Source organism: Periophthalmus magnuspinnatus, chromosome 3 (genome assembly GCF_009829125.3).
Source record: "Periophthalmus magnuspinnatus isolate fPerMag1 chromosome 3, fPerMag1.2.pri, whole genome shotgun sequence".
Classification (NCBI taxonomy): Eukaryota; Metazoa; Chordata; class Actinopteri; order Gobiiformes; family Gobiidae; genus Periophthalmus; species Periophthalmus magnuspinnatus.
This window is the reverse complement of record NC_047128.1, coordinates 11,651,303-11,795,481: the sequence shown is the minus strand read 5'-3', so window position 1 is coordinate 11,795,481 and position 144,179 is coordinate 11,651,303. Positions and strand designations below refer to the sequence as shown.

Here is a 144,179-nt window from a genome sequence, read left to right as displayed (position 1 = left end):
AATTTTACTCGCGGATCTTTGCCCGAGGGCGGGCCGTCGGGATGTTAAGGGGTTAAACAGCACTTAGAATTATCAGCGAGTCTTCACTCCACATCGGTCACATTGAAAAAATAGCGCAGAATGAATTGTTGTGTGTTTATTTTATTTTCAACTCCGGTTCGACTTTTTTGTGCGCAGCACAGATTTTCTGTGCGCGGAGACCGTGTCAGCAGTGCGCAATTGCGCACGCGCGCAGCTTGGAGGGAGCAGTGCTGACCAGTCATATTTGTTTAACTGCACTAAAGCATTTCTCTTGTTAATATGATGTACTTATTGGTCAGTATTCAAATGCACAAATCTACAAGAGATTGTTGGCTTCTAATTAGGAAAATTACTGACTAATTCCACTAACTCTATTCACAAAAGGTAACCTGTATATTTATATATTTATAAGTTTCAGTTCTGTGCTGTGCTGTGAATGTGTCTTTTTTAGTATAAAAATACCTGCTCAAATTAGTATCTAGTTTTGATACTAGAATTTGATTTTTGATATCTTTGACAACCGTATGTGCATATAATTGTACCCAATTATATCAAACAGACAAGCATCGTGGATAACAGTGAGAGCAACTCAAAGTCTCAATTAAAGTTGGTTATTAATATCTTGTTATTATGTGGTGTATAGCTGTAATAACTATAGTGATTTGTTAATGTTTTAGGCAAGGCAAGGCAAGTTTATTTGTATAGCACAATTCGTACACAAGGTAATTCAAAGTGCTTTACAGAATAAGAAAGACATTAAAATCACACAAATCAAAACATAAATAATCACAAATAATCATAAAATTACCATTAAAAGAGAAGAGTGTTGAATAAAAACCTTTCAGTCATATGCACAGCTGAACAGAACTGTTTTGAGCCTGGATTTAAACATTGTCAAAGTAGTGGCCTGTCTCACATCTTCAGGAAGACTATTCCAGGTTTAAGCTGCATAAAACTTAAATGCTGATTCCCCATGTTTAGTCCTGACTCTGGGCACCAGCAAGAGGCCGGTCCCTGAAGTCGAGTGTGAGATGGTTCATATGGCACTAACAAGTCGGAGATATACTTTGGACCTAGGCCATGGAGAGACTTATACACAAGCAGAGCTGCTTTAAAGTCTATTCTTTGAGCTACAGGAAGCCAGTGCAGAGACCTGAGCACAGGACTTATGTGCTCGTACTTCCTAGTTCTAGTCAGGACCCGAGCAGCAGCGTTCTGGATGTACTGCAGCTGTGTTAAGGCTCGTTTGGAGAGGCCAGTGAGCAGGCCGTTACAGTACTCTAACCTACTGGACACAAATGCATGGATAAGTCTCTCTAAGTCTGGCTTTGACACTATACCTTTGATTTTTGAAATGTTTTTAGGTGGTAAACAGCTGCAGATGTTATTGATTTGATGTGGCTGTCAAAGTTCAAGTCTGAGTCCATTATTACCCCTAGATTTCAAGCCTGATTTGAAGGTTTTAGAGAGAGAGAGACTGGAGGTGACTGCTAACACTTTCTCTATGTTTCTGTGGGCCAAAGATGATGACTTCAGTCTTGTCTGAGTTTAGCAGAAGAAAGCTGTTTTGCATTCACACACTGATCTGTTGGACGCAGTGGCAGAGTGCATCCACCACATAGATCTGAGTGTCATCTGCGTAGTTGTGGTAAGACACATTGTTGCTGCATATTAACTGGCCTAACGGCAGCATGTAGAGATTGAACAGCAGGAGTCCCAGGATTGAACCCTGGGGCACCCCACAGGTCAGGGACATTTTATCTGAGATACATTTTCCAATTTCAACAAAGTACTCCCTGTTTTCTAAATAGAGAAAGACATCACAGGAGCTGTTAATTTTGAGGAAGTTAATAAGCTCTTGGTAAATAACTTTTTCGAGGACTTTGCCTAAAATCTGCAGATTTGAGATTGGTCGATAATTGTTCAATATTGTGGCATCAAGACTGCTCTTCTTTAGGAGAGGCTTGATAACCGCAGTTTTCAGAGCACTTGGGAATGTTCCAGATTGAAGTGACATATTAATGTAATGGGTGGAATTGTAGCAGGAGTAGGCATGACCGTTCATAGGGAGGGCTCATAGTGTTGTGCGTAATGACGCGCCCCTTTTTTACTACTCGCTTTGGTCGAAAACACGACGCGTCTCCTGCAGCGAACAGATGTTAAAAAGAGCATAGGCATGCTCTCAGACTACCTCCAGCCATCCACCACATGGAGATAAGTAGCACCAAGCATCTGATGTGAGTTTGTGTGCACTTCTGCTGCTAATGATTACTACTACTGTGTTTATGTAAAATATTAATTTGTTGCTTTGAATTTAGTCATGGGTGATAAGTTAAAGGAAGATGAGTACAAATATTTGAACTCAAAATTGGCAAAGGTATTATTGATCTATTTGATCGCATCTAGCTGGTATGAACTTGTCCTAATGAAGTGTGTGTGTGTGTGTGTGTTTTATAGGAATATGATCAGTTCTTAGACTTGTCACTGTTTTATCCCACTATTGTTTTATTTTACTAAGTGTATATGGGCCTATAGTTTATAATTCTTGCACCTCGGCACTTTATATAGTTTAATAAAATTCAGGCAATGGTGCAATACGGCGTAGTACAGTGAAGTGCCAAACTATTCTAATGTTTTAATTGGATTTGCTGTGTTTTTGTCATGACGCCCGTTTGTCCCTGTCCTCCCGTGCTCTCTACCCCTCCCCGACCTGTCTGCCCGGAGCTGGGCGGAGTTCGAGACTTCTCCGCACGCACCTGGAGCGCATCAGCGTAATCACCGCCACCTGCTGCTGAGTACTTGAGGGCACTCAGCGCCAGATCGTCCGCGTGTAAACGTGAATGTTCCAGCTCTGTTCTTGCATTCCTGTTACCCGTTTGCTAGCTCTCATTTTGGATTTTGTCTCCCTTCCAGACTCCTGCCTTCGCCCGCTTCTGCACCTGCCTCCACGCTCCGACTCCTGCCTCCGCCCGCTCCTGCACCTGCCTCTACGCTCCGGTACTGTCATCTCCCTCCGCTCTGCCTGTCCTGGTCTCTGGCGTTCCGCCTGCCTCTGACTCTGGGTCCCGCTTCCTGGACTACGCTGGCCCTGTTTGTCCTGGTCTCGTCTCCGCCTCCCTCTTCACTCTGGTCCCGGCTTCCCGTTCCCGACCCGCTCTCCGTCCGCCTCGTCTGTCTCCCGCTTCCTGGATTCTCGTGTTTGTTATCAGACTGTTTAAGACTGTGGTTTTCACTACAGACTTGTAAAATAAACACTGTAACCTTGCCCCGAGTCTGCACCTCTTGGTCCTTCCCGCACCAGTTACGACAGTTTTATATTGGATGATATTGATTAGTGTGTACTCTGATGTGGAATAGTACTGGACACTTTACCTGCCTTTACTGAATGGCCGATTGCTTGCCTTAAGTGTTTTAGGGGTGCCACCTTGTTAAATAAATTTGTTGAATTTATGTCCAGCCTCTCTCCAGTTTATTCTGGTACCTGCTACTCCTGAATACTACAGAATTGGTGTTGCTGGCAGGATCAGGGCTGTTCTTTTTGGCCCTTGAGTGTTAGTGGGATAAATACAGTGACAGGTTGACGGCGCAGAGGCACTACAGTACTACCGTGTCACGTCCTGGCTCTGGTTCACGGTAGAACATGGAGGACCTGCAGGCCCTTATGGAGCAGCTACAACAACTTAAAGACGCTAATGAACAGTTAAAAGCGCAAGTACAAGCTCAACAAGCTCAACTACAAGCTCAACAAACCCAAAGTAGTGAGTCTGACCCAAGGCCTGGACCCTCTAGCGCAAACGTGACTTTTGCTGGTAACCTGCTCAATGAAACTGCAAATATATGTTATGTGTATGTGCCTAAAGAGCGCAAGTGTCCAAAGTTTACTGGAAAAATGTGTGTTGATTTGTTAACTGTTGAACAATGGGTTGATGAGGTACGTAGATGCCTGGAGGTTAGACACATGCCTATCTCTGAACAAGTACTATTCATCACTGACCATCTAGATGGGGGTGCTAAAGCAGAGGTGAAATTTTATCCAGATGTTAACCGGGATACACCAGATAAGATATTTCCTATTTTGATGGACAACTATAGCTGTACGCAGTCGTACGTGGCGGCCCAGCTCCAATTGCTCCAGCGTACACAGAGCCCTAAAACCTTTAATGGACGTAGCTTTACGCAAAACTCCTGGTGGTATCCCTAACCATGATAGAATCCTGCGTGACCAGTTTAGATGATACTTTGCGCAGAGAGTTAAAGCAACGCGTGCTTGGAAATCCAACAATGTCTTTTATTGATCTCCGCGCAATTGCCATTAGGTGGGCAGAAGCCGGTAGAGCAAGCAGTAAGAATCGTCCTCGTGCATTCTCTTGTGACTCTCAGCAGGCTGAAGTGGTTGAGGCTATGGCAAATTTGGTGACAACAAAGCCTATTGATGAGATTGCAGAAATAAAAGAATCTCTTCGCAAACAACAGTTTCAATTAGATACAATAATGCAACATTTAACTGCGAAAGTTCCTCAAGCCAATAGTAACGATGTACCTCAGAGTTCCGTGAAATGCCCACGCATTTAGGCTGATAATAAAATTATCTGTCATCGCTGCAACAGACCAGGTCATATTGCACGGTTTTGTAGAGTAAATCTAAACATCGGCAATCGTCGTGCACTGTCTAGCTCCGAAGTTGCTTCACGCAGTCAAGTAGTGGGGGAGGGCCCAGACCTTCAGCGGTCGGAAAACTAGGCCCCTCTGGTGCGGAGAGCCAGGCGTCAGAAACGGGGTTTGTGTGCTCAAATGAAGATTATAGTCGACTCGTTGGAGGATGTCCAGTGGTACGAGTGAGCATGGGGGGAATAACAGTCCCCTGCCTCTTAGATACTGGATCTATGGTCACCACAATACGGGAGAGCTTCTTTGATAGGATTTTCAAACCACAAGGGGTTGGACTATTGAAAAAATGTCATTGGTTACGGCTTAAGGCTGCTAATGGCCTTGATATCCCCTATCAAGGGTACATGGAGTTAGAACTTAATGTGCTTGGAAGAACCCTCCCAAAAATGGGTGTCCTTGTTGTTAAAGACCCTCTCAACGAGTCTACAGAGCAAAAATCTGCAGTACCTGGCCTTTTGGGAATGAATATCATTCAATGCTGCTATAACTTGCTGTTTGATGAGTTTGGTCCCAGTCTTTTTCAGTCCCCGGTTATTGAAGCCGCTGGAAGGGAATGGAGAGAAGTACTGGTAAAATGCCAACACACTGAATTGGTGACTATGCAGGGGTATTTGGGTAAGGCCAAGGTCCAAGGCCGAGCAGTGCGCATTCCAGCGGGCTCCATAACCTGGGTCCACACAGTCTGTCCTTCTGCAATCAACCTCACCCTGCCATCTGTAATGCTGGAACCACTGTCTGGGACTAGCCAATTGCCAGCAGTTCTTCTTGTTTCCACTACCCTCCTCGCTGTCCATCAAGGGGGCATAGAGATTCCAATTGTTAATGTAGGCTCAGAGGACGTGTGGCTTCAGCCACTCACACAGCTCGGGGAGTTGCATGTGGTGGACATCAAGCAACCCAGGAATACTGTTGTTTTGGAGGAGAGGTAAGATCAAGAGAAAATTGTCATTATCCACCATGTCTCAGTAGATTGTGCGCCATCGCTCGACCTGTCTAATATTTCCTGGTCAAGTCTGTCGCCTAAACAAAGCAAGCAAGCAGCCGAACTTTTAAAGACTCACAGTGCAGTGACTGCGATATCAGATGTACATCATTGGTAGAACATGAAATTCATCTACTTGATGAGGCACCTGTACGGCAATGATATCGCCGGCTCCCACCATCACAGTATGAGCAAGTGAAGACCCATATACAAGAGCTGTTGGATAAGGGGGTGGTGCGACCAAGCTCAAGTCCATTTTCATCACCCATTGTTATTGTGTTCAAGAAAAATGGTGAAAGGAGACTATGTGTGGACTACAGGTTGCTTAACGCGAAGACAAGAAAGGATGCTTACCCACTGCCCAGGATTGAAGAGACTTTGGACGCCCTTACAGGTGCACGGTGGTTCTCAACTTTAGACCTTGCAAGTGGTTACAACCAGGTACCTGTGGCAGAGAAAGATAAAGCAAAAACTGCCTTTTGCACGCCCTTTGGTCTTTTTGAATTTAACCACATGCCATTTGTATTGTGCAATGCGCCAAGCACTTTTCAAAGGTTAATGGAGCATATATTTGGAGACCAAACCTTTCAATCCTTGTTACTATATCTAGACGATATAATAATTTTTTCTTCAACATTTGAACAACACCTTCAACGCCTTGATCTGGTGCTGACTCATCTTCAGCAACACAAGCTAAAGCTGAAATTGCAAAAATGCCACTTTTTTCAATCTGAAGTGCAGTATCTGGGCCACGTCATATCAGCCACCAGAATAGCAACAGATCCATCAAAAATAAGTGCAGTCGCCGAATGGGCCAGGCCTACCACCTGTACTGAGCTGCAGTCCTTCTTAGGCTTTGCATCATATTATCGGCATTTTGTGCAAGGATTTGTAAAATATGCAGCACCACTTCATAGGCTGGTGGCAGTGCTAGGTGGCAATGGAAAGAGGAGAGTTGGAGGAAAAACGGCAATTGCCAGTTTGTGGACAGAGGATTGTGAAGATGCATTTAAGACGCTGAAACAAATGTTAATCAGTGCTCCAGTGCTTGGGTATGCAGATTTTAAAAAGCCATTTATTCTTGAAATTGACGCAAGTCATGCAGGGCTTGGGGCAGTGCTGTCACAAGACCAGGAAGGGGGACAAAGACCAGTTGCTTTTGTGAGTCGGGGGCTTAGACCCACAGAGAAAAACATGTCTAATTACTGTGGCTGTGATTCCCCTGTAATTGGAACACACCCTCCGGTCCCCCTTCTTATACAGAGGGACCACCACCCCGGTCTGCCATTCCACAGGTACTGTCCCCAACTGCCACGCGATGTTGCAGAGACGTGTCAGCCAAGACAGCCACATGACATCCAGAGACTTGAGGTACTCAGGACGGATCTCATCCACCCCCGGAGCCTTGCCACCGAGGAGCTTGCCATCCACCTCAGTGACTTCAGCCAGGGTGATGGACGAGTCCGCCTCTGGGTCCCCAGTTTCTGCTTCCTCCTCGGAAGATGTGGCAGTGGGATTGAGGAGATCCTCAAAGTATTCCTTCCACTGCCCGACAACATCCCCAGTCGAGGTCAGCAGCTCTCCACCCGCACTGTAAACAGTGTTGGTGAAGCACTGCTTCCCCCTCCTGAGGCGTCGGATGGTTTGCCAGAATCTCTTTGAGGCCGTCCGATAGTCCTCCTCCATGGCCTCCCCGAACTCCTCCCAACCCCAAGTTTTTGCCTCTGTGACTGCCTGAGCCGCAGCACGCTTGGCCCGCCGGTACTCATCAGCTGCCTCAGGAGTCCCACGAGCCAACAAGGCTCGATAGGACTCCTTCTTCAGTTTGACGGCATCCCTTACTTTCGGTGTCCACCACCGGGTTCGGGGATTGCCGCCGCGACAAGCACCACAGACCTTACGACCACAGCTACGAGCAGCCGCATCGACAATAGAGGTGGAGAACATGGCCCACTCGGAGTCCATGTCTCCAACCTCCCCCGGGATCAGGGAGAAGCTCTCCCGGAGGTGGGAGGTGAAGACCCCCCTGACAGAGGGCTCCGCCAGACGTTCCCAGCAGACCCTCACAATGCGCTTGGGCCTGACAGGTCTGTCCGGCTTCCTCCTCCGCCAGCGGATCCAACTCACCACCAGGTGATGATCAGTTGACAGCTCAGCCCCTCTCTTCACCCGAGTGTCCAAGACACGCGGTCGGAGGTCAGATAACACGACAACAAAGTCGATCATTGACCTCCGATCTAGAGTGTCCTGGTGCCACGTGCACCGATGGACACCCTTGTGCTCGAACATGGTGTTTGTTATGGACAAACTGTGACTAGCACAGAAGTCCAATAACAAAACACCGCTCGGGTTCAGATCGAGGAGGCCGTTCCTCCCAATCACGCCCCTCCCAAGTTTCACTGTCGTTACCCACATGGGCGTTGAAGTCCCCCAGGAGAACAACGGAGTCCCCGGTTGGTGCACTGTCTAGTACCCCTCCCAGGGACTCCAAGAAGGCCGGGTACTTTGCACTGCTCTTTGGCCCGTAGGCCGACACAACAGTGAGAGACCTGTCCCCGACCCGAAGGCGCAGGGACGCGACCCTCTCGTTCACCGGAGTGAACCCCAACACGCAGCAGCTGAGCTGTGGGGCAATGAGCAAGCCCACACCAGCTCGCCGCCGCTCCCCGCAGGCAACGCCAGAGAAATGGAGAGTCCAACCCCTCTCAAGAAGTTGGGTTCCAGAGCCCAAGCTGTGCGTGGAGGTGAGGCCGACTATATCTAGCCGGTAACGCTCAACCTCCCGCACAAGCTCAGGCTCCTTCCCCCCCAGCAAGGTGACATTCCACGTCCCCAGAGCTAGTCTCCATGTCCGGCACAGATCTCTCTGCACCCGCCCCGCATGGCTCCTCCCGCAGGTGGTGGGTCCACGGGAGGACGGCCCCACGTCGTTCCTTCGGGCTGGGCCCGACCGGGCCCCGTGGGGAAAGGCCCGGCCACCAGGCGCTCGCTGCCGAGCACCCACCCCAGGCCTGGCTCCAGGGTGGGGCCCCGGTAACGCCAGTCTGGGCGACGTACCTGGCCTTGTTCTTTTTCTCTTCATGGGGGGTTTCTGAACCGCTCTTAGTCAGACCCGTCTCCCAGGACCTGTTTGCCATGGGTGACCCTACCAGGGGCATGAAGCCCCCGACAACATAGCTCCCAGGATCATTCGGGTGCTCAAACCCCTCCACCACGTTAAGGTGGCGGTTCGGGGAGGGACAATCATCCAACCATAGTTCTAAAAAAAACAAAAAGAGAAAATGACGTGAGGTGTGTAAAAAAAATGTGCTTGTGTGTAATTAAGTACACTTAATCACATGTTAAATATTACACTTAATGCCTGGCACTTACAAAGTACAACATGTGTTTATTTGGCTCTTTTAAGGATCAGTCACACATGGACAGTGATGGGAAAATCTATTTAGTAACAGAATACTGAATACCCAAAATGTAAAAAATATATTTTATTAGGTATTCCCTTACATGGAGTACTTTCACATTGAGTTGCATTATATTATAGTGTAAACAACATGAGACATACTTACAAACTGCTTTATTTTTGTTGCACTGTTTGTTCTGCATTTGTTTATGTCCAATCAGAGATGAAAAATCACACATGGACACACTTATTCTCACTAATACTGTGCAGTTCAAAACAAAAACAAAAGTAAAGCATTCTGAATACCACAAAATGAAAAAGTAACTGAAATACAGTTACTCAAAATTAGCATTCTGAATATGTATTTTCGGTCCATGTATTTAGTTACTTCCCAGCACTGTAGATGGATTAAGAAATCACACGTGCAGGGTATTTTAAAAACTTTGCTGAGGTTTACAGTAAAAGTGACCTTATTTCCTTCATTCCATAATACTAGTTTAGCAGCTCTGTATTGTTTTGATATGTTACATTCCAGAAGAGTGATAGGTATAAATGATGCTGAGGTAGAGACAGTGACAAAGGAGCAACAGTGAGCTGTGAGAATCATGCTCTCCACTACACTGGTTGTCCTGCAGTTGCTGTGGCTCTCACTGGCCTCAGCAAGTCACTTCTATGGAGGGGTGGTGACCTTCTCTGCCACAATAAGCAGCAATGGGAGCATTGAGGTAAGGCTTATTGTTTTAATTTACACTTCAGTACAGTCAAATCCTTTGTTGGATGATTCTAAACTATACTTGTCAGCCCATTATAACAATAATATTACATGCACAAGTCTTGAAAAGTTCACTTTTCAATACGCAAAGTTGCATAGATTTTGGTGCAATTCATTTAACTGTAAATCATAGAAGGGCTGGATTTACAAGTTTGGAAAATATTCAGTGAACATAAAGTGGAGGGAAAAATTGGACAAAAGTTTATTTGCTATATAGTTATTTAACTGACAATCCTTCTGTCAAGACTGACCGCACTGCCTGCTGGGGAACCCTAGTCTCTGAATATTGAGGTAACTGAATATTTCCATTCTCTTTGGCAGGTAGAACTTCGCAACAAGGCGACATTCAGTTCATGCCAGTACCAGTACGGGAGCTGTTACGGCAACTGGTACAGCTGTGGCTACAACAACCAAATTGACTCGGGTGTAATTGACAGAGGCATCAATGGTGTGATAACTGCATTCTCATGGTGTCAAACAGAAACTGTTGTCAGCAAGACGCTAACAAGTGACAGACCTTTCCGAACATTGTAGGTTATTATTCATGACATTTTTGTGCAAATATTTGTTTATCTATGTCTATGATAATGGACAATAGCCTTTTTAAAGATGCTTTATTAGTGAATCTGTGAATTTGCAGGGAAAGCAGCTGTTGTTGGATCCGACTCCACACACCTTCTGTATCCCCATCGTGGAGTGTTTTGACTTTGGTGGATTTAGGCAGAAGATCTGACACTAACAAGCCAAACAACTCTCCTGATATCGCCATCCTCCCTTTTCTACGGTAAGTGTAAAACATATCACACATGCATTTTGCTAACAAGCCTCCACAGTTTAAAGGTGTACTATGGAACTTTTCTGGTGAATGGTCCACCACCTACTTTTCTCTAAGATGTTATTTCTTTGGTTGAAATGCTCCGCAGTAAGGCATTAAAGTTATTTATCTTGAATTGTTACATGGTTACAACTCAAAGATACGTTGAAAGGCGTCATGCCAGGTGGCAACACCTCGTCTTCATGGAGACAGATATGTTCAATGCCATACTATGGAACATTCTAGGCAAAGCAATAGGATCTCTATGAAGTCAAGCAGGTTGCCCACTACCACCAGAATTACATATCTATCCATCCATTTTCTTCCGGCCAGCTGAGAGACCTGGGTTTTCCCCGTGGCCTCCTCGCAATGGGACATGCCCAGAACACCTCCCTAGGGAGGCGTCCAGGAGGCATCAAGAGCAGATGCCTGAGCCACCTCAGCTGGCTCCTCTCAATTTGTAGGAGCAGCGGATTTACTCTGCGCTCCTCCCGTGTGACTGAGCTCCTCACCCTATCTCTAAGGGGGCGCCCAGCCACCCTGCAGAGGAAGCCCAGTTTGGTCGCTTGTATCCACGATGTCCTTTCGGTCATTACCCAGACCTTATGACCATAGGTGAGGGTAGGAACACAGATTGCTGCACCAATTCGCCTGTCAATCTCACTCTCCGTCTGTCCCTCACTCATGAACAAAACCCCAAAAATACTTGAACTCCTCCACTTGAGGCAGAGACTCCCCACCCGTCCGGAGAGGGCAAGCCACTTTTTTCCGGTTGAGAGCCATGACCTCGGATTTGAAGGAGCTGACTCTCATCCCAGCTGCTTCACACTCGGCTGCAAACTGCCCCAGTGCCTGCTGTAGGTCCCGGCTTAAAGAAGTCATCAGGACAACATCATCCACAAACAGCAGCGATAAGAGCCTGTGGTTCCCAAACCAGATCCCCTCTGGCCCCTGACTGTGCCTAGAAATTCTGCCCATAAATGCAATGAACAGAACTGTTGACAAAGGGCAGCCCTGGCGGAGAGCCAGCAATGTGAACACAGCTCCTGCTCCGTTCATACAGGGACCGGACAGTCCTTAGCAAAGGGCCCCGGATCCCATACTCTTGGAACACCTCCCCAAGGACACCACGAGGGACATGGTCAAATGCCTTCTCCAGATCCACAAAGCACATGTGGACTGGTTGGGCAAACTCTCATGAACCCTTGAGCACCTGATGGAGAGTATAGAGCTGGTCCAGTGTTCTGTGACCGGGACGAAAACTGCACTGCTCCTCCTGAATCCGAGGTTCGACTATCGGACGGATTCTCCTCTCCAGTACTCTAGAATAGACCTCACCAGGAAGGCTGAGGAGTGTGATTCCCCTGTAATTGGAACAAACTCTCTGGTCCCCCTTCTTATACAGAGGGACCACCACCCAGGTCTACCAGTCGAGAGGTACTGTCCCTGACCGCCAGGCAATGTTGCAGAGACGTGTCAGCCAAGACAGCCCCACAACATCCAGAGACTTAATGTACTCGAGATGGATCTCGTTCACCCCCGGGGCCTTGCCACCGAGGAGCTTGCCAACCACCTCGGTGACTTCAGTCAGGGAGATGGACAAGTCCGTCTCTGGGTCCCCAGTCTCTGCTTTGTCCTCAGAATACGTGTCGGTGGGATTGAGGAGATCCCCAAAGTTTTCCTTCCACGATTCGACAGCATCCCCAGTCGAGGTCAGCAGCTCTCCACCCGCACTGTAAACAGTTCTTACAATGTGAAGCACTGCTTCCCCCTCCTGAGGCATTGGACAGTTTGCCAGAATTTCTTTGAGGCCGTCTGATATTCCTCCTCCATGGCCTCCCTGACCTCCTCCCAACACCGAGTTTTTGCCACCGCGACAGCACGAGCTGCGGCACGCTTGGCCTGCCGGTACTCATCAGCTGCCTCAGGAGTCCCTCAAACCAAAAAGGCTCAATAAGACTCCTTCTTCGGCCTGCCAGCATTCCTTTACTTCTGGTGTCCACCACCGAGTTTGGGGGTTGCTGCCGCGACAAGCACTTCAGACCTTACAACCACAGCTACGAGCGGCCGCGCCAGCAATAGAGGCAGCAAACGTGGCCCACTCGGAATCCATGTCCCCAGCCTCCCCCGGGATCAGGAAGAAGCTGTCCTGGAGGTGCGAATTGAAGACTTCCCTGACAGAGGGCTCTGCCAGATGTTCCCAGCAGACCCTCACAATACGCTTGGGCCTGCCAGGTCTGTACGGCTTCCTCTTCTGCCAGCAGATCCAACTCACCACCAGCTGGTGATCAGTTGACAGCTCTGCCCCTCTCTTCACCCGAGTGTCCAAGACACAGGGCCGGAAGTCAGATGACACAACAACAAAGTCGATCATCGACCTCCGACCTAGGGTGTCCTGGTGCCATGTGCACTGATGGACACCCTTGAGCTCGAACATGGTGTTTGTTATGGACAAACTGTGGCTAGCACAGAAGTCCAATAACAGAACACCACTCAGGTTCAGATCAGGGAGGCCGTTCTTCCCTATCATGCCCCTCCAGGTGTCACTGTTATTACCCACATGGGAACTGATGTCCCCCAGGAGAACAACGGAGTCCCCAGTTGCTGCACTGTCTAGTACCCCTCCCAGGAACTCCAAGAAGACCAGGTACTCTGCACTGCTGTTTGGCCCATAAGCCTCCACAACAGTGAGAGACCTGTCCCTGCCCCGAAGGCACAGGGATGCGACCCTCTCGTTCACCAGAGTAAACTCCAACAAAAGGTGGCTGAGCTGTAGTGCAATGAACAAGCCCACACCAGCTCCTCGCCTCTCTCCACGGGCAAGGCCAGAGAAATAGACAGTCCAGCCCCTTTCAAGGAGTTGAGTTCCAGAGCCCAAGCTGTGCGTGGAGGTGAGGCCGACTATGTCTAGCCGGTAACGCTCATCCTCCCGCATAAGCTCAGGCTCCTTTCCCCCCAGCACTCCATGTCTCCAGAGCCAGTCTCCATGTCCAGATACCTGGCTGGGTCCCGTGGGGAATGGTCCGGCCATCAGGCGCTCACTGGCGAACACCCACCCCAAGGCTGGCTCCAGGATGGGGCCACGGTAAGCCCAGTACGGGTCACGTAACTAGTCTTGGTTGTGTACTCATCATGGAAGGCTTCTGAACCACTCTTAGTCTGACCCGTCCCCCTGGACCTGTTTGCCATGGGTGACCCTACCAGGGGCATGAAGCCCCCAACAACATAGCTCCCAGGATCATTCAAGTGCTCAAACCTCTCAGCCACATTAAGGTGGTGATTCAGGGACCTTAATGTGATTAAAGGTCCCTGAATCGATTTAAGAAAAAGTGATTTTTCTTAAAAGTCTTTGTAATTAGATTTGATTAATCTTTGCTCCTTTGTCTACTTAGAAATTCAAATTGGGCAACCAGTAGGCATGAAGACACCTACATAGACCATATATAGTAATTAAAGATTCCTTCTGTCTCTTAAAGAGTCCCTCAGAACTGCAAACGGTCCTACAAACCTATGGCCTTTGACCCTGATGGAGATGTTGTTCGATGCCGATATGGAAACCAGTATGCTTCTGAGTGTGTTGACTGTAGAAGACAAGTGGGATTCAGTGTAGATGAGGTTAGTGAAATACATTTGTTTTTAGATTTTTAAATTTATTAAGTTTTGTATTTCTGTATTGAGCTGTAGCCACGTTTTCTTATCCTAAGGGGAGGTACATAAAAGGGTTCATTCACAGATAAATACAACACAAAATACATACATATTACACATTACCTTGAATTGTTCTTAGGCATTTCATTTAAATAACCACCAACAAAATGAACGAAAAGTTGGTGCATTTGATTTCCCTAAAAGAAGTGACACCTAAATCAGAACAAGCTTTACTACCATTATCAGTGAACATAATTTCCCAAAGTGTTTTAGCAATTTAGCATAAGAAAAGAAACTTGTATTGAGACTGAACCTTGCATGTTCTTTTCTTAGGCTACATGCACACTTCTGTATCTGGCTTCTGGAAACCAAGGAGTCCATGGATTTGAGTTGGTGGTGGAGGACCATCCATGGCACAATCTTGACCTCTACTACTCTGATGGATCCACTTCTTACAGATATGGAAGGAATTCACGGAGAAAGAGAATGGTGACGGCTGCTACTACTACAACTGCAGCCCAAACTACTACTTCTGCTTTCCCCACTACTACAACTGCAGCCAAAACTATCACTACTGCTTTTCCTACTATGACAACTTATCCCCCCACGACCACTCAATGGCCTGCCACTACTACTAGACATCATACTACAACTCCTCCCACTATCCCATGGTGGTATTGGTGGTATACGACCACAACACAGCCTACAACTACTACACCACCCTATACTACAACTTCTCCCCCCACTACCCCATGGTGGTATTGGTGGTATACCACCACACCACAGCCTACAACTACTACACCACCCCATACCACAACTTCTCCCCCCACTACCACATGGTGGTATTGGTGGTATATCAGCACACCACGGACTACAACTAGTACTGCCATCACTAATACAGTTCCTTCTACCACCACCACTACTATTCCACCCACTTATTCACTAGGGAGTGCTCCGTTCAGTGTGCTGCCCATGCAATTTGTTTTCCAAGGTCAGTATCATTTTAGATTTATTGTTGCCCTTGTCAAGATCTATACATTAAAGGCACTATATCTGATTTTCGCTGTCATAAAAATGTTAAAAACAGAACTAGTTCATTTTAAATGGTTTGCAGTGGTACAGAGTTCATTCCTCATTTACCTTAAACAATCTGACCATCCTAATTATTAATCACCATGAGTTTATAAATGCTTTTCATAACAGAAAACAAAAGACAAATTTAGCTCAAATACATGATGAAAAAATCTGTTACTGGGCCTTTAATACAGAAATCCAACACACTAATGTTATGGTTTTATTACAGTGGACCCACGTGTTCCCACTTGTGCTGAAGGATATTATCTACCAAAGTATGTTTCCCCAACACCCAGAAATGGAGAGGTCATTCTGGCACAAGCCGGAAAAGAAGTAGAAATAAGAGTGAAGGCAATGGCTCTTTATTCACAGTAAGTAAACCAGAAATTAAAAAATTAGAAAAACAAAACCTGATATATTAACATTGTTTCGTTTTTAACCAAAACAGAGCTGACAGGATCATAATGACTGGACCACTGAATGTCACCAAGCACAAAACCACTGCAGATGAGTTCACCATCAGATGGACTCCAATTCCTGAAAACCACGGACACTATTTTCCTATCTGCTTTGCTGTTGAATTTAAAAATGGGTAAGAGAGTTTCTGTCTACAAAGACTTAAACACAGGTAGGGAATAAGTATGCATATTTTACTAATTTCAGTTAAATTTGTTTTGTTTTATGTAATCAGATCTTCTGTTTACCAAACTGAGATGAGATGTGTGCTGGTGAACGTTACAAAAGAACGAGGTATGTGATTCCAAATCTTCCGAAACATTGTAGAATCCTTATAGTTTAAAATTGAACTGGATGAGGGGGCAGAAATCTATGGTGGAATTTGCTGTGTGACTTTAGAGTGCAGATGTGTTGACATATCTCTGTATTTACTGGCTACATGAAACAAAAACTGGCACAAAGTTTAATTTCTTCTCTGTCAGTATAAATAGTTTCACAGTATCCTCAGAAAATGATTCCACCCCAAAGACATGATTGTTGTCAGTTGAAAGGACTTTAAGGCTACCCTGTGTAATTAGACTGGCCAACCAAGCCATGCTGCATTCTCACATCACACCACTAGATGCCATCTACATTACTGCAGTCTGATAGTGTGCCAGTTTTGGTCTGACAGAAGAAGGTCTGAGAGCACAGGTGAGCTCTGGATAAAGGCAGTGGAACGGACGGACAGGTTTCACATCTGCCATATACTGGTAACAAAAATATCAAATAGACATAGATGGTAGCTTTGAACCATAAGATTAATATGGCAAGTTTGTAGAGGCAGTCCTTGATATAAAGTGATAAGGTTAAATATTATAAGGTTATATAGGCCTTTGGCCTCCCTCTGAAATTATAACATACTAAATTCTAAAACACAACCTATGGAGCAGCAATTCCCATTTAAACACATGGCTATTTTGTTGTTTATTCTGTAAATTTAGTGAATACAGTGGTCACCTGTCTGGAGTCTTCAATGATAGTCGAGGTGGAGAAGGCCACATTACCTGAACTTCATTATGAAAATCTGCGTCTGTCTGATCCCAGTAACATAGTCTGCAGCCTCCAAACCCACTCCAACAGCACTCACTTGGTCGCTAAAGTGCCCCTCAACGCCTGTGGCACCCAGATCGAGGTAAGACTAAAGCAAAGAAAGCAAAAACCATTCACTCTTGGCTTTTAAATTCAGAATAGATAAAACCAGTCTCTTAATTATCTTTGCTTCTACATGCATATGACCCAACTTTTACTTCATATAATTTTATTTTGTTTAATATGTAATATGGTTTTATTGATTGAATGAACAAACTATCAATGAAATTATAATCATCTGTTATTCAGATTCATTGCTTACAGCAGACAATTCAACTGTTCAATTTAGCAAAAAATACATGTGTCAGCTATCTATTATCTACAAAAAACAACCAGTTTACTATGTGACTATTTCAATAGTTGGGTTCTCAAACTTTCTGAGGTCAGGGTCCACTTATCTGTATTAAAATATTCCAAGGGCTCCTGCAGGATGGCATCATAATAAAAGTCAGGATTTCAGATCATGTTTCAAACCTTGTTTGTCTTAGTTCTTGTTTTGTTTATAGTATTCAAGTAATTTTCAGTGTTCATGTGTTAATTTTTGGGGGACTCCCAACATTTGTGTCTGGACCCCACTTTGAGAACCACTGCAATAGTTAATTACATTACTTCCTTTGCAGGAGGATGCTGATAATCTGTTTTTCAAGAATGAAATTACCACAGTGGACAATACCTCTACCCTCATCACCAGAAAACACCAGTTGGAAATGAAGTTCTTCTGCCAGTACCCCAAAAGAGGAAACGTGACATTCACCTTCAGCGCTCACAGAGACAAGGTGACCGTGTGGGACAAGGGCCTTGGAAAGTTCACCTACGGGTTTGAGTTCTTCCCAGATCAGAGGTTTGTCTCCAGGATAGACCCCCGGCTCTACCCACTCGAGTATGACGTGGGTGATCGCATCTTCATGGAGATCGAAGCCACAACTACAGTCAACAACACAGAGCTGTTTGTGGAGTCCTGCAGAGCTGCACCCTACGACAACACCAACTACCCCCACCCCTACACCCTCATTGAGAATGGGTGAGTAGATTCTTTTAATGAAATTATAGATATTATGAACTGTAATGGTCAAAGATATGGAATCAGATACTAATTGATACTAAAACTAGTATCAACATTAGATATTCATTTGAGCAAATATCGATATTGAAAAATAAATCTCAAAAATTGAAATTCATCTTGAGTTTTATCAGAACTAGTGTAAGATAAAAACAAAATACTATTATTTTGCGTAGAAATTTACAATTGCCTATTGTCTAAAAAATAACTTAAAAATCAAGAGATCACTTGGGTATCAAAACCGGTTTGGAGTATCGAGTCTATTCTTAAATATCGAAATAGAGTTTGAAATTTTAGTAACATAACAACACTATTATGAGCAAAATGAATAAAGGGCTGCCAATATGTTGTATAGTTTGTGCAGTTGCTTGACATTTTTGTGTAACTAATTCAGCTTTTGTCGGTGCTTTTAAACAGCTGCAACTTAGACCCAACACTGATGGTTTATCCGAGAAGTCACAACAGACAATTCAAATACAGCTTTGAGGCCTTCAAGTTCATTGGCCTTCACGACCAGGTATTCAGCTGAATGAATTGACTTCACAGTGACATCACCTTTGAGGAAGGCAGCATGTCTATAACAGAATGTTACCATGGTGACACAATGCATACATTAGACATTTAGCATAAGCAGTCTCAAATTTTTAGATTGTCTGAAAACTCAAGAAAAAATACCAAGTAGATTTAAACAACAGGAGCCTGTGATCACTACGAGTGTTTGATTTTCAACAAGAAGGTGAGAGTGAAGAACTGATAAAAACTCTTGGCGAATGCTAGATATCTTTAATGTTATTTAAGAGAGAATGAACAGTGCAAAATCAGCTCACCTACAGTAGTTCCAGCTAATTCAGTTCATGTGTTGAAATAAAGATCAGATTAAAGTCTAATCTCAGTAACAGAGCTTCAGACAGAGCAGTGCCTTTAGTTAGCTTCACCCCCAAAAATGACATTAGCTGCAAAGTAGCGATACACTGCTGTACATAAGCTAGTAGAAAAAAATACAAACAAACCTTTAAAGTTTAAGTCAATCTCTTAACTGTTTCCAGGTCTACATCAGCTGCTCAGTGTTGATGTGTGAAGCTGGAAACCCTCACACTCGCTGCTCTCGGGGATGTCAGCCCAATGGAGCAACAAGAGTCAGGAGAGAGGCAGTCATTGAGTCAGGAACCCATTATGTGTCCCAGGGCCCCCTGCGTCTGAGGAGATCTGTGGAGGCAGGAAACACAGGTAAAATGGTTGACAAAAGTATTAAAGATGATAAGACCAGTTGGATATATTTTTATTATGTTTAGAGAGCATAGGATTTCATGTTTTTTAAATTATTCAAAGTTATGATCTTTGTTAATATTATATTGCAAAGTTTAAAATGAAAGTACGTAACCAGTGTTATGGAATGGCAGGTGTTATAGAGTGTTCATGAGTCCAACAGCAGAGAGGAAATCACATCTGCTGCTCATGTCAAAACTGGAAGTTAAATTAGAAACTACACCAAAATAAAATAAAATAAAAAATAAATAAATAAATAAAATAAAATCTTAAATATAATGACGTTACTTATGTTTCGGTGAAATGAGTAGTCTGAGTTGTCATGTACACTTTAAACTCACCTTGTATATTCCTACAGGTCTGAACTTCAACCTCAACCTGGTCTTCATCGCTGGCTGCGCTTTAGCCGCTGTAGGAATGATCTGTGGAGTCATCATTTACAAATCCAAGAAATCCAGTGTCAGATACCAAGCTCTGCCTTCAGATGAAACATAGAAACACCACCTGCAGATGCAACGAAAAACATTGCAGTTTATCAATGGCGTGACTAATGAAGAATTATGGTTGAAGGTGATATGGATTTATATGAAGTTATGTTTGATTTTTTTCTTGCTGCACACATTCGATTTTTAGTTTAAATGTGTGAGATGTACTGTTGTTAAGTTTGTATTACACACATCATGATATAAGATACAATAAAAATATAGAGAGACTTTTGTAAAATGTGACTGAACATGAACTAAGATTGAGAGGTAGAAGAACACAGAATAAGTCACATCACAGATTAAAACACACATTTTCGCAGAAATAATTATCAGCGCGGTCTTGTCTGTCTCTAAATATAGCAATGCAATTTAATACTTAGTAATGAAGTTTAGACCTCTACAAAAATAAAAATATTCAGTACAACTGAATTCATAAACATACCTTGAGGAAACACCAGATTAAAGGGCTCATATTGGACCATTTTCTGATCTGTTATAATGTTGTTTCCTCCCCAAAAACTTACCTCAACTTTAGTTTGTGTCATTCACACATGTTTAACACACAAATTGTGCATAATTCTTTTCTCCAAGGCAAAACACACCACCTTGTGTTGCCATGTGGTAATGCAGGAAATGCTCCATTGTGTTTATAAACTCCATAAACCTTCACTGGAATCATTTGGATGATTTCCGCCCTGGAATTTCCAATCTCTATTTCACAAAAGGTAAAACATAAAAGCTGTTAATTTGAAAACGACTGCTTCATGACATCACAAGGTGGAACAGAGTATTTTGAGCTTTGGAGATGTAGACAGACTAATAAGGTTACTCAGTATGTACGTCGAGCTAATAGGACTTGATGTTTCAATCCCTGATTTGAGTCACTGATTTTAATCATGGCCTGGTGTTCATAAGTCAAGTTGTGTCATTGGGGCCATACTGCTTTTTCTACAAATAATCTCACAGCTTTTTATTGAAACAGTTTTGAAAGCCCTTCTGGGACTGGTGTTGTGAATAAGTCAAGGCTATAAAAACTGTGATACCCACATCAGGTTACTGAATTGTTAATCTCCGTTTATTGTATCTGTCCCTATTCAAATAAACAATTTAAAATGTTTTTAAAAAGTGTTTTGTTGATGAACCCACGATATCTCCAGAGGGCTAAGCAGTGATACCTGGTGTCCCAGGTCTCTCAGCATCTTGCCCTCCTGCTTTATTTAACAGTCCAGGTGTCCTTTCTTATCACCCAGAGCCAATTGCTGCTCCTTTTTGCTGCAGTTGACAAGGATGATTTGTTGGAGGGAGGACCCTCCACTTTCTTTAACATAGATGTCATAGATCAGTGGTTCTTAACCTTGTTGGAGGTACTGAACCCCACCAGTTTCATATGCACATTCACCGAATCCTTCTTTATTGAAAAATAAAATATAATTTTTTTCAAATTCAAGCCATATGTATGTTTTACTGGTGCACAAAATAAACCGTGCATTAACATCACTGTGTTCAAAGAATAAAACCAATACAATGCATTAACTCACAACAAATTACATACATACCTTTTCACAAAGACATGACCTTTTTAATACTATCACACTGAAATCATTTTAATTTTGTATTGTATTATGTATTCCAATAATGAACTTATTGTATTTATGCTATTTATTATTTTTAACATTTTTACACACACCCATCACCTAATTTCCATCAGACTAGAATAATAATGAATATTTACTGCAAAGCAGTGTTACTTCTGCTGTTGCCTTTGAGAGACCAGTTCAGAAACGCGTGGCTTCACCTTGGCAAGTGCCACTCTCATGTCATTTTCACAGCAAAGTCTGTTCCTTTTCTTCGTTTTTATGTCATTTTATGTTTTTATGCCGTTCGAAGTGACAGTATTCAATGACCAATACACACTGAGAGGAATCTGTATCTGCACACCCAGCTGCTCTATTACTGTACATTTACATAACATATCAAAACACAATATATATAATGTGTATTTGTAAATAAAATATATTCAAAACAAGTGGTATGGGTCAAAATAAATACATATTTACAAACCACACACTGCAAACAGTGAACAAACACACACTGGAAACTAATAATACACTGTGGATGTGACTGTGTGACAGTCATTCTGTGACAGGTTGGAGGATCGAGTCCCGCTCGGACCAACTTCTGTCATTGTGTCCTTAGGCAAGACACTTCACACACACACTTTGGTGTGTGCGTGAATGATTGGTGGTCGGAGGGGGGGCGCAGATTGGCATTAGCTAATGCTAATGCTAATGATTACACATAATAAACATTTGACCCACATTTAAGTCAATGACAGAATACCGATCAGGAACAGCATCCAGTCCATCAAATCATAAGGTCCTCTGCTCCTCAGTCCACCATGAGATCTTCACTCGGTTCCACGAACCGCTCCGGGTCCGAGATGCCTCTAGTCCCTTGTGCTCCCCAAGGGGGGTCACTGGGACCCCGAGTCGCAGCATACTACGACCCCGCGGTGGAGCGCCGGGGGTCGGGGAGACCCCACGAGTCCGTTTATGGAAGAAGAAAAAAAAATAGATAAATAAATAAATAAACGGAGAAGGACTTCGATGGGGTCCAGGAGACCCCCAGCAGCGAGCGGCGGTGTGGTGTGATGGGGGGTCCAGGAGACCTCCCCGAGCAGCGGTGTGTGGGGGTCCAGGAGACCCCAGCGAGCGGCGGTGTGGCGGGGGGTCCAGGAGACCCCGGCGAGCGGCGGTGTGATGGGGGGTCCAGGAGACCCCCCCCACCGAGCAGCGGTGTGATGGTGGGGGGTCCAGGAGACCCCCAGCGAGAGGTGCGGGGGGTCCAGGAGACCCCACCCACCGAGCGGTGAGCGGCGGTGGGGGGTCCAGGAGACCCCTGGCGAGCGGCGGTGTGATGGGGGGGGTCCAGGAGACCCCCCAGCGAGAGGCGGTGTGATGGGGGGGGTCCAGGAGACCCCCCGGCGAGCGGCGGTGTGATGGTGGGGGGTCCAGGAGACCCCAGCGAGAGGCGGTGTGATGGGGGGTCCAGGAGACCCCCAGCGAGCGCCGGTGGGGGGCCCAGGAGACCCCCCGGCGAGAGGCGGTGTGTGTGGGGGGGGTCCAGGAGACCCCCGCGAGAGGCGGTGTGATGGTGGGGGGTCCGGGAGACCCCCACCGAGCGGCGGTGTGATGGTGGGGGGACCAGGAGACCCCCCGGCGAGAGGCGGTGTGTGTGGGGGGGGTCCAGGAGACCCCCGCGAGAGGCGGTGTGATGGTGGGGGGTCCGGGAGACCCCCCGGCGAACGGCGGTGTGATGGTGGGGGGACCAGGAGACCCCCCGCGAGAGGCGGTGTGATGGTGGGGGGTCCGGGAGACCCCCCGGTGAGCGGCGGTGGGGGGTCCAGGAGACCCCCCGCGAGAGGCGGTGTGATGGTGGGGGGTCCGGGAGACCCCCCGGCGAGCGGCGGTGTGATGGGGGGTCCGGGAGACCCCCCCCCGAGCGGCGGTCGGTGTGGGACAGGGGTGTCCGGGAGACCCCCGCGAGCCTGTTCGCGAAAATAAATAAATAAACGGAGAAGAGCCGTGACGGGGGTCCTGGAGACCCCTAGTCCGTTCATGAAACAAAAACAAAATGGAGGAGGACTTCATGAAACAAAATGGAGGAGGACTCTGGGGTGGGGTTGGGACGACGGGGGTCCTAGAGACCCCAGTCCTATTGATGACAATAAAATAAAAATAAAAAAGAGAGGTGTGCGTGCGTGCGTGCGTGCGCGTGTATACCTTGTTAAAAATGTAACAGAGACAGAAGTAATGAAAAAAAAATTGTTTAGTTCATTTATTTATTCATTTATTTATGTTTACATTCACAGTCTATAAACCAGAGAACACTCAGATCAGTTGCACATAAAGTGGGATATTGACAGTTTTTTTTGTTTTTTTTTTTGGCAATTCGGTATTTGGGCCAGGTTAAATCTGATCTTTTGCTAAACCACTTTAATACCACTAGAGGGCGTAGATACAAAACAAAACGAATAAAACAAAGGGATGAATGATGAGAACCCTCTCCCCTCTGCCCGCACTCCTCCTGATTACGCTAGGGCCCACGAGCGCCCTGCCCAGCTGCTCCAAGAACAGCCTGCGTCTGTTGCGTTTGCCGGGCATCCACGTCGGGTTCAGCTCTCTCCAGAGAACGAACGCGTTGTACGCGGACACGTCGATCATGTTGTGAAACAGGACCATGGGCCAGCGGCAGGTTTTCCTCCTGCAGCCGTACGTACCCGTGACTTTATCCAGGTTGTCCACTCCTCCCTTGGTACGATTGTAATGGAGCACAGCGGCAGGTTTTTGTTGTTGTTGTTGTTGTTGTTGTTGTTGTTGTTGGTCTTCGTTGCCGTCACCGATACGGCGGTCTCTTTCTCGGCTTCGTCCACCTCCTCCTCCCGCTCCCTCTCTCGCTTCTTCTCCCGGCTCTCCGAGCAGCAGGTGCTGCGGCGCCGTGGTGAGGATCAGCACGTTCCTATTTTTTTTGGCCATAAAAGAGATAAGGGCGACCGAGGGGCGACCGAGGGGCGACCGAGGGGCGACCGAGGGGCGACCGAGGGGCGACCGAGGGGCGACCGAGGGGCGACCGAGGGGCGACCGAGGGGCGACCGAGGGGCGACCGAGGGGCGACCGAGGGGCCTCCCCCCTCGCCGGCGGCGAACGCGAAGGACCCGACCCGTCTGCCGTTCCCCCGGGTAGTAGGCGGGTAGGCCAGTTCGCGCGGGACCTCCGTCCTGTTGGCGCGCAGCGTCCCCAATAGGGTGAGTCCCCTCTCGAAGAACAGCCTCCGGGCGAGCTGGAACGAGGTGAAAAAGTTGTCGCACGTCACGGTGCGGCCCGGTCCCAGTCCCTCGGTGAGGTCCAGCGCGACCCGCGCGGCCAGGTTCTTCTCCGCGGGGCCATCCTTCCGAGCTTTACCGGTGTACACCTGCATTTTTCACGCGTAACTGGACCGCGCGTCGCACGCGACCCACAGCTTGATGCCGTATTTTGCGGGTTTGGAGGGCATCTACTGGTGGAAGGCGCAACGGCCTGGAATATTTTGTGTGTGTGGGGGTGTGTGTGTGTATGTGTGTGTGTGTGCTCATAGGGGAGTGGTGGTCTGCTCTGCCCACCTCCATCAGGTTCAGACGTGTGTGTGTGTGTGTGTGTGTGTGGAGGGACGCTGCTCCTCATGTCTCCTCTCTGGGTATTTCCAGAAGTGTGCTGCAGATCCAATGTGCGTATCTGACACACACATTTGTAAGTGAATACTGGTGTTTTTATTCAATATTTTCATTTTACAGAGGAACAAGGCTCTCGGCAAAGACAGGCTCCCAGACAGTGCTTTTTGCCTACAAGTACCTTTTGATTTTGTGGTGGACATGGTGGTGTGGAAACAAGAGCCAACATTCAGGGTAAGTAATATCTATAAGTAAAAATGATAATGTGTTAGTGTTCTATAGCACTTTTCTAAATGCTCAAAGTTGCTTTACAATTTCATGTATTATTAACTCAACACTCAGTGGTGGTAAGTTACTATTGTAGCCACAGCTGCCCTGGGGTAGATTGATGGAAGCGAGGCTGCCAATCTATGCCACTGACACCCCACTCTGGCACCTGGAATTCTCAGCCATCTCCAATCCAAGTACTAACGAGGCCCTGTCTTTCTTAGCTTTTGAGATCAGACGAGATCAGGCTTTGACAAGGAGGTTAGGCCACAAGTATATTTTAAATAAGACATTGTATTTTTGTCTGCTCTATAACACCTGTGGACTTTTATATTAAATTCAATATCCAGGAGGACTTATAAAACAGACAAGTCCACTCAGCTGAATTCGGCCTGCCTCTTTATAATATATCAGATCAAATTAACAACAACAAAGTACCACACTGTGACTGTTAATTTTTTGTGCCAAAAAAAAAGGAGAACGAACTAAGTACAGAGCTGTGGCCATGTATGAGGGGTAAGGGAAAATAGGGATTTTTTTTTTTTTTTAGCAATTTGGAACAATAATAATAGCTCTTCTTTAATAAAACTTTTCTCTTTTCTTTTGCAGATATGGTGAGATGCCTATTCTCTGCAGCTTCCCCTTTTTAATGGACCTTCAAAAGAGGCATCATGCATTAAACCTGAATAACAAGTACCTCATGGTAATGAGGTAATTTTGTGCTATATCCTATTTTCTTGGTAAAGACAGCTTATTTAAAGTGAAACCAAACACTTAATATGATGTTTTAATAGTATTATCTTCTGTTCCTAGTCATTTTTTTTCAAATTAGGTAAATTTGCAATTTTCTGGCCCTCTATTCGAACCCTCCTTATCAAAATTGCAATTAAAATAGCTAAAAACAACGTGATTACAAAAATATTAATACAATTTGCAAAAGTAATTCATAGTTTTTATTATTTGGTTTTAAAAAAGAATATTGTTAACTTTTTTGTTATTAAAACTTGCTTGCTTTTCCATTTAAAGTTAACTTGATTGTGGCTCTTTTTACTTACCACTCATCACTCCTTCGAACCTATAACTGGTCCAGTAGCTTGTTTTCCTCCGTCTAATAGCATAGGTGCTGCGTTATGGTTAGCTGTAAGATTCTGTCCAGTACTGTAAGAAGCTGTAAGATTCTGTCCAGTAATTTCCAGTTTGATTAGCAGGATGGGGAAAGGGGACTGACTAGCATGGAGAGCAAAGGGAGGGGAAGTCAGAGTGTAAAAAAAAACAAAAACAAAGTGAAACATGTTAATACGTCATTTTTGGCGTATATAGCATTTTGAAAACAATAAAACACGATGATCTAAATGTATTAGCACTTAATACTCCATAGAAGTGTAATAGGCAAGGCAAGTTTATTTGTATAGCACAATTCCTACACAAGGTAATTCAAAGTGCTTTACAGAATAAGAAAGACATTAAAATCACACAAATCAAAACATAAATAATCACCCAATCTGCAACTCTCTCTCCCACTCGTTTGCACCTTTTAAAAACTCTCTCTCTCGCACTCTTTAAACACTGTCTTGCTCAGTTTAAGAACTTTCCCATTATTTTACAAAAAACTACCACCTTTTTAATGTTATATGTGCAGGTAAAAAGCTCTATGGAGATGACTTGTGCTGAGGAGAATCTGGAGATGCTGTTTCCTGGTTTATTTAGTGGTTTGTTTCCTGGTTTGCTTCGTGGTTTGCTTCGTGGTTTGCTTCATGGTTTGTATCCTCACCACTTTACACTGAGGCTGAGACGAGAGCGTGCCATGGAGGACACCTTCACACAGCTGTCCCTTGCAGAGCACATGGACTTCAGGAAGCCTCTGCTGGTAAAAACATGGTGTAGATAGTAGCAGGTCATTGCATTTATTTACAGTTTTATATCCTGCGGTAAATCTGCAAATCTAAAATGTATTATTTTGTCTTAAAGGTTCTGTATTACACACAATTGTGAGCTTTAAGTCATGTTATAATACTCTTACTTTGTAAAAAACATACCCAGAGTTGTGTTTTGTTTCATTCACACGTGTTTGAGTAATCCTGCATTATTAGTCTGTCTATATCTCCAAAGCTCAAAATGCTCTGTTGCACCTTCTGATGTCATGCGGTGGTAGTTGTCAAGTTAACAGCTCCTTTTACCTTTAGTTCAGTAGATTTCCAGGGCTGAAATCATCCACGTGATTCTAATGAAAGTGTATGGAGTTTAAAAACACAATGGAGCCCTTCCTCCAGTGAATTCAGCCTAAATATGCAGAGTTTGTGTGGTAAACGTGTGTGAGTGAAACAAAGCACAACCCCAGGTATGCTTTTGATGACATTGACAGGTTTGTGGAACCAATCCTAAACAAATAATGACAAGGTTCATTATTTGTGGATTATAAGTTTGTATATTTTTTCTAAAAACTGAATCTCCCATAGATTTATAAAGGCTCCATCTGAAATTAGAACATCACCAAATTAGAACTGAATTCAACCTATCAACACGCTATAATGTATTTTTGCAATACTATAACTTATGATTGTGATCGTGATATTGTTGTCTAAATCCTGTACTTCCTACAGGGTGAATCCTGCATAGAGTGACTAAGTTTTTGTTTAGGTTTATTTCAATGAAGTGGACATAGAAGACAACGTAAACCAGAAGGACTTCTTCCACCTGGTCTTCCATGAGGTGGTGTCTGCAGAGTCTTGGATGTTCATGTTTAACGACTCTGCCACTCTAGCCTGGTTCTCCTCTACAGTGAGTCTCAAGATGTGGAACGTATATGAATCTTTTTTCGTCTTTCTAAATTAAGCATGTCATACAGTATCATTATGTGAGATGGGTCAATTGCGGATAAGCATAGTAGGGATAGTGCTGTCCGCGCAAGGACGGAGCTAGCGTATTTCTCCGGGGATGATCAGTGCTGTGTTGGTGATGAGTGACGGTCGGCCGCTCGATCAGTTCCCCTGCGCTCCACATCCCCACGTGTGCTCTCTGTGCCACATCCTTCTTGGACTTGGTCAGCGAGAACAGCCTGGCGCGGGACTATCCCGGAGGTCATGCTTACCTCGCGGTGGGCTTGTCTAAACCAGGTTTAAAACCTCTAATGCCGAACCAAACCGGGTCTAACACAGCGTACAAACCAGACAAAATTGGCTAAGAGCAGCTCCATGTGCCATTACATTTAAACTTGTGAACCCATAAGTTTAAGGACCACATATGGACAACGATTGTTCATACATGTGTGGACACATGTGAACAAACTCCCTCTGTCCGTGACGAGCAAACAGCGGACCTGCCCCGCAGTCGGTCCCTTAGCCAGGTGCGCGCAGAGGTTGGCTAGCAGAACTCTCATGCACTACCCACGGCCTGATGCTATAGGGAGAACATAAGCACCGAGTAGGTTTACTGGGAGCCTCACTCGCATCTAGACTAATTCGGGCCACTAGCCAAAAGGCCACCACACTGTAAATGTTTGAAAAATAATATTTCACATACCTATAATAAGATAATGGTCATTACCTGCTTCGAAAAGATGGTATAGAAACCCGGGTGAAGGAGAAGGTTCCCTTTGCTTCTTTAGCTTCGTCTCCCACTTTGACTTTTTTTTTTTCGTAATACTACGACTTTTTTTTTTTTTCATAATACTTTTTTTCCTCGTAGCGCCCGCATTTTTTTTTAAGTGACCCTTATACTCCGTCGTAGTCTCCCACTTTGACTTTGAGTTTATTCTCGTAATACTTTTTTTTTCGTAATACTACGACTTTTTTTTTTCGTAATACTACGACTTTTTTTTCGTAATACTACGACTTTTTTTTTTTTCATAATACTACGACTTTTTTTTTCGTAATACTACGCCTTTTTTTTTCATAATACTACGACTTTTTTTTTTTTCATAATACTACGACTTTTTTTCTCGTTTTTTTCTCTTTTTTTGTTGGTGACCCTTATACTCCGTCGTACTGAAATAAACAAAGTGAGGCGGAGACATTAATTTCGTGTTGTTTTGGCTCGCTGCTACTGCCGCTAACAGGAAGCAGAAGCCCGACCTCTCGCAAACCGTCTCGCTGTGCGTGGTGCCATCAAGTGGTGAAAACCAGAATTACAGTTGTTCATTTCTCAAAATAAAACCATCACTAATACTCAGAATCAGAATCCTTTTATTTTGGTGATAAAGTGCAACATAAAAACACACTGAATAAATACAAATACAAATAAGGGCATGCACGAAGTAAAAAAAAAAAAAAAAAAAAGAAGATATGCTTAAAAATAAAATAAAATACTTAAACAACTGGTACCTATCTGATAGATAGGATTTAAACCATTTGAGGGCGGTCTCTCTGATTCCAATGTCACATTCTAACCTCTGCAGTAGAATGTTGTGATCAATGGTGTCAAACGCTGCACTGAGGTCCAGTAGGACCAGGACTAAAGCCAGCCCATTATCAGCAGCTAGTAGTAAGTCATTTGTTACTTTAAGCAGTGCAGACTCTGTGCTGTGGTGAGCTCTGAATCCAGATTGAAATTTTTCAAGTATATTATTGTCCTGCAGGTGGCGGCAGAGCTGTTTCACCGCCACTCGTTCTAGAATTTTTGAGAGGAAGGGAAGATTAGAGATAGGTCTATAGTTGGCTAGTTCATCAGGATTTAAGTTAGGTTTTTTCAAAAGGGGTTCATAATAATCTACTGTTTGCATACATTAGTGTGCCATGTGTACCATCTCCATGGCTTACTGTTACTTTGTATGCATGACCCTCTTGAATTATTAAGGTCGGAGAGTTGGATTGAGTGGGAAGGAAGGAGTTACATCTCAGGCTCCCCAGCATTGTACTTTAAGCAGAGGGTAGGTCTTGCACCAAGATCTGAGCATAATCTCGCATGAAGTCTGGTTCTCATAAAAGCTATACCGAAACTCTGTGACTTTCACAACCCAGACGGCCCTCTCCATTCCTGTGTCCAGTTTTTTTAAACCTGGGACACTGGTTGCTGGCTCTGTATCTGTGAGTACCACTCTTAGGCTCTCACTCTGCACTGGCAGTGGACCCAGTCATTGTTATGCTGTAGTAAGAGTTCCTTTTCCTCTTTCAAGCTCTTAATGTGTCATGCACTCATGCTACTGGATGTTTCTTTTCACCGAATACTGGCAGTGGACCCAGTTCTATCAAATACTGGCAGTGGATCCAGTCTCTCACCAGTTGGCCCTCTCTGTATCTGGTTGACATTTGCCATTGGACACTAGTTGCTGGCTCTGTGTCTGTGGACACTGGCAGTGGATCCAGTTCAAGTCACACTGTGATAATAGTTCCCAGTCAATTAAGTATGTCTGTCTTTTGCACCCGAGCTATTCAATGTGTCTCACTGGCCGTGGACCCAGTCACTTGCAGCACGCAACCCGTAAAGAAGCGTCACAATTCGGCATTGCTCTTTCAACTGCTCCGCACGTCAAGAGCATGTACGTTCAAGTTAAAAAAAAAACCCAAAAAATTACAAATCATTTCACTCCCATCTGCTCCAACTGCGGGGAACCAAACACGCAACCCCTAAAGAAGCATCACAATTCGGCCTCTCACTTTCAACTGCTCCGCACCCAGGAGCACGCACATTCAAGTAAAAAAAAAAAAACTTAAAAAAAGGACAATTTATTTCACTCCCAGCTGCTCCGATGCCTGGAGCTCAGACCGCGGGGAATGAAGCACGCACACGTAAAGAAGCATCACAATTCAGCCTCTCACTTTCAACTGCTCCGCACGCAGGAGCACGTACGTTCAAGTTTTAAAAAAATCACAATTTTGGAGCGGGGGCAAATTGCAACTTTCATGTGAGCAGCGCGATTCAGCCCGGGACACCTGAGGGTGTCATATTTTGTCAAAATGACTAAGTCCTGCAGGTGACCCTGGTACTACAGTGCGTGTGGAGGGGTGTGTGTGTGTGTGTATCACTGTGCGTATGTGTATCAGTGTGTGTGTGTCAGTGCATGTGTGGATCAGTGTGTGTGTGAGGAGGAGCCACCTCATTCAACACAGGAGGAGCCACCTCATTCAACACAGGAGGAGCCACCTCATTCAACACAGGAGGAGCCACCTCATTCAACACAGGAGGAGGAGCCACCTCATTCAACACAGCAGGAGGAGCAACCTCGGTCCACACTGGAGTAGGAGCCACCTCATTCAACACAGCAGGAGGAGCAACCTCGGTCCACACTGGAGTAGGAGCCACCTCATTCAACACAGGAGGAGGAGCCACCTCATTCAACACAGCAGGAGGAGCAACCTCGGTCCACACTGGAGTAGGAGCCACCTCATTTAACACAGGAGGAGGAGCCACCTCATTCAACACAGCAGGAGGAGAAACCTCGGTCCACACAGGAGGAGGAGCCACCTCATTCAACACTGGGAGGAAGAGCCACCTCATTCAACACAGGAGGAGGAGCCACCTCATTCAACACAGCAGGAGGAGCCACCTCATTCAACACAGGAGGAGCCACCTCATTCAACACAGGAGGAGCCACCTCATTCAACACAGGAGGACGAGCCACCTCATTCAACACAGGAGGAGCTACCTCATTCAACACAGGAGGAGGAGCCACCTCGGTCCACACTGGAGGAGGAGCCACCTCATTCAACACTGGAGGAGGAGCCACCTCATTCAACACTGGAGGAAGAGCCACCTCATTCAACACAGCAGGAGGAGACACCTCATTCAACACTGGAGGAAGAGCCACCTCATTCAACACAGGAGGAGGACCCACCTCATTCAACACAGGAGGAGGAGCAACCTCATTCAACACAGGAGGAGGAACCACCTCATTCAACACAGGAGGAGCCACCTCATTCAACACAGGAGGAGGAGCCACCTCATTCAACACAGCAGGAGGAGCAACCTCGGTCCACACTGGAGTAGGAGCCACCTCGGTCCACACAGGAGGAGGAGCCACCTCATTCAACACAGGAGGAGCCACCTCATTCAACACAGGAGGAGGACCCACCTCATTCAACACAGGAGGAGGACCCACCTCATTCAACACAGGAGGAGCCACCTCATTCAACACAGGAGGAGCCACCTCATTCAACACAGGAGGAGGAGCCAACTCATTCAACACAGGAGGAGTCACCTCATTCAACACAGCAGGAGGAGCAACCTCGGTCCACACTGTAGTAGGAGCCACCTCGGTCCACACAGGAGGAGGAGCCACCTCATTCAACACAGGAGCAGCCACCTCATTCAACACATCAGGAGGAGCCACCTCGGTCCAATCAGGAGGAGGAGCCACCTCATTCAACACAGCAGGAGGAGCCACCTCGGTCCATACAGGAGGAGGAGAAACCTCATTCAACACAGGAGGAGGAGCCACCTCATTCAACACATGAGGAGGAGCAACCTCATTCAACACTGGAGGAGGAGCTACCTCGGTCCACACAGGAGGCGGAGCCACCTCATTCAACACAGAAGGAGGAGCCACCTCATTCAACACAGCAGGAGGAGCAACCTCGGTCCACACAGGAAACGGAGCCACCTCATTCAACACAGGAGGAGGAGCCACCTCATTCAATACAGCAGGAGGAGCAACCTCGGTCCACACTGGAGTAGGAGCCACCTCATTCAACACAGGAGGAGGAGCCACCTCATTCAACACAGCAGGAGGAGCTACCTCGGTCCACACAGGAGGCGGAGCCACCTCATTCAACACAGGAGGAGGAGCCACCTCATTCAACACAGGAGGAGGAGCCACCTCATTCAACACTGGGAGGAAGAGCCACCTCATTCAACACAGGAGGAGCCACCTCATTCAACACAGCAGGAGGAGCCACCTCATTCAACACAGGAGGAGCCACCTCATTCAACACAGGAGGAGCCACCTCATTCAACACAGGAGGACGAGCCACCTCATTCAACACAGGAGGAGCTACCTCATTCAACACAGGAGGAGGAGCCACCTCGGTCCACACTGGAGGAGGAGCCACCTCATTCAACACTGGAGGAGGAGCCACCTCATTCAACACTGGAGGAAGAGCCACCTCATTCAACACAGCAGGAGGAGCCACCTCATTCAACACTGGAGGAAGAGCCACCTCATTCAACACAGGAGGAGGACCCACCTCATTCAACACAGGAGGAGGAGCAACCTCATTCAACACAGGAGGAGGAACCACCTCATTCAACACAGGAGGAGCCACCTCATTCAACACAGGAGGAGGAGCCACCTCATTCAACACAGCAGGAGGAGCAACCTCGGTCCACACTGGAGTAGGAGCCACCTCGGTCCACACAGGAGGAGGAGCCACCTCATTCAACACAGGAGGAGCCACCTCATTCAACACAGGAGGAGGACCCACCTCATTCAACACAGGAGGAGGACCCACCTCATTCAACACAGGAGGAGCCACCTCATTCAACACAGGAGGAGCCACCTCATTCAACACAGGAGGAGGAGCCAACTCATTCAACACAGGAGGAGTCACCTCATTCAACACAGCAGGAGGAGCAACCTCGGTCCACACTGTAGTAGGAGCCACCTCGGTCCACACAGGAGGAGGAGCCACCTCATTCAACACAGGAGCAGCCACCTCATTCAACACATCAGGAGGAGCCTCCTCGGTCCAATCAGGAGGAGGAGCCACCTCATTCAACACAGGAGGAGGAGCCACCTCGGTCCATAGAGGAGGAGGAGAAACCTCATTCAACACAGGAGGAGGAGCCACCTCATTCAACACATGAGGAGGAGCCACCTCATTCAACACTGGAGGAGGAGCTACCTCGGTCCACACAGGAGGCGGAGCCACCTCATTCAACACAGAAGGAGGAGCCACCTCATTCAACACAGCAGGAGGAGCAACCTCGGTCCACACAGGAAACGGAGCCACCTCATTCAACACAGGAGGAGGAGCCACCTCATTCAATACAGCAGGAGGAGCAACCTCGGTCCACACTGGAGTAGGAGCCACCTCATTCAACACAGGAGGAGGAGCTACCTCGGTCCACACAGGAGGCAGAGCCACCTCATTCAACACAGGAGGAGGAGCCACCTCATTCAATACAGCAGGAGGAGCAACCTCGGTCCACACTGGAGTAGGAGCCACCTCATTCAACACAGGAGGAGGAGCCACCTCATTCAACACAGCAGGAGGAGCTACCTCGGTCCACACAGGAGGCGGAGCCACCTCATTCAACACAGGAGGAGGAGCAACCTCATTCAACACAGGAGGAGGAACCACCTCATTCAACACAGGAGGAGCCACCTCATTCAACACAGGAGGAGGAGCCACCTCATTCAACACAGCAGGAGGAGCAACCTCGGTCCACACTGGAGTAGGAGCCACCTCATTCAACACAGGAGGAGGAGCCACCTCATTCAACACAGCAGGAGGAACCACCTCATTCAACACAGGAGGAGGAGCCACCTCATTCAACACATGAGGAGGAGCCACCTCATTCAACACTGGAGGAGGAGCTACCTCGGTCCACACGGAGGCGGAGCCACCTCATTCAACACAGGAGGAGGAGCCACCTCATTCAACACAGCAGGAGGAGCAACCTCGGTCCACACAGGAGGCGGAGCCACCTCATTCAACACAGGAGGAGGAGCCACCTCATTCAACACAGGAGGAGGAGCCACCTCATTCAACACAGCAGGAGGAGCAACCTCGGTCCACACTGGAGTAGGAGCCACCTCATTCAACACAGGAGCAGCCACCTCATTCAACACATCAGGAGGGGCCACCTCGGTCCATACAGGAGGAGGAGAAACCTCATTCAACATAGGAGGAGCCACCTCATTCAACACAGCAGGAGGAGCCACCTCGGTCCACACAGGAGGAGGAGCCACCTCATTCAACACATGAGGAGGAGCCACCTCATTCAACACTGGAGGAGGAGCTACCTCGGTCCACACAGGAGGCGGAGCCACCTCATTCAACACAGGAGTAGGAGCCACCTCATTCAACACAGCAGGAGGAGCAACCTCGGTCCACACAGGAGGCGGAGCCACCTCATTCAACACAGGAGGAGGAGCCACCTCATTCAACACAGCAGGAGGAGCAACCTCGGTCCACACTGGAGTAGGAGCCACCTCATTCAACACAGGAGGAGGAGCCACCTCATTCAACACAGCAGGAGGAGCTACCTCGGTCCACACAGGAGTAGGAGCCACCTCATTCAACACAGGAGCAGCCACCTCATTCAACACATCAGGAGGAGCCACCTCGGTCCAAACAGGAGGAGGAGCCACCTCATTCAACACAGGAGGAGAAGCCACCTCGGTCCATACAGGAGGAGGAGAAACCTCATTCAACACAGGAGGACCCACCTCATTCAACACAGCAGGAGGAGCCACCTCGGTCCACACAGGAGGAGGAGCCACCTCATTCAACACAGGAGGAGGAACCACCTCATTCAACACAGGAGGAGGAGCCACCTCATTCAACACATGAGGAGGAGCCACCTCATTCAACACTGGAGGAGGAGCAACCTCGGTCCACACAGGAGGCGGAGCCACCTCATTCAACACATGAGGAGGAGCTACCTCGGTCCACACAGGAGGCGGAGCCACCTCATTCAACACAGGAGGAGGAGCCACCTCGGTCCACACTGGAGTAGGAGCCACCTCATTCAACACAGGAGGAGGAGCCACCTCATTCAACACAGCAGGAGGAGCTACCTCGGTCCACACAGGAGGCGGAGCCACCTCATTCAACACAGGAGGAGGAGCCACCTCATTCAACACAGCAGGAGGAGCAACCTCGGTCCACACTGGAGTAGGAGCCACCTCATTCAACACAGGAGCAGCCACCTCATTCAACACATCAGGAGGAGCCACCTCGGTCCATACAGGAGGAGGAGAAACCTCATTCAACATAGGAGGAGCCACCTCATTCAACACAGCAGGAGGAGCCACCTCGGTCCACACAGGAGGAGGAGCCACCTCATTCAACACATGAGGAGGAGCCACCTCATTCAACACTGGAGGAGGAGCTACCTCGGTCCACACAGGAGGCGGAGCCACCTCATTCAACACAGGAGTAGGAGCCACCTCATTCAACACAGCAGGAGGAGCAACCTCGGTCCACACAGGAGGCGGAGCCACCTCATTCAACACAGGAGGAGGAGCCACCTCATTCAACACAGCAGGAGGAGCAACCTCGGTCCACACTGGAGTAGGAGCCACCTCATTCAACACAGGAGGAGGAGCCACCTCATTCAACACAGCAGGAGGAGCTACCTCGGTCCACACAGGAGTAGGAGCCACCTCATTCAACACAGGAGCAGCCACCTCATTCAACACATCAGGAGGAGCCACCTCGGTCCAAACAGGAGGAGGAGCCACCTCATTCAACACAGGAGGAGAAGCCACCTCGGTCCATACAGGAGGAGGAGAAACCTCATTCAACACAGGAGGACCCACCTCATTCAACACAGCAGGAGGAGCCACCTCGGTCCACACAGGAGGAGGAGCCACCTCATTCAACACAGGAGGAGGAACCACCTCATTCAACACAGGAGGAGGAGCCACCTCATTCAACACATGAGGAGGAGCCACCTCATTCAACACTGGAGGAGGAGCAACCTCGGTCCACACAGGAGGCGGAGCCACCTCATTCAACACATGAGGAGGAGCTACCTCGGTCCACACAGGAGGCGGAGCCACCTCATTCAACACAGGAGGAGGAGCCACCTCATTCAACACAGCAGGAGGAGCAACCTCGGTCCACACAGGAGGTGGAGCCACCTCATTCAACACAGGAGGAGGAGCCACCTCATTCAACACAGGAGGACCCACCTCATTCAACACAGCAGGAGGAGCCACCTCGGTCCACACAGGAGGAGGAGCCACCTCATTCAACACAGGAGGACCCACCTCATTCAACACAGCAGGAGGAGCCACCTCGGTCCACACAGGAGGAGGAGCCACCTCATTCAACACAGGAGGAGGAACCACCTCATTCAACACAGGAGGAGGAGCCACCTCATTCAACACATGAGGAGGAGCCACCTCATTCAACACTGGAGGAGGAGCTACCTCGGTCCACACAGGAGGCGGAGCCACCTCATTCAACACATGAGGAGGAGCTACCTCCGTCCACACAGGAGGCAGAGCCACCTCATTCAACACAGGAGGAGGAGCCACCTCATTCAACACAGCAGGAGGAGCAACCTCGGTCCACACTGGAGTAGGAGCCACCTCATTCAACACAGGAGGAGGAGCCACCTCATTCAACACAGCAGGAGGAGCTACCTCGGTCCACACAGGAGGCGGAGCCACCTCATTCAACACAGGAGGAGGAGCCACCTCATTCAACACTGGAGGAGGAGCTACCTCGGTCCACACAGGAGGAGACAATTAATTTCACTCCCAGCTCCTCCAGACGTCTGGAGCTCAGACCCTGGGAATGAAACACACCATCTGTAAACAAGCGTCACAATTCGGCCTCGCATTTTCAACTGCTCCGCACTCAGGAGCACGCACATTCTAGTAAAAAAACAAAACAAAAACATCGCAATTCATTTCACTCCCATCTGCTCCAGCCTGGAGCTCAGACCGCGGGGAATGAAACGCCAAACCGTAAAGAAGCGTCACAATTCCTATCACTTTCAACTGCTCCGCATGTCAGGAGCACGTACCTTCAAGAAAAAAAAAAAAAAAAAAAACAATTAATTTCACTCCCTGCTGCTCCAACCGCGGGGAACCAAACACACAACCTGTAAAGAAGCGTCACAATTCGGCCTTTCACTTTCAACTGCTCCGCACTCAGGAGCACGCACATTCTAGTTAAAAAACAAAACAAAAACATCACAATTCATTTCACTCCCATCTGCTCCAGCCTGGAGCTCAGACCGCGGGGAATGAAACGCCAAACCGTAAAGAAGCGTCACAATTCCTGTCACTTTCAACTGCTCCGCATGTCAGGAGCACGTACCTTCAAGAAAAAAAAAAATCACAATTAATTTCACTCCCCGCTGCTCCAACCGCGGGGAACCAAACACGCAAACTGTAAAGAAGCGTAACAATATGTACCTGCAAGTAAAAAAATAAAAAAATCACAATTCATTTCATTCCCATCTGCTCCAACCGCGGGGAACCAAACGCCAACACGTAAAGAAGCGTCACAATATGTACCTGCAAGTAAAAAAAAAAAAAACACAATTCATTTCACTCCCAGCTGCTCCAACCGCGGGGAACCAAACACGCAACCCGTAAAGAAGCGTCACAATTCGGCCTCTCACTTTCAACTGCTCCGCACTCAGGAGCACGTACCTTCAAGAAAAAAAAAAATCACAATTCATTTCATTCCCATCTGCTCCAGCCTGGAGCTCAGACCGCGGGGAATGAAACGCCAAACCGTAAAGAAGCGTCACAATTCCTGTCACTTTCAACTGCTCCGCATGTCAGGAGCACGTACCTTCAAGAAAAAAAAAAATCACAATTAATTTCACTCCCCGCTGCTCCAACCGCGGGGAACCAAACACGCAAACTGTAAAGAAGCGTAACAATATGTACCTGCAAGTAAAAAAATAAAAAAATCACAATTCATTTCATTCCCATCTGCTCCAACCGCGGGGAACCAAACGCCAACACGTAAAGAAGCGTCACAATATGTACCTGCAAGTAAAAAAAAAAAAAACACAATTCATTTCACTCCCAGCTGCTCCAACCGCGGGGAACCAAACACGCAACCCGTAAAGAAGCGTCACAATTCGGCCTTTCACTTTCAACTGCTCCGCAGCCAGGACCACGCACTTTCAAGTTTTAAAAAAAGCACAATTCATTTCACTCCCAGCTGCTCCAACCGCGGGGAACCAAACACGCAACCCGTAAAGAAGCGTCACAATTCGGCCTCTCACTTTCAACTGCTCCGCACTCAGGAGCACGTACCTTCAAGAAAAAAAAAAAACACAATTCATTTCACTCCCAGCTGCTCCAACCGCGGGGAACCAAACACGCAACCCGTAAAGAAGCGTCACAATTCGGCCTTTCACTTTCAACTGCTCCGCAGCCAGGACCACGCACTTTCAAGTTTTAAAAAAAGCACAATTCATTTCACTCCCAGCTGCTCCAACCGCTGGGAATGAAGCACGCAACCCGTAAAGAAGCGTCACAATTCGTCCTTTCACTTTCAACTGCTCCGCACGCAGGAGCACGTACGTTGAAGTTTAAAAAAAAAAAATCAGCCTGGAGCTTGGACCGCGCGGAATGAAACGCCCAACCCGTAAAGTCCCCGTGCAAAGTGCACTCGAACCTGCTGTGTGCAGGAGCCTTCCCACCTGAATAGAACCAGACAGGGGCCCTGCAATGGCAGGTCACGTATGCCCGTCGATCGAGCTCTCTGTGCGGATTCCAGAGAACCGTGATTTGTACCATTTCATGTTTTGAAATTTGTCATTCCCGAAATCTGACAGGCACTCCCTTGGAGCGGGGGCAAATTGCAGCTTTCATGTGGAGCAGCGTGAGCGATTTCATGTGAGCAGCGTGATTCAGCCCGGGACACCTGATGGTGTCATATTTTGTCAAAATGACTAAGTCCTGCAGATGACCCTGGTACTACAGTACTGTGTGTGTGTGTAGGGATGGGTGTGTGGGTGTGTGTGTGTGTGTGTGTATCACTGTGTGTGTGTGTGTATCAGTGCGTGTGTAGATCGGGGTGTGTGTGTGTGTGTATCAGTATGTGTGTGGATCAGTGTATGTATGGATCGGTGGGGGTGTGTGTATCAGTGTGTGTGTGTATCAGTGTGTGTGTGTGTATCAGTGTTTGTGTGTCAATGCGTTTGTGGATCAGTGCGTGTGTGTCAGTGCGAGTGTGTATCAGTGCGTTGGGGTGTATCTGTGTGTGTGTATCAGTGCATGTGTGTATCGCTGCGTGTGTGTAGGGGTGTATGTGTGTATCAGTGCGTGTGTGAATCGGTGAGTGTGTGTGTGAATATCAGTGTGTGTATCAGTGCGTGTGTGTATCAGTGCGTGTGTGCATCAGTGCGTGTGTGTCTCACTGCGTGTGTATATCAGTGTATGTGTGTATCAGTGAGTGTGTGTATCAGTGCGTGTGTGGATCAGTATGTGTGTGTGTGTATCAGTGTGTGTGTATCAGTGCGTGTGTGTATCAGTGCGTGTGTGTATCAGTGCGTCCGCGTATCAGTGTGTGTGGATCAGTGCGTTTGTGTAGGGTTGCGTCTGTGGGTGTGTGGGTGTGTATCGGTGCGTCTGTGTATCAGTGCGTGTGTGTGTATCAGTGTGTGCGTGTGTATCAGTATGTGTGTGGATCAGTGTATGTATGGATCGGTGTGTGGGGGGGTGTGGGGGTGTGTGTGTGGATCAGTGTGTGTGTGGATCAGTGTGTGTGCGTATCAGTGTTTGTGTGTCAATGCGTGTGTGGATCAGTGCGTGTGTGTCAGTGCGAGTGTGTATCAGTGCTTGTGTGTGTATCAGTGCGTGTGTGTATCACTGCGTGTGTGTATCAGTGTTTGTGTGTCAGTGCGTGTGTGGATCAGTGCGTTTGTGTAGGGGTGCATCTGTGGGGGTGTGCGTGTGTGTGTATCAGTGCGTCTGTGTATCAGTGCGTGTGTGTGTATAAGTATGTGTGTGGATCAGTGTGTGTGTGGTGGGGTGTGTGTGTGTGTGGATCAGTGTGTGTGTGTATCACTGCGTCTGCGTATCAGTGCATGTGTGTGTATCAGTGCGTGTGTGTTTTAATGCGTGTGTGTATCAGTGCGTGTGTGTATCAGTGCGTGTGTGGATCAGTGCGTGTGTGTATCAGTGCGTGTGTGGATCAGTGTGTGTGTGTATCAGAGCGTGTGTGTATCAGAGCGTGTGTGGATCAGTGTGTGTGTGGATCAGTGTGTGTGTGTATCACTGCGTCTGCGTATCAGTGCGTGTGTGTGTATCAGTGTGTGTGTGGATCAGTGTGTGTGTGGATCAGTGCGTTTGTGTAGGGGTGCGTCTGTGGGTGTGTGGGTGTGTATCGGTGCGTCTGTGTATCAGTGTGTGTGTGTGTATCAGTGTGTGTGTGTGTATCAGTATGTGTGTGGATCAGTGTATGTATGGATCGGTGGGTGTGCGTGTGTGTGTATCTGTGTGTGTGTATCAGTGCGTGTGTGTATCACTGCATGTGTGTATCTGTGTAGGGATGTATCAGTGAGTGTGTGGATCAGTGCGTGTGTAGATCAGTGTGTGTGTGTTTATATCAGTGTGTGTGTGTGTATCAAGGGGTGTGTGTGTATCAGTGTGTGCGTGTCAGTGCGTGTATGGATCAGTGTGTGTGTATCAGGGCATGTGTGTGTATCTGTGTGTGGGTGTATCAGTATGTGTATGGATCAGTGTGTGTGTGGTTCAGTGTGTGTGTGTGTGTGTGTGTGGATCAGTGTGTGTGTGTATCAGTGTGTGTGTGTGTATAAGTATGTGTGTGGATCAGTGTGTGTGTGGTGGGGTGTGTGTGTGTGTGGATCAGTGTGTGTGTGTATCACTGCGTCTGCGTATCAGTGTGTATCAGTGCGTGTGTGTTTTAATGCGTGTGTGTATCAGTGCGTGTGTGGATCAGTGTGTGTGTGTGTATCAGTATGTGTGTGGATCAGTGTATGTATGGATCGGTGTGTGGGGGGGTGTGGGGGTGTGTGTGTGTGTGGATCAGTGTGTGTGTGGATCAGTGTGTGTGCGTATCAGTGTTTGTGTGTCAATGCGTGTGTGGATCAGTGCGTGTGTGTCAGTGCGAGTGTGTATCAGTGCGTGTGTGTATCACTGCGTGTGTGTATCAGTGTTTGTGTGTCAGTGCGTGTGTGGATCAGTGCGTTTGTGTAGGGGTGCATCTGTGGGGGTGTGCGTGTGTGTGTATCAGTGTGTCTGTGTATCAGTGCGTGTGTGTGTATAAGTATGTGTGTGGATCAGTGTGTGTGTGGTGGGGTGTGTGTGTGTGTGTATCACTGCTTCTGCGTATCAGTGTATGTGTGTGTATCAGTGCGTGTGTGTTTTAATGCGTGTGTGTATCAGTGCGTGTGTGTATCAGTGCGTGTGTGTATCAGTGCGTGTGTGTATCAGTGCGTGTGTGGATCAGTGTGTGTGTGTATCAGAGCGTGTGTGGATCAGTGTGTGTGTGGATCAGTGTGTGTGTGTATCACTGCGTCTGCGTATCAGTGCGTGTGTTTGTATCAGTGTGTGTGTGTGGATCAGTGTGTGTGTGGATCAGTGTGTGTGTGGATCAGTGCGTTTGTGTATCAGTGCGTCTGTGGGTGTGTATCGGTGCGTCTGTGTATCAGTGTGTGTGTGTGTATCAGTGTGTGTGTGTGTATCAGTATGTGTGTGGATCAGTGTATGTATGGATCGGTGGGTGTGCGTGTGTGTGTATCTGTGTGTGTGTATCAGTGCGTGTGTGTATCACTGCGTGTGTGTATCTGTGTAGGGGTGTATCAGTGAGTGTGTGGATCAGTGCGTGTGTAGATCAGTGTGTGTGTGTTTATATCAGTGTGTGTGTGTGTATCAAGGGGTGTGTGTGTATCAGTGTGTGCGTGTCAGTGCGTGTATGGATCAGTGTGTGTGTATCAGGGCATGTGTGTGTATCTGTGTGTGGGTGTATCAGTATGTGTATGGATCAGTGTGTGTGTGGTTCAGTGTGTGTGTGTGTGGATCAGTGTGTGTGTGTAGGGGTGTGTGTGTGTGTGTATAAGTATGTGTGTGGATCAGTGGGGGTGTGGGGGTGTGTGTGTGTGTATCAGTGTGTGTGTGTATCACTGCGTCTGCGTATCAGTGTGTATCAGTGCGTGTGTGTTTTAATGTGTGTGTGTATCAGTGCGTGTGTGTATCAGTGCGTGTGTGGATCAGTGTGTGTGTGGATCAGTGCATTTGTGTATCGGTGCGTCTGTGGGTGTGTGGGTGTGTATCGGTGCGTCTGTGTATCAGTGCGTGGGGGTGTATCGGGGTGTGTGTGTGTGTGTGTATCAGTATGTGTGTGGATCAGTGTATGTATGGATCGGTGGGGGTGTGTGTGTGTGGATCAGTGTGTGTGCGTATCAGTGTGTGTGTGTATCAGTGTTTGTGTGTCAATGCGTGTGTGGATCAGTGCATGTGTGTCAGTGCGAGTGTGTATCAGTGCGTGTGTATGTATTTGTGTGTGTATCGGTGCGTGTGTGTATCACTGCGTGTGTGTATCAGTGTTTGTGTGTCAGTGTGTGTGTGGATCAGTGCGTTTGTGTAGGGGTGCATCTGTGGGGGTGTGCGTGTGTGTGTATCAGTGCGTCTGTGTATCAGTGCGTGTGTGTGTATAAGTATGTGTGTGGATCAGTGTGTGTGTGGTGGGGTGTGTGTGTGTGTGGATCAGTGTGTGTGTGTATCACTGCGTCTGCGTATCAGTGCATGTGTGTGTATCAGTGCGTGTGTGTTTTAATGCGTGTGTGTATCAGTGCGTGTGTGTATCAGTGCGTGTGTGTATCAGTGCGTGTGTGGATCAGTGCGTGTGTGTATCAGTGCGTGTGTGGATCAGTGTGTGTGTGTATCAGAGCGTGTGTGGATCAGTGTGTGTGTGGATCAGTGTGTGTGTGTATCACTGCGTCTGCGTATCAGTGCGTGTGTGTGTATCAGTGTGTGTGTGGATCAGTGTGTGTGTGGATCAGTGTGTGTGTGTGTATCAGTGCGTTTGTGTATCAGTGTGTGTGTGGATCAGTGTGTGTGTGGATCAGTGCGTTTGTGTATCAGTGCGTCTGTGGGTGTGTGGGTGTGTATCGGTGCGTCTGTTTATCAGTGTGTGTGTGTGTGTATCAGTATGTGTGTGGATCAGTGTATGTATGGATCGGTGGGTGTGCGTGTGTGTGTATCTGTGTGCGTGTATCAGTGCGTGTGTGTGTAACTGCGTGTGTGTATCTGTGTAGGGGTGTATCAGTGAGTGTGTGGATCAGTGCGTGTGTAGATCAGTGTGTGTGTGTTTATATCAGTGTGTGTGTGTGTATCAAGGGGTGTGTGTGTATCAGTGTGTGCGTGTCAGTGCGTGTATGGATCAGTGTGTGTGTATCAGGGCATGTGTGTGTATCTGTGTGTGGGTGTATCAGTATGTGTATGGATCAGTGTGTGTGTGGTTCAGTGTGTGTGTGTGTGGATCAGTGTGTGTGTGTATCAGTGTGTGTGTGGATCAGTGTGTGTGTGGTGGGGTGTGTGCGTGTGTGGATCAGTGTGTGTGTGTATCACTGCGTCTGCGTATCAGTGTGTATCAGTGCGTGTGTGTTTTGATGCGTGTGTGTATCAGTGCGTGTGTGGATCAGTGCGTGTGTGGATCAGTGCATTTGTGTATCGGTGCGTCTGTGGGTGTGTATCGGTGCGTCTGTGTATCAGTGCGTGGGGGTGTATCGGGGTGGGTGTGTGTGTATCAGTATGTGTGTGGATCAGTGTATGTATGGATCGGTGGGGGTGTGTGTGTGTGGATCAGTGTGTGTGTGGATCAGTGCGTGTGTGTCAGTGCGAGTGTGTATCAGTGCGTTGGGGTGTATCTGTGTGTGTGTATCAGTGCATGTGTGTATCACTGCGTGTGTGTAGGGGTGTATGTGTGTATCAGTGCGTGTGTGAATCGGTGAGTGTGTGTGTGAATATCAGTGTGTGTATCAGTGCGTGTGTGTATCAGTGCGTGTGTGCATCAGTGCGTGTGTGTCTCACTGCGTGTGTATATCAGTGTATGTGTGTATCAGTGAGTGTGTGGTTCAGTGCGTGTGTGGATCAGTATGTGTGTGTGTGTATCAGTGTGTGTGTATCAGTGCGTGTGTGTATCACTGCGTCCGCGTATCAGTGTGTGTGTGGATCAGTGTGTGTATGGATCAGTGCGTTTGTGTAGGGTTGCGTCTGTGGGTGTGTGGGTGTGTATCGGTGCATCTGTGTATCAGTGCGTGTGTGTGTATCAGTGTGTGCGTGTGTATCAGTATGTGTGTGGATCAGTGTATGTATGGATCGGTGTGTGGGGGGGTGTGGGTGTGTGTGTGTGTATCAGTGTGTGTGTGTATCAGTGTTTGTGTGTCAATGCGTGTGTGTCAGTGCGAGTGTGTATCAGTGCGTTTGTATGTATTTGTGTGTGTATCAGTGCGTGTGTGTATCACTGCGTGTGTGTATCAGTGTTTGTGTGTCAGTGCGTGTGTGGATCAGTGCGTTTGTGTAGGGGTGCATCTGTGGGGGTGGGTGTGCGTGTGTGTGTATCTGTGTGTGTGTATCAGTGCGTGTGTGTATCACTGCGTGTGTGTATCAGTGTATGTGTGTATCAGTGAGTGTGTGGATCAGTGCGTGTGTAGATCAGTGTGTGTGTGTGTGTTTATATCTATGTGTGTGTGTGTGTATCAAGGGGTGTGTGTGTATCAGTGTGTGCATGTCAGTGCGTGTATGGATCAGTGTGTGTGTATCAGGGCATGTGTGTGTATCTGTGTGTGGGTGTATCAGTATGTGTGTGGATCAGTGTATGTATGGATCGGTGTGTGGGGGGGTGTGTGTGTATCAGTGTGTGTGTGTATCAGTGTTTGTGTGTCAATGCGTGTGTGGATCAGTGCGTGTGTGTCAGTGCGAGTGTGTATCAGTGCGTGTGTATGTATTTGTGTGTGTATCAGTGCGTGTGTGTATCACTGCGTGTGTGTATCAGTGTTTGTGTGTCAGTGCGTGTGTGGATCAGTGCGTTTGTGTAGGGGTGCATCTGTGGGGGTGGGGGTGCGTGTGTGTGTATCTGTGTGTGTGTATCAGTGCGTGTGTGTATCACTGCGTGTGTGTATCAGTGTATGTGTGTATCACTGAGTGTGTGGATCAGTGCGTGTGTAGATCAGTGTGTGTGTGTGTGTTTATATCAGTGTGTGTGTGTGTGTGTATCAAGGGGTGCGTGTGTATCAGTGTGTGCATGTCAGTGCGTGTATGGATCAGTGTGTGTGTATCAGGGCATGTGTGTGTATCTGTGTGTGGGTGTATCAGTATGTGTGTGGATCAGTGTGTGTGTGGTTCAGTGTGTGTGTGGTTCAGTGTGTGTGTGTGTGTGTGTGGATCAGTGTGTGTGTGTATCAGTGTGTGTGTGTGTATAAGTATGTGTGTGGATCAGTGTGTGTGTGGTGGGGTGTGTGTGTGGATCAGTGTGTGTGTGGATCAGTGCGTGTGTGTGTATCAGAGGGTGTGTGGATCAGTGTGTGTGTGGATCAGTGTGTGTGTGTATCACTGCGTCTGCGTATCAGTGCGTGTGTGTGTATCAGTGCGTGTGTGTTTTAATGCGTGTGTGGATCAGTGTGTGTGTGTGTATCAGTGCATGTGTATATCAGTGCGTGTGTGTAGGGGTGTGTGTGTATCAGTGCATGTGTATATCAGTGCGTGTGTGGATCAGTGTGTGTGTGTATCAGTGCGTCTGTGTATCGGGGTGTGTGTGTGTGTGTGTGTGTGAAAAAAAAAGAAAATAAATAAATAAATGACTATTATTGTTGTTGTTGTTAGGGGTGGAAAGCTGCAAACCGATCCTTTGGTACAATCTCTCTCTCTGTGTGTGTGTGTGTGTCTCCTCTTTCTGTCTCAGATAGAGAGACAGGTGCCTTTCCTCCTCTCCCTCCTTTTTTTTAATTGATTGATTGATTGATTGATTGATTTATTGATTGATTCTTTCTTTTTTTTTTCCTTCTTTACTACCTTTAAAGGGAACCAGCCTCTCGTCCACGGTGACCTCCGGTCCGGGATCGTACAGGAGCGGCAGCCGCTCGCACCAAGCGTCCCACAGTTTCCTGACGGGTGCCAGTTTGTCTCCGGAAGAAGAAGAAGAAGACGACGCCGCGCGTCTCGCCTCTCTGGTCTCGCGATCGTCGAAGCGCAGGACGCTGGAGTAAGATCTGAAGGTCTTCAGAGGCATGGTGGCGCGGAATACGCCGCGCCCGCTCTCCGGGTCCCAGAGGCTCTCGAAAGCCTCGCCCCTCGACCTGTAGACTCCGGCCAGGATCAGCAGCCCCACGTAGGCGCGTAACTCGGTGCGATCCACGGGCTTCCACGGGCTTCCACGGGCTTCTATCCTCCTCCTCTGCCCTCCTCCTCCTCTCCGTCTCGCCGCCGCCTCCGCGTCGTCCTCCTGACCCCTTCCAGGTTGGTCATCTCGATCACTATGTCCTCTAGCTTGGGGGTGAAGTACGCCAGGAAAGTGGATAACACGTCCCTTGAGGCCTCGCGGGCCGCAGCGGTCGGTCCGCCTCGCGGGACTAGTTCCGAGGCCGCGATCAACTGAGGGCCCCTGAGCGACGTCCGCGGAGGCGGCTTCGAGTTCCACGCGATGTACCCGTGTTTTGAGAACATTTGTACTACTTCTTCTTCTTCTTCTTCTTCTTCACCTTCTTCACCACCATTATCTTCTTCTTCATCTTCTTCTTCATCATCTTCTTCTTCTTCTACTTGTACTTCATCTTCTTCACCATTATCTTCTTCTTCATCATCTTCATCACCCCCACCGTCAGCGTCGCCGTCATCGTCATCAGAACGGTGCTTGTAATAATTGTGGTCTAAGCCGTGATGGGCAACTTCAGGAGAATGAGAATCTTCATCATCATCATCATCATCAGAACGGTGCTTGCAGTAGTTGTGGTCTCCCCCTCGATCCAAGTCCATGGTAACCGCAGCGAGACCCCGCCGCGAAGGCCACGGGGGCCTCGGTTGCGGCGGGTCTGTATCGTGCCGAGGAGAATGAGGACGACGACGACGAGGAGGAGGAGGAGGAAGTTCGCGGGACCCGAGGCCCTCGATCCAGACCCGAGGCCCTCGATCCAGACCCGTGTCCCGCTGGCGCGTCCCGAAAGCCCGGGCTCTGAGGAGCCCGTCGTGTACCGAGGCGTGAATTCGAGCCCGCGTCTCGTGCGGGACATAACCGCTCTGAGTTGGAGGGATTTCTTTTACTTTTATGTATTTGTTCTTGATGGTTTGGTTTTTTTTTTGTTTTAATTTTATTTCATCGTCAACCTAGCTGCTGCCGCCGCCGCACGGGATGCTTAGTAGTGAGACATTCTAGTTTTTTGTTTGTGTGCGTGCTTGCGTGCTTTAGATTTATTCCTTCGAGATGGATTTTTATACGAATTTGGCTAAAAAATAGTAATAATAATAAATGATATATTTTTTCTATATTTTACAATGCGCGTTCGTCGTGTAGCGGCCCTATATACAGTTTGACCGAAGCTCCGGAGGACCCGATTGTTGGACGACTCTGGTCCGTGGGGAATAGGGAGTCTGTACGCCGCGTCTGTGTGTGTAGATGTGTATATGTGTGTGTGCGCGCGCGTGTGTTCTGTACGCGTCTGTATGTAGATGTGTATATATGTGTGTGTATGCGTGTGTGTGTAGATGTGTGTAGATGTGTCCACCCCTCACCTCTCTCTTACCCATTGTGTGTGTGTGTGTGTGTGTGTGTGTGTGTCAATTTTAGAGGCTGGGGTCTTCCACCCCCCTTACCTCTCTCTCTCTCTTTCCCATTTTGTGTGTGTGTGTCAATTTTAGAGGCTGGGGTCTTCCACCCCCCCTTCTCTCTCTCTCTCTCTTACCCATTTTGTGTGTGTGTGTGTCAATTTTAGAGGCTGGGGTCTTCTACCCCCCCTTCTCTCTCTCTCTCTCTTACCCATTTTGTGTGTGTGTGTCAATTTTAGAGCCTGGGGTCTTCCACCCCCCCCCCCACACACACACATCTTCGTCCCACCCCCCACCCCCCACCCACCCACAACTAGTCTCCTTCCGATAGAAGGGGGGGGGTCTACATGACCCCCCCTCTGGGGAGTCCCCTTGTGAGAGTTGCACAAGGGACGCACAAGGGTTAAAACTCATTTTTTCAGCTTGGCTTTTAACTCAGTGTAAAGACTTGACATTTATCATCTTCTGTTTTTAATGTGATTCCATCTCATGTTTTTTGTGGTTTAACTTGTGTACAGCACTTTGGTCGACTGTGTTGTTTTTAAAGTGCTTTATAAATAAAGTTGGATTGGATTGGACTCACCGAACCCCTAGGGTTCGATCGAACCCAGGTTAAGAACCACTGTCATAGATGTTGCCACAAATCCTCTGCATCCAACTTCAACTGAAACATGTTAATTTTTCATCCATTTTGGCCTGCTTGCAATACTAACTCTGAATATTTGGTGTTTTTCCTCTCATAGACGTCCTCTATACCCTCTTCCCATGGAACTGTCATTTCGATCACTAGCCCACTTTATCGCTACTGACCACAATGCTATATATGGCCGTGCTCTGGCCACAATCCCTTGTTTGATCTGACCCTCAAACATGAGTGAATAAAACAAAACACAACTCCAGGTATGTTTTTGATGAAGAAATATAAGAAAATGGCTTAAAGCTCACAATAATCCATTCTGTACAATAGTGGACCTTAAAATTTCGTCAATTAAAAAAAAATAAAATTGCTGCATGTTGTGTGTTTGAAAGTGTGAGGCAGGTGAAATTTGAGTGAGGGGTTAGGACAGGCTCTCTCTCTTTTTTTTTTTTTCACACAAATAACCTTACAATTCAAATAATAATACACCATTCTTCTTACAGGCTTAAAGAAGCAAAGCTATAATTAAGTATTTTACCAGAGGAGGAAATGTTTAAATGTAACTTGACCAATGGATCAGTGGATGGAAATAACGTCTCTGCCATGAGTATTTCTACTTAGCGGTTATAATAGACTAAATTATAATTTTAAAAAACAATCTTGTTTATTTAGACAATAGAATATCATTTTCCACATTAAATGGTAGTACTTTCTTTTATATTCCCCTGTGGCCTTATATCTGTGGTCCAGGTAGGTTCCATAGTGGTCCATGGGCGTATACTAGTCTATGTGTCTTAAACTTGTTCTGACTTGATCATTCTAAAGGTGACAAATGACATCTGCCTGAACACTGATGCACACAAAGTCTCATTCTTGATCCCGTTAGATCTGAGCACTGCCTTTGACACTGACGATCATGGGATCCTTTTAGAGACTAGAGGACTGGGTGGACATCTCAGTTACGGCATGAAACTGGTTCAAGTCCTATCTAGAAAACAGGGAGTACTTTGGTGAAATTGGAAAGTGTGTCTCAGATAAAGTGTCACTGACCTGTGGTGTGCCCCAGAGATCAATCCTGGGACTCCTGTTGTTCAATCTCTACATGCTGCCATTAGGCATTAATACGTAGAGAATATGGCTCATAGAATAGACTTCAAAGCAGCTCTGTTTGTGTAAAAGTCTCTCCATGGTCTAGTACAAAAGTACATCTCAGATCCCACATCCCAGAGTCAGAACATCTAAACATGGAGAATCAATTATGCAGCTAAAACCTGGAACAATCTTCCTGAAGATGTGAGACAGGCCTCTACTTTGGCAGCTTGTTTCCAGGCTCCAAAGAAGTTCTGTTTAGCTGTGCATATGACTGCAAGGTTTTTATTCTGCACTTTTCACCGTTAATGTTAATTTTATGATGATTATTTGTGAGAATTTATGTTTGTTGTATTGCGATTGTAATGTCTTCTTATTCTGTAAAGCATTTTGAATTACCTTGTGTACAAATTGTGCTATACAAATAAACTTGCCTTGCCTTGCCTTGCCTAAAGCTATTCAGGAAACGTTCATTTGTGTCCTGTGAATGTGACTTTTTTAGTATTGATGTGATTGATTTGATTGATATTCATTAATTTAGTATTGATTAGTATCTGAATTTGACTGATACTTTTGACAACCCTACGTTGTAGTTACAATTGAGGGAATTCAATACACAATGCTTTATGTGTTTATTTGTTTATGCTATAATGTTTAAACTAAAATATGGTAAAAAATAAATTGCATAGAACATAGCATAGAAAAAGTGTGGAAATATTTTGTTTCAAAATTAAAACAATTTTAGGTTGTGAGTGAAATGCTGTTTAAATGAAATGACAGATTTAGGTGTGAGATGGATGAGTATCAGTCTTCACTGCTTCTCGTCTGACTCTCGTCAGTCCATTAACGAGTTTTCAGGCGCTATTTACCTGTGTACTCATAGTGTGTTCATCATTTCAATCAGTGTGGGACCACAGGTGGTCCAGCAGACAAAAATTCTCAGTAAGAGTCATGTTATTTCAGTAGAAGTACAATGTAGTGGTCCAAGAAAATACTCAAGTACGGGTAAAAATGGTATTTGGGAAAACTCGAATAGAAGAAACTTAAAGAGTAACTGTTGGGATGCAACATCTGACACAAAACTTTTACTCAAGTAACAGTACAGTTACTTCAATAAAAAACTACTCAAGTAGGAGTAAAAGTATGCCACTACAAAAGTACACTGAAAAGTATAATTTCTTTGAAAAGTTACTCAAATAAATGTAATTGAGTAAAAGTAACTGAGTACTATCAGAGTTTAACACTGGGCATGCTTTACTATGCTACATCATAAGCAATTTACCTTTTTACCACCAGGTGTCCCCAAAACTTTAACAGACTTCGTAAGGGCCCTTTCAGAGAACCAGCTGCTTGCAAATTATTGCAAATTATTGTAAAACAATTACAACACATGTCATTTTGGAGGCTCAGAAAAGAAAACTAGCAAGAAACCGGAGTAACTAAAACACCAACCACAGTTATCTTGGTGAATAGGTTGTGAACAATTATCATTTCCATCAATTATGAAATTGTTACAAAAATCCATTTAATTGGCTTCTATATGTATATTTGTGCAATCAGAGCATGAAAAAAATGGTGTACAGTACACATATAACTCAAATAAATATGATTAAAGTTTTGTGTCATAATCCAGCAGCACTATGGGTAAATGTATGGCCCATCCTCTTCAGTCGTAAAGTCCATCAATTTAACTACAAAATGACAAATAAGTTGAATTAAGATTCAATCAAAATCCTAAGAATTCAGAGACGCCACATCTCGTTACATTTCAAAGCACTCAGGTACCAGCGAAAATGTTGACCTGAACTAGCCTGTACCTAAATGTGTCCTGTCCCAGTGCAGATGTATTTTGTAAACAGCTCTTGAAGTCAGAATACATTTGCTGTGTACTGTCTGCATCTAATTATAAAATTTTTTACAAGTACAAGTACAAGGAAAGGCGAGGCATGTATAATTGGATAGCACAAAAGTACACAAAGTAATTCAAAGTAATTCAAAGTAATTCAAAGTGCTTTACATAATAGACATTACAATATCTCAATACAAACAAACCAAAACATAAATAATCATCATAAAATGAACATTAAAAGAGAAGAGTGCAGAATAAAAAACCTTTCAGTCATGCACAGCTAAAAATAACAGTTTGGAGCTGGGATTTAAACATTGTCAAAGTAGAGGCCTGTCTCACATCTTCAGGAAGACTGTTCCAGGTTTTAGCTGCAGAAAACTGAAACATCGATTTCCCATGTTTAGCTTCCCTACCTTCACCCATGGCACTTCTCAACCATCTAGAAAGCCTCATCAGACCGGGAACTAAGATGGCGTGATCAAGAGTTCTGGCATCAATGCTGAACTCTTCCCCTTACAAAACTATACCCCCTTGTTTTTCACCCAAACTCTCCCCTGCTCTGCCTCCTTGGTCCTCATCTGGTCCCTCACCCAAACTCCTCCCTGCTTGCCCTCCCCTGCCTTCCCCCAGAGCTGTTATCACCAAGAGCTAAGACACACAGGGCGTCTCCTGTCCCAGGACATACAGCTGTGATAAAGATAAGATGAGGCCCTGTGATGGTGCTATATCTACAATTACATCACATAGACTGATTAACAGAAGGACAGTTAGACTGTCCAATGAGATACATTTAGTTCACATTCCCTGTAAGAAGATAACATCCAGTCCTTCTAAAACTAAACTGAAACCTGCTGTGCTCAATGTCAGATCTTTATGTAACAAATAATTTTGAATTAATTATTTTGTTTCTTATTTTAATCTTGACTTAATGTTTTTTAACCAAAACATGACTTGACAAAAATACAGGTAATGAAATTCTACCGGAATCAACTCCACCCAACTTAAAATTTGAATCTGAAACATGAGCAAACAAAAAGAGTGGAGGTGTGTGGGCAATTTTTAGAGATAATTTAGTTACTCGCAGGATGTTTTCATCTTTTGAAAATGCTTCCTTTAAAATGGAGCTAAAACAATTCCCCCTCCATACTTTACTTAGTCATATACAAACCTCTCCAGCACTGTCTGAGTTTTATTGATGATTTTACTGAGATGCTTTCAGTCGTATGCACAGATTTTGATGGTTTAGTGTGACCGGTGGACTTCTGCGTTGTGTTGTAAGGGTGCTATGGAACCACAAGACACCGCGGGAACTTTTGAATCGCCTTTAATCTGTTCAATAAAAAGCATAAAACTTTATGAACACGTGCCGCTACACATCGGTCCAGCCCACACTCTTCCCAATACGGGTTTGCAAAGGGCTAACAACAACATACCTGTTCAATAAAAAGCATAAAACTTTATGAACACGTGCTGCTACACATCGGTCCAGCCCACACTATACAACAAAAGACAATAGAGAAAATCAACATCTTCCCGCACTTGCTCACATGAACAAACAAAAACAACGAAACGACACAGGAGATCAATATTAACTTAAATACAAATAAAATATAACCACAGATGTATACAAAGATAAAGACAATTAAAAGAGGACACTTGGGATTACAATGAATGACTGACCTCTTCCCAATACGGGTTTGCAAAGGGAAGAGGCGGGAGTCAAACCCCGAATTTATACCAGGAGCAAGGCGAGGGACACACGAAGAAGAAAGAAAAACAAAGAAGAAGCGGCTGGAGGACCAAGGCTGCACATAAAATCAAAACACCAGGTATGGACAAAACTGTGACAAACAAAAGCAGCATTTTGTGTAATTATACATTAATTATACATATATATGAACCGGTTACATTCACCCCCCTAGAATTACACAAAATACTAACAGCACATAACACGGGTTGCCAAAAAAAAGAAGACCAGTCCCAGAAATCATAGGCCCAGTAGGCAAGAAAACCATCTATCCAAAGGTCAAGAGACAAAAAGTGGTGCCCTTTACACCACATAGAAACAACCATTCACAATGTGCATAAAATAGGAGGAACATAGACATAGGGTAGTAAGTGACCCAATAATCACAATTCGCCCCAGGTAACAGTTAGTAGGAAACGGAACCCCATAAGTCAAATAGATATAACAGGAGAAGGAACTTTCTCTGGGCCAAACAGCGATTCTATCTGAGTCATAGATTCAATCAATCTACACACTGGCTTCACAATCCTACCAAATCGTGTAGTAAGGTTGTTACCCAAATTAGTGACTTGAGATTCATCAGGAGGATTGTCAGACACATCACAAGCAACACCAGCAACTGCGGGAGAGGAACTATAAGACATCACATCAGTTTCCGGTCTTTCATTGGGCGACTGATGCTGGACCCAGGATGTGGTGCGGTCAAAACTGGACTCACACAGACTCAGAGGGGCACTGGGAGGGTAGGATTCGGCTTCTCCATTTACCATGGATGCCTCATGCTCCTCTAGGGGAAAAGCGACACCAGCAGCCTCTGTTACATCCAGTGAAACATCCAGTGGAAGGAAATTGACCTGAAGGAGCAAGTTGCGGTGCACAGTCTTTTCATTACCCACTTGATCTCTAATCTTGTAGATGTGAAGGTCTGGCTTAGCAGCGACAACATCATAGACTACCGCCTCCCACTTGTCCGACAGCTTCCTCTTTCCTTTGACACCCTTATTTGCCAACAGCACCCGGTCCCCAACTGACAGAGGTAAGCCCTTGACACGCTTATTGTACTGTTCTGATTGGTGTTTCTGCTCAACAATGCTGTTTCCATGGGCTAGGATCATGGCAGAATGAAGATCATCCATGAGTGACTTGACATAGGCATTGTAGTCGCCAACAGAGTCATCATGAAGAACATTCTTGAAGAGGAGATCAACAGGTAACCGGGGAATTCTCCCGAACATCAGGTAGAAGGGCGCAAATCCTGTCGTTTCATGAGCTGTGCAATTATATGCAAATGTCAAAGCCTGAATCATCTGTGGCCACTTCTGCTTAGCCCGTGGGGGTAAAGATCTTAACATACTCCCCAATGTCCTGTTGAACCTCTCTGTGACTCCATTGCCCATAGGGTGGTATGGTGTGGTATGAGACTTGATGACGCCACCCATTTCCAGCAACTCTGCCACCAATTCACTCTCGAAGCTCGGACCTTGGTCAGAGTGGATGCGCTGGGGAAAGCCATAGATACAAAAGAACCCCTCCCAAAGCTTCTTAGCCACACTCTTTGCGGACTGATCACGGCAAGGAAAAGCATGGGCCAACTTAGTAAAATGGTCCGTGACCACAAGGACATCCACTGACTTGTTGTTACTGTCCTCGGCAGACCAGAAGTCAATGCACACCAGTTCCATTGGTAAACTGGTCTTTATGTTCTCCAGTGGAGCTCTAGCAGATGGTTCAGGGGTCTTACTGAGGACACATCGTGGGCACTGTTTTACATAGTTGCGTACATCCTTTTCCATGTCATACCAAAAGAAACGCTGACGAGCCAGTGATAGAGTGCGTGGCTGCCCTTGGTGACCAGCATTGTCATGGATGCCAGAGAGCACAGATGACTTGAGGGACTCTGGGACAACAAACTGGATGCGTTTGTGCTTGGTCAGAGGATCTTTAGTGACGCGGTACAGAATCCCATCCAGGACTGTCAGCCTATCCCACTGCTTCAAAATCCTCAGGGTCTGCTGACTTTCATGGGCACGCTCACGCCTAGAAGGCCTTTGTTTCCTTCTCACATAGAAGGCCACTCTGGACACCATAGCATCATTTTCTTGGTGAGACTGGAGCTCAGGTTTGGACAATGCGGAAAACAGACTAGGTTCCGGACCAACAACTGCATTAAGATGGCCAGCCAGAGAAGTGACACGGTGTCTGGATCCAATCTCCCAATCATCAGATGCTGATAAAACAGCAGAGACCTCATCCTCTGACATAGAGACCTCGACTGCAGTGGAGAGTGGGTGGTTCAATGACTGGGGCTGACAGGTCAGATGGAAAGCGCCCTGCACAGACTCTTCCTTTACTTCACAGGCCTGCTTCAACAGATCAACATAAGGCTCAGAAAGGAGGCGCTCAGCCAAAGGTCTGACAAAAGGTTTTCTGCTCAGGGCATCCGCTATAACATTCAACCTGCCAGGAACATATTTGATGTCAAAGTTATACGGAGCCAGTTTGGAGACCCAGCGTTGTTCACAGGCATCCAGCTTCGGCTTGGTCAAGATGTACGTGAGTGGATTATTATCTGTCCAGACTGTAAATTGATGACCTTTGAGCCAATGACTGAACTTATCACAAACTGCCCACTTAAGGGCCAGAAACTCAAGTCTGTGAGCAGGGTATTTAGCCTGGCTGCGGCTCAGGGACTTACTGGCGAAAGCAACTGGTCTCGCCCTCTTCTCACCCGCAGGTACCTGAGAAAGGACGGCTCCAAGACCATCGGTGGAGGCGTCAGTGGAGAGAATAAAAGGTTTCTCAAAATCTGGGTGGGCCAAAACCACACAGTCCAGAAGCGCTGTCTTCAGTTGTTCAAAGGCTGTCTCACACTCAGGGGTCCAATCCTGTGGAGTCAACTGCCTGTACGTTCCAGGTCTTCCTCTACCTTGGTTGGCCTTAAATCTCCGCTTCTGCCCTGCAGTTAAAGCATACAGCGGCTTGGCAATACGGGAGCATGCTGGGATGAAGTGTTGATAAAACAAAACCATTCCAAGGAAAGATCTGACCTTTTGCTGGGACGGAGTGCAGCTATCAGGTTCCATCAGGTCTTCCTTTTTAAACCTAGAGATGGCGCACACCTTCTCCTGGTCTACAGAAACACCGCTGGAGCTTACAACATGTCCAAGGAATGTCACTGATCTCCGGAGGAAATGACACTTTTTCTGTGAGAGCTTCAAGTTACTAGACCTCAACCGGGAGAAGACAACACTGAGGCGACTCAAAGACTCCTCCTCAGAAGGAGCAAACACCAACAAATCATCCAAGTAGCATAGGAGACTGGAGAAGTTCAGGTCACCAAATATGCTCAGCATCATTCGCATAAAGGAGGCAGGACTATTGCAGAGGCCTTGGGGCAAGCGGTTGTACTCATACAGGCCAAGGGGTGTAGTAAAGGCCGTGTAACGTCTGTCAGATACATGGAGAGGGATGTTGTAAAACCCTGAGGTCAGATCCATAGTGCTGAATAAGGCATTCCCTCCAAGGGCAGCAAGGCAGTCCGACTGGTGGGGCAGTGGGTGGGCGTCCTTAACAGTCCTAGCATTAAGCCAGCGAAAGTCCGTACATATCCGCAGGTCTCCAGACTTCTTCCACACCAACACCAGAGGAGAGGCATATTCGCTGATGGACTTATTGATTATGCCTCTCATCTCCATCTCAGACAGAACTTCTCTCAATTTCTGATAGTGAGCAGGTGGCACTCTTCGGAAAGGGAGCCTGAAGGGACGGTCATCGGTAAGATGAATCCGATGGACAAATTCCTTCGCTTCTCCACAATCCAGCCCATCCCTGGAGAACACGTCCTGGAAGCTCAACAGCAGGTCAGCCAGCTTGTTCTTCCACTCACCAGACACTTGACAGCCCTCTATGTCAATGTCACCGAGGCCACAGTCTTTCAACAACTGCACAGGGTCAGGAGGGGTACATCGAAGGACAGATGAAGCTGTGAACAGACCCTCCTCAACTTTGCAGAGACCCTGGGTGACAGGAAAGTCTTCTAAGGCCATACAGGGGAACACATCAGCCAGCTTGGCATTTCGTCGCAGGGTGACAGCAGTCTGTGTGGGATTGAGGACCTTCATGGGGACCCAGCGATCTCCCCACATTGGTGTAACGACTCGGCCAACCATGATGTTCTTGGGCGTGGAACGTGCAGATGTGGGCTCTACAATGACAGTGCTGCCGGGTGACACAGGAGCAGAGGGCGGCAACCTGCCCCAGACAATGTATTCCATCTGCGGCAGCAACGTAACAGCCTGTTGTAATCTCAGCGTACCAACCTTGTCCGGAATTTCTGAGCCCAACCACCGGGAGGTGCAACACAACAACTGGAGGAACTGCTCACAGTCAGAATCAAAGGTACGAGAGGATATCATTTCCCAATATTTCTCGTCGGATTTCATCTTCTGGACAATGGGACGGATCACATTTGTGCCAATAATAAACTCATCCTTCTGCCCAGGAACCAGAAATGTTGGCACTCTAAACTTGAAGCCATAGATCTCAATGTCCAACTCATAGATACATTGAGGCTGAGTAACGAGACCACCACAACCGATGAAAACCACCCGCTCAGGGACAGGATGCGGATTTAAGACCAGACCGGCATCTCTCAACTTGGCCTCTGCCAACTCACTGAGTGTACATGACATACTGCCAGAGTCCAGCATCCCTCTCAAAGACATCTTATCGCTGACAGACACAGGAGTATAAAACAGCTCACTGGCTCCTTCAATCTTTTGAGACCCAACCAGAATTATGGTCTTGTCTTCAGGGTAGCTTTTACAACAGTTGACATACACCGAGTGAGCATCAGGCAGATCGGTGAGGGTATTAGTGACATCGCCCGTGTTGCCCCTCTCATCACACGGGCTGACTAGTTTAAATCAACATTAGGGGGAGGAGTGGTGGGCAGAGGCCTGGCCTTTTGTGTACATTCATTCTTCATATGTCCAGGTCCAAAACAGTTCAGACACAGCCGGTACAATCTACAATGTGAATGTGTTGTGTGCTCACAGGAACCACAAACTTGACAAGCCCGTCGCTGCGGACGCTGGGGGGCTTGATTGTGACCTGCCCACTTCTGGTTGTTCGCCACAGAGGCAGTGCACAGAGAAAGCACCTTGTCAAACATGGCCACCATTTGCTGGGCGACAGGTTCAGATGTGGCGACACTGGAGGCTGCAGACACAGTAGGCAGAGGCGTGGAAATAGTCAAAGGCTGAGGCTGGGTTACAGCTCCAAACAGTGGCTGTTGGGACCCATAGGCAGTATTGGGTGACAGGGAGCCTAGACAAGAAGGTGCTTGCTCTGCAGAGTCTGGTGCGATAGATGGTTCAGGTAAAGCACCAGCCATTATGTGGGTATTAGCAGATACAACTCCCCCCACTCGTCTCACACGACTGTCCAAGCGGCGCTGGACCTCAACAGCTGTCCACTCCTCAGGGGCCTTCATTTGAAAGGACAGAGAAAGAGCAGGGTCAGGACAGTGACTTATGAACATCATCACAACCTCAGAGCTGGGGTCCTCCACGGATTTACCACGTCTCCTGAGGCACTCATCCACAGCATCAATAGATTTATTCAGACGAATCCAATAGTCCATCGCATCCTCACCTGGCCTTGGCACAGTACTGTAAAAGTCTCTCATTGGCATGTTGGAGCATGTGAGTTCACTAAAGTGGCGTTTTAGAATGTCAAAAACAGCAGAAATCAAATCGCTCCCACCCAGGTCAGGACGACAGCGGAGTGACACCTTCACCACATCACGAGCTTTTCCTGCCAGTCTAGACATTATCAGTTCATATTTTTCTTCAGGCGTTTCACAGTTAGCCCTAGACAGGTAGCACTTCATCATCCCCTCCCATTCCTGCACGGAAAATGTGTCACTCCGGTCACCTCTGAAGAACGGTGGGGCTTTGGCTTCAGACTGCACCACAACTTTCAGCTGGGAAGGGTCCAGGTGAGAGGGGGGCACATCGACAGCAGGCAGCTGGGTCTGGTAGGGCTGATACTGGTGCATGGTGTTCAGATTGTTAGCAATACTATCCCCTATTTGTTTTGCCAGATCAGTTATTATACCACTAAGTGCATCATGTGTCACAACACGAGTGGGGTCTGAGTGTACATTAGCAAGAGGAGTAGAAGTGGCAACGGGTGGGCTTAACATAGTCTTATTAATGACAGAGTTCATGGTATTACTATCAGCATTTAAAGCCATGCCCCTCCCAATACAAGGCGGATTTGAGTTAAACATGTTGGTCAAAACACAAACAAGAACCCCCTTTTTTTGTTTTAGTTCTCAAAACAAAAGTCACGTTTAACAGCGTTATGCCCGAATGAAACAGTCAATACGCTCCAAAACCTGGCAGACAGCGCTCAGGGAAGCAATTGGCGGCAAGGTGACGTCACAGGGTCCAGCACGCAGCGCGCCAAAGCTGCGGGGAGGGAGCGGCAGCAGAGCAGAGGAGCCAAGGGACACCGACAGCGGCACGGAGGCCAGGAGACCGCTGAATGGCGATGTCACGGGTCGAACGGCACCAAGTGTGACCGGTGGACTTCTGCGTTGTGTTGTAAGGGTGCTATGGAACCACAAGACACCGCGGGAACTTTTGAATCGCCTTTAATCTGTTCAATAAAAAGCATAAAACTTTATGAACACGTGCCGCTACACATCGGTCCAGCCCACACTCTTCCCAATACGGGTTTGCAAAGGGCTAACAACAACATACCTGTTCAATAAAAAGCATAAAACTTTATGAACACGTGCCGCTACACATCGGTCCAGCCCACACTATACAACAAAAGACAATAGAGAAAATCAACATCTTCCCGCACTTGCTCACATGAACAAACAAAAACAACGAAACGACACAGGAGATCAATATTAACTTAAATACAAATAAAATATAACCACAGATGTATACAAAGATAAAGACAATTAAAAGAGGACACTTGGGATTACAATGAATGACTGACCTCTTCCCAATACGGGTTTGCAAAGGGAAGAGGCGGGAGTCAAACCCCGAATTTATACCAGGAGCAAGGCGAGGGACACACGAAGAAGAAAGAAAAACAAAGAAGAAGCGGCTGGAGGACCAAGGCTGCACATAAAATCAAAACACCAGGTATGGACAAAACTGTGACAAACAAAAGCAGCATTTTGTGTAATTATACATTAATTATACATATATATGAACCGGTTACATTAGTCATTACAGGTGATTTTAATGTACATGTGTATAATGTGTATGACAGAAACACTGCAGAGCTCAGTTCTGTCCTTGAAACCTTTGGTCTGACTCAGCATGTCAGCGAGCCCACCCAAAACAGAGAGCACACTCTAGACCTGCACATTACAAAAGGAGTACCGGATTTTCCTGACTATAAATCGCACTTTTTTCATAGTTTGGCCGAGGTGCGACTTATATGTGCAATTATTAAAATAAATAATTTCACATCTTTGTTATTGTCACACTGACAACTGCGCGAGGGCAATCTAGTCTTGTGTACCAGTATGGAAGCCACACAGAAATGGCGCTTCATCTACTTCTGAAGCGGCACTTCATTTACTTCTGGAGAAGGCGAACTTGTTCAAAAGAGACACAGAGGATGAAGAATTCAATGAATTTAGTGATTTGAAGCGATACCCAGAGCGAACTTGTTATCTTGTTTTTTATGTTTTAGGTATCTAACTGTTGATATCTTATGTTAACATACCAGACACGTATTCAGTTCATTGTCTATGCTTCATGTGCATGTTTACATAAGTGTAAACGGTTGATTATACATGTTACAGTTCACTTATTTGACCACCAGATGGTGCTGTTGTGTTTGTAATACCTGTAACAAAATTGACTTGACTCATTTTCTTTTATGCATTTCATGTTTAATTTTGCCTTATTTATTTCCCCTTCATTTATAAAACTATAAAGGTGATCATTTTTCATTTGAAACAATATTGTAAATGTTTAGTTTATGAGTCTGGATTAAGGTCGCAAAAGCTCAGTGAAAAGAACTCTTGTGTTTCTCGTGTTTGTGGAGAAGCCTGCATATGTTACGTTAGCGTAGCATATCTGATTAACTGTTAATATCATAGCAGACATGTATTCAGTTCGTTGTCTATGTTTTACATTAGTGTGCTGTACTGCTATTCAGCCAGTTTTCTCCCGTTTATTGTGGGGGTTACGTTACAAAATAAGTTCTAAGGCTGTATAACCTCTCTCCACACACTTTATACACTCAGACAGGCATTTACATCTTCTCACATTTCTCTCTTGTTTAAATACTCCCAAAGTTCAAACTTTCATAGATTTTAAAAAATAAGCACAGTATTATAGAATGAAATCAAATACTATACTGTAAATAAAAATGACAGCTTTTAGAAATACTGTAACAAATTTTAATGATCAACCTACGAGATTGGACACATAAGAAATTATCAATATTATTTCGTATTTCACAGTTCCTCTGACTGCGCGTCTTTGTCCTAGCGCTGCTCCACTGTAGTGTCTTGTAATGTTTTTTTCCTGAAGTCACTGATCCACAAAGCTAAAGCAGACTTCATCCTTACGATGGTCTTGTTGCGGGCAGTTACAACCCTTTTTGCATCCTTGTTCAAACTGATTGCTGCTGTCGTGATTATGTTGTTTTCCTCCTCCTTTATGTGATGAACCGAAGATTCATTTATTCCATAATGGCGCCCTACAGCCGCGTGACTTCTACCTTCCCTCAGCGTTCACACCGGGGCATCAGGGGTGTTGAGTTAACACACAGTCTCTAGTGGACGCCTTAAAAATGCCACAACACAAATAACAACCTGCAGTCACCTAAACACTTAGAGCTGAATCACTTTGCACTTGTAACTGACAAAACTGTCCAAGAGATCATCAGCAGTTAATCTACATGGTGCCTCAATGTTTTACCCACTGGACTTCTAAAGTCTGTGCTCAACACTTGGCTATCACCACCCGCTTGCATAGTTAACATGTAACTTCAGTCTAATTAACATGTCTGTGTAATCCCTCAGTCCTCCTGGTCTGACCCATAGTAAAAGCCAAAGTTAAATCTGTCAACTGGACAAAAAGTTGTAGGCGTGAAGAGGATTCGATACTCATCCAAGCCAAACTGAACCAAAGAAGCGGCTTGGATGAGCACTTCTATCTGGAACATTGACCTACAGAAAGAAAGAGAAAGTGTCAGCAGTCACCAAGTATCTCTTTCTAAAACCTTCATATCAGGCTAAAAATCTAGGGGAAATAATGGACTTTAACAGCCACATCAAATCAATAATATCTGCAGCTTTTTACCATCTAAAATATTGCAAAAAGCAAGGTATCCTGTCTAAACCGTACTTGGAGAGAATTATCCATACATTTGTCTCCAGTAGGTTAGACTACGGTAATGGCCTGTTCCCTGGCCTCTCCAAATGAGCCTGAAGACAACTGCAGTACATTCAGAATGCTGCTGCTTAGGTCTCTCCATGGCCTATCACCGAAGTACATCTCCGACATGTTAGTGCCATATGAACCATCTTGCACTCCGAGGATGTCGGGGACCGGCCTCTTGCTCGTGCCCAGAGTCGGGACTAAACATGGGGAGTCAGTGTTTCAGTTTCATGCAGCTAAACCTGAAACAGTCTTCCTGAAGATGTGAGACAGACCTCGACTTTGACAATGTTTAAATCCAGGCTCAAAACGGTTGTTTACCTGTGCATATGACTGAAAGTGTTTCATTCTTTACATTTCTCTTGTAATGTTTATTTTATGATTATTATTTATGTTTTGATTTGTTTGTATTGTGATTGTAATTGCTTTCTTTTTCTGTAAAGCACTTTTAATTACTTTGTGTAACAATTGTGCAAAACAAATAAACTTGGCTTGCCTTTATGTATTTCATAATAACAAAGAGGTTGAACAAAATGTGCTGTGAAAACAAAGCAAAGGCATTCATTGTCAAAGATGTCTTCCAGAAAGCTGGACAAAAGTACTTGTTGAGTCACTGTATTCTTTTGGTTTGACAGAGTGCTTTCTGCTGTTGAGTCATCAGTGTGGTGTTACTAACAAAGCTGCCCTGAGGTCCTTGTTCTCATAAGTCTAAGGTGTGACTCTAATCATAAAACCAATTCAAATGACCTTAACTGATCTCTGTAGACATAATGGTATCACTATGGCAATGGTAGTTTTATTTTTCTATCATTTATACTGCGTTCCAGTTGTCCTCGGAGGTCATATTTTCTGAGTTCTCACTTGTACATTTACATTCGAACACTCTTTCCATCTCAGAATTCCTATTTGGAAACAACATTTCAGAAGCATTTCGAGTTACAAAATCCAACCTGACTGCGCCCTGTGTTTGAATACATTTTGATCCAACTATTAAAAGATTGATGTCACTTTTGTTGCTCTAGTGTCCACCCGCTTCTGTGAATCTGCTCTTGCAGCTGCCATGCTCTCTTATACTCATGGAGACACAGAAATTAATTCTAACAAAAGCAACATGACCACTGGAACAGAGAAACTCTGAGAAAACCTCTGTAAAGTTTCTCCAAGGTCCAAGTTCAGACCTCCGAGCATAAATAGAACGCAGTACATAATCTCCTTTCATCTTTTGAAAATCAGGTACCCTTTCTTAAAAAAAGACAGCGTTACTGATGATGGGACATACACTCGCAAATAAGTATGAACAGAAAAAAAATACAGCAGCTTGACATAAAGGTCAAAATGTGAACAAAGAACTTTCGGGATGTGTCAGTGTTTGTGACTACATTCGTGGAGTACAGGTCACATACTTTTCTTTAATGACTTAAAGGCAGGTGTTGGGAATGGTCAATTAATCCTTTGTCAGGGTACAATGAGGCATGGCATGGACTTAACATACAAATGTGACTGTTTATTAAGTGTGTGACAAATATGACACATATGAACACGGAGACGGCGGCGGCAGTAGCTGAGGGCGGGAGTGAGCAAAGCAGAAACCTGGTTGGAGAGCTGAGTTACTTGCTGGGTCAGGGTCTGATTACACTCGAGCAGGGTTCGGATAGTTTGTGCTTACCAATTTGTATCCCGTGATGTGAAAATTCCCAGTTAAGTGTTTGATCCGGGCCCCAAGTCTGATTGGTCCATTGTGGCCAGATCGTTCTGTCGTAACAACAGGCAAGGGGGACCAAGGAGACAGAACTCGGGAAATGGTTTAACAGTGTTTATTTACAACAGAAGAGCAAAACGATGGTAGATAAAACGGTGAATCGGGGAGAGTGCCGTGGTCCAAGGTGAGAGCATGAGGAGCAGGGTCTGAGACAGGGCAGACATTACCGGTGGGGAAGACCAGGGTCGGAAACGGGAGGGCAGAGCAGGTCCAGGGAGCAGGATCTGGTGAGAGCGGGGCAGGTCCAGGGAGCAGGATCTGGTGAGGAGCAAGAATATCCAGTGAGTAAAATCCAAAGAGGGCAAAACCAAGAACGGAGCCAAGCAAGGAGTACCACAAAGATACGTGGACGATCTGGTGCTAGGTGTCAGGTACTGGCTCCTCTTATCCTTCCCAGGTGTGGTTGATTGGTGATTAGCCCCAGGTGTGCACGGGAGGAGCCAAAAATCTCCACCCAGCTTCAGGTTTGGACACAGGAGGGAGCGGGGAGATGCAAAAAGGGGCAGGACCAGCAGGGATCATGACATACATCAACAACACCCATCCATCCAGGATTTTCTGGGCCTGAGCTGCTCTGAGATAGACTGAGGCAAAGTGGAAGAGTGTGCTGTGGGCGAGTCCACATTTCAAATTGTTTTTGAAATGGACGTTTTTGAAATCATGGACGTCGTGTCCTGCGAGCCAAAGAGGAAAAGGACCATCCGGATTGTTACCAGTGCAAAGTTTAAAAGCCAGCATCTGTGATGGTATGGAGGTGTGTTAGTGCCCATGGCATGGGTAACTTGCACATCTGTGAAGGCACCATTAATGCTCAAAGGTACATACAGGTTTTGGAGCTGCCATCCAAGCAACGTGTTTTTCAGGGATGTCCCTGCTTATTTCAGCAAGACAATGCCAAGCCACATTCTGCACGTGTTACAACAACGTGGCTTCATAGTAAAAGAGTGCGGGTACTAGACTGGCCTGCCTGCAGTCCAGACCTGCCCCTCATTGAAAATGTGTGGCGCATTATGAAGCGCAGAATACGACAATGGAGATCCTGGTCTGCTGAGCAAATGAAGTTGTACATGTCGGCAAGAATGAGAAAGGATTCCTTCTGCAAAACTCCAACAAAGTGCCCTCAGTTCAGAACGCTTATTGATTGACAGCTGTAAACACGCCCGTGTCCCAGCTTTACTGGAACGTGTTGCAGACATCAAATTGAAAATGAGTGAATATTTGCATAAAAACAATACAGTTTATCAGTTTGAACATTAAATATCATGTCTTTGTAGTTTATTCAGTTCAATATAGGTTGAAAAGGATTTGCAAATCATTGTGTTTTGTATTTTTTTAAAGTTTTACACAGCGTCCCAACTTCATTGGAATTGGGATTGTATTTCACACAAATAACCTTACAATTAAAATAATAATAGACCATTCTTCTACAGGCTTAAAGAAGCAAAGCGGTAATTAAGTATTTTACCAGAAGAGGAAATGTTTAAATGTAACTTGACCAGTGGATGGAATTAACGTCACTGTCATGTTTTTTTTTTTTTTACTTAGAGGTTTTAGTAGCCTAAATGATCATAAAAAAAAACACGCTTGTTTATTTAGACAATAGCATGTGATTTTCAACATTAATGGTAGTACTTTCTTTTATATTCCCATGTGGCCAAGATCATTCCAAAGCTATTCAGAAAAGCTTAATTTCTGTCCTGTGAATGCGACTTTTTTAGTACTGATACCTGCTCAAATTAGTATCTAGTACCGATACTAGTTTTAGTATCTGATTTTCAATACTTTTCACATCTCTATATGGAATATGTTCCTGTATAACAAGGTCATGGTAATGATAATAATAATTTGCCATGGAAAAAATGTATTTACTGACCATAATTAATGAATGAATTAAATTAAAAACCTACTTACTTACTTCGGGAGCCATAGGTGAGTACGTAGATGAGTCTGTTGTCACCTCAATTCTTACATACACTCTGCTAGCTCATCTTTGGATATGACATCAGCATCAGTTTTCAGTATGTCTATTACATATGCTTTGATCAACTTCGTTTTCTTTCTGTGCCAATCTGAGAGCTCCCATAGGATGACAATGTTTGTACGATTCCTGGATGCAGTGCAGAGCGGTGATTTCCCTTTGTTCCTTTGTTCCCTTTGTGAGCCTGCACTTTTATATTAAAAGGTACACTTTACAAATTTTCTGGTGGAAGGTCTGCTATCTGTTTGTCTCAATGGCAGCCACGTTGTCTATAATATTCTACTGTATGGCAATAAACTTATCTTCTACATCGAAGCAAATAGGTGATGGCACTAGGCCAAGTTACATCAGTTATATCTGTATCAGTGGAAAGGCAACTGCACTCAGGATAAGACTGTATGTTTCTAAGCCATTTTCAAGCGATAAAAAGATCAGAATTTAATACACACAACCAATGTTCCCTCTAATTTTTCACGAGTCTGAGCAAACACACAAACTCCCTGAGCGGTCCCATGGACCACTGTGAGCAACATCAGACGTGCGCACTGTGGTCATGCTGCATCACATCCATCCAAGTTAAATGGTTTATTAAAAGAATCAAATGACCGCATTTACATTTCTGTTATAAGACTTTTAATTAAGTGCTTTAGCCACTTATACAATGAAAATGACAAAAATCTTGCTCATGACCTGCATAGTATGTTAATGCTATTGGAAGTATAAATATTTCATTTTAACTATGGCAAAACATGAGCTTCCAACCAAATCAAGCCAACTGTAAACTCCAATGTTGAAAACACACACATTTTTATGATAAAGCTCTGACTTGTATTGAGTATAAGCCATTGTGTGAAGCTTTTGCTTTATTTTTACTACTCATAAACAGACAGTTTTCAATGACCACTTGAAAGATTGGCATTAGCTAATGCTAATGATTACACATAATACACATATGACCCACAATTAAGTCAATAGCAGAATAAACCATGCTTACCGATCAGGAAAAGCATCCAGTCCATCAAAACATAAGGTCCTCTACTCCTGAGTCCATCATGAGATCTTCACTCGGTTCCACGAACCGCTCCGGGTCCCAGATGCCTCAAGTTTAACTTGTACAAACATCCACAGTGTCCTCCGTCGCGTACTTCCTTTGTTTTGTCCGTTTCGTCATGTTTAAAATGCAAAACCGCTGCAAAATAGTGCTTAACAGTGCGCCCGAGGGTGGGCCGTGGGAACGTTAAGGGGTTAAACACTTAGAATCATTAGCGAGTTTTCACTCCACGGCTGTGTCCCAATTCGCCAAATGCACCCTTCAAGGGTCCTTTCGAAGTACTCTTCAAAAGTGTAGTTTCAAGGTTCCAGTGGAGAATCTGCCCTCCTCAGTGTAGCCGCCATCTTGCTGAAGCGGGACAGGCCCACACCACGGACCGCACTTCCACCGCTGTCTTTGAGCGTACGATACGTACATTACGTACGTTATTTTTAATGATTTATTATTTAATAGAAAAAAAGTCAAGATGTCGTCGTCACAGCCGTTTCTTTCTGTTTAGATTGAATATCAATAGGCAAATATAACGTTCGAGGTGAAATTTTTTACTCAATTGTAGCTACTTCATAACTTAAACAAAATATAACTTGTGAAAACGTAATAACAGACACAGAGGTAACAATATCATTTCTACATTCATAGTCTATAAACCAGAGAACACTGATTAGTTGTACATATAGTGGGATATTGCAGTTTAATGGTTCGGTATTTTGGCCAGTGGCTACACTACTTTAATAACAGTAGAGGGCACTGTTTCCCTTCTATGCCGTGCCAGTTCTTTTCATCTGATTATTATAAGGTATTTTCTAGCAGTGCAGCGCTACATCAAGCTAGTGTCTTGATTTACTAACACGAAAGTAAATGACACGTGCCCACGAGGGGTGCAGACGTATGGAATGTACCGGAACTCATGAAGATTTTGTGCACGTCTCAGGACTCTCTTCTGTCCTTTCCTCAGAGTCCGTTGCTTCATTGTTCACATTACCTGTGTGGAACTCATTAAACCTTCTGACTTTACGTTTCAGTCTTTTGGTCTTTGACGCTTACAATAGAAACGAGCATTCTTACATTATTCTTATTGCAGTAATAATTTTTAATGATAATAATGTCTTCTTATTGTCTAGCAATAACTGCACATTCCTTTATTCCATGTAACTCCCTTTTAATCATCAAACACACTGTACAGATCTTTATTCAGATTTAACAGTTTCATGTTGCTCTGTTGTAGATGAGGTAAACCAGTACGAACATTTGAACGTATATTGCGCAACGGACTCCATTTTCTTCTCTTTTTTGCGTAGCCGCAGTGCATGATGGGATATAGAAGTGCGTGAAGTGTGCACGGATGCACGCTTCGGTTACGTCCGATCTCCATGGAAACGGTGGAAAGGGAAGGGCAGGTTTGTCGGCTGCATTCAGTAGGGTGTGTTGAAATGCAACAGCCCTTGTCGCGCCGGAAATTACGTAACTGCCCTTCGAACCGCCCTTCCAATGGTGACTCTAAGGCCAGGTGGGCGAATTGGGACACGGCCCACATCGGCCACATCGGCTAAAACTCTGGTAGCGGCTCATGAGGACGCCTGTCAATGACGTTGATAAGCTGCGCAAATACGTCTGTGAATCACATAATTGGCTGGAGCAGCTCGTCCCCGGTCACACTCACTGACTCACATTGAAAAATAGTGCAGAATGAATTGTTGTGTGTTTATTTTATTTTCAATTCCGGTTCGATTTTTTTGTGCGCAGCACAGATTTTCTGTGTGCGGAGACCGTGTCAGCAGTGCGCAATTGCGCACGCGCTCAGCTTAGAGGGAACAGTGCACACAACCTAGATAACCAAGTATCCAACAATAACACCCCTATGAAGACAAGCAGATGACAGATCACCACCAAAAAGTTGCATAGTGCACTTTTAAACACAATAAAAATTCAAATTAACAAAATACATTTAATTACATCTCTTCTGGTCTCTGTTCTCAGGGATCCAGTATCGTGTCAAGTAACTTTAGAAGAGATTTATGTCTTGTCCCACCTGACACCACAGATTTTGGTCCTTTCCTTCATTCAAATAAACTGGTTTTGAGGGCATTGTTCCAGTTGAATGTGTTGATGGTGAATGGGCAGGGTGCAGGTATAAATGATGCTGAGGTGAGGAGTGGCGCAGAGCTGTGGGCATCATGTTCTCCACTACACTGGTCCTCCTTCAGCTTCTGTGGCTCACACTGGCCTCTGCATCTCACTTCTATGGCTCTGTGGTCAACTTCATTACCAAAAGGGACAGCAATGGGAACTATGAGGTAAAGCAATTAGATTTTTACAGTAAAGATTTACTTGTATTGTTCATGAAGTGTGTGTATATTTGGTCCTCGTGGGTATTAAGTACTGTGATGAGGTCACACTCCCAGATGGGGGACAAGAGACAGTTTTTCATATTAATAAGTAACATGAAATGTTACTTCTAAATATGAAAAGTAAATGCACAAATGTAAAAATGTTAAACCCAATTATTTTTATGTCTAGACCATAGAACTCAGTGTAACCATTTTAATTTTAGCTGCCCCCATCTGTGCTAAATTATATTGGCCTATATAATATGATGTCGTCTGACACCCAGCAATAGCAATTAACCACTTTTAATTGAGTTTTGAGTCCTTTGACTAAAAATATTTTTAGTTTGTTGAGTCAAGTCAGCAATATTACTCATTTGTTAGTCAACTGATCTAATAATATATATAGTCAACCAAAAAGTATGCTGTCAGTTCAAATTATGATAATTATGTTGCTTTTTCATGGACCTCCTGCCACATACCATACTTACAAAAACAAAGTTCAGTGGATGTTGAGTATTGTCAGGTTCTGTTTCAATGAGAGCTTGGATCTAGATTCCATTGAAAACACTTTGGTTTTCTGTGAACTTGATAAAAACAGCACAAACATTACACTGATGAAATATATAAGTTTACAATAAGTTACAAAAGAATCCCTCTATGTTCATCACAATATTTTTATACAGATTTTCTTTTGCAGGTTGAAATGCGAGTGAAGGCGACATATGATGGATGTTACTTCCACTATGGGACATGTTACAACGGCAATTGTGGACATAACAAGAAATTAGAGACAGGTCAAATCGACTACAACTCTAATTCACCCAGATTCAACAGCCGCTGGTGTGAAACAGAAACTATTGTCACAAAGACTCTCCCTAGCAACAGACCATTTCAAACCAGGCAAGATTCTGAATATAGTTTAAACCATCTAATCCATCCATTTGTTTTGCTTATCCGGGGCCGGGTCATGAGGGCACCAGTCTAAGCAGGGACTGTCAGACTTCCCTCACCTCAGACATGTCCTCCAGGTCCTCCGGTGGGACCCAAAGGTGTTCCCAGGCCAGCCAAGAGACATAGTCCCTCCAGCATGTCCTGGGCCTTCCCCAGGGCCTCCTCCCGGTGGGACATGCCCGGAACACCTCCCTAGGGAGGCATCCAGGAGGCATCCAGAGTAGATGCCCGAGCCACCTCAGCTGGCTTCTCTCGACATAAAGGAGCAGCGGCTCTACTCCGAGCTTCTCCCATATGACCGAGCTCCTCACCCTATCTCTAAGGGTCCTTTGGATCATTACCCAAAGCTCATGACCATAGGTGAGGGTAGGACAGTAGACTGACCGGTAAATCGAGAGCTTTGGCTTTTGGATCCTCCTTCTTTATTAAAACAGTCCGATACAGCGATCACATCACTGCAGATGCTGCACTGATCATCCTGTCGATCTCACGCTCCATCCTTGCCTCACTCGTGAACAAAACTCCGAGATACTTGAACTCCTCCACTTGAGGCAGGGACTCACCACCCTCCTGGAGCGGGCAAACAACCTTTTTCTGGTCAAGAACCATGGCCTCGGATTTAGAAGAGCTGATTCTCATCCCAGCTGCTCCACACTCGGCTGCAAATTGCCCCAGTGTCTGCTGCAGGTCTTGGCTTAATGAAGCCATCAGGACAACAGCATCTGCAAAGAGCAAAGATGAGATCCTGTAGTTCCCAAACTGGACCCCTCCGGCCCCTGGCTGCGCCTAGAAATTCTAATCTAGAATCCATCTAATATATGGTTGTTAAGGTCTAAGCCACTGCAGCACTTTAAATCCCCACTAAAGACACACCTTTTTTGATTAGCCTTTGATATGAGTTAGAGAGAGTGACATCTTGGTTTTTATATATACTATATTATTCTGTGCTTTATTTAAAAAATCAATATCATTGTTGTATTATGGAGCTTAGCAGTGGCCACCCACCCTCATGTTCCCAAAGTAAATTTCCCATTATTTTTTTCCCATAGACCTTATGAAAATGTATATGTTTGAAAGGTTGCTCATGGCTAACCATAACCTTAAAGACGAGTGTCTGGAACCATATCCTGTCTACCCAATTCCAGAGGGTGTGACTGACAGGTGGATTAACCAATCAGAGAGATGCATGCTTGGTGCGGGTGAAAAAAAATACGGGGCTTACGTTAAAAAAGGAGCAAAAAACAACACAAAGGAGAATCAACAATCAAAGTACTAAACTCTTATGTTTATTTATTAAATTTGGGACAGTGCACATTAATTAACATGTGTAAGTACAGCGTGTAAATGTGCCAGAGTTAGCCATGCAGCCTAATTGTCAACTGTAGTCCCATATGCAGGTTGACAGCAAGACAGAAAATAGGAGTACAGAACATACACATTCAGACCATCCACATGACAAAGACATTCAAGATAAGTGAGATTTTCAAGTTTAACTGTATAAACTTTTAATGGGGGTGGAGCAAGATCATGGATGGGTTTATAGACCAGAATAATGTCTGAATAGATAATTAAGTTTCATCAATTTAGAAAATGATATTTGCTCAGGAATTTACAGTGATGATACTAGTTTGATTTTAGATCTAGTGTTTTCAGGGCCTTTCTAGGGGCAGCAGTGTGGTCTTATTGGCTTGGCTTCAACTTGCGAAACAGTAATTTATGAGACAGAATGATGGCATTTAAATACAGTATTGAAGCCTTGTTCTCACATTTTGACAATCTTTTTAAATAACAATTGACAGTCCATTGTGACACCTAAATCTCATTACTCTTGTACCACTTGTAGGGCATCTACCATAACCGCTCTCTCGATTTGCAGACTTATATATGCACATAGTTTTAGAGCCACTGAGGTGTAAATGTGAGTTTTTTTGCATGGACAGACTATGGTGTCATCAGCGTATAACTGACATGATGCTGCAGAGAACACATTTATCACTGAAAAACAGACTAAATAATAGTGAGCCAAGTGTTGAGCCCTGGGAAACTCTTATAGAATTAGACATTACATTAGAGATTGTATTGTCGGCACATTGTTTTCTGTCTTTTAAATATGATTCTACCCACTGTAAGACTTTTGGTGAGTAAAATGTTGATAATTTGGCAAACGGGATATCCGGATTGATGGTATTAAAGAGTTTTCTTAGATTAAGGTAAATGGCCCCAACTACACCCTTCTTGTTTTCTATAAGATAAATATTTGCCATATCGGTAAAATGGAACTTCTGGAATCCAAATTGCACTTGAGACTTTTCGAGAGGAGATGCCTTCTGCATTTGAGAGACATGTGATATAAATGAGCTTCTGTGGTTGGACAAGTTAGGGCGGAGGTTTGTCACACTCTATGGTCCGATTCCAGACCCTTCTGGATTCAAGCAGAATGTAGAAGAGACTTGCTAGTCAGGTAAATCATTTTATGTAAAATCTGTATCTGAACCTGTATAAAGCAAGTTATTAAATCATTAAACAACCCAAATGAAAACAGCCTGGTTAGCCTCAGCGATGCCTTTGAACTTTTAATATTTGAATTTTTCTAAAAGTCTATGGGAAAAATGAATAAGCCAGAGCAGAGTTTGAAGTGGACGGGACTGTGGAGCTCCATTATTATTGTTTAGCACTTTGGTAAGCTCTGGCTGTTTCAAATGTGATCCATAAATATATCTGATTGAAATGCTTTCACTGTCTTTACAGAGAATACAGCTGTTGTTGGGTCTGGCAGAGCCCTGGCCACACTCCATCCTGGAGTATTCTGACTTCAGTGGATTTGGGAAAACGATCTGACACCAACAAGCCCAACAACTCTCCAGCTGCTGCCATCCTCCCTTTTCTACGGTAAACCTCTGAGTACAAATGAGATTTCTACCATTTACATAGAAACACCCATAATTACTGATCTAACTAGGGTTGTCAAAAGTATCAAAAATCAGATACTGATCATTGTGGTATTGGAATCATTATTGAGTATAGAGCTTATTCGTTAGTACTGAAATGGTGTTTGAAATTTCAGTATCGTGACAACACTAATAACAAGTACATCAAAACTAGTACAGTAAATAATTGGTGTGTTGTAGAGTCCCTAAAAACTGCAGGAGGACATACCAGCTGTTATCTTTCGACCCTGATGGAGACAAAGTTAGATGTCGATATGGAACTGCGAAACACACAGAATGCTACGAGTGTTCACAGCATTATGGATTCCAAGTGGATCAGGTGAGTCAACTCAACTTTTTCAATTTATTTTTGGAAGTTCTATTTATTCTTCCTCTTATTTTATAGACTGCAGAGACCTATCTATCTATCCATCTATATTTAGCCTATACCACCCATGCTTCTGCATGACAATTTTCCATAAATATACAAAAAAGCATGATAGAAAATAATACAAACAAACCTGATGTGAGGGGGAGTGTGCAGATGGAGGGGGGACTCAGGGCATCAAAAACAAAACTTATTAAACATGTTAATACGTTGTTTTTGGTAAATATAGTATATTCAGACCAACAAAAGTAACATGGTGATCTAAATATGTTAGCAGTAAATACTCCATAGAAGTGTAAGACCCCCTTTTTAAACTTAAGCTATCAGACCACTCTAATGAAGATTTTTACACTTATAGGCTACCTGCACGTTACAATACCTCGCCTCAAGTAACCAAGGAGTTTATGGATTTGAGCTGGTGATCGAGGACTTTCCACACCACAACATCAAATTGTTTTACTCAGATGGATCCAGCTCTTTCAAATATGCAGTGAACAACCGAAGGAAGAGAGCTATAACAACTATATCTACTACTACTGCACGATTTACTAACACAACAATAACTACTACTAATACTACAACACCAGCTTTTACTACTGTGACATACACTGCTACAATTGCACCACTTACTACTTCTACTGCACCTGTTACTACAACTGCTACTACAACGGCACCATTCACTACAACTACTGCAATGACTACTACTACTACTGCTACTACTACACCCATTACTACTACCACTGCTCCATTTACTAGTACTAGTACTACTACACTAGCTTTTAGTACTGCGTTACACCCTGTTTCAACTGCATCATTCCCTACTACAACAACACCAACTACTACTACTGCACCTATTATTACTAATGCTGCTTTTACTCCTACCATTACTAATCATTATGTACCTAATATTACACCTGCTTCACCTACTACTGCACCAATTGATAGTACTACAACTAATACTTCTACCATTACTAGTCCTCCCATATCAGTTTTTCTTACCAGTACTACACTAGCAACAATTTCTACCCCTTCCGTAACTAAAAAGATTTCTTCTTTAGCTAATATTACTAATATGACTACTACAAATGCTACTATGACTACTACTACTTATCTTTCCCCACCAGTTACTTTCTCCACACTATACTGGGGAGCTCCCTTCAGTCAGCTGCCATTGCAATTCACTTTTCAAGGTGAATGATTATACTAATATTTGTAACTCTGTTACTGAAGTTAGACGTTAATCTGATCTTTATTTGAACACAATCTGACCATAAAGAACTGACTTAGCTTGAACTACAACACGTGAGTCGATTTGTGCTGTTTAATAAGTCTTTCTGAAATAACATTACAGTCACAAGCTAGTCAGCACTAGCTAACAGTTTTTCAATTAGTCACTCTTATCTTTTTTGTTGAAAATCAAACTCCTGAAAGTGACCTTGAACACTTGCATTGATCACAGGCCTCTGAAAATGTGTTGTTTAAATCCATTTTGTATTGTTTCTTGGGTTTTCAGGTGACCTAAAAACTTATTTGGCAGTGATGCTAATTAGTGAATGTCACTGTGGTAACTGCTGAACATTCTGCCATAGACAAGTCTAGTTCCCTGCATTATGTCATTGCACAGTGTCAGTTGTTTTAATTCCATTTAATTCAATCAATGTTTGTCATTTTATTTTCAGTCGACCCATCTGCTCCCTCTTGTACTGAAGGAGAGTACTTACCCAAGTTTGTTTCCCCTACACCTCTCAATGGAGCAGTTCTCATGGTAGAGGTTAGAAGGGAAATTGAGATAAAGGTCAAGGCAATAGCTAACTATTCGGTGTAAGCTAATACAAAATGTGCATTAAACAATTATAAAACAATTATATTTAATTTTTTTTAGTTTAAAAAAAAAGTCACTTTTTTTTCCTTTTTCTTTTTTTTACAGACCTGATGGCATTATAATGAGCGGCCCTCTGAACATTACAAAGCACAGAAGCACAACAGATGAGTTCACTATCAGATGGACTCCTACTGATGAAAACCAAGGACACTATTTTCCTATCTGCTTTGTTGTTGAATTTATATACGGGTGAAAGCTTCATTTGTTTGATTGTAATTTTGCATAAATATAAGTAGCACATTATTAAGGATCATATATTACTCAAAAATACTCTTGTGAGCTTTTAGCCATGTTAGAATGTCATCAAAAACATACCTGGCATTGTGTTTTGTTCCATTCATACACATTTGAGAAACCCTTTATTATGATATAGTCTGTCTATATATCTGTTCCACCTTGTGATGTCATTAAGTAGTAGTTTTCAAGTTGACAACTACCTTTTACATTTGGTTTAATACAGATTGGCAGTTCTAGGGCTGACATTATCCAGATGATTCTATTGAAGGTGTACAAAGTTTAAAAACACAGTGGACCACATCCTGTATTACCACATGACATCACACGGTGAAATGGATTTTTTTCTGTTTGACAGAAGCACTCAGCCTAGATACACAGTGTTTGTGTGTTAAAAATGTGTGAATGAAACAAAACACAACTCCAGGTATGTTTTTGATGAGGAAACAACAGTATAACATATATCAGAAAACAGAGTAATATGGGACCTTTAAATTAGGAGAAAAAAAACACATTTTTTTTTAACTTATGTGTGTCGTTTTAGATCGGCCATATACCAAACTGAGATGAGGTGTGTGGTCGTGAATGTTACAAGAGGAGTGGGTCAGGGTGAGTGAAATATAAGTATCTTTACCCATTTAATAAAAAGAAATAGGTTTTAGTTCACAGGTTTAGAAAACATTTTTAGTGATGGAAACTGAAATGGGAACTTGCGCCTAAGTTTCCCAACTTGAGGTTATCTGTTTCATTTGCTTTTTACCCATGAGCTCCTTCACTAGACCTTTCTACTAATAATTGTGAGCTGTAGCCATTACATATCTGACCGATCTGCCAAAATACATGCTGGTAATAGACAACAATAGGATGAAATGGCACCATTATCTATTATTCCCAACTGCCATAAGAAATAACTCAATACAAACAAATCAATAAACCAGGAATTATAACGGCTTATCTTAAAAACAGAAGCAATCAAGGACTACATCAGTGCAAATTTAGTACATTTTGCCCCCTTAGGGATCTATCTGCATTCTAGAGAGTTCTGAGATATTTAGATTTAATGCTCATAAAGCACAATGCAAATGGAAGCGAAGAGGGTTTTTGTTCATATAAACCTACATGAACCAAACTAGGGCTGCACAAAATGTTGCAAAAGTATCGATATTGCAATATTGACTGACGCAATAATTGATATCATAGCACACTTAATATATTGTAAGACCGCAGTTCCATCCAACAAAAATGCTGTGTTTTTAATAACTCTATGTCAAACAAAGATGATTTTATTCATGTTTTTCCTTATTAAGTCCCAAATTTGCCTTGATTTAGTCCCGAATTAAAGCATTATTATTATTAGAACTGAAAATGAAGGCAAAAAGTATATTAAACTATAATATTGAAATTGCAGTTCTCAACAATATTGCATATCACAAAATGTTCCAATATTGTGCAGCCTTACAGCAAACCCTACTAAATCTTGTTAAAGTGTACAGAAGTTATTCAGAAACAGGAATATGACATTAACTTCAGATAGAACCCCACAATTCTCAAGAGTCTGGCTGCTAGTCTGTAGTTTGTCCATGTGTGTTGCCATAAAATCTGTAATGGTTAAGGTAAGGAAAATAGTTCGGGTTTGTCTCTAGTGCAAAACAATGTGAACTTTTATAATGCAACGTTGAAAGCAGTGGTCAGGAAACAGTTGACTTTCACTGTCTTTTGGCATAGCCACTAGTTGTTTACTTTTAGGGACCTGTACGTGGAGGTGAGTCACGTGAAGGTCCTCTGGGAGGAGGTCTGCAGCCAGATCCTTCTCATAATTCTTATGAGACAATTTGAATTGTTTGGTATTGTAGATATTTACCAGTAGTTAATATTCTATCCTTTCAGTGAATACAGTGGTCACCTGTCTGGAGTCTTCAATGATAGTGGAGGTGGAGAAGGCCACGTTACCCCAACTTCATTATGAATACCTGCGTCTCTCTGATCCCAGTAACACCGTCTGCAGCCTCCAAACCCACTCCAACAGCACTCACGTGGTTGCCGTAGTGCCCCTCAATGCCTGTGGCACCCAGATCGAGGTAAGCAGGGACAACTGTGGACAGATATTGTTTTAAAATACTGTTATTAGTGTAACAAGTGTGTCAAATAACTACTGGCAATAAAATCAGAACTGAGCATGGGATCCATTAGCTGAGGACACATATCACTGTTTGGTTTATTGCAAACTGATTTTAGGGTTAGGATCTGGCAAACCAAAGTGATGGGCTCATTCTACTTGCTGATTGGATATTCGGCTTGAGAACCAAAACAGTATAAAATACTTTAAGACAAAAACTGGTTCACCCAAAAGACAAAACCTCAAGCCATAAACAAAGTTATGTAGTCTACTCCATTCAGTGTAGTGAAGAGTGCAGTGAACGTTATATTGGAGAAACTAAACAGCTACGCCATAAGAGAATGTACCAACAACGGCGTGAGATTTCCTCTGGACCCCAGTCCGCCGTGCATCTCCATCTCAAAGCCACTATCCTTCGGATAATTTCATATGTAGAAGTAGACCTACAGTGGAAATGATGTAGTCCACTTAGTCCTAATTAGACCTGGAATAGTCACTTGATTTAGATCTGGTGGTACTCGGAAAGCCAGATCTTTTCATTGGTGGTACTTGGTGTGAAAAGTTGAGCGATTATGGTCAAACCAAACATGTACTCTGTTGTGGAATTTCTAACAGTAAAAATCTCAAAAATATAAAATCAACAAAGAAGTTATCTTGGGTCAAAAAGTCTGGTTTACTGGATTAATTGTGCACAACTGTCAAAGAGCTGTTGTCTCTAATAATGTCATTTCACCCTCAGCTGACCAATGAACATATATACAGTGCTTTTATTCCATCAAAACAATAGTACCAGTTTAGTCTAGTCTAAATGGCTCGAGGTCACTAGACACAACCAGCAAGGTACACCCGTGCATAACAACAGATGGTATTATGAAGGTTGGATTTGACTCAAGCAGACGTCTCCATGAATAAACATTTAAGATAAAGAGAGCCATAACAATACAAGTAAAGATTTAGGGTAAAGAAGTTCATAACAACTCATTTATAGTTGTAGTGTGATTTTAATTGATTTTCTATGGAGACATATTTACATGTATGGGCAAAATATGAATGGGTGGGTATAAAATGTAAATCTCTGTGTGGCCAAATAATACGGAATGTGCAATGAATAGATTTTGCAATATTTTGGACTGTACATTGATGGGAACTGTGTAATAAGTGAAGTGTGCAATGTTTTATTTTTGGTTCTTTTGTGACCCCAGCCCTTTGGGACAATGGGTGGAAATGAGCTTTTGGCTATAACCTGGTGTGTTTACATTCATGTATTGTATCATGTCTGTCCATTAACGTGCACTCGCAATCAAATAAATAAATAAATAAAATAAGAAAAAAAAAATCAGGTTATGTAACATAATGACTGTAGTCCTGGTGACATTAAGGCAGGTAAAAAATTGCTGTGACTTTTATTGTTTTCTTCAATCATATCGACCCAAGGTTAAGAAATTATGGTAAGGTATTTTACATAAAATTCAAAAAATATTTTTCCCTCTCGTTAATAGGAAGATGCTGATGATCTACTTTTCAAGAATGAAATCACCATAGTGGACAATACTTCTGACCTCATCACCAGAAAACACCAGTTGGAAATGAAGTTCTTCTGCCAGTACCCCAAAAGAGGAAACGTGACATTCACCTTCAGCGCTCACAGAGAGAATGTGACCGTGTGGGACAAGGGTCTAGGAAGGTTCACCTACGGGTTTGAGTTCTTCCCAGATCAGAGGTTTGTCTCCAGGATAGACCCCCGGCTCTACCCACTCGAGTATGACGTGGGCGATCGCATCTTCATGGAGATCGAAGCCACAACTACAGTCAACAACACACAGCTGTTTGTGGAGTCCTGCAGAGCTGCGCCCTACGACAACACCAACTACCCCCACCCCTACACCCTCATTGAGAATGGGTGAGTGAATGCTTCACTCTATTCAATTGGCATAGGTCCTATATTACACAAAATTGACTCTTGTGAGCTTTGAGCCATGTTATAATGTTGTTACCTCCTCAAAAAAATATCTGGAGTTGTGTTTTGTTTCGCTGCATTATTAGGCCGTCTACATCTCCAAAGTTCAAAATGCTGTTTTACTTTGTGATATCATGAAGCGGTAATTTTCAAGTTTATAGCTCCTTTTACCTTTAGTTAAGTAGAGATGGACAATTCCAGGGCTGAAATTATCCAAATGATCCTAGTGTGGAGTGTATGGAGTTTAAAAACACAGTGGAACACCTCCTGTGTTACAACATGACATCACAAAGTGGAACAAAGTGAATGTTTTCTGTTTGAGATAAGAACACAGCTTAAGTATGCAGGGTTTGTTAGACATGAATGAATGAAACAAACTACACAATCACAAGGAATTACAGGCTGTATAAGATATAGTGGACTGGCATGACTTTAGAAGTTAGAATGAAGTTGTATAATTACAATATTTGCCTGTGTTTTTAACAGTTGTAACTTGGACACTACACTTATTGTCTATCCAACCAGTAACAAAAAGGAGTTCAGATTCAGCATTGAAGCCTTCAAGTTCATTGGCTTGCATGACAAGGTAAAAAGACTGGCAATAACTAAACTTGTATAGTGTTGTTGATTTCTACAGACCAACTATCTGTAGCACAACGTTTCTTTCTTTCTTTATTCTTTATTTGTCAGGGACCATTACAAATTCATTATTCATACAAAAGAAAAGATGCCAGCCCCTGGGCAGGTGAACATACATTACAAATACACATTTCATCACAATCACATTAAAGACTAACAGTTCATCATTAACATTAGCAGTAAAGCACTATAAAATGTCCCCATGTCCAATACAGTATGTTTCCTACAGTCCAAACAGATATTAAAAATTGTCACGTGCATTTTTTTTTACAGTGAATACAGAACAGTACAAATTAACTAGACTGATGCACTTGTCACTCTTACAGGCTGGAACATTCAATTATGAATGATTATAGCCTGTTATCTGAAAGGACAATCATCAAGTGCTGGGGGGGGACTCCTTGTATGTCTATGGAGGAATGTTCAGCAGTTAACATGGTGACACAATGCACACATTAGCAAACACAGCCTGATAGGCATTTTCAACAAAAAGGTGAGGGTGAGAGGGACGTGTTTTAAATGTTAATGACATCAGTTGCAAGTATCTATAATGTACCTGATCATTTACTAGTATCTTACACTAGTTTGCAGCTTCATTAGGCTACATGTAAAATAACAAAAGTAAGTAGTATAAGTAATAGTAATATTAATTTGGTCTGTCCCTGCTGTAATTAATGAATCAAATGTTGTGTGAAAATAAGTAAGGTGACATAACACTATGTGAAATATTTCTTTATGTTATTCTCAGGTCTACATCAGCTGCTCAGTGTTGATGTGTGAAGCTGGAAACCCACACACTCGCTGCTCTCGGGGATGTCAGCCCAATGGAGCAGCAAGAGCCAGGAGAGAGGCAGTCATTGAGTCGGGAATCCACTATGTGTCCCAGGGCCCACTGCGTCTGAGGAGATCTGTGGAAGCAGGAAACACAGGTATGCTGTGATTTCACTGCAAAATAGACTTCCATAAATGAGCTGAATTCTAAAAAATCATATTGATACAACATATACAACCAATTTCACAATTGGGAATATACTTCATGTGCATCTCATATCCCTATATAGAACATAATTTTAAAACATGTCTATGTTAACAAAATACAAATTTAGTTCTACAAATTACATTCTGTGTCTAAAATCAGTGAGCAATTAGGTGACTGAATTACATCACGAAGGCTCACGAATTGAAGGAGCCAATCACAGCATGTTAATTTAAATTACCTCACTGTTGGCTTTGTGTCAAATCTTGTAAAGACTTAGTTGTGCTATATTTCAAATTAATCTTGGTAAGTTCTTTGATATCATCAAGCAATGGACTATTCAGTTGTAACCACACCTCTGTTTCTTAATTTTCTCCAGGCCTGAACTTGAACCTGGTCTTCATCGCTGGCTGTGCTTTAGCCGCTGTGGGAATGATCTGTGGAGTCCTTCTTTACAAAACCAAAAACTCAAGCTTTAAATACCAACTTCTTTCTTTTGAGGAAAATTAAATGTTGTCCAATCCAATAAAATAAAATGCATGCGTGTTAATTTTTACTATGAATCACGAGTCACTTTTATAAATGCTCTAGCTTGTAAGATAAAGCAGTTTCAGTGGACAAATTGTAATGTGTTTTAATGATCAATGACAATCATTAAAACATATTGACATATTAATGAAATCATAAGTACTTAGAAAATCCATACATTTTACTTATATATATATATGTTTCTTGATTCAACTTCTGATAATATTTGTCACAATAACAAATTTTGATGTGTGATATAGTAATGAAGAAGAAATAAATGTGCAGTATCTTTAAAACATGACCTGTAACAAATAAATTGCATAATGAAACACTTTAGTTTGTATCTGTAATAGAAGTCACTTATTTAACCCTCTACAGCTCAAATCTCACCATAGTACAGAAAAATAAGAAAAAGGTCCTCCTTAGTACAAAGAAACTGTACTAACGATAAATATTGCCCCCCCCCCCCCCCCCAAAAAAAAATAAAAATAAAAAAAATTGTTCCATCTATCATGTATTGAATGATAAGCTGATATAGTAATTATCGTGACAGGTGTAGGTGGTGGTCATTTTAATCCTGAAATTATATAAATTAATGGAGGTGGACTCATTTTCAATGTGGAAATAATGCTTTGTGGGTTGGGAGTGCTTATTTCACATGACAGTATTTTATATTTTTAAAACAGTGTAGAGGTTACAGATATACCTACACTTTCATTGCCACAATTTTATCATTCTTCAGTGACAGTCTGCTGAATGAATTAAATGAATTACTCTGCTGTGTCTTTTTCTAATATACCACAAGATGGCAGCCTTCGGTAATTTATTCATCATGACAAATGACAGTTTCTGAATTTGATCGTAAATAAAGGCAAACTTGACGTGGCGTTTGTAGGTCAAATTAATTGTCTAATCACAGAAAAGTGAAGTTATTTCAAAGACCTACGTTAGATTATACGATATTTTAAGCAAACATGCTTTTTACAATTATTCTTACTTTATAACACCATAGATAGTTATGATAAAAAGCATGATTTCTGAGCACTCCTAATACTTGATGGAAATCACACATGTAAAACAGAAATGTAACTTACAATATAGAGAGTTATGGAGTTGATTTGGAGTGAAGATGCCACAGGAACAGAAGCGCTCTCTGCTCTCTTGTTGCTCTTGCATAGACTGAATGGTTGCTCGCCGGGGAAGCCTGTTTCGTGGCTCATGAGCAGCGCTAGCTCCAGAGCCCATTGGCTGTCCCGAGGTCCCGACTCCCGACTGCCGAGGCTGGCAGCACAGGCGAAAGGGAAGCGCCGAGCCTGCGGACTATTCGGTAGAAATACAAAGAAAACGTCATAAAGCCAGGCAGAACTGGGACTATAACGCTTTTCTACTTTGGAGTTTGCGACTAAGGCCCGAGAAACAGCCACTTTTTCATCTGGAAGTTTCAGTGGACCCGTGATGTGGTGACGCGACTACACTGAGGACTGGGAAGCTAGCGTTAGCTACTAGCTAACTACTCCATAAGAAAACCATAACAGATGAGACCTAAACAAGGATTTGCGGTCACTTTTAAGTATTACAAATAATACAGTTTATGCAAACGGAAGGGGCTTTATCATGTTGTTTACTTTCCAACAAAGTAAATCCCTTTTGAGAGTTATTTGAGTTGATGTATGTAACTAGCAAACATTAGCTAACTAGCTGGCTAGTAGCTAACACTGACGAGCTGAACCTTTAAAACTGAGTTCAAGCCAAAGAATTCTGATTCAAATGTGCAAGCATTTGCGATGAAAACTCTTAGTGCAAGTGTATAGCAACATGTGAATATATTTTAGCTGCTTTCACTGAGCAAAGTTTTGAAAGTATCGTTTAAAGCGAATAAGACACTTTTCTTCTCATCAGATATGCAATCATCGAATCACCAGCTTACTTGAGGCTAGCTTGCTAACGCTGTGTTAGCCGGCCAAACTTGGATACTGCTGCCCTCTGCTCACTTTACGTGGGTTTCCCTTTGAGGCCTTTTGGAGTAACCCTTTTCACAGAGAAGCCTTATGGATAGCAGCCTCTGAGTGGAATCTGTATTTAACTGTGGATGTGCCTGGGCTTTGATTTACGACCTTGATTGGCTCGATTTGCAGTGGACAGTATTGGAACCAGCTTTTGATCCAAGGTAAGATGCAGTGTGTCAACAATATCAATAATAATCCCTCATCACTAACCCATCAGAAGTTTATTGTTTACACTATGGGCACGTCTTAAGTTTATTGTTTACACTATTGACACATCTTGCTTGAAGCTATGTTTTATCTGCAGCTTTCCAATTCTTATCATGTATTGCGTTCCTTACTCCTTACTAATATTTTTAAGGCGCCCTTGAATTGCCCGCAGAGTTAATTTCTTGAACTAACTATAAAATGATCAGCAGTCTGGTTCATAGGATTGTTGGTTGTCCATCTCTACCTTGAAGGTTGGCCCTGGCTAAGTTCCAGCGCTGGGCCATCTGTCATAGACCCCTCCCCCTGTAAACAGTGCGGCGCTTGAGTGGCTTGACCTGGATATTGTAGCTGGCTTTCTGTTGTCCCAATACTAAATTAGGTTAAGTTGCACGCACACGGTAGCTGTAGCTTTCTACTGTACGTTATTGCAATGGAAATAATCAAAGCAACCATAATGTGTAAACACTTGTCTTATGACTTTTTCTGATTGTCATTTTACTATATTGCTCAGTAGTATAGGTTTTATTTTTTATTTTATTTTATTTTTTAATCAGTTTTAAGTCGACTATTTTGATCTAATGCTCTTGGGATTAATTATAAGACAGTTTCTCAGTGTGAGGAATTGGTCTTATCTTATCTGATCTTCTGGTCACACAGCTGATTTCCTTCTATTTATTATTACTGTGTATTGTCTAGATCAGGGGTGTCCAAACTTTTTACAAAGAGGGCCGGATTTGGTGAGTTGAAAGTGTTTGGGGGCTGACCATTCGGCCTGATCATTCTTTGAACCATTAATATTAACTGCAACTTAATTATTTAATTGTTTTTTCTTTTTATTGCAAGTGGCTTTCACCTTTCAAAAACAAAATTAATCAATAAATTTTTTTTAAAAATTAAACATTTAAACTGTGGTTTTGATAATCACAATAAAATAAATTGACTGAGATTTTAGGATTTATTCACCTCAGAAGGAGAACAAATAACTTGCCTGCACTAATGTGAAGGGTGAAACTGAGATCTGGACTGTAGTAAATAAACCAGGTCTGGCTCAAAGACAGTGGTTTTGATGTGCAAAATGTCACACAGGTTAGAGTCAGTTAGATTTGTTCTCACACAGTTCTTGTTAAAGTTCATAACCAAGAACGTCTTCTCACACAAATATAACCAAACAAACTCAGCATTTTCTTACTAAAGGTTTGAATTTCTTTAAACTTGTCTTTATCCAGTTGGCGATAAAAGTCAGTGAGCTTGAACATGTGTATTTTACACTGGTCAACAGTGCTGACGGGCCACACATAATTATTTAATTCCAGATGCTGAGGGCCAGTGGAAATTTGTACACGGGCCGCAATTGGCCCCCGGGCCGGACTTTGGGTATGCCTGGTCTAGATGATTGTCTTTGAAACCTTTGTTACCAATGAACAATGAAATGATATTTTATAAGACCTATTTAAAGGTCCTATATTATGCAAAAAAGACTCTTGTGAGCTTCAAACCATGTTATAATGTTGTTACCTGATCAAAAAGCATACCCAGAGTTGTTAGTTCACACATGTTTGAGTAACCCTTTATTATTAGTCTGTCTACATCTCCAAAGCTCCTCCACCTTATGATGTCATGTAGTTAAGTTTTCAAGCTACTATCACCTTTAGGTCAGTAGAGATTTCCAATTCCAGGGCTGAAATCATTGAAATGATTCTAGTTTTAAAACACAGTTGGGCACATTCTGTATTACTACATCACAAGGTGAAACAAAGTGTTTTCTGTTTGAGAGAAGAACACAGTCTAAATATACAGGGTTTGTGTGTTAAACATGTGTGAATGAAACAAAACACTGCTCCAGGTATGTTTTTGATGAGGAAACAACATTATTACATACATTTGAAAATAGTGTAACATGAGCACTTTAATAAACATGTGTCTTCTTCTTAAAACAAGTAAAATTCTAGTCAACAGCAGAATGCGCTCAACAAGGCCCTTCAGGTCAAGCAGTTCAGTAAAAATGCATAGGCTAGGAGAGGAATGTGGAAAGTGATGAGTTAATTTGGTTAAATCATGAATCCAAATAATTAAATACAAATTAAATGAACATCAGTTTTCTCATTTCATAAAACAATAGTACAGTGTGATATTGTGATTCATTACCTCCTTTTCCAAGTGTACATAAAAGAATCACACATCTAGGGCTGAAAGATAATTGTCATCAACTCATGTACTAAGCCAATAGTTGTTTGTGGCCAATACACAGACTAAAGTAGGAATAGGACTGTCACAGTAATTACTATATCAACTTATCATTCAATGTATGAAAGCTGGAACAGTATATTTTGGACCTCAATATTTATCGTGAGTATTTTTTCTTTGTAAAAGATCTCTGGGGAAATTTGGGGTATTTTTGTTGTGATATGATAAGATTTGAGCTGTGGAGGGGTAAATAAGTTTCTTTTATGCTATTTTTTGTTGCAGCTTATGTCTTTTAATGAAAGTCGATTTAAAAATAGTTTACTGGGATTATCTTGCATTATTCAAATCTTAATTAGTGGCATAAAGTAGTTTCAGTATTGTTTATCGCAATATTTTCTCTGTAGTGATATATCGTGCTGCAAAATGTATTATTGTGATAGGCCTAAAATAGGAATGACTTAAAAATATATATTTATTGTTTTGATGAAAAACGAAAATATCTGTAAATATACTCCATCACTTCAGCATCACCTGAGTCAAATTTAGTAAAAATCTCATCACTAGACTAATTGATTAACAAAACCATTAGCTGTAGCCCTAAATCACATGTGTTTAAAAAGTAGTTGGCTTGATTTGCATTATTTGTGTGTGATTAAAAGTATGTGAAATCCCACTCACATGATTCTTAGCGCTATCCACTGCACCTAAGCCCTTTGCCATTCAGTGTGGATTTAATTCCGACCTCCTTGCCCAGCTGTTTGATCGAGAGCTACACAATAACAAAGCACTGATCTGGACAATATGAGGAAAATATGCACATTCTGAATGGATCGATAGAGTATTGTAGTGAGAATGCAAGGCCTTTTCAAATAGGAGTCTGATTGTCATCCGAAGTTTATATTTTAACCTGGTAGCTCAGAGAATTTGAATAGTTATGTAATAAATAATCAGTTTAATACATTTTAACAAAGTCTTTTGCTCCAGCTTTGATATATTGAATGATAAGTTGATATGGTAATTAAGGAAACAAGCCTAGGTAAACCTGTTCCATATTCTGTAACGTGCTATATATTTGAATGGCAACACAAAGTAGAAATAGAAATTGAAAACCTATGGTGACACACAGACTTGTTTAAGCACATGGCTAATTTGCGTAACACAGATGAACTAGTGCATTCTTGCGGAGTGCTCAGAGGCACAAAAAACTTATTTAAACTGTATTGTTTTGAATATAATCAATAAGACCCTTAAACAATTATAATTGGTGTGTTGTTGAAACAAATGTGGCCCCCCATTGTCCATCTTCCCACTCTAAAAAGAAAACGTTCTCTTTTTTGTGTTGTGCAAATAGCTGTGTTTCAGGATCAATTAGATTCACTTTATTTAAACATTTTAGACTAAATCAACTTTACCTTTTGTTATCTGCATGGACATTTGGAAAGTACTGTGTAATACTGAATACATTTAAATGAAGTCCATAACTTACAATCTCGCATGCAGCCCTTTTTTAAACCACAAACTTGTAAGAGAGCAGTCTAGTCTCCTTTTGTGCAGCTCTCTCTTCCAACCAAAGTGTTCAAATGAAGCTTTATATGTACTCTATGAGCAGCTGGTCGGCCAAAACTAAACATCAGCCTGTGCTGGTTATAGCCTACGCTATTTTCTAATCTGTTATATTTTCGAATCTGTTGTTTAGGTTAAGTTAAAGTTGCTAACTACTGCTTCATAACATCACAAGGTGGAACAGAGCATTTTGAGCTTTGGAGATGTAGACAGATGTATAATAAAGGGTTACTCAAACATGTGTGAATGAAACAACAACTCTGGTTATATTTTTGATGAGGTCACAACATTCTAACATGACTTAAAGCTCACAAGAGTCAACTTTGCATGATATAGGACTTTTAAGGACAATATATGTTGTGATTCTGTTTTTGTTATTGTTGTGCCTAAATCTCCCCCTCTCCTGTGGCAGATGATGTGCGAGGTGATGCCCACCATCAGTGAGGCGGAGGGCCCAGGGCGCAGGGGCTCCGGGTCCCCTCTGCAGTCGGACTCTGAGGGCCACTTTGAGTCCCTGATGGTGTCTATGCTAGAGGAGAGGGACCGGCTGCTCGAGACGCTAAGAGAGACACAGGAGAATCTGGGCCTGGCTCAGGGCAAACTGCATGAAGTCAGCCATGAGAGAGACTCACTACAGAGGCAGCTCAACACAGCGCTACCACAGGTCAGCAGGCTATTCACTATATGTGTAATGTAGAAAATACAATTCTATTGAGGATACAGTGTTCACCTAGGGAGACTCTCTACAGAGGCAGCTCGACACAGTGCTCCCACAGGTCAGCACACTATTCACTATCTGTTTAATATAGAAAATACAATTTGGATTAGGATACAGTTTTCACATGAATATAGAGAGACTCACTACAGAGGCAGGTCAACATCACATTCCTGCAGGTCAGCAGGCTAACACAGTCACTGTATGTTTAATAGAATAAAAATATTGCATTAGTCTTGTATAGAGCTTTTCCAGACACTCAGTCATCTAAAAATTTTGTGCATTATTCATTCAGCTACTAATAATATATAAAATAATACTAATAATAGGATACAGTATTCAGCTTTAACCAATAAGATCTGATTATTGAGTGTAGGTTGCAATTGTCAATGTCAGGATAGATTTGACCTATTACATTTTACATTATTACATATAACTGGGCCATTATTTTTTTACTATGTGTTGATCAGTCACCTTTTTGTCCCAGATAAATGTATTGGCTTTCAATATGAATTCTCTTTGCTAATTGATTCATTTATTATGAAGGTAATATCTTACTTATTTAACTTTCATATACCAAGTACCAAGTAATTTCGGAGTATTGAGTGCACCTGCACCAGCTAAATTTTAAAAGAAAATACATTTTGTATGTATATAAGGCGCACTTGAATATAAGCCACAGATTTTCTTGTTGTAACATGAGATATTTACACAGAAAGACAGTACACAGAGTTTCTTTTGAGACACGCTTTTTTAAAAACTGAAAATCAGCAGTACAGCATCAACACGGGATGAACATACCTGCAGGTTTAGAAAATAAAACAGCACCAACAGGGACCATCAGCATTTATTTCCTCCGAAAGCTTTGGTCGTATTTTTAAGTTCTTCCCGCTGTCGCCTTCAACATCGCACCAAAAGTTCATTAATGCCAAGCTTATGTGCAGTGGCTCTGTTTCATTCTTTGATTGCCAGATCATATTACCTTTAACTTAAAAGCTGCATCATATGCATTTCTTTGTGTGTTTTCCATGATGAGGGTATGTCCATGATATGCTAAATGACAGTTCAAAATCAAAACTAGTTTATTCTTCATTCTTTCCCCATGTCTGTCTTACTTTTGCATTTACTGTTAGAGAGTGCCCCTCGGTGGCCGCTAGTCAGTAAAAATCGATAAATTAGCTGCACTGTTGTATAGGCCGCAGGGTTTAAAGCGTGGGAAAAAAGTAGCATCTGAAATTTATGGTAAGTAACAACCTGTAAGTTATGTTTCACTTCAGGTTGTGACATTATGTAAGGCTAATCTAATCATTATTTTCTTCTTTGTGTAGGCCAGGTGTAATTATGGTCCATATCTATATTGAAGTACCTTACCACAACAAAAACACATCATTTATTGCTCTTTAAGTTAGACTTTTGCTGGTTCCATAGCTGTAACATAACCTCTCTTATAATTATGAATCCTGCTGATCAGAAGTGCAGAGGATTTGCTGTCTATTTATGCTTTGTATCTCAGTTTTGTTTATCGCAGTGGAGAGTTTGTTAAATGGTACCAATTGCCTGTTTAATTGTTAAAATCCTGCTCCTGCCCAGGCCATCTGCTCAAAGCTCTTTGTTATAAAACTGTCTCATGTTTCTTTTCTCTGAGGTCCTACCTTTAAACCAGCTGATCCAGTTACATACGTTTAGTGATGTACAAAAAGGCTTACCGTATTTTCCGCACTATAAGGCGCACCTAAAAGCCTTTAATTTTCTCAAAAACCCACAGTGCGCCTTATAATCCGATGCGCCTTATATATGGATCAATATTGGTCAATTATGACACCCGTAGTCAGGAGCCGTCGCTGAAGTAATAGCAGTAATAACCCTTTAAGGACTGAGCACATTATGGGCCAGTATAGCTCACCTAGACCTACACTTTTATTCTTTTTTAGCCATAAAAATCATGTTAAACGAAGTATCAGCATTTGCTGCATTTTTTCCACACAACTACTTCTATTTTACACATCCATCCGTATTTTGTCTTTTACGCGTCGAATAAATGACTGACGAATGAGAGCGCGGGGCTGCGGAGATTTTCCCACCTTTGAGGGACAACAGAGGCAGATTACCGTAATGACGGTAAAATATTTAGATAGCCCCGTGTCTCCGCTTTGAGACGCCGTTTGAATTTACATGAGAGCACGACTGGGCGTGGAGTTACGCTGCAGGAAAGTCCGCAACCGCGCTCTATCTGCGACGACAGGATCCGACGCTATAGGGATAACGGGGAGACAGCGCCGTGCGATATACGCCACAATCTGCCAATGGATTGCGGATGCCTGGGCTGATATATCAGTCTCAACTGTGGTCCGAGTTTCACGAAGGCAGGAATTGTCACTGAACTGTTAAGACAACAGCAGCGACACGGATAATGGCGATTTGAACGAGACGGAATCGGGCACTTTGAATGAGCTCGACCAACTGTTCAACTCAGACACTGAAGAGGAAGAACTCGACGGATTCGTGAATGAGGAATGAACTGAAAAAGTGAGGCTTTACGTGTTTCTTTCACGTGTTTACAACTAAACAAGGCTGGGAGATATTGTGACTATGGACATTAACGTTTGAACAACGTTGAGTTATTGCTATTGCGTTGCACTATTTCAAGAGTTACTATATTGTGATGCATTAACTTGTTTTGTGAGTTTGACTGACTTATCTGACTGTTTTGTTGACATTCCCTTTAGCGCAGCTCCATCTCGTGGATGCGTAACACAACTCCAGCTACTACAGTAGTTTCTCTTCTATGCGCCTTATAATGCGGTGCGCCCTATATATGGAATTTGTTTTAAAATAGGCCATTCATTGAAGGTGCGCCTTATATTCCGATGCGCCTTATAGTGCGGAAAATACGGTAAATTAAAAGTGGTTTGGTGCTTCTTCTTTCTATTGACCAATATTTTACTTGATGCTTTGAGATGGCAAAATACAACTGTTTTCAGTACTTTCTTTGAAGAGCTGGTTCTGTTTTTTTTTTTTGTTTTTTTTTTTTGTATTTGTCTCGTTTCGTTCTCTCTCGTTTTTTTTTTTCCTGGTTTAGTCCATGTTTGGACCTGGTTTATTATGCATTTTGACTACATCGCATTTCATTCCTTGGTTTAGAACTAGAATAGTACTGGTTTAGGTTTATTTTGGATCCCCACTTCAGATGGTAATTTCCAAATGTTGTATCCAATTTGGTTAGGTGTAATTTAATCCTCAAAATAATTACAATATGCGTAATCGTGATGTATGCATTAAAAGTGCTGGAGAATATATCACAGCCAAATCAAAATTATTGAAATGATCAGTTAACAGTTATTGAAATGATCAGTTAACAGTTAAGTTATGTTGGTCATGTTCTCTGTAAAATGATCTCACCCTGTTATTTGGACATCTGAAACAGGGTGTGCATCTGATAGTGTAGAATGTATTTTCATCTTCTACCAGGCTCAAATTAAGTGTCAAATTAAGTGTAAACAAAACGCCATATTCTGGGGTCCCATCGTCATGTATATTCTTCTACTATACACTTGATATAATATCCTTTACCTATTAATATGCAATTAACCTATTAATATACAAAGTGGTATCAGAGCTGGATACAACCTTGACATATAGCTGTGTGCTGCATAATTTATAATGACATTTAAATGCAAAGTCCCATTATTTTTTCAGATTTACCCTGTGCTGGTTCTAACATGCTAATGACTTCCTGTTGCTTTATGTAAGGACAAAATGTAGTACTTAAAATAAAAAATAAAATGGCCATCCACAGAATTTCTTACTTCTTACTTTTCTGACTGTCTGAAGGATTTTATAAAGGTATACTAAGCACATACTAAAGCTGTTAATACGAGCTAACTGGCGCTGAAAAGTTGAAAATGTGTTTTTAAAATCCATTTTGTTTCTTTTCTTGAGTTTTCAGACAATGTGCGAACTGTATTTGGCAGTGTTTGCTAATGTGAGCACTGTGTCACCATACTAATTCCTAGGCTTGTCAAAAGAATCAGATCAGATACAAGGCTAATTGATGCAAAAATGAATAGCAAAACTAGGCAAAACTAATTTGAGCAAGTATCGATTAACAGGACAAAATTTGAGCTTTCCTGAATAGTTTAGTATGCATTTGTGATTTACCAGAACAAGTATAAGACCTCATGATAACATAAAGAAAGTACTATTATTTTGTATATGAATATTCCATTCTAAGGCAATCACGCATGTTTTGTCTCCATTGTGATATTGTAATCGATATCAAGTATTGAGTCAGTTCCTTAGTATCCAAATCAAATTTGAAATTTTAGTATCATGACAACACTGGTAACTGTTGAATATTCTGCCATAGACATACCATATTTTCCGGACTATAAGTTGCACTTTTTTTTCATACTCGGATGCAACTTACAGTGGGTACGGAAACCATTTAGACCCCCTTAAATTTTTCACTCTTTGTTATATTGCAGCCATTTGCTAAAGTCATTTAAGTTACGAGAAACACAAAATTGTTGACATTTTTGCAGAATTATTAAAAAAAGAAAAACTGAAATATCACAGTATTCAGACCCTTTGCTCAGTATTTAGTAGAAGCACCCTTTTGAGCTTATACAGCCATTAGTCTTTTTGGGAATGAATGGCCATTCAAGAACAGTTACAAAGTTTCTCCTGAAGCCACTCCTTCGTTATTTTAGCTGTGTGCTTAGGGCCATTGTCTTCTTAGGGTCATTGTCTTGTTGGAAGGTGAACCTTCGGCCCAGTCTGAGGGCCTGAGCAAGATATTTGTCCAGGATATCCCTGTACTGGGCCGCTTTCATCGTTCCTTCGATTGCAACCAAAAAATACCCCCACAGCATTATGCTGCCACCACCATGCTTCACTGTTGGGACTGTATTGAACAGATGATGAGCAGTGCCTGGTTTTGTCCACACATATCGCTTAGAATTAAGGCCAAAATGTAGTAACTTGGTCTCATTGGACCAGAAATTCTTATTGTTCTCCATCTTGGAGTCCTTCAGGTGTTTTTTTTTTTTTTTTTTTTTTTTAACAAACTCCACGCAAGCTTTTATGTGTCTTGCACTGAGGAGAGGCTTCCGTTGGGCCACTCTGTCATAAAGCCCCGACTGGTGGAGGGCTGCAGTGATGGTTGACTTTCTAGAACTTTCTCCCATCTCCTGACTCCATCTCTGGAGCTCAGCCACAGTGATCTTTGGGTTCTTCTTTACCTCTCTGTCACCAGGGCTCTTCTCCCTCGATTGCTCAGTTTGGCTGGATGGCCAAATCTAGGAAGGGTTCAGGTCGTCCCAAACGTCTTCCTTTTAAGGATTATGGAGGACACTGTGCTCTTAGGAACCTTAAGTGCATCAGATTTTTTTTGTAACCATGGCCAGATCTTTGCCTTGCCACAATTCTGTCTCTGAGCTCTTCAGGCAATTCCTTTGACCTCTGATTTTCATTTGCTCTGACATGCACTGTGAGCTGTAAGGTCTTATATAGACAGGTGTGTGGCCTTCCTGTCAATATGGGGTGCTGTGTCTACATTAATGGAAAAAAGATAATAATTTGAATGATTTTAGCAAATGGCTGCAATTGAACAAAGAGTGAAAAATTTAATGGGGTCTGAATACTTTCCACACCAATTATATATGTGAAATCATTAAGTATAGAATTTCACATCTTTGTTATTGTCATACTGACAACTGTGCGAGGCCGGAGGAGCGAGGTATAGTCCGGAAAATAAGGTACATGAAATCCCCCCAGCGTGATGGCACAGCAATCTGTCAATACAAGTGCAGTGGATGGGAGGTAACAGGGAGGTGGCGCTTGCTCCTGGACTAGCACTCTTCTTCAGGAATGCACAAACATTCCTGAGACCTCACTCACACATCCACGTGCTCAAGCTCCCCACTGCTAAAATCTACTTTTTTTCATCCTTTTTTTTTTGAGGTGAATCCTACTAAGTTCTCATTCATGTTTTCAAAATAGCCACGGGCAATCCAGTTTTAGCATGCCATAATGAGAAAGTCATGGTTAGTTTAGTGGGGTCAAACTAGTGCATTCTTCTGTTCTTCTGTGGTAGTTTTGTTCAAAAAGTAGTAGTGTTGTCACAATGCTAAAATTTAGGCCTGTAAGAATAATTACCATATTGAGTTATTGTTCAGCATATGAAATCTGGAACAATAGATTTTGGGCCTCAGTCTTTATTGTGTCTGCTTTTTCTTTGCGAAACTGGAGATTTTGGGTATTTGGTGATTTGAGCTGTGGAGAAGTAAAGGAGTCCCTTTCATTGGTACATTCTGCTATTTATTTGTTGCAGCTCATGTCTTTTAATGAAACAATGTATTTAAAAATTGGTGACTGACATTATCTTGGATTATTTAAATCTTAATTAGTGGCATAAAATAGTTGCAATATTATTGTTTATCACAATATTTCTGTGGCGATATATAGTGCTTCAAAATTTGTTATCGTGACAGGTCTACTAACATTTCAAACTCATTTTCCATACTAAGAAATAGACCCGATACTCAATATCGATTCTGATACCACGATGATTAAAAAAAAAAAAAACTTAGACAATAGAATGTGATTTTCAACATTTAAATAGTAGTACTTTCTTTTATTTTCCCATGTGGCCTTATATCTGTGTAATCCCTCAGTGGTCCAGGTAGGTTCTATAGTGTTCCATGGGCATATACAAGTCTGTGGTTTTGTATGATTTGTAAAATTGCATTGATTTATTCTCTATTCCTTGATATAGACTATTAAAATCCTGAAGAGCTCCTCAGTGTAGCGCAATGGCATGTTGCTGGCAGTTGATGGTGCTAGCTCTGGCTTGTACTAAAGTAAACAGACTCTTGGATTTATCATACCACTGACAGAAACTGTTCTCACTTCAACTCTGGATATTTATTTTGCTCACTCAGTTTTGTTCTACTAAAAAGTTATTGTTAATATTTCATAATCTATTTTATTACTTTGTCAATCAAAATGTATTCATAGAGAACATCTAAAACAGCTGAATTTGACCAAAATGCTGAACAACAAGCAGTTGCAGTTACTGTTAAAAGGACATGCATAAATACATTTTTTAGGGTTGTGTCACAATTTAATTTGATTATGAAACTGGACAACATTTTAAAGCATTTTGTCAGTTTTTTGTAGGAAGATATTACTTACATGGTTTGTTTTTGTTATGAAAGTGTGCTAAGAAAATTATAGTAAAGAAAATATGATCCATAAGGTTGTCAAAAGTATCAAATTAAATACTAATCAACTCATTTGAGTAAGTATCGATACTGGAAAAAGTCACATTATCAGGGCAACATTTTAGCTTTCCTGAGCAGTTGTAGAAGGATTTTGAGTTGTATTAGAGCAAACATAAGACCTCAAAGTAAGATAAAGAAAGTGCTATGATTTAGTAAATGAAAATGACATTCTATTACTAAAAAATAAAGAGCATGTTTTGTCTTCATTGTGGGATCATAATCGGTATTGAGTTTTGAGCCAATTCCTTAGTTTCAAGTTTGAAATTATAGTATCATGACAACGCTAGTCTTCCAGCACTAGACGGTTCTCTTCTTCCAATGTGTTTACAGCTGCGTTGCTTCATGAGTGAAATTGATTTATTTCATAACTTTCTCACTAGGGCCTTTTTCTGACAAAACCCAGCAGAGAAAATTAATCTTTGACACATTTTTGATTGGAGTTTGCCAAAATACTGCATCAAATCAAATTCCGTTGGAACCAAATAGCACATTTTGTAGTAGCATCCTGCTGGGGAGGAGGGATGGGGGTCTGTAGACTATATATGAATATGGCAGAGTGTTCATTGGTGATGACGCAATTCACACATTAGCAAACACACTTGGTTAATAGATTTAAACAACACATTTTCAGGAAGCTGTCATCAATACAAGCATTCATAGTGCTGTTTAGGTGTTTGATGTACAACCAAAAAGGTGAGAGTGACTAACTGAAAATCTGTTGGTTGATGCTAGCTAGCTTGTGACTGTAATTTTATGTGTGAGACACTTGTTTAACAGCACAAATCAGCTCGCCTGTTGTAGTCTAAGCCAGACTTTATGGTCACTCAAGCTGGATTTTAATTTTAACACAACTTCAGACAGAGCAGTCCCCACAGTTAGCATCACAGCCCCAGGGAATGTTGATGACATGAGCTGCAACCTTTTCAAATATTTAGTAGGATGTTGTTTTATGTTCATTGAAGTCTTCGCAGCCCCTCTCAAACGGCTGTTCTGCATGATTTGCATACTGCTTGGGTGAAACTCTAGACCCACCAAAATGATGTTGGTGTGACGGTGTGTCAGAAGGGACACATGCTTCATTCATTTTAATATGCACCAAACTGCTGTAAGGCCAAGGGCTATACTTATTTATTTTTTTGATTGGAACAGTGCATGTTAAAGGACATATATGATACAACATGACTGTAAACACACCAGAGACAAACTAATTTCCATCTGTTGACCCAAAGTTTTTTTTGTTTTTTTTTTATCCAGTGATGTATGAGGCTTATCCCAATTCTGGACAAAGGCAAAGAATGCTGTCTGGAGGAGCATCTGATATACCACATTAAACATGAAAGTCCGATTTTTTTATGCCCTATTATTTTGTCAACATTCAAGTCATACTGGTTTAATGTGTTCATTCATAAGATTTTTGCATTTTTGTCTTGTCCAGAGTGAATTAGAGTTGTTAAAAGTATCGAAAATCAGTATACCAATCAATACTAAAACTAGTATCGAAACTAGGTACTCATTTAAGCAGGCATCCATACAAGTATATGACCACATACACTACCGGTAGTATACACCCATGGACCACTATGGACCTACCTGGACCATGGAGGGATTACACAGATATAAGGACACATGGGAAATAAAAGAAATGGCCATTATTTAATGTTGAAAATCACATTTTGTTGTCTAAATAATAAAGGCACATGTTTTATCTTCATCGTGCTATCAGAATCGCTGTTGAGTATTGAGTCTGTTTTTGAAATTTTAGTATCGTGACAGCACTAGTTCATTCATAAGATCTCTGCTCGTTCTAGTTTTGTCTGGAGCGTATGGGCAAGAGCAGGTATTTCTCATTTCAAGAGGACACTGGTGACTCTCGGGGTGTGTGAAGTCATAGTTTCTGTTTTGGTGGTTGCCTGAATGCTTTGAACGTCCTCTGAGCTGTGTAAATATTACTACAATGTCATTTTATTCAATCAGTTTCATTGTTCTGTGTGAACAAGCTAGCACTGCCCCAAGCCTGTAAGTCTTGTTGTTTTGTCTCAACCTTTGGTTACATGACCCAATTCAAAATTCTCAGTGTTTCCTGTAGGTTTTGTTGAATATGATGGTGGCACAGATTATTTTTTATTTGGATTATTTTAAGGGCCCATATTACACTATTTTCTAATCTATGTTATAATGTTGTACCCTCATCACAAACATATCTGGAGTTGTTTTGTTTCATTCACACATGTTTTAACACACAACCAATTCCAGGAGAGTTCTTCTCTCAAACAGAAAATCCTCCATACACTTACACTAGAATCATTTGGATGATTTCAGCCCTGGAATTGCCCATCTCTCTTGAACTAAAGGTCAAAGGTAGCTGTTAAATTGAAAACTACCGCTTCATGACATAAGGTGGAACAGAGCATTTTTTTGTGAATGAAACAAAACACAACTCTGGGTATGTTTTTGATGAGGTAACAAAATTATAACATGGCTTAAAACTCACAAGTCAATTTTGCATAATATGGGATCCTAAATCTCATTCAGTTTGTGGAGTATAAATGTCACTTCCTGCCGGTATTTCTTTTTTAAGGTATTTTAATTTTTGACCAGTTTATAAGTTTATGATAATATATTAGTCCAGTTTATTTTAGACTCAGGGGGAGTATTTAGACTCTGGGGCCACCATAGTTTCCTGTATTAATGGGAAACACGGGTGTAACTTTTGCCTGAAATTGAATTCTGCTACAAATTGATTTTATGACTATTTTTATGTAGAATTGTAGCCAAACCTTTGTGCTATACAGTCATGTTTCTGTACTTTTGTGGTAATTTTTTTGGTCTATTCATGTCCAATACTTTAATCTCAAACAAGATATTTACAGGTACAGTTGAACACATACTTGCATAGCGAAAATATCATCATACTGTGGACCAGAAAATGTGACCAAAAGTGAAAAATTTGTATTTAGTTTTAAGAGCTAAACAAGTGTACTTTCATGCAAAAGTTCATTCTGAGTATATAGACAGCATATACTGCAGTAGCAGAGGCACTGATTAATGATTGGCTGCAGGTGCTGGGGTTTAGGTAGTGACCATTCAGATCATAGAGACATTTTAGGTTGAAACAAACTTGATTTCAACATTGAAACTGGCAACCCAAATGAGAGACTCATGTGAGGCTCATTCTGCTCTATAATTTGATAATCTTCTTTAGTACCAAAACACCACATTATAATGTGAGTTGTTGTCATTTAAGCTATATTTTATTTTGTATCTAGAGACACTTGAATTTAAATCTGTGTCTTCCAGTGTTCCAGCATTTTTTTTATTTCTGTTTTAGCTTGAAAATAACCTGTGTATTACATTTTAATGGCTTATATAGTAATTGAACACATCTTATTCAAGCACAGGCCAAAATACAAAGTTAAATTGAAATGTATATTGGCTGCTGCTCGTCTGTTGTATGTGACCACTGGATGAACAGATTCCTACCTCATAAATCCACCCATAAATCGTCATTATTCACTCCACAACACAGCATTTTGAAAGACACTTGTGTTTGTCAGCCTTTTTCTGTGGAATGTGGGAATGAACCACTCTATAATTATACTAGTGCTTCCCACTCATTGGCCTGTACTTAGCCCACAGCCAATACAAAACTATCTCCCCCGTAGAAGGAGCACCATCCACCACCATTGTAATCTGTGCTTGTCACTGCAAGGCTGAGTGACAATAGATCAACACAATACGGCATATTGTGGGTCATCGATGCAGTACTCAGAAGTGACTCAGAGTATGATTCATTTTTTTTATTTAACTCCTCCAGTGTTAGTCATTTGTTACCACTACTGTTGTAGCATTAGTAGCAGTAGTAGTAGCCATAACTTCTTCAGTCTACTCTAAGGCAAAGTACTAAGTACTGAGTATGGAGTGAATGAAAAATATATTTCTGCTGCTAGTACTCTTGCAATGGCTACTAGTGCTACATTGGTCAGTCTACTCCAGGGCAGAAGTACCTTACCACCACCAAGTATGGAGTGAATAAAGATGTAATACAATTTGTCCTTTTTTCTAAATAGACTACTGCTACTAAAACTGCTACAGCTACTTTTGTCAGTCTGCCTTTGAGCCAAAGTGGATTGCAGAGTATAGACCATACAGTGCAGAGAGTGACGTCACCAATAGGGTTCAGCTCTAGCTGAATGAAGGTCGAGACTAGCAGTTATAGGGGCAAATGTGGAGCCGAGTTCCATATTTGGAATTCTGACCGTGAGTATCATAGCAACCAAAGAGCAAATCTGGAGTGTCCCTTACCACCCGCATCACTGGTTTGGCAGGGAGTGGCGCTTAGGAACACTGTCAATCAAACCTGTTGCTAACGCTAGCAGAAGCGACCTCTAGGGAAGAAGGCACTTGATTTGTCTGTTATTATTATTACTATGTAGGGTGGGTTAATAAGGACTTTTTAAGACCAAAATTCCTGACAGCAGCAGTTATGGAGAGGTTCAACCATTTTTCAATAGAAAGTGAATTGGAGCCAGAGGTGCGCCCATGCTCACTTCCTTTTTGGAATGGGACAGTTAGTATGCCATGTCCATTTATATTTTCAGCATTACTGTAATTAAATAATGCTCTTAACTTTGGTGTATTGAAAAAGCATCTATAACAATTGCTACTGCAACCGCTACTTCTACTGCTGCTACTACTGTTAATACTACTGCTACTAATTCCATCAGTAGGCCCAGAGCAGAATAGAAGTAGCTAACAGAGTGTAATGCGCCTTGGGTTTCCTGAAACACTACCACTGGTACCTACTGATACTATGTGTTACTTCTACTATTACTATTACTCGAGTTTTATTATACTATATATATATAGTACTATATACTATTACTATTACTATTACTACTACTACCACCAATATTACCATTACTATTGCTACTGCTTCTACTACTAGTGCTACTATTGTGTTACTGCTATTCTACCACTGCTGCTGTTACCTCTGTTTCTGCTGGTGCTCTAAAGCCAAGGAGCAGCAGCCTCAGTGCAGTAGCCACAGGGCTGTAGATTCATGCACATTCTTTGGATTCACTGGAGCATTTCATAACTCAGAGATTGAGAGTGCTCTGGCATGTGTCTGAGCTGCACATGGGGAAGAAGAGGACTATTAGATGTTAACATTCACTCTACATGATCATTGTTTTGAATAGGGGCATCAACAAGGGCTGTGCAATGTAGGGATGTAGCCGACTAAAGAAATCCTTAGTCGACTACAGACATGTTCTGCCAATCCATTAGTCAACTAAAACTCCACCCTGATTAATCGACTAGTTGACTAAAGGCCTACAGCCCTAGTGCAATTAATCACATTTTTAGTTTAATCAAGATCCAGTCATTTCAAATCATCAGTGATCAAAGTCTTTTTAATGGAGATGTCAACAGCCAATCCTCTGTCAGTAAAAACATGTGGTTTGGAGCAGAGTCCAGACTTTGAAGGAATAAGTTGACTATTTTTGTGGTAGATTATTTTGTTATATATCTTGATTTTGTTTGTAGAATGGTAATTGAAAGCATTTTTAAAGCATTTTTATAAGAAAGAAAAGAATCAAATTGTACTCGACCAATATGAGGGAAAAATAGATTTGTCAGCGCTAATATCAAGTAGTTTAAACTATTATCGCCACATTCAGCAGTTTTGACCTTTTTCCTTCCTCTTTTATTCAGATATGTCTTTTTTATTAACAGTATCCAAACATTTATCTCAAGCATTATACTGTAATAACTTGGTGCACTGATATCACGATGTCACTTAAAGGGCCCATATTTCACCATGTGATATGTAAAATAAGTAAGTAAACATTATAAATTAAGTTTTGTTTCATTCAAACATGTTTAACATACAAATCCTGCATATTTAGAATTAATTAAACAAAACACAATTCCAAGTATGTTTTTGAGGGGGTAACAGCATTATAACATGGCTTACAGCTCATAGGAGTACATTTTGCATAATATAGAACCTTTTAATATTGGCTCAATTACTATTTTTTCAAATGTTACATAATTTTGGTGTACATCTCCAAACTTCTGCTCTACAAACCATTAGAACTTAGTCATGCAAGATGAAGTACTGGACTTGCCTGGACTTTTGATGTTATTTCTATTGTTTGTGTAAGCGTTTTAAATTTTTTCAGGAGTTTGCTGCACTCACAAAAGAGCTGAACGTTTGTCGAGAGCATCTTCTGGAGAAAGAAGAGGAGATTGCAGAGCTTAAAGCTGAGAGGAACAACACACGGGTCAGTACAGCAGACAAAATGTACAGCTCTACATTTACATAGATTTGGAATAATTCAGCACGTCGCATGTCAAGTTCACCAACTGTATTTTCTCCTCTTTTGCCAAAAACAGTTTTTCATGTCATTTTACATGATAGTATAAATTTTATATATATATATATATATATATATATATATATATATATATATATATATATATATATATATATATATATATATATATATATATATATATATATATATATATATATATATATATATATATATATATATATATATAAATATATATATATAAATATATATATATAAATATAAATGAATGAATGATTGTAGGTTAACATACTAATTTACTTGTTTTATGTACGCACCAAATGACATGACATTGTTAACAATGTGGAGCGGGCGTTAAATAGTTTTAATCCTGTACTATTATACGTTAAGGCTGCAAGGCTAATCATTATCAAATCAAAATCACTATTTGAATGGATACGATTAGCACATCATGAAGTGCCATAATTTCCTCCACAAACAACAAAATCTCTTGTACAAACATGCGTTTCCTGTCTTTATTCATCAGTTCACATTTTAGTCTCTTTGCTATTTCTTATGGACACATTTGAAATATGAACTTTGAACAGAATCCTATTATTAAAATATAAATCACAATGCTTGTTGGAAAAATTGCAAATAAATTTTTCCCAAATCGTTTAGCCCTATTAAATGCAATACGCTAGATAGAATACAAGGCTTTTACATTGAGAATTTTTACGAACCAAGAGCATTATTGGTCAGATATATCAGAAATACTTTTCGTATGTGTTTTAGAGTCTGTACAGTTCAGAAGATGATTATTGCTATTAAAATATGGCTATGATTATTGTTATTATTTCTTTGTCAATTAATGGTTGCAACCCTACTGGGGTCTTAAACCATTCAGCATCGTATTGAACTAATGCAATACTAACAAAATAGAAAATATGTGTTTTTAATCAATTTTCAGTTTGGAATTTCAATTCATTTGTCCCCGTGTAGTTGTTGCTGGAGCATCTGGAGTGCCTGGTCTCTCGTCATGAGCGCAGTCTGAGGATGACTGTCGTGAAGAGGCAGGCACAGAGTCCAGCTGGAGTGTCCAGTGAAGTGGAGGTGCTCAAGGCCTTAAAGTCTCTGTTTGAACACCACAAAGCCCTCGACGAGAAGGTACGGGGAAAATATAAACACAAGATTTTAAGATTTAAAAAAAAATTCAATTCAGTCATTATTAAAAACTCTGGAATATGTGGTTCATAGTGGGGTAATCAATAACTTATGGGCCTCAACAGTCCACCCACTTTGAAGTCCACTCAGTTTCATAAATACATTTTCCATTAATTTTTTCCCATAGACTTTTGAAAAAATCAAATATTAAGAGTTCAAAGGCATTGTGAAGGGTAACCAGCTACGGGCAGTTACTGTTAAGCTCCATTTTTGATGTGTTAGCAATTAATAATGTAATGTCTATATATGTTATTAAGAAGTAACAAAAACCATCTGCTGCTCAAACATCACTGTGACTGGTTTGTCAAGATATTTTGCCAGCATTTTGACCAATATAATATTTTATAGATGAAAACTAAATCAAAACAGAGCAGTAATGATTACAAGTTAGAGGTGGCAAGTATTATGACTATTATGGTTTATATTGCAATAGCTGTCTGGGAGATATGCAAATTTAAAGGGCCCATATTACGCTGTTTTCTGATCTATGTTATAATCTTGTTTGCTCATCAAAAACCTACCCGGAGTTGTATTCTGCTTTATTCAGATGCTTAACACACAAACCCTGCATATTTAGTTCTTCTCTCGAACAGAAAACACTCTGTTCCACTTTATGATGTCATGTGGTAGTACAGGAAGTGTTTTAATGAGGTAACAGCATTATGACATTGCTCAGAGTTCACAAGAGTTAATTTCGAGGAACCTTTAAAATATCAAACATATTGTCTAGTTTTATTTCTTCATTTAAAAATATATCTTTTCATTTTTAGGTGCGTGAGAGACTACGTGTTGCCTTGGAACGATGTAGCGCCTTAGAAGAACAGCTAACCATTTCACACAAAGAGGTGAGTGATTATCAAAACATGTGCTTGTGTTGTCAAGCCTTGTATGTAACAGCAATGTCAGAACTACACTCACTTAAAGGATTATTAGGAACACCTGTTCAATTTCTCCTTAATGCAATTATCTAATCAACCAATCACATGGCAGTTGCTTCAATGCATTTAGGGGTGTGGTCCTGGTCAAGACAATCTCCTGAACTCCAAACTGAATGTCAGAATGGGAAAGAAAGGTGATTTAAGCAATTTTGAGTGTGGCATGGTTGTTGGTGGTCTGAGTATTTCACAATCTGCTCAGTTACTGTTATTTTCACGCACAACCATTTCTAGGGTTTACAAAGAATGGTGTGAAAAGGGAAAAACATCCAGTATGTGGCAGTCCTGTGGGCAAAAATGCCTTGTTGATGCTAGAGGTCAGAGGAGAATGAGCCGAGTGATTCAAGCTGATAGAAGAGAAACGTTGACTGAAATAACCACTCGTTACAACCGAGGAATGCAGCAAAGCATTTGTGAAGCCACAACCTTGAGGCGGATTGGCTACAACAGCAGAAGACCCCACCGGGTACCACTCATCTCTACTACAAATAGGAAAAAGAGGCTACAATTTGCACGAGCTCACCAAAATTGGACAGTGAAGACTGGAAAAATGTTGCCTGGTCTGATGAGTCTCGATTTCTGTTGAGACATTCAAATGGTAGAGTCAGAATTTGGCTTAAACAGAATGAGAACATGGATCCATCATGTCTTGTTACCACTGTGCAGGCTGGTGGTGGTGGTGTAATGGTGTGGGGGAAGTTTTCTTGGCACACTTTAGGTCCCTTAGTGCCAATTGGGCATCGTTTAATGCCACGGGCTACCTGAACATTGTTTCTGACCATGTCCATCCCTTCATGACCACCATGTACCCATCCTCTGATGGCTACTTCCAGCAGGATAATGCACCATGTCATAAAGCTCGAATCATTTCAAATTGGTTTCTTGAACATGACAATGAGTTCAATGTACTACAATGGCCCCCACAGTCACCAGATCTCAACCCGATAGAGCATCTTTGGGATGTGGTGGAACGGGAGCTTCGTGCCCTGGATGTGCATCTCACAAATCTCCATCAACTGCAAGATGCTCCTATCAATATGGGCCAACATTTCTAAAGAATGCTTTCAGCACCTTGTTGAATCAATGCCACGTAGAATTAAGGCAGTTCTGAAGGCGAAAGGGGGTCAAATACCGTATTAGTATGGTGTTCCTAATAATCCTTCAGGTGAGTGTATAGCAGAGACAGAATTTGTCTTTACGGCCAAAGGGCAGTGGAAAATCTAAACCAATGCTTGGAATGTCCTTATCTGGTCCTCCTTTATCTCTTACACTACTTCATTCAGATAGCAAAGCATTATGTAATAGGGCAGGGTAATAACAGGATACCACATGCAATACATAGACTGCAGTTGTCAAACTATCAAAAATCAGATACTAATCAATACTTAAACTGATATCGTAAGATTTTTTGAGCAGGTATCTAACATAAAGTGCAATTCACAGGACAAAAATAATCATTTTCTGAAAAGCTTTAAAATGATCTTGAGCTGTATCAGAACAAGTATAAGACCACACAGACTAGTATACGCCCATAGACCACTATGGAATCTACTTGGACCACTGAGGGATTACACAGATGTAATATATGTATATGTATGTATGTGTGTGTGTGTGTGTGTATGTATGTATGTGTGTATGTATATATATATGACAATAGAAAAGAAAGCATTATCATTATTATATTGTTATTGACTATTAAGTTGGTTCCACAATCCCTTTATGTAGAGGAGATTAATATTGAAAGCCATTTTTATTTGTTTTAATAAGACAAAAGGAATAAAAACATAATTCTTTCACCCATCCCTATTCATCCATACACACAATATTGCTGTCATCTAAAGTCATTATTTTTGTCACACCCTGCTCGCTAATGCTAACCATGTGCTAATCCCACAAAATGATGCGATTTAGTTTTTCATTTCCAAACCGCGTGATACATTTGTGCAGCACCAGATGAGTGACAGGGACAGGGACAGACCCAGGGGACAGAGATGTGGCCTAGTTTCCTCCTCTCTGCTGCAGTCACCTTTTGTTCAATGCACAGAGCCTCCAACCAACCACTACATCCACTCACAATACAACTTCATGTATTTGTGGGGGCTTATCTTACTAACTCTCTCTATCTCTATCTCTATCTCTATCTATCTCTATCTATCTCTATCTATCTCTATCTATCTCTATCTATCTCTATCTATCTCTATCTCTATCTATCTCTATCTATCTCTATCTATCTCTATCTATCTCTCTATCTCTCTATCTCTCTATATCTATATGTGTGTGTCTGTGTGTGAACATTTAAATTCACCTTTTGTTAGGTCTGGCAACACTTCAAATAAAGTCTCAATATATAGGAATACTGCCAACCATAATTTATATAGAGCCTGATTAGTGTTAAATTCAGTGGGTAGACTCAAACAACAGGCCAATTTCTATTTTGAATGTAGCCTACAGGTATGTTTCTGTTACAGTCCTTTTCAAAATGCATGTTGGCAGGTAGAATGTTTAGTGACTTATAGATATAATTGTGGGATTGTCATAAATCAACATATACATTTTTTGCTTGTTTTCAGTTGTCTTACCTCAGGGAACAGAACAACATAAAGCGCGGCCAGGCCGATGGAACCAGCGAAGTTAACCACAGCGAGAGCATCCCCAGCACCAATGGAAAGGTATGAGGAAACTATAAAACTACTAAAGTGCAGTCTTACTCATAACAAACATAATTATAGTCTTTCAAGGATCAAATTTGATCTTAGAATCCATATTCAGGTCTCCAGATTTTTTCCAGGAGTGCTGTAGACCCAGACTTAAATCTTTTCAGAGCACAATCAGAAATTTTGTCATATATATATATATATATATATATATATATATATATATATATATATATATATATATATATATATATATATATATATATATATATATATATATACACACACACTCTTATCATATTAAACGGTTCCTTCCGCAGCGTGCATCAGATGGTTCTCTCAGTCAGGAGGAGGACATAGCGCCCCCTGTAGTCGGTAAAGTGGGTGAACTGCAGCAAGTGGTGGACAGGCAGACCGCAGACCTGGGGCAGATGAAGGAGCGGATGGCTGCTATGGCGTCTCGAATCAGTGAGCTCGAAGAGGACCTGGACACAGCCAGAAAAGACCTCATCAAGTCTGAGGACATGAACACAAGACTACAGAGAGACCTTAGAGAGGTCAGTCCCCCATTACTCTATTTTCTGATTTATGTTATAATTTTGTTGCCTCATTAAAAACATACCTGGAGTTGTGATTTGTTTCATTCACATGTTTATCACACAAACCCGGTATATTTCTTTAGTTCTTCTCTCAGACTGAAAACTCTTTTCCACCTTGTGATGTCATGTAGTAATACAGGAAGTGCTTCACTGTGTTTTTAAACTCCTTACACCTTCACTAGAATCATCTGGATCATTTTAGCTCTGGAATTGCCAATCTCTAGTGAACTCAAGGTAAAACACAGACGTTAACTTGAAAACTACCACTACATGACATTGCAAGCTGGACGAGAGCATTTTGAGCTTTGGAGATGTAAACAGTCTAATAACAAAGGGTTACTCAAACATGTGTGAATGAAACAAAACACAGCTCCAGATATGTTTTTGATCAGGTAACAACATTATAACGTGGCTTACAGCTCACAAGAGTCAATTTTGCATAATATGGGACCTTAAAAACAAACATTAGTGCCAGAAGGCTGGGCAAAATGGTGTGAACAAAATGGATGATTTGAATTGTCACTTGCTATGGTGATGGTGCACATTTTTAAGGTTAGGGTTAAAACAAACATTCGTGGGAGGTTTGGGTAGAAATCATATCACAGTTGTCTTAAGAACAAGTGTTGTTACAGAATTATAATGTCAAACCCGATTTCGATACAAAGGAAAATGCTTTATTATCAATACCACTTTTGATACCACAAAGTATTGATCTGTACTGATATCTACCCAAATACGTATCTAATTTCTATAATAGGTACAGTATAGATTAGTAGATTAGTATACTGTTAGTATTGTAAGAGGTGTGTGCAAAACGAACAAATGTCTCTACAAATGTTTTTCATAATTATAATACTCTTACTTAGATTTTTACCAAATAAAATGCCATAATTCAGATTCAAATGCATTTCCAGTCGATGGCGCAGAAGGACGATATGGAGGAGAGGATCACGACATTGGAGAAGCGATATCTGGCCGCTCAGAGAGAGGCTACCTCAGTCCACGACCTCAATGACAAACTGGAGAATGAAGTGGCCAACAAGGACTCCCTCTTCAGACAGGTGAAGTTCATTATTATTATTAAATTATTTTTATTGACTTTTAAAAACATACACATACATAAACATTACACAAAAACATAAACCAGACCAGCAGGCATTATCAAATGTAAAAAAAGAAGGCAAAGAATATAATATAAAAAATAAAATAAAATTGTGGAATTGGAGACACTGATCAGTGTCTTTTCTTTATGTTTACTACTTTCTACATTTTATATATATGCAAGACATCAAATATATGAAGCAAGATATATGGAATTATGTAGCAAAGAAAAAAAATTATTATGTTGCATTTGAATCCTTTTCGACAGCACCGCAAACTCTTGTCCTTCTCTCAATTAACTTCTTGGTGAAGTCTTCGCCAATGGTTTTCACTTAACAGCTGTGCTGCATCAGGGTTGAGAAATGGCAAGAGTGTAAAGCAGTGATCAAAGCAAAGAGTGGACATTTTACCTTTTGTGTTATTTTGAGTTTATTTTTTTGTTTACTGCATTCCATATGTGTTCATTCATAGTTTTGATGCCTTCAGTAAGAATCTAAAATATACATAGTAATGAAAATAAGGATAAACATGAATGAAAAAGTATGTCCAATCGGGAAACGAATATATTTTTAGTCTTATCCTGTGGTGTAAAAGTAGACTGACCTCTAGCTCTGTGTGGGCGTAAAAGTGAAAATTTCCACGATTACGCCTTTGTTTTGTTTACTCTGGGATCAGATCAGACGCTCTTCCTTATTTACACAGTGCAAAGATTACATCACTTCCTCCTGCACTAAAATACACACGAGTCACACGATTGAGTGGAACTGGAAACATACGCTTAATTAATTTAGTAAAATTTAATAAAACAATGGGACATTTTGTAATATTTATATTTGACTTTGTAGGATGTATGCAATATACATTATCAGTCAAAATTTGGACACATTTTATGATTGATCTTTATTTCCGTGATTATTTACACTATAGATTCTCAGTGAAGGCATCAGAACTATGAATGACACGTTTGGACAGTAGCAAACAAAAAATAAACTCAAACAAAGAAAAGAGTGGATACTTTGAGGATTTTAATGTAAAATATAAAAAATATTTAACCAAGTTATTTCACTTTTTTTCTTTGCTACATAGTTCCATATATCTGGTATCATATATTTGATGTCTTCCGTATGTATAAAATGTAGAAAGTAAACAAAGAAAACACTGAATGAGAGTGTGTCCAAACTTTGGACTGGTGGTATATGCCATGGTAATTCAAAGTCAAGTTTAACTAACAAATCAACTTACTTTTTATTGGCTATTTTGTATTGTTCATTTCTTTCCTATGAATGTGACTTTTTAGTATCAATCCTTGTTCTAATGAGTCGCTAGTTTTAGTATTGATTAGTGTCTTTTTGATTCTTTTGACAATGTATTTCTATCGTCCAAAATATATATATATATATATATTGTTTTTAATTTTCATTTCAGACTGAGGAGAGAAATCGTCAGCTTCAAGAGAAACTGGAGCTTGCTGAGCAGAAGCTGCAGCAGACCATTCGAAAAGCAGAGACTCTCCCAGAGGTGGAAGCAGAGCTGGCCCAGAGAGTGGCTGCTCTCACCAAGGTATTTTACCAGGCCCACGCATTGTTATGTTATTGTGAGAATATTCTTACACATTTCCATTAGTCAGTTCATTTTAATTTGCGTTTTAGTCAAATTCATTCTAGCTTATGACAACTAAATGAGGGTTGTAGATGAATAGTACAGTAGCAAGCAGGTTTGTGTGACCATAAAGGAGTAGCATAAGATATGTAGATCATCAAATGGGCTTAAAGGAGCTGTTCTTGATTTTTCCATTGTATTTGAGAAAAAAAAAAAAAAAAAGATATAGCACCTTTAAATAATTCATTTATATTATTGCAATGTACATATCATATTTTGCAAACAACTCCAGTCTATTTCTAACTAGGGGATCTCCCCTGAGAGGAAGTACAAGTCTTGGCCATTGTTTGTAAAGTTAGAACAGTGTTAGCTCAGTCTCTGGTCTCTTTATAGTGATACCTATTACAGTAAATTCAGAAGGAGAAGCTGCAGAGGAAGCTTTTGTTTATGTAACTAATCTAACACTCACTGGAGTCTATTTTTAGTTCACCCTTGTGTCTTTTACCCATTTATAGTTTGAGTTTTGTCTTGGAAATGCAGCTGTGAGTTCAGCCCTTATTTGTATTAATGCTTACACCTAACGCTGCAGCAGACTTGGAGTTCATTCAGTCTCTGGTTCTTGTCCGGTTTGATTCATACACTTAATTTATTCGTGGTCATGTTACTGGGGCGTTTGGGACAGTTTTAAAATATTTTATTATATGTCTGTCACATGTTGAGGGGAGAGAATTAAAGTAAGTCGATGTAACATGACAGACTGATGAGCTTCCTGTTAATTGAAGAATAAACGTTCTAGCTACTACTGTTTTTTATAATTATTACAAATAAAAAGACAGCAATTAAATTGCATTTTAAAATGTTCATATAATGTCAACTGCATCAAAGGTCCTATATTGCGCAAAATTGACTTTTGCGAGTTTAGTTATAATGCTGGTACTTCATCAAAACCGTAGGTTTCACATTAACAGCTTCCTCTTAATTGCCCTGGCAATTCCAGGGCTGAAATCTTCCAAATCATTCTAGTGAAGGTGTGTGGAGTTTAAAACATAGTGGAGCACTTGCTGTATTACCACATGACATCACAAGGTGTTTTCTGTTTGAGAGAAGAACCTAAATATGCAGGCCTTGTGTGTTAAACATGTGAATGAAACAAAACACAACTCCAACTATGTTCGTGATGAGGAAACAACATTTTAACATAGATCAGAAAATAGCGTAATATGGGCCCTTTAAATGAAAAAAAAAAAATTACTTCTCCATTAGGTCTTATTATAGCGCCTACTGACCTTGTAGTTTGAATCTCTGAAATGAATGGGATTCTTACATTAGTTTGGGAGTTTACATTTCAGTCCCAAATTTAAATTCCTCTGGATGTGTTTAAAATGCAGACTCAAATTACTTTTGATGTTCCAAATAATTTCAATGAACATTTTTGGAGACTCTAATATGCTAAAAATACATAATTGATCACTGGCCTCTTTATACTGTGTTTTGTATCATCATGAAGCTCAATCCATATTTCAGGGTATAACATAAACAGGAAGTGGAAACAGTTGAATTACTTCAGGCCCTGCCCACAGTGCCCAGCTACAAGACAAGAACATTATGCTATGGTTTATTTGAAAATTACAAATTCTTTTGTCTTCATTTCCTTTTCTTCCTGAATACAAGATTTAGTTAATCTGAAATTGAAAAGGAAATCATAGTTTTACTTATGGCACTGAACCATTTGAGGATATAGTTTATTTATTTTTTGGAACATAAACAAAAGTAATTAATGATTTTTTTATTGTTGTTCACAGGCAGAAGAGCGTCATGGCAACGTGGAGGAGAGGTTACGACAACTTGAGGCGCAACTGGAGGAGAAGAACCAGGAACTGCTCCGGGTAAGAGAGAGAGAGACATGTTTGAAAATATGCCCAGTTTGTATCATAAATCCACATGCACTTGTTTGTATTTGTCAAGGGAAAAATGTGTCATTTGAATTTGACCTATACTCTACAAAAGTAATTCTACATACAAAGTACTTTTTAACCTGACCTTATCATTCAGAAAGTTTGATTTCATAAATCTAGTCACCAACCATAATGTATTTGTGGATTTCAGCTTCCTGTTATATTATGCAACATTTTCAGGACTTTTTCCATTCACAACACAGAGTATTTAGTTTTAGATTGGTAATGGTTATGGCACCATCGTAATTTGTCTGAAAAACACAAATCTCATAGCACCATATCAAGCCAGAACCAAATCTGATTTGGTTCTGGTTTGAGATGCAACGGAGGGAGTGGTGACCAGACTGATATCAATCTGTATAAAAAAATACAGATATCATTCTGGCTTTGCACCAAGGGTCACCAACCTTTTTGAAACTGAGAGCTTCTTCCTCGGTACTGAGTCATGCGAAGGCTACCAGTTTGATACGCTCTTCTGAAATATAATGAAAATTAGTTCAGTGTGCTGTTAGCTACGCATTATTAATAATGATAAATGATAATCATCTATGTGAAGACCCTGATCATGTTAATGATTTCTCACAATTATCAACAATATTTTCATTAGCCACTGCCAAACTTTTTAACAAAACATAAAATTATGTTGCACCATGTTTCTAAGAGTTATCAATTATGTAATGTTAAAGAAAAATCAACTTGCATATTTTTAAATAAATCTTGGTTGCTTTTTGTGACTTTTTCACCATTCTGGTGAAAAAAGGCTTGCTTACCCAAAGCTGACCTTAGCTCATGGGCTTTTCTGGCCGTAGTGCGCCTCCTGCTGGGTAGTTAGCATGGTAGCTTTTGTGCCCCTCCACATTGTGCTGGTTTGCCATCGCCACAGTCGTAAAATTTGTTGTGAAAGTGATCTTCTTCTTTCTTCTATGTTTTGGGGTAAGAAACTGCATTCACCGCGCATCTTTGCAGCACTCTCTAGCTGAGCACTGATTTTGTCACGGCACAATACTAACCTTTGTTGTAGGTCAGAGTTCACCTTGACTTATCGAAACTTAACGTATAGTGAACATATTTTTAGGATATTGTCATTTTTAAAACTATATAAATGCAAGGGTGATTTTTTTTTAAAAGCAACACAATAAAAATACATTTTAGATTCAGCTCATTGGTGAGTTGTGCTCTTTTTAGAACCCTGTGAGCAACTCATGTAGTCCTGGTGCCCATGGGCACCGTGTTGGTGACCCCTTTACTAGACAAAATGCATGATGGTCATAGTGTACTGTGAATAATGATGAATTTTTAAATTGTCTTATAAATCTGTAAAAAAAAAAATTATATATATATATATATATATATATATATATATATACTTTATATATATATAAATATAGAGTATATTTATTTTAGGCACGTCAAAGAGAAAAAATGAATGAGGAACACAATAAGCGACTGTCTGAAACTGTGGACAAACTTCTGTCTGAGTCGAACGAGAGGCTGCAGCTCCACCTAAAGGAGAGGATGTCGGCACTGGAGGAGAAGGTACATGAGCAAATAGATAAATGTTTCTTTCTTTGTGTAAAAATGTTGAGAAACAATCTATCATTTGTCATCTCAATCAAATGTTGCTTTAACTTGAACTTTCTCCAGAACTCCCTCATAAGAGAACTAGATCACACTAAGAAGTTGATTGAGGAGTCACACCATGAAAAGGTAAAGACACCTACATCTGCAGTACAAAAATGTCACTTGATACAGTTTTTAAAGTATCTAAATGTGCCATGATATTGTGTCTTTCAGGAACAGCTGCTGATTCAAATTGAAACCATGAGAGCAGAGAGTGAACAGGACAGGAGTCGGAGCAACTCACTCCTGCATGGGTAAGTCTAGTCAACTTAAATGAAAACAATAAGAAAATATCAATAATGTTTCTGCTTTCACGGATGTCATAAACTAAACATTATCGTAAAGCACTCTCACATTCCTATGTCATGATGAGAGTCCCTGGTCAATCACAGGCACAAGACTTTTGCATAGGCCCCACTTCTTTTTGACTCCATTTAATAACACGTAGCATCATAATATTTGATTTGTGCGCTGCTTATCTTGGGTTTGTTTAATGTATGTTCAATGTAATAACTAAATATAGCAAATTAACTAAACTAAATATAGAGAACCACTATAGTACAAAATCTATTGGATCTCATGTTTGTTTCCTGTATTTTTAGGCGTCCTCAAATGAGCTCCACTCCAGACTTCAGGTATCCAGTGTCGGCCTCGTCGATGATGGACAGCAGCTCGGACCACTACAACAGCGCTCTTGTTCTACGGCGACCACAGAAAGGGCGAGTGGCAGCTCTACGAGACGAGCCCTCCAAAGTAAGACATCGTGGCTCCTGGAGGGCCCTGGGATCTGTTTAAATGTACATGCTGATCATGGCTTTCAATAGTTTCTTTCCCAGCTTTCTCATTGCCATGTTCATTTCAAACTGCAGTTACCTTTCTTTTTATAACACCAGCCAAATTTTGTTAGCCATTGCTGTAAGAAATGTCTGTTTTTTGGTGTCTTAGTCAACCAGAATCTGTATTGGTCAACTAATCAATTTATTTAGATGATAAGGATTTATATGGGATAAGAGCAGAAACAAGAAATTAGGTATTTATATGTAAAAAGGCAGTTTAAATGATTCAACAGAAATCAGCCTTGTATTGCTCAAAATTCCTTGAAAAATTTTGGCCTGCATGTCTCCATTGAGGTAGATGCTGGCATATTGTGGAACATTTCATGCAAAATAATAAAATCTCAATGGAGAGGAGCAGATACCAGAAAACAAATATGTGTATGTAAAAAGGCAGTTACACGATTCAACAGTTTAATCTTTTATAGTCTTTATATAAGTACGCTGTTTCCTGGTACTTTTTTCAACACCAGTAGTTGTTTTTTCATGAACGTTTGTGCAGGTGAGGTATTGCGAGTGCAGTTTGGGTCAGCTACATTGAGATGCATAATAGTTTTGAAGGCTTTTGCCACTCCCCCTTTTTAGTTGATGAATTAATCGGGACATGTCTTTAGTTGACCAAGAATTACTGAAGTCGACTACAGCCCTACAAATATCTGTGTATCATGTAGAACCAAATCAGTCAACCATGTTTAGTGGTTCACCTGTTTGTTCATGGTCAAATGTCACACTCACAGAAACTCAAAAATATGAGACAAGATCCCAGACTATATCTCTTTGTATTGAATAGGAAAGCTGTATCTTAGCTTGCCAGATTCAATATATTTATATTAAATATATTTTGTATATATTATTGCTTCTTCAATGCTTAAGTCTTGTTTTAAATCTATCTTGCAATTATTGTGCTGCTATGAAAATAAACGTTGTCTGAACTTCTTCTATTTCTCCCTCTCTCTCTGCTTCCTCTGTGGACTTCAGCGGCATGTAAGTTACTGCACTTAACACAAAACTCTTGCTTTGCTTTATCTTACGCCCTTTTAACTCACCATAGTAGATTTTTATGGAACTACTTGTATTGTCTCCTTTTTTAAATTCACTTGTTTTGACAGGTGCAGACTCTGAACGAGCAGGAGTGGGAGCGCATGCAGCAGGCTAATGTGTTAGCTAACGTAGCGCAGGCCTTTGAAAGTGACATGGATGCATCGGATCTGGAGGAGGACAGAGACGCTTTATTCAGCTCTGTGGACCTGCTCTCTCCAGCGGGACAGGCTGATGCACAGACACTCGCGCTGATGCTACAGGAGCAGCTAGATGCCATCAACAATGAGATCAGGTAAGAATGCTGGGACGTCAGGTGGGGATGGTCTGTTGTGATTTGTCATTAAAAGTTTAGGAATGCTTTAAAGTTAGGAAATGGGTTATGGTTAGGGCTAGACTGAGGATAGTGTTTCAGAGTAGTTAACATGTTGGCAGAAGTAACTTTTAAAAAAATGCCACCTTCTAGCCTCAACTTGCGCCATAAAATAAAACATAAGACAATTATGAATATAACATTTCAGACCAGTTCATAGCAACAGAAGCTAACACGTTATCATGGCAACCAGAGGCATGTCATACTCTCAGATGTGGGTTAAGAGTTTTCCTTATTGATTACATTCTCAAACATTGAGCCTGATAATTTCTACTAGTGACAAGACCCAAGAACTCACTGTATTGCAGCAGAAATCTGAAAAATTTTGGGCTGCATGTTTCCATTGAGGTAGATACTGGCATACTGTGGAACATTTCATGCAAAACAATAAAATCTCAATTGAGAGGAGCAGGTACCAGAAAACAAATATTAATTCTTGTTCTTGTATTGTAATTGCCCTATAATTTGCTGCTGAAGCCAGAGAATTAGATTTAAAATGCATTTACACATGTTCAAGGAATGTGTGCCACTAAAACAGGATACAGCTGCTGCTAATAAACATTGGCACTGTTTTTTTATGTTTATGTTTAGCTAGTGCTGCTAGAACAAGCAGGGTGCTTGCATAGTACAAGTATAAATAAAACAAAACATGGAACTGAACATTTTATAAAAAATTTATTTTTCTGACAAGCTTTGCAATTACGATTAGATAAGCGAATTATGTTTTAATTATGGTGTCATGTTCAAAGTTCTCATTTTAAATGTCTGGAAGAATTGGCAAAAACAAATATGAACTGACAAACTAATACATGAATCACATTTTAGAACGTGTTTGTACAGATCTAAACTACAAGGTTAGCAACCTTCATGCAGAATGAGATGGGAGATTTTTTTAGATTTTTTAATTTGTGGAGGAAATGACGGTAGCCCACTACAAAAATTGCAGCCTTTGTGAAATTGTGATTTGTTAATTGCATCTTTTCAAAATGAGATTTTGATTTGATTTCGACTGATTGCACTGATTTTGTATATGATATTCCATGATATGATCATTTTAGGGTTGTCAAAAGTATCGAATATCAGATGCTGTCAAAACTAGTATAGAAACTAGATACTCATTTGACCAGGTATTTATACTAGAAAAGTCACATTCACAGGACAGAAATGAACCTTTCCTGTATCAGAACAAGTATAAGACCACATAGATTAGTACACACCCATGGACCACTATGGAACCTACCTGGACCACTGAGGAATTACACAGCTATAAGGCCACATGGAAATAGAAAAGAAAGTACCGGTACTACCCTTTAATGTGGAAAATCACATTATATTGTCTAAATAAAGTATGTTTTGTAATAATCTCGACACCAGAATTACTATTGAGTATCAAGTTTTTCTTAGTATTGAAATTTAGTTTGAAATTTTGTATTGTGGCAACACTAGATTCTTTTTGTTTGCTTTAGAATGATCCAGGAGGAGAAGGAGAGCACAGCGATCCGTGCAGAGGAGATAGAGTGCAGGGTGGGCAGTGGGGACAGTCTGGGAGGCAGGTTCAGGTCCATGAGTTCTCTGCCGCCGTCTCTCTGCCCTGGGTCATCTTTGGGCGGATCTCCCCCAGGCTCCGGCAGCTCCACCCCTAGGATGGTGTCCCGAAGCCCCCACCGTGAGATGGACCGCATGGGGGTCATGACACTGGTGAGATTTACTTGCTTTTCACATTGTATTACTTGTATTGTTTACTTTTGTAAGAATAAACCCAATTGTTATTGTTATTTTTGCATATATTATCTTATTCACATTCATGATATGTTTCTATTACTTTATCTAGAATAGTGTGTACGTGTGTTATCAACAGACTGAAAACACCAGGTTTCTGTTTTTTAGCTTTGCCACCATTGGCACAAACTAATTGTTTTACTAATGCCATCTGACAGGATTTTCTGAGGACCTGAATATATATATATATATATATATATATATATATATATATATATATATATATATATATATATATATATATATATATATATATATATATATATATATATATATATATATATATAATTTCAGTCATGTCTAGTTCAGATTGTTTTAAGTATTTATTGTTCATCTTATTCTAGGACTATTAAAGGGCAAATATAATGTTTTTTTCCTGATCTGGCTATAATGTTGTTTCTTCATCAAAAACATACCTGGAGTTGTTTTGTTTTATTCACACGTTTAACACACTAACCATGCATATTTAGACTGAGAGACTCTCAAACAGAAAACACCTTGTGATGTCATGTGGTAATACAGGCAGTGCTCCACTGTGTTTTTAAGACCAGTGCACCTTCATTAGAATGATTTTGATGATTTCAGCCCTGAAAGTTCCAATCTCAGCAAGTTAACAGCAACGTTTTACCTTTTGTTCAGCAAACTACCTCTTCATGACATGACATGGTGGAACAGAGCATTTTGAGCTTTGGAGATGAAGAGAGATTAATAAAAAGGGTTAGTCTGAATGAAAAAAAAAAAACACCTCCAGGTATGTTTTTGTTGAGATAGTGTCATTTTAACATGGTTTAAGGATCATAAAAGTCAACTTTGCATAATATAGGACCTTTAAGAAAAGGTTTGACTTTTTTAGCAATGGGAAACAGAATTGTTGACTAATATTTTTGTTCATATTGTGGTTATTTTCTATTAATGTGAACCTCTGATGTACTAACGTAACACTAATATATTTTGTATTTGAACCTTTAACACTTATGTTTAACCCGCCTTCCTGTAGCACTATTGTTACGACCCGTACATCATCCAGAGCTCTCTGTCCCAGCAGACAGTCACTGTAATGCCCTATGCACCCTCTGGGTTCAGCCCTCTGCCCCAGCCCTACTCTTACCCTCCATACTTTCAGGTATCCTTCAGTGGAGAGACAACTGCTTTTATTTTTGGGTCTTTTTACTCTTTTGGTGGGTGCAGTCTGAAAATTTTTTAATGATTCTAGTCCTATCTTGAGACGGTCCAACCATAGATGCTTATTTCTTTTCTAGAAAATTCTTGTAACATTCAAAACAAAATATATAACTTATTTTACCTGCGATAAATAACAGTTTGGTACTTTGATTGTTGATTCTGCTGATACGGTTGCAGACCTACTCGTCTTTGTAAAGAGTTGTAAGTGTGTGATTCTGGCTGGACAGGTGAAGTTTAAGTATGATGCAAGTTGTATTATTGCCAAGTAACACCAAACAACTGAACTGGGCTTGGCTTGGACGTTACTGCTCAGGAAAGGTCCTGTTTTATTTATGTAATTACTTTTTAGCATCAATGCTTATGCTAACAACCCATTTCAGCCGCTTGTATCCGCGATCTTGTCCTTTCGGTCATTTCCAAAGCTCATGACCATAGGTGAGAGTAGGAGCGTAGAATGTAGACGGAAATTGTTCCGAGGAATGGGGAGAGATAGAAATTTCCAACTCGCCAGCACTTAGCCTGCCATTTTGAGAATTCTTTTTAGGAGCCTAAGCCCAACCATCCTAATAACAATTTTCAGATTGTTATTATATTAAAATGTGTTGAAACATATTTGATGTATTTATTTAGATGCATTTAATACATTTAAATGTCTTGGCTGAGGTTTAAGTTTCAGGCAAATGTGGCATGAATGTAAATTTATACTTGTGTCTGAGTAGACTCTGCACACCTGACTGTACATTACACAGTACACAATACATTTCAGTCCCTCTGACCTCTGATACCCGAGGAAGGTCAGAGGGACCGAAACATTATACTAATAAAACTGATTCAAGATTAAGTGATGAATGTAAAACTACTCATAAAAGTGCAGAGATGTCACTTTATACATTAAAATGTTTCACATCTTCAACACATTGACATAATTGTCCATAGTTCAGTCATCTGCTCACCTCTAAGCCTACTTTTGGCTCATACCACCAATAGTTTCTTGTTACCATAGTAATAGCAGCAATAAAAAAGCTAACATTTTAATTTCAAAATATCAGATAAATTTCCTCTTGCCCTCCTTATCTTTACCTCATCCTGATCTGAACATTTGAGCGGTAAAACGGAAATGAGCGATCATGTTTTTTTTCTCCCAGGGCAAAATCTAGCAGAAACTATGTCAGGTTTATTTGCTTTGGTAATGCCAGGCCTGTTAGGAATGCAAGAGCAAACCACTCCCACAACTGAAATGGAAATTATCATACTGGTTTATGTAGGTTTAATGCTGCTGGCAATGGGTTACATATAAATGAAGGGAAAATCACCTTGTAAAATATAGGGTGGCAGAGTTCTTACATTGGAAACTTATATTTTTAAAGATCGGCTGCACCCACTACACTTTTTCTGATCCAGTTAATAAGTGTGATTCCTGTGGTGTTTTTACTTTTTTAACTGGGTCTAGCTTTTGAGCTGCAGTGATGTGTAGACTTTTTTACTCTTTAAGATTATCTCTTCTTTTAAAAATTTCACTCCAACTTAAAAGTGATCAAATCTGTATAATTGTTATAAAAAAAAATAGCACACCATGAAGGTGGTTTGACCGGGAAAATGTGCATTAAAGGTACACTGTGCAACTTGTCGCCATCTCGTCTCCATGGAGATGTTATAGCTTTGCCTGGAATGTTTCACAGTATGGCATTAAATATATCTATGTTGCATGTTTTTAATTACAGATCTTTTTATTGTTTCAAAAATACATTGAAAAGTGCATTTTTAAAGTGAGTGAGTTCTGATGGCATCACCGGCTTGCCTCAGTGGAGATATATAGGTTTAATGCCAGTCCAATGAGGTTCATCAGCTGACAGAAAAGTGCTGGTGAGCAGTCCAAATTGTCAGATATGAATTCAAACTAAACCTTGGTCTGGAAAAAGAATCTATTAGAATGAAATGGTTTTAATGCCATACGGTGGAGCATTCCAAGCAAAGCAATAACATCTCCATGTAGACAAGTAGGTGGCGGACCCCCAACCAAAAAAGTTTCATAGTGTACCTTTACAATATTTTATTACCATTGTTTATACATGTCCTGTTCAGATCAAATATAAAATGTACTGATGGTTACCGCAATGGTGATTAGTTTATGATTTGAATACAAACGGAGATAACATTAACATATTTTGCCCATACATAAAAATGTCTTTGAAATCCATCCTTCCCAAAGTCCCCTTTTCTTTTCCTGGTAAACGGAGTACAACTGTGTTTGTGTGTGTTCTTAACTGTGTAATTGCAGAGCTGTCAGATGTAGGAGGTTTTACTGTCACTTGTGAGGTCTCCGGTTCCTTTAATCTTCAATCTTCCCTTTTATCTGTTATCAAATTTGCTGTGAAAATAACTGCTTTCCTTCTCCCTCCTCTTTGTTTTATAGCCACCTCTCTACTTTCTCCCTAACCCTTTCCTCTTTCTCTTCCTGTCTCTACACTTTTTCTCTCCTTTCTCCCCTATCCTCTCTATATCTTATACCTTTTCCTACTCCTCATTTCTCGCCCTTTTGTTTCCTCCTCCCCATCTCTGTTTACATTTCCTCTCTCTCCTATCTGTCCTCTCCTTCTATCCTAGCCTCTTCTCTCTCTGTCTGCAAAATTGGGCGAGGCCGAAAGGTCAATATCTTCCGTCCTTCTCCTTCTCTCACACTTCTCCCACCTGTCCTCTTCTATCTTTCACTCTCTCACACTAACTTCCTGATTCACCTCTGTAGTATTTCTCCTCCTCTCTTTCACTCACCCCCGCCCCCACTCTCCCTTGCTCTCTCTCTCTTATTTGCAGTGGCTCTAACCTTTGACCTCTTTGATGTTGAATTAAATCACCTGTTGTTGTCTCTGTGTGTTTGTGCATGACTTGGTTTCACTGTGATTCTTTGGTCTAACTCACAAACACTTTTCTATCTCTCCTTTTGCACCGCGCTTCAGCCTTGTGACCTGCGCAAGCATCGCAGGAAGGTAATCTAACAGCTCTCCTCTCTGCAGTTTCCTTCTAATACAAACCAATGGAGCATTTCTGGAACACATTTTGCAATAAATCTGATTAAAAGTTCTGGACACAGTTTTGAACCGTGGGTGAAAAACATTCAGAATTAACCGTTGGCCCCACCCACTTAGCCCCTTCTCTCACTCTGACGTTTAACCATAACAGAAAAACAACTGTCTGGTATAGTCACAGGTAGTAGTGGCAGTTTTCACATGTGCTCCAAAATTCTCATCATGAACTGATTTCTGGAGTTCCAATTTACTTAGGCCTGTCACAGTACAAATTTTGAAGTGCAATATATTGATGTAGTAAATATAGATGATAAATGATAATATTGAAAATAATTTATGCCGCTGACACAAAAACCCCAAAGGAGATTTAAATCACAAAAAACACGATTTTAAATTTACAATATTGTTAAAAAAAAAATGCGCTGCAATAAATATACAGCAGAATGAAACACTTTAGTACTTAGTTTGCATCTGTAATGAGTCTTAGAAATTATTAGTTCTTCTATGACTCAAATGTTATGTTATTAACCATATATAACCATAACCAAATGTTATGTTATTAACCATATATAACCATAACCAAGTAGTACAAAGAAAAAGTATAGATGAAAAATATTGAGCCCCGAAAAAATATAGTTCTAGGCATCGTATATAGAACGATAAGTTGAAATAGTTATTATCACGACAGGCCCAAAGTAAACAGCTACATCTGATGTGAGTAATCTGATTTCTGTCCGATTGTTCACACTTGTGCAGGTTTTGATGAGAGGACTTATGCAACTTATGCAACTAATGTGGCAAAAAAAAAAAAAAAGGAAAGTGAAAATGTTAAAGATTTAAATGATTTTGAAATTGGCTAGATACAACAATTACTCTAAAAACTCACACTTGTGTCTCTTGGGGATAATTGTGTTTGAGGTTCAGGGCATTCAATTTGAATAAAAATAAGGCCAGAAATTCTCTATATTTTATAATTGACAGTTTGACTTTACGCTTTTGAGTTTGTACTTGTAATTGTTAGAAGTCTTGTTCTAGTGTGTTTCAAAATCAGTTCACGTTTGGTTTTGTGTGTTTATAAATGTGCATCTTAATAATAACTAATATGTTTTTATTAACATATATTTAACTGTAATATGTTAAATGTAGCATATTTTTACATCTGACACCTTTGCAGTCAGTGTATAAATTACACATTGACTAGTGACCCCTTGTGGCCAAAATTGTGTCTGCACTCTATTTATTCTGTATATTAATAATATATGAATAAAAATTACAGCATTTTACAGTTTGCCATTCTCAATTAAAGTTGCACTATGTAACTTTTCTGTGACCTGCTAGTCTCCATAGAGATATTATTGCTTTTGCCTGAAGCGTTCTAAAGTGTGGCATTAAACTTGTATATCTTTGCTCAAAAATACCTAAAAACTGCATTTTTACTGTGAGTGCGTGACCTCTTCACAGATCTGACCCATAACTTGACTTGGTGGTGTCACTGCTTGTTTCCATTAATGTAGATAAGTTTAATGCTATACTGTGAAACATCGCAGGCAAAGCAATAACATCTCCATAGAGATAGCAGACATCATAAAAGCTACATAATGCACCTTTAACTCACAGTACTTTAAGTTATTAAGATGCCCATAAGTTTTAATAATTCAAGAATTGTTTTGGATAATTTTATCTTTGATTAAAAATATATATTTTGTTTAGTCTGCTCAGGATGACAAAGCCACTATCCGCTGTGAGAGCTCTCCTCCTTCCACTCCTCGTTCCATTCGTTTAAATAGAGAAGCAGGACACACCGCTAGTCATGAAGACATCAGGGATTTCAGAGGGTAAGACTGGGGAGGGCCTCCTCCTGCTGGCTTCCATAGAAATTTTGTTCCTTTGACTATAATATTCCACAGTATGACATTAAACTGCTCTATCTTTATGAAGAATGTTCTGAAGTATGTTTTTTCAAGTTTCTTTTTCCATTAATTTATACAGTTGACTTTACACCTCCAGAAAATTACATGGCATCACTTTAAGAATACTAACTCCAACTGAAGTCAATGTATTTCTTCCAAAATCTGAATTCTGTTCCACACCACAGCATGTCCTGATAGAGCTGCAGAAGTTTGAAACATTTTTACATCTTCTGACGTTTATCAGCCCTTTATCTAAAATGATAATTCACAGTCTGTATATTGGTTTGTAAATGGTCCCTCGTTATATCGTGGTTCACCTTTCGTGGTCTCACGCTTTTCACAGATTTTTTTAGTGCAATTTTGCATGTTTTTTTTACAACGTATGAATGTGTATTGTGTTCTACGTCCTGATTGGCTAAGGGACTGTAGATCATTGTCAATCAGTCTCCTCCTTGCCATGTCAGGATGAAGAGGCACGGTCAGAGGAACTGTGAAATACGCATGAGTCACTATTAATCAATTAAACACGAGAGAAATGTGAGAAAATGTTAATGTCTGTCTCATAAAAGTTCATGAAGTGTGTGGTGAGGGGTTTTACAGCCTTAAAACATACATAATAATAAAAAATAAAGCTGACTACTTCGCGGATTTAGCCTATTGCAAGGTATTTTTAGAACGTAATCCCCGCGATAAACGAGGGACCACTGTATCAACATTTTTGTACCATTCAGATTTGATTATGTTTTGACTTTGTCTGTTGTGTTTGCAGTCTGTCAAACCTCCAGGACGGTCAGGGCAGTAACCCCAGCAGCAGTAACAGCAGCCAGGATTCGCTGAATAAAGCCGCGAAAAAGAAAAGCATCAAGTCTTCCATCGGACGTCTGTTTGGGAAGAAGGAGAAGGGACGACCCAGTATCCCGGGACGGGACTCCACCAGCCAGGGTAAGGAGCAAGCAAGGACTAGGCTATGATGGAGATGAGTTGGGTAAGTTTTTGAAAAAACATCTGCAACAGTGCAGACAATCATCACTGTTCTAATAAGCTGTAGAGTTATTCCTCACTCAAACATGTCCAGCATTTTAGATATATTCTCTAATGCTTTTGACCTCTTCTTATTGATTATTATTTTGTATTTCTGTTGTAGCTGGGACTCCTGAAGCCGAGAGCTCGCCAAAGGACGGTTTAGGGATGGGCACTTTGTCAGGAACTGCTGAGGAAAACCAGGAAACTCCAAAAAAAGTGGGTCTCAAGATTTTTGAATGTTACAATTAGGCCTGTCACGATAAAACACATTAACTAATATTGCACTTTCCTGCATAGGTTATTGCAGATACATAAAGTGCATATGATGGCTTTTTGTGTGTTTATAATTATTGCTTTTATTTATTTTTTTACTTTTATTATTTTTTGGATAGTATATGTGGTAAATGTATTTATCATTGTGTTACATCAGTGGCAGTTTGTGAAGAAAATTTGAAAGGAGGACAATTTTGTGGCAGTTGTCATACATTTTTGTCTTTTGTGTAAATTAGACAAGCTTTGGCCCTCATTTAACTGTTTGGTTGCTAGATTACTATTATGGATTTGCCTCTACTTGTATGACATCTGATGCCCATGTACAACCAGAGTTTGTTTCCTGGGCCTTTCTGTGCGGAGTGTGAAGCACAATCTTGCAGTATAATTTTGTTAACTCCTTTTTTGTGAAATGTGTCTCCTGTCATATGCACTTTAAGATAAATATCAAACTCTAAAAATATTGTTTACTGTATTGAACAATTGGTCAAATATAGTAATTGTAATTGTCTTGGCGGGCCTAACTATGAACCTTTATATTTAGTACACTATAGTAAACTCACAGTGGCTTTTGCTCACCTGTTCACTCTGATAATTTGATTTGATTTGTATTTTTATCCCATTCATCACCACCATTGTGCTTCATTGAATCTCTGTTCATTATCCGCTGTAATAATTTGCTGTTTTGCCAACTTCCTCTTTTCCATTACATCATCTCGATCATCTCATGTGTAGCCCAAAGACCGGGTAAGTTGGTTCATGTTGATTCGGTTTCGGTTTGGCCTCTTTTGCTTCTATCTTTCCTGACTCACAACCTTAACCCAGGATCCAAGTCTGTCCCTGCAAAACACGGTGCCTTCCCATGATGCAACTGCAATGCTTTTCTCTCAAATGTTTGACTAACTTTGAATGTGTGAGCATGGATTTAAATAAAGAAAATAAACTATTTCATAGCCCAGCCTTATCCTGTGATAGGTTTTTAAGTCTGTCCCTACAGCTTCTAAAATTGCTTGTCAAAATTGCTTGCTGAGTCCAGGATGTATCTAATGCATTTTTGAATTTCTGATCTAATTAAAGGTGCACCATATAGCTTTTGTCATGTGTCCACCACCTGCTTGTCGCAATTGAGATGTTATTGTTATTCCTAAAAGGCTCCATAGTATAGAATTAGTCGAAATTCTTGGAGAAAAGACATGTCCTGCCGATCTATTAGTCGACTAAAAACTGGGGTGGCAAAATATTTACAAGCACACACCACATAGGAGCTCAAGCAGAAACAACAATTTATATTTACAGAAAAGTACAAAGGAATGGGTATTTTCAAAAATGCAGATTAATTCATATTTTACTTCCAAGTTTTTGGCTAAGTCACTGCATTCCATGCTTTTGTCCCATATATATCCCTAAAATCAAAAGGAAATGGTCAGCTGATGTAAATTTTGGTCGACTAAGACTAAAGGACTAAAGTATTCTTTTAGTCCTCCTTTAGTCCATTCCTTCAGCCCTATCTTTAATTTATTTAATTATGCATATTTGCTTATAAAATGTACTGAAAAACATGCATTTTTACTCAAATCTTACCTATAACTTGGCCTATGTGGATGGATGGATTAAGTTTAAATCAATAATATTTCCATGGAGACAAGCAGTTGGTGAGCCCTTCACCAGAAAAGTTACATAGTACATCTTTGAAATGATCTCAAATTTGTATGTAAACATTTCAACCTGCAAGGTTTAGTTAGACCACATAAGTAGCAAACCTCACTAAACTGTTTATTTTTGGACTTTTGGACTGGCTTTGCTCAGACAACTACTGAACAATATTATGACACCCACAACTTCATTTCGTGGGTTATAAAATATTGTAAAGATTTGGGTGACAGTTCAGACCTAAAAATAAAGATTCATTATTTACAGAAACCTAGGAAATCTCATATTATTAAGTGTACTTTGTGTACATTTACTATATTTTAAACTCTCTATTCTGGGGATGTCTTTCATATTTTTTTCTCTTGAATTGAAAAACTGCATGTGTGACGTGTGTTTTGGGGGTTGACTCTAACAATTAGGATTAAATATGTTAAGTTTGATTTATTCTTCCACAAAGAAGAATAAAATGTCTAAGTTTCAACTTTGTTTTAGGCATGAACTTCTTGAGGAAGCGCGCAGACAGGGATTACCGTTCGCACAGTGGGACGGACCAACTGTTGTGGTTTGGCTTGAGGTATAATTCTCTACATTTTATCTCATCATATTTAAAAAATGTTTAAATTGGTGTTTTCCATAACGGTAATTGGTAAATTGAGTAATTGCTATTAGCATTATCAATACAAATATTTGTAATGATGTAATAAGGCAAGGCAAGTTTATTTGTATAGCACAATTGGTACACAAAGTAATTCCTAGTGCTTTACAGAATAAGAAAGACTAAAAGATTAAAATCATAGTTGAAACAAATCAAAATGCAAATAATCATCATAAAATGAACATTAAAATAGACAAGTGCAGAATAAAAACCTTTTCAGTTATATGCACAGCTAAACAGAATCGTTTGGAGCCTGGATTTAAACATTGTCAAAGTAGAGGCCTGTCTCACATCTTTAGGATGACTGTTCCAGGTTTTAGCTGCAGAAAACTGAAACACTGAATGTAAAAAGCTGCAGATGTTATTGATTTAATGTGGCCTGTTAAAGTTCAAGTCTGAGTCCATTATTACCCCTACATTTCTAGCCTGATTTGAAGGTTTTAGCGAGAGAGACTGGAGGTGACACGTTCTCTTTGTTTCTGTGGACCAAAAAAACAAAAAACAATAAAACTTCATTTGGCTGTTGTTTAGAATGGCCACCTATTCTTATAACAAAAACACATTTAAGTCAAATTGTGACAGATAATTAGTATTGCCACAATATTAACATGCAAACTTTTTTTTTTCAGATTTTTATGCAAAATTCATGTAATTTGTAACACACAATAATGGTATCAATCATATTGAACCAACAACTGAACCAAAGTGCTTTTCATAAATCTATCAAGTCAGTCCTTTTGTAAGATTAATGAATTTGTACATGGTCTCTGACAAAGCAATAATACAAAAAATAATGTAAAAAACAATAACAATACTATTATGTGTTAAAAGCCATTGTGAACAAATATGTCTCTAGTTTCATTTGAAAGAGAGGTAAAGTAGGGATCGACTATAACTCAAACTGACCTGACTGAAAACCCACCTCTTCTCCATGGCATTTAATACTAGCTAGACAGGATACCTTGGTGTTTTATTGTTCTTTTCATATGTATCGTGTTATCGTATTTGTTTTTTGTTTTATGTGGAGCATTTAGATCAAATCAGATTGTTTTGAATGTGCTTTAAATAAACTTGAATTGAATTGAAACTCGAGGGAGAAAAAAAAAGAGTTCCAAACCCTAGGACAGGCCTCATCAAAGGAGCAGTCAACCCACTGCTTGTTTTTTGGTGCTGGGTGCTGACTGTAGTAGTCTCCTTAATATTATAATGTGGTCTTATTTTAGTTCTGACATAGATCAAGACCATTCTAAAAATGTTCAGGAAAGGTCCACTTTTATCCTATTCTTGTAAATTCAAATGCGTAACTACTTTCCATATAAGTATTTATCATTGGGTATTTAGTCATATTTTCATAACCCTTCAACTAATACTCGTCCTTGTTTCGATAGCTGTGGGTGGGGATGCCTGCCTGGTACGTTGCTGCCTGCAGAGCCAATGTGAAAAGTGGAGCTATAATGTCTGCGCTGTCGGACACAGAAATCCAACGAGAGATCGGAATCAGCAACCCACTGCATCGCCTCAAACTGCGACTGGCCATTCAGGAAATCATGTCCCTGACCAGCCCCTCTGCCCCGCCCACTTCCAGAACCGTAAGAAACATACACTATTTCCTATTGATTACATTGTACTTTGCCATGAGATACCTAAAAGGTAAATTCACAAACGCTGAACCCAATTGTTTCTGTTGGTGAATACCGTATTTTCCGCACTATAAGGCACACCTAAAAGCCTTTAATTTTCTCAAAAACCCACAGTGCGCCTTATAATCCAATGTGCCTTATATATGGATCAATATTGGTCAATTATGACACCCGTAGTCAGGAGGCGTCGCCGAAGTAATAGCGGTAATAACCCTTTAAGGACTGAGCACACTATGGGCCAGTATAGCTCACCTAGACCTAGACTTTTATTCTTTTTTAGCCATAAAAATCATGTTAAACGAAGTATCAGAATTTACTGCATTTTTTCCCACACAACTATTTCTATTTTACACATCCATCCGTATTTTTTTCTTTTACACGTCGAATAAATGACTAGGAAAATCCCTGCAGCACCGTGCTCTCATTCGACACCTTCGAGGGACAACAGAGGCAGATTACCGTAATGACGGTCAAATATTTAGATAGCCCCATGTCTCCGCTTTGAGACGCCGTTTGAATTTACACTAGAGCACGACTGGGCGCAGAGTTGCGCTGCTGGAAAGTCCGCAACTGCGAGTCTAACGGTGACAATAGGATCCGATGCTATAGGGATGACGGGGAGACGGGGAGTCAGCGCCGGGCGACGTACGCCACAATCTGCCAATGGATTGCGGATGCCTGGGCTGATATATCAGTCTCAACTCTGGTCCGAGCTTTCACGAAGGCAAGAATTGTCACTGAACTGCCAGACAACAGCAGCGACATGGATAATGGTGATTTTGACGAGACAGAATCGGGCACTTTGAATGAGCTTGCCTAACTGTTCAGCTCAGACACTGAAGAGAAGACCCGACGGATTTGTGAATGAGAAATGAAACTGAAAAGTGAGCTTTACGTGTTTCTTTCACGTGTTTACAACTAAACAAGGCTGGGAGATATTGTGAATATGGACATTAACGTTTTGAACAACGTTGAGTTATTGTGTTGCACTATTTCGTTTTCAGAAGGTTTTTTTTTTTATTCTATTGATAAAGTTTGACTGACTAACTTATCTGACTGTTTTGTTGACATTCCCTTTAGTGCAGCTCCATCTCGTGGATGCATAACACAACCCCAGATACTACAGTAGTTTATATTCTATGCGCCTTATAATGCGGTGCGCCCTATATATGAAATTTGTTTTAAAATAGGCCATTCGTTGAAGGTGCGCCTTATATTCCGATGCGCCTTATAGTGCGGAAAATACGGTAGATTAGTGTTGTAAAATTTTAAACTTTATTTCGATATGGGGAATAGACTTTGTACACAATATCGTTTCCGATACCACGATGACAATAAATCTTTATTTCTACAATAGAATGTCATTTTCAGCATTGCATCGTCAAACTTTTTCTTTTAAATTATCATTGGTCTTATATCTGTGTAATCCCTCGGTGGCCCATGGGCGTATACTAGTCTGCGTGGTCTTATACTTGTTCTGATACACCTCAAGATCATGCTAAAGCTATTCAGGAAAGGTTAATTTCTGTCCTGTAAATGGGACTTTTTTTAGTCTTGATACCTGTTAAAAAGAGTATTTAATTTCAATACTAGTTTAATATCTGATTTGATACTTTTGATAACCTTAGACTAGATCCCATTAAATTATTGTATTATGACATAAAGCTGCACTAGTTCAGCATCGATTTTACCTTTCCCCATCTGTATTAAATATTATAAAATGATGTAATTTCATCTGAAACACAGCAGTACAAGCTATGCAAGAAAATATCATGTTAATATACGTTATAATAGTCCTATATTTCAAATGTTTGGGGTTGTTTTATGCATTGCAGTCACATCACAATGAGGTAAGTTTTATTCTCTCAAACGGCTTCAAATCTTTTCAATCAATTACAAAAATGAATTGTCAAGTACTCAGTTATAAATCTGCTGTGTGTTGTCTGTATCTTTCTCAAATTAGTTAAAATATCATTAAATCAATCTCTGCGAATCTACACATTATTAGCTATAAATGTACTTTTCTTTTTCATCAGATTAACTAGTTGATGTGTTTGAAAATGAATGAAAAGGATAATATTTGAAAGGGTTTGGTTTCATCCTGGGTTAGACACATTTTTTGCTGTGGTTCTCAACCTGGAATGGTCTGTATCTATCTATCATTGGGAAGTCCTGGCTTAGTTCTAGTTTAGTCTAGAGTTAGACCTACTTTAGTCCTGGATTAGACCTGGTTTAGTCCTGGGTGAACTGAATTAGTTGGGTAGTTATAGCACATACATTCAAACAAACATTCAATAATGGCTGTTATGTTCTGCCTGATTGGTATACTGTTTTACCTGCATGTTAACACTAATAAATGACAAATATTGTGCTAAAACTCCTATCCTAACTTTATCTGACGAGTAATACCTTTTAAATGATTTTCATGATTGATTTTATTTCCTGATTTTATTTTTTACTAAACAATAATAACACTAAACCAACTCTTCTTTGCTCTTTTTTCGTTCCACTTCCTTGTTTTTCTACCCACTTTCTATCCACACCCCTTTCCTGCATTCTGATTGGCTCTCGCATGTTTTTGGTGGGTCACGTGATCAGAGCACGGGCAACATTTGGGTCACTCATGAAGAAATGGAAACTCTGGCAGCAACTCCTCCCACGGTTAGTCTGCGATAGTGGTGTTTTGTAGTAGTATAGTGATTTGATTCATTTCTTAAAGTGCATATGGCAGGTTTTCACGTTTGTCTAATTATGACTTGGTTTGTATTACCTCATGACATCACAAGGTGGAACAGTATTTTCAGTATGAGAGAAGAACAGCCTAAATATGCAGGGCCTAAATATCTTAAATATAATCATATTAAGTATGATTTAGTGAAAATGTACTCTGACCTGTCATATGCACTTTAACATCTTTTTTTTGTAGATTTTTCATCATTGCCAATACATCATGTAGAAATAGAATCTAAATATGTAAAATGTTGACTTAAAGTGGTAGATTCCCAAAGATGATAGGAAACGCTTCCCTTGTTTGGAGAAGCAGATTACATGGAACACTAATATATTCCTAATTTATACAAACTTTGACAATATCCTGTGAAAATTGAATTCAAAATATTAAGTTTACTATCATTTCTTTTAATTTATATATGATTTTATATACAATAAAGTCCCTGTGTCACTGCTCCTTCTGCTTTGCTGTTGTCTATCCATGGGTTTCAGAAAAATGAAAAATGAGGACTGTTCCCGTAGCGATTAACAATTAAAGCAAAATGTTATATTTTTTAATGGAAAAGGGTCCCTACAAACCCATGGACAGAGTCTATAGAATTACCTTCCAGTTTGGGTAAATTATATATAGAAGATGTCTAAGTAATTTTTTGCTATTTGTCCTATCTTCTTCTTGTAGTTACAAATAGGGATGTAACAATATCCAAATGCACCATAAGTAAACATGGGTTACGCAGAAAGTGTATTTCGGAATGAGTCAGGAGCTTTCATGATGATACATTCATGATGAGAATATGTTGGCCAGTTGCATCATAGTGTACTATTTAGCGTAGACAAAAAAGGCTGAATACTGCACAATTTAGATATCACAAACATATTTTTACACAAAATAATAGTTTCTTTAAATGTGGTCTCTCTAAAACTAGTCTGAAGTTTCAATTTTGTCCTATCTATTATTTATAATTGTTTTCCAGCCAGGACACTTGTTGAGATTGGTATTTAGTTTTAATAGGTTTTGGTATCAATTAGTATCTGGATTAGCGATGTCGGGGTTTTTTTTTTGTTTGGTTGTTGTTGTTTTTTTTGTTTTGTTTTGATGTTTTTTTCATGGCTCATTCCAGTACAGATTGGCTATAGGCCTCTGTTGGAGATTTAAGGCCGATAGCTAATGAGCTAAAAAGTAAAGTCTATCTCTAACCACAACAATAACAAAAAACACATATTTTTAGACAATAGAATGAATTTTACCACAAGATAATTATAGTTTCTTCATAATTGCCATGTGATCTTTTACCAGTTCTGATAAAGATCAAGACCATTCTTATTTTTCTAACTATTCTAACCATTCTTAAAAGTTAAAGTTTCAGCCTTCACATTTCAAATGAGTGTTTGGTTTTGATATTAGTTTTAGATATTTCTTTGTCAAGCATGCATTGCAGTTAATGCTACATCCCTTATTACAAATGGTAATGGACCTAAACACACTTTATTAAACTTTTGTAGTGTTCCTTTGTTTCTTCATATTTTTTCTTTGCTTGTTTCTGTATCATATTGACATTTTGTCTGCTCTAACCCAGCTCTCTGTCTCACTAACCCTCTGTTTTCTTCTCACTGTTTTAACCATGCTAACCCCAGGAGGATGACGATGGTAGCTGGGCTCAGGTTTGAAAACTGTTCCTCCAAATCCCAACAATCATCTCCTCCCTGAATCTGATCAACTGCTTTTTAAAAGGGGCTGCACAATTGTCCTGAAAATAATGTTCAAATCTAAGCAAATACAACCTCTTAAGAATCTAGATGTATTACAGTATTTGAAGGTGCACTATGTGACTTTTTCTAGCAAGAGGTATGAGAGAGATGTTACGTCAATCTTGGCCTAAAATGTTCCACACTATGGCATTAAAATCTTCATGGAAACAAACAGAAGGCAGAATGAGCAGCAAGGCAAAGTTATGGGTCAGATCTGTGGAAAGGCATCCCCGCACACAATAAGAATTTATGGGGTTTTTTTAGGTATTTTTGAGCAATGAAAAAAAACAAACACTTGAAGGCATACTAGATACATTTTAATACCCCATCATAGAAAATTCCAGAAAAGCGTATAATATTTCCATGGAGACAAGTCGGTGATGAACCCCCATCCAGAGAAGTTACATACTGCATCTTTAATATACATTTTTTTAATTATGTACACAGTCAAAACAATTCTACTGTTGAGCTTGAACTAATTGTAATTTCATAATTAAGACCCAGTTTGGTTCTAGTTTAGCCTTACTAGCATTAAATTTTAGTTTTTTAGTAATCTCATGTGATCATGTTTAGTCACGACGTAGTCCTAGTATAAACCAAGCATTATTGACCTGATTCATACTTCCTTACCATTTCGTCCTGTTTAAAACTTGATCCCTGTTTAGTCTGGGTTACCCTTTGAGGTTGATTCAGCAATTATGCATACAAATAGAACTGAGGTTGCAGTGTTAAAAACACATCTATTAATACCAGTCATAATATTGGTTTTGTAATAGGCAAAATTATTGCACTCATTCTTCATTCATTCTTGTGCAGCCCTAATTTAAATGCAGCATCTAACCCAATAACTGCTCACTAAATGGTAAACTGACTACCCTTTAAACCAGAACAATAGCTTCCCTAGTAGAAATGCAACAACTCCACTGTCCACTTTTATTTTTAATTTTAAACATGATTTTAACTTCCTCTCCTCTCGGTCTCAGACTTTGGCATATGGAGACATGAACCACGAGTGGATTGGCAATGAGTGGTTGCCAAGTCTGGGTCTGCCTCAGTATCGCTCATACTTCATGGAGTCCCTGGTGGACGCCCGAATGCTTGATCATTTAACCAAAAAGGACCTGAGGGGACAGCTCAAGATGGTCGACAGCTTCCACAGGTACCACACTGGAGCATTACTGTGTTATTATTGGACTTGTATCAATGTGTGAGTTTATTCGTGTATTTATCTAACATAACTCAACTGTTTACATGCTTGAACATAAAGTTTTGTTTTTTTTTCTGTAAAATGTTATACTAAATTGTAACCGTTAGTTATTTCATTTGTTACATTATTTTCTTCTATTTTAAAACCACTGTGTTTTGACAAGAGTTTGTGTGGCATTGGTAACCAACCCAAAGCTCTCTACTTGGATCCCAGTTTCTGAATAGTCCATACTGCCTTTGTGCTCTTACCTCTGGCTCAGACTTCACACAGTGCAACTACAGTGCTCTTAGTCATTGCATCACCATGTGGTCTCATGTAGTAGCTTTCAGTCTGTGACCACAACAGCGCTCTGCTCTTCATGTGACCGGTAGCTTGCAAGAACACCATTCTAATACTGGAGTTGGTAGCGGTCGTAGAGGCCAATGGCACCCTTGTCAGTCTGCTCCAGCGCAGCTGTGGCCTATTACAGTTGAATGAGGGGTGAATGAACAATTCACAAAAGTATCAAGCAATTGCCAATTATTTTCACTTGTGTGCTTCACAGGAATAGTTTTCAGTGTGGCGTCATGTGTCTGCGGAGGCTAAACTACGATAGGAAAGAGCTCGAGCGACGGAGAGAAGAGTGTCAATTTGATATTAAAGGTATTCACATTCGATATAATATTTTCTTAAACCAGTATTTTATTTACATCGTCCCTCATGCCTGGTTTGTTGTCCTTGTTTTTCCTTAGACGTGCTGGTTTGGAGTAATGAGCGCGTCATCAGTTGGGTGCAAGCCATTGGGTTGAAGGAATACAGTGGAAATATATACGAGAGCGGAGTCCACGGGGCTCTCATGGCTTTAGACGAAACATTCGACCACAATGCACTGGCACTACTGCTGCAGATACCCACACAGAACACACAGGTAAATTATACTGCTACTGTTGCTGCTACTACTATTACTACTACCCTTACAACTACTGCTGCAGATACCCACACAGAGTACACAAGTAAATTATACTACAACTAATATTAGGCAACATGGTGACTAAGTGGCTAGTCAGGTCGCAGGTTCGACTAAGGTCCTGGTCAAAACTAGGAACAAGATGTGAAGATGGCTCCCTAAGTGTTTTTCACTGCTTCTGACAGGTTGCCTCAGTAGCACAGAATGATGGGTCAAATGCAGAGAATGAATTTCTCTCACACAGGATTAATAGGGTACACCTTAACTTTAACTGCAAGAACTACTTGACAGGTGATGTTGTTTGTTTTTAAGGCCAGAGCAACCCTGGAGCGTGAATTCAACAGTCTCCTGGCTATTGGCACGGAAAGGAGGATGGAAGAGGTAACAAGCAAATTAATACTATAATGATTTAATAAAATTCTGTAATAATAATATCATGTTTCCAGGACGACGATAAGAACTTCCGCCGTGCTCCGTCGTGGAGGAAAAAGTTCCGGCCCAAAGACGTGAGGGGACTGGGAGCGTCAGACACTTTACCGGCCAACTTCAGAGTGACGGGTGCTGGGTCCCCCTCCCCTCAGCCAAAGAGAAGCCCTGTAGACGGTAAGATTCAAACACTAACAGAAAGCAGAACTCAGTAACTCAATGCATTCACACTTGTACTTATTTGGTCCTGGCTTGAGTCCAGTTTAGTCCTGATGCAGACTTTGGTTTGGTCCTGTTATAGTCCTGATCTAGTCCAGGTTTATGTTTGGCTTTAGTCTCAGTTTAGTCCTTATTTTGATGCTGTATATGTGCAAATGTGAATTCACCTTTATTCAGTTGAGTTGAGCTAGTATGTTGAGTGGGAAAAAGACAAATTTTACGTATGTAAAAATGGTGTACAGGGCCTTGTAAGGAAAATGTGACAAAACATTATCGAAAAGTACTGAGTTTCCACTTTTAACCTGAGTTTTATATAATGTGCATGAATGTTTTCTTGCTCTTCTCAATGCTGTTAATATGTCTATAATAAGTCTATAATATCTGACTGTTTCTAATGTATTCTCTAATTCCTCTGAAATGCCTGAGCTGCTCTGCCTAATATTGTGATGCTGTGACTAACGGCATGTTTTTGCATGTGACCCAAACACAGGGAGTCAGTCTATACAGAGGCTGGACACTGCCACAGTCAGGACCTACTCTTGTTAACACAACGGTGAGTTTGACATAGAGATATAAGGACCAGTTTTACAGTGTGGTTCAGTTTAGTATGAGACATCATCTGCTTTTCATTTTACTCTAAATATTTGCGCCTCTCATCAAGTTTTTAGTAATGTAGTAGAGTAGACAGAAACATCGATCACTGTGTTCAAAGAATAAAACCAATACAATGCATGAACTCACAACAAATTACATACATACCTTTTTACAAAGACATGACCTTTTTTAATTCTACCACACTGAAATTATTTAAATTTTTTACCTTATGTATTTCAATAATGAACTTATTGTATTTATGCTATTTATTATTTTTAACATTTTAACACACACCCATCACCTAATTTCCATCACACTACAGGGTCGGCAACCTTTAACACGCAAACAGCCATTTGGACCCAGTTTCCACGGAAAATAAAACACTGGGGGTCGCAAATACTTTTTGACATCTAAAATGAAGATAACGTAGTATATAATTATAATAATAATGTAATAGAATAATGTAGGTTTTATTTTTCACGGACAAGCCTTCTACACGTGGCAGATAAATATGGCAAAATAAGTTAAGTGCATAAAAAATACAACTCACTAAACCGCTGCATCAGTGGGAGCCATGCGCTTTGCGATGAGGTGGACCTATCGAGGACTGATGAGAGACAATGACACCCGCAGTGTGATTATGTCTAGTCTGCTCTGCAGTTTCTTTCAAAAAACTCTAAAGGCTTATCTTTTAATCCCAGGTGCTTAGTCTCCATGTGCCGAAGTAGTTTTGAAGGTTTCATTGCCTCATTTGCTTTTCCCACATATTACGCAGAGCGGACTCTGCGCGTGAGTCACCTGTAGCGACAAACCCATATTTTAAGTAGGACTCCTGGTGTTGTCTCTTAAATGTAGTTTCCTTTTTCTTGGTGGTTGTAGGATCCTCTTCTGGTTCCTCAGTTGGCCTTTCCCCTTTGTTAAAAAGCTCTCCAAAGACTTTTGTTTTGGCTCATTTTCACTTGCTTGTGGCTCTACTTTTGTGCGTCGTGTCTGATGTGTTATACGTGATACGTCATTGCGGAGAGAAGAGCAGATCTATCACAAATATAATATACTTGTCACTACATCAAATAGATTTCTGTGGCGATTTCCTCTCATGATTTTCATTATACATCTATGGACAAGCTTATTAGCGCGTCAGGAGGGACGGGCGACAGTTACATCCTCCTGCTCCTGACCCTTGTGTGCGCAGCGTCTGAAAATCAGGGCTGTGTCTTTACGACTGTGAGTTGTGTTTGTGAGGCGTGAGCAGTGTTTGTTTTTAACATTGTTCCGCGAGTGTGACACTTATTTTGATCAACGAAAAATAAGAAAATATATTGTAAATATATTGTATTTTAATATTTCAAGATCACAATAATCTTCCAATTTAAACTGCAATAAAAAAGAACTAACACAAATAAAATACATTTCAATTAAATACTTGAAGTTTATTTTCCCAAGCCACGCAGAGCCGCAGTATAAGGATGAAAGAGCCGCATGCGGCCGACCCCTGCGCTAATGAATATTTACTACAAATCAGTGTGACTTCTGCTGTTGCATTTGAGAAACCATGACAGAAACGCGTGGCTTCACCTTGGCAAGTGCCACTCTCGTGTCATTTTCACAGCAAAGTGAAAGAAATGCGTGGCTTCACCTTGGCAAGTGCCACTCTCGTGTCATTTTCACAGCAAAGTCTGTTCCTTTTTTTCGTTTTTATGTCGTTTTATGTTTTTATGCCGTTCAAACAGCTCATTTAAGTTGGGCAGGTACTTCGATAGACACATCAAAGGGTGCATTTGTTGAATTGGGCCAACGTCTGAAGACGCTTGCAGTCTGCTAATCATATGAATCGGGTGCGTGTCTTGACCTTCGCCGAACCCCTGAGACTGACTCAGCGAACCCCTAGGGTTCAATCGAACCCAGGTTAAGAACCACTGTACTAGATACTCATTTTGCAGGTATTGATACTAAAAAAATCACATTCACAGGACAGAAGTTAACCTTTCTTGATACAGCTCAAGGTCATTCTAAATCTATTCAGAACAACTATATCACCACATAGACTGGTATATGCCCATAGATCACTATGGAACCTACCTGGACCACAGAGGGATTACACAGATATAAGGCCACATTGGAATATAAAAAAGGTTGTATTCTTGTTACAAAATGAAAATGTACTCAAAAGTTTTACTCTAAAAAACCTAAATTAAAAAGTACATTATGTAACTGTTTAATTTTTACAAAAAATACAGTGAAAAGCATCTATTTTTAGTGTGATCTATTCTGTAACTCGGCCTAGTGGTGTTTTTTTTATAATGTTTAGTGCCATACTGTGGAACATTCCAGGCAAATGGGGGACCATCCATCAGAATAGTTGCATAGTGCATTGTTTCAAAATATTGTATTGTTTTATTACCATAGGAGTTAATTTTTTTATCCCAGGCTAACAAATGTTAGCCAGGTTCCTTTCAGTCTTTATTTACCGTAATACAAAAACTTGCACACTTAACTGAACCATACGGCCTTGTTTAAAGGCCTGATAAATGCACTTTTATGTATCAGCTGTTCACTGTCTGTTTTTGCAGCTTTATTTGTCATGTTTTCTTCTGCTTAATAACGCATGTCCACGCCTCTTTTCTCTCTTCTCTCTCCCCTCTCCTCTTTCGCTCCTGTCTGCTTACTCTGTCCATCTCTCCTCCTCCTCTCAGTTTATCCCTCATTATTTCTATAGGTAACCGCTGGTCAGAAGATGAAGGAGATTTTCCCTGCATTTAAAACCAGAATGATGAACTGAAATATTTTTTTTAACTAAATTTAATCAGAAAAAGACTGTATTCCTCACCTGAAGCTCCCTATAGGAACCTTTATAGACAAATGTTGGTTATAATATTTATGTAAACCAATGGGACATTTTAATAGATTTTTAGACCTATGTATAATCTTTTTTACCTCGTTTTTTTTCTTAATCAAAAATAAACAGTTCCCTTCTGTGCCCGAATATTAAGCTTAATATAAATATATATATAACTGAATGTTTTAACCAAGTTTGTACATTTCTACCAGAACTGTCTAATCTTTTTATAATCCTGATTCTATGGAAAAAGATGTTTTATTTTCGCTATAATGGCAAATCTAATCATGAATTTAAAGTGACTTGTTAAATCTCTGTATCTTTTATCCCTTTTTATCTGTAAGTACTTTTTTGTAATTTCTCTAAAATACTATGGACATTTTTAGGTCAAAATACTGTGTCAGTATCAAACAGATTTATCACTGTGAGACTATATCAAGTTCATCAGTCACTACGTTTACATGCAAAAATAAGAGGGGAAATTCAACACTGCCTATCTTGGCTATAAATACTTTCTAGAATGCATGCAACTGTTGTGTGTTTGTATGCAGTGAGATAAGGAACTAGAGAGGTCGTCGCCATGGTAACCTGTAGTAAATAATGTCCAGTCCCAGGAGACATGTTTTAAGTTTAGAATTCTACTCAAGAACCCAGACAAACTCACAGAGAGCCTTAATATTTTGATTTGGGTTTTGATTGAGCTTTTTTGTATTTGTACTTTATCTAAGGCCCTGTTCTACTAAATTAATGTGAACAAATGTGAAAAAAAAATCTTTGATTTTTTTTTTTCTTATTTTAGAGTAATAATCATGAACTTAACAGAATAATTATCAATGATTTGTCCATATGACATATTAACAGACAAACAGTTTAGCTCTGTAAAAATCACAAACCAATGCAGTGTTTTTAGAGTGAATATTAATGTTCATAATTCAGAGAAAAAAGTCCCAATCAAGACAGAGTTCCTGCATAATTAGCACACAAATATATCATATTATATGTTTATTTAAACACTTGAATCAATTAAGTTATTTCCAATCACAATTTAGTGTTTGTTCCACTCATAAGATGGCCACTGTACTTGATACAGCAACAGAACTCACGCTCTGTCTAGACCTTATTTTATGGGTTGTACCATACGTAATTTATTATTATATGGCATTAGAAACTCTGCTACTGTAATTTATCACAGCTGTATTAACATGTCAAACATGGATGGTGGTGATGGATGGTAATAATAATTTAGTGTAATTTTGGAAGAGTTCTATTTTTAATATGTTATTTTTGCAGCCTTTTTAATAATGTTCTAACTGCATATCTTCAAAGCAACAATTACCATATTACCCATTTTCCACCTCCCATTATTTCATGACAATAAAACTAGCCCTAATACACTTTGAAATGAGAATCATTGCTGGTATTTTCTTTTTATATGGAAAGAGGGCTGTGTAAAGTTCATTATTTTAGATACCATTCTGTTGCTGGGTTTCAAATGAACATTTTAGAACTTTTTTTTTTTTTTTTTTCAGAACATTTTATACGCATATCATATTTAATATATATGGGGGTAGCTAAAATGAATATTCCTGAAATGAAGATTTCTGTTGTAATATAGTGAATTTTTGCATTTATTAATTCTAATGGACACACAATTTATTTACTGTAATAATCAAGGTTAACAACAAACCAATTCTCCATTCATAAGGCAGAGTTACTTTATGTTGCCAGTGTCATTTTTAGTTACAGCTGCAAGATAATCACAATTTGGATGGCCACAGTTGGCATTTCACAAATATTGAAATTATTTTAGTAATTTAATGTTCCTATATATGAGGTTTTATTAAGAGTAAAACTTGCTAACCCTCTAGTTTAGACCTCCACAAACCCCTCGTTGGTTTAGCAGTTCATATTTCAGTTTTCGTAAAAATTTTAATGATGACTTTGATTGCAAGTCTAATCTCAATACTGAAAAATTGCAATGAACTTTTTTTTCTGCATGTAAACATACTGACTGATAGCATTTAGAAAGGCTTAAACCCCCTTTCTTTTTATGTCCATAACTTAAACCAAATGATATCTCGCTAAGCCATATCTTTTATAAAACTGATGCAAACAGACTTCAGACTGTAATTTTCAGGTTAATATTTTAAGTTGCATGGATGACTCCTCAACTTTACCTACCGCACCGAATCCCTTTAAAAATAATCTATAAAGGACGCATATTACGCCATTTACTGATTATAATGTTGTTTCCTTATCAAAAGTTGTTTTGTGTTTTGTTTCATTCTCATGTTTAACTCACAAATCTCTGTTCCACCTTGTGACATCATGTCGTAATCCAGGAAGTGCTCTACTGTGTTTTTAAACTCCATACACCTTCCCTAGAGTCATTTAGATAATTTCAGAACAAAAGGTAAAAGGTAGCTGTCAGCTTGAAAACTTCCACTACATGACATCACAAGGTGGGACAGAGCATTTTGGACTTTGGAGATGTGGACAAACCAGGATTACTCAAACATATGTGAATAAAACAAAACGCAACTCTGGGTATGTTTTTGAGGAGGTAACAACATTTTAACATGACTTACAGCTCACAAGAGTCAATTTTGCGTAATATAGGACCTTTAAGAACTTTTCAGCGCAATCTCTGTGGAAAAATGCATGTGAAATACGGGACTGTTCATTGTTGCACCTACTCATTAATGGACCAACTTCACCGAGGCCTGAGATCGATCGACCGCTTTGCAAAAATATAATATCATTAAAGCGTAAGGATCCAACTTTTAACGTATCTTGTAAACACTTTATCAATGCTACAATACTGTGCAAAAGTCTTGAGCAGGTTTTCAAGAACGATATGCATAGAGTTAGGTATATTGATGATTGAATTATAGCTGTGTAATTAATCAAATTGTAATAGAGGTTCAGTCATTCTGTCAAAATTCATCTTGGGTCTTTTTAATTGAGAGGACTGCATCATATATAAATATATACACACACACACATATATATATATATATACACACACACACGCACCCACACGTGTGTGTGTGTATGTATGAGTATGT

General features: G+C 41.3%; 3 protein-coding genes across 3 annotated transcripts; all 3 read left to right on the top strand.

Moving 5' to 3' along the window:
• Nucleotides 1-9,645: 9,645 nt before the first annotated feature.
• Nucleotides 9,646-21,222, top strand: LOC117393782 (uncharacterized). Its single transcript, XM_033991792.2, has 13 exons — nucleotides 9,646-9,796; nucleotides 10,165-10,373; nucleotides 10,484-10,627; nucleotides 14,134-14,272; nucleotides 14,639-15,296; nucleotides 15,609-15,750; nucleotides 15,828-15,971; nucleotides 16,071-16,129; nucleotides 16,819-17,009; nucleotides 17,587-17,987; nucleotides 18,444-18,543; nucleotides 19,073-19,253; nucleotides 19,651-21,222. The coding sequence occupies exons 1-13, from the start codon at nucleotides 9,677-9,679 to the stop codon at nucleotides 19,785-19,787; spliced, it is 2,625 nt and encodes an 874-aa protein (XP_033847683.1). The 5' UTR covers nucleotides 9,646-9,676; the 3' UTR covers nucleotides 19,788-21,222.
• Nucleotides 21,223-78,772: 57,550 nt separating this feature from the next.
• On the top strand, nucleotides 78,773-83,051 carry LOC117393781 (ZP domain-containing protein-like). Its single transcript, XM_033991791.2, has 5 exons — nucleotides 78,773-78,931; nucleotides 80,469-80,869; nucleotides 81,413-81,512; nucleotides 82,314-82,494; nucleotides 82,921-83,051. Exons 1-5 carry the CDS (start codon nucleotides 78,773-78,775, stop codon nucleotides 83,049-83,051), a joined length of 972 nt encoding a protein of 323 aa, XP_033847682.2.
• A 2,608-nt stretch (nucleotides 83,052-85,659) lies between these two features.
• On the top strand, nucleotides 85,660-142,545 carry ppfia1 (PTPRF interacting protein alpha 1). Its single transcript, XM_055230243.1, is given in 32 exon segments — nucleotides 85,660-85,680; nucleotides 89,442-89,693; nucleotides 103,210-103,311; nucleotides 104,344-104,508; nucleotides 105,336-105,410; nucleotides 108,071-108,169; nucleotides 108,475-108,711; nucleotides 109,668-109,814; nucleotides 111,280-111,414; nucleotides 113,256-113,339; nucleotides 114,813-114,944; nucleotides 115,053-115,115; nucleotides 115,203-115,282; nucleotides 115,631-115,781; nucleotides 116,971-117,194; nucleotides 118,739-118,970; nucleotides 123,188-123,217; nucleotides 124,967-125,091; nucleotides 125,936-126,108; nucleotides 126,311-126,387; nucleotides 126,389-126,405; nucleotides 127,195-127,206; nucleotides 128,602-128,683; nucleotides 130,153-130,353; nucleotides 133,003-133,065; nucleotides 135,867-136,042; nucleotides 136,635-136,732; nucleotides 136,822-136,997; nucleotides 137,349-137,417; nucleotides 137,483-137,639; nucleotides 140,992-141,020; nucleotides 141,022-142,545. Coding segments are annotated over 31 exon segments (3,696 nt in total). The 5' UTR covers nucleotides 85,660-85,680; the 3' UTR covers nucleotides 141,055-142,545.
• Nucleotides 142,546-144,179: the final 1,634 nt, after the last annotated feature.

Bases quoted from the DNA above. Each gene is read 5' to 3' on its own strand.
- LOC117393782 (XM_033991792.2), top strand. From the start codon at position 9,677: ATGCTCTCCACTACACTGGTTGTCCTGCAGTTGCTGTGGCTCTCACTG. The intron at 9,797-10,164 runs GTAAGGCTTATT...TCTCTTTGGCAG, and splicing joins GCAGCAATGGGAGCATTGAG to GTAGAACTTCGCAACAAGGC. The intron at 14,273-14,638 runs GTTAGTGAAATA...TTCTTTTCTTAG, and splicing joins TGGGATTCAGTGTAGATGAG to GCTACATGCACACTTCTGTA.
- LOC117393781 (XM_033991791.2), top strand. From the start codon at position 78,773: ATGATAGTGGAGGTGGAGAAGGCCACGTTACCCCAACTTCATTATGAA. The intron at 78,932-80,468 runs GTAAGCAGGGAC...TCTCGTTAATAG, and splicing joins CCTGTGGCACCCAGATCGAG to GAAGATGCTGATGATCTACT. The intron at 80,870-81,412 runs GTGAGTGAATGC...TGTTTTTAACAG, and splicing joins TACACCCTCATTGAGAATGG to TTGTAACTTGGACACTACAC.